The sequence below is a fragment of the Pristiophorus japonicus genome, chromosome 9, assembly GCF_044704955.1.
Source record: "Pristiophorus japonicus isolate sPriJap1 chromosome 9, sPriJap1.hap1, whole genome shotgun sequence".
In the NCBI taxonomy this organism is placed as follows: Eukaryota; Metazoa; Chordata; class Chondrichthyes; family Pristiophoridae; genus Pristiophorus; species Pristiophorus japonicus.
The window spans coordinates 200,633,734-200,777,912 of NC_091985.1; the positions used below are offsets into that span (position 1 = coordinate 200,633,734).

Consider the following 144,179-nt stretch of genomic DNA (forward strand, 5'->3'; position numbering starts at 1 on the left):
ACTGGACCCTCCATTCCCCGCTCACTGCCCACACTGGACCCTCCATTCCCCTCTCACTGCCCACACTGGACCCTCCATTCCCCCCTCACTGCCCACACTGGACCCTCCATCCATTCACCCCTCACTACCAACACTGGGCCTCCATCCATTCCCCCCTCACTACCCACACTGGGCCTCCATCCATTCCCCCTCACTGCCCACACTGGAGCCTCCATTCTCCCCTCACTGCCCACACTGGGCCCTCCATCCATTCCCCCTCCCTGCTCACACTGGGCCCTCCATCCATTCTCCCTCACTGTCCACACTGGGCCCTCCATCCATTCCCATTCACTGCCCACACCGGACTCTCCATTCCCCCCTCACTGCCCACACCGGACCCTCCATCCTCCCCTCAATGCCCACACTGGACACTCCATTCCTCCCTCACAGTCAACAACCAGACACTCCATTCCCCCCTCACTGCCCACACCGGACCCTCCATTCCAGCCTCACTGCCCACACCGGGCACTCCATTTCCCCCGTCACTGCCCACACTGGCACCTCCATTCCCCCCTCACTGCCCACTCCATTCCCCCCCTCACTGCCCACACTGGCCCCTCCATTCCACCCTCACTGCCCACACTGGGCCCTCCATGCCCGCCTCACTGCCCACACTGGACCCTCCGTTCCCCCCTCACTGCCCACACTGGACCCTCCATTCCACCCTCACTGCCCACACTGGGCCCTCCATGCCCGCCTCACTGCCCACACTGGTCCCTCCATTCCACCCTCACTGCCCACACTGGTCCCTCCATTCCCCCCTCACTGCCCACATTGGCCCCTCCATTCCACCCTCACTGCCCACACTGGGTCCTCCATGCCCGCCTCACTGCCCACACTGGTCCCTCCATTCCACCCTCACTGCCCACACTGGTCCCTCCATTCCACCCTCACTGCCCACACTGGGCCCTCCATGCCCACCTCACTGCCCACACTGGTCCCTCCATACACCCCTCACTGCCCATACTGGAACCTCCATTCCCCCCTCACTGCCCAAACTGGACCCTCCATTCACCCCTTACTGCCCACACTGGACCCTCCATTCCCCTCTCACTGCCCACACTGGACCCTCCATCCATTCCCCCCTCACTATCAACACTGGGCCTCCATCCATTCCCCCCTCACTACCCACACTGTACCTCCATCCATTCCCCCCTCACTGCCCACACTGGACTCTACATCCATTCCCCCCTCACTACCCACACTGGACCCTCTATTGAATCCCCCCTCACTGCCCACACTGGACCCACCATCCATTCCCCCTTCACTGCCCACACTGGACCCTCCATCCATTTCCCCATCACTCCCCACACTGGGCCCTCCATTCACCTCTCACTGCCCACATTGGACCCTCCATTCCCCGCTCACTGCCCACACTGGGCCCTCCATCCATTCCCCCGTCACTACCCACACTGGGCCTACATCCATTCCCCCTCCCTGCCCACACTGGGCCCACCATCCATTCCCACTCACTTTCCACACTGGGCCCTCCATCCATTCCCACTCACTGCCCACACTGGACCCTCCATCCATTCCCCCCTCACTGCCAACACTGGACCCTCCATCGAATCCCCCCTCACTGCCCACACTGGACCCTCCATCCATTCCCCCTTCACTGCCCATACTAGACCCTCCATCCATTCCCCCCTCCATCCATTCCCCCCTCACTGCCCACACTGAGCCCTCCATTCCCCCCTCACTGCCCACACTGGACCCTCCATTCCCCCCTCACTCTCTGCCCACACTGGACCCTCCATTCCCCCCTCACTGGACCCTCCATTCACCCCTCACTGGACCCTCCATTCACCCCTCACTGGACTCTCCATTCCCCCCTCACTGCCCACACTGGACCATCCATTCCCCCTTCACTGTCCACACTGGGCCCTCCATTTTACCCTCAGGGCCCACACTGGGCCCTCCATTCCCCCCTCACTGCCCACACCGGAGCCTCCATTCCCCCCTCACTGCCCAGACTGGGCCCTCCATTCCGCCCTCACTGACCACAACAGGCCCTCCATTCCCCCCTCACTGCATACACCGGACCCTCCATTCCCCCCTCACTGTCCACACTGGGCCCACCATTCCACCCTCACTGCCCACACTGGACCCTCCTTTCCCCCCTCACTGCCCACACTGGGCCCTCCATTCCCCCTCACTGCCCACACTGGACCCTCCATTCCTCCTCACTGCCCACACTGGACCCGCTATTCCCCCCTCACTGCCCACACTGGACACTCCATTTCCCTCTCACTGCCTACACTGGACCCTCCATTCCCCCCTCACTGCCCACACTGGACCCTCCATTCCCCCTCACTGCCCACACTGGATCCTCCATTCCCCCCTCACTGCCCACACTGGACCCTCCATTCCCCTCTCACTGCCCACACTGGACCCTCCATTCCCCCTCTTTGCCCACACTGGACCCTCCATTCCCCCCTCACTGCCCATGCTGGGCCCTCCATGCCCACCTCAATGCCCACACTGGTCCCTCCATTCCACCCTCACTGCCCACACTGGGCCCTCCATGCCCACCTCACTGCCCACACTGGTCCCTCCATACACCCCTCACTGCCCATACTGGACCCTCCATCCATTTCCCCATCACTCCCCACACTGGGCCCTCCATTCCCCTCTCACTGCCCACATTGGACCCTCCATTCCCCGCTCACTGCCCACACTGGGCCCTCCATCCATTCCCCCGTCACTACCCACACTGGGCCTCCATCCATTCCCCCTCCCTGCCCACACTGGGCCCTCCATCCATTCCCACTCACTTTCCACACTGGGCCCTCCATCCATTCCCACTCACTGCCCACACTGGACCCTCCATCGAATCCCCCCTCACTGCCCACACTGGACCCTCCATCCATTCCCCCTTCACTGCCCATACTAGACCCTCCATCCATTCCCCCCTCACTGCCCACACTGGGCCCTCTATTTCCCCCCTCACTGCCCACACTGGACTCTCCATTCCCACCTCACTGCCCACACTGGGCCTTCCGTCCATTCCCCCCTCACTGCCCTAACTGGGCCCTCCATTCACCCCTCACTGGGCCCTCCATTCCGCCCCCACTGACCACAACGGGCCCTCCATTCCCCCCTCAGTGCACACACCGGACCCTTCATTCCCCCCTCACTGCCCACACTGTGCCCTCCATTCCATCCTCACTGCCCACACTGGACCCTCCATTCCCCCCTCACTGCCCACACTGGACCCTCCATTCCCCCCTCACTGCCCACATTGGACCCTCCATTCCCCACTCACTGCCCACACTGGGCCCTCCATCCATTCCCCCGTCACTACCCACACTGGGCCTCCATCCATTCCCCCGTCACTACCCACACTGGGCCCTCCATCCATTCCCACTCACTTTCCACACTGGGCCATCCATTCCCACTTAGTGCCCACACTGGACCCTCCATCCATTCCCCCCTCACTGCCAACACTGGACCCTCCATCGAATCCCCCCTCACTGCCAACACTGGACCCTCCATCGAATCCCCCCTCACTGCCCACATTGGGCCCTCCATTCCCCCCTCACTGCCCACACTGGACCCTCCATTCCCACCTCACTGCCCACACTGGGCCCTCCGTCCATTTCCCCCTCACTGCCCTAACTGGGCCCTCCATTCCCCCCTCACTCACTGCCCACACTGGACCCTCCATTCGCCCCTCACTGGACCCTCCATTCACCCCTCACTGGACCCTCCATTCCCCCCTCACTGCCCACACTGGACCCTCCATTCCCCCCTCACTGCCCACACTGGACCATCCATTCCCCCTTCACTGTCCACACTGGGCACTCCATTCCACCCTCAGGGCCCACACTGGGCCCTCCATTCCCCCCTCACTGCCCACACCGGAGCCTCCATTCCCCCATCACTGCCCAAACTGGGCCCTCCATTCCGCCCTCACTGCACACACCGGACCCTCCATTCACCCCCTCACTGCCCACACTGGGCCCTCCATTCCACCCTCACTGCCCACACTGGACCCTCCTTTCCCCCCTCACTGCCCACACTGGGCCCTCCATTTCCCCTCACTGCCCACACTGGACCCTCCATTCCTCCTCACTGCCCACACTGGACCCTCCATTCCCCCCTCACTGCCCACACTGGACCCTCCATTTCCCTCTCACTGCCCACACTGGACCCTCCATTCCCCCTCACTGCCCACACTGGACCCTCCATACCCCCATCACTGCCCACACTGGACCCTCCATTCACCCCTCACTGCCCACACTGGACCCTCCATTCCCCCCTCACTGCCCACACTGGGCCCTCCATTCCCTCACTGCCCACACTGGACCCTCCATTCCCCCCTCACTGCCCACACTGGACCCTCCATTCCCCCCTCACTGCCCACACTGGACCCTCAATTCCCCACTCAATGCCCACACTGGACCCTCCATCCATTCACCCCTCACTACTAACACTGGGCCCCCATCCATTCCCCCCTCACTACCCACACTGGGCCTCCATCCATTCCCCCTCACTTCCCACACTGGAGCCTCCATTCCCCCCTCACTGGGCCCTCCATCCATTCCCACTCACTGCCCACACTGGACCCTCCATCCATTCCCCCCTCACTGCCCACACTGGACCCTCCATCCATTCCCCCCTCACTGCCCACACTGGACCCTCCATTCCCCCCGTACTGCGCACACTGGACCCTCTATTCCCCCCTCACTGCCCACACTGGACGCTCCATTCCCCCTCACTACCCACACTGGGCCCTACATTCCCCCTCACTACCCACACTGGACCCTCCATTCCCCCTCACTGCCCTCACTGGACTCTCCATTCCCCCCTCCCTGCCCACACTGGACCCTCCATTCCACCCTCACTGCCCACACTGGGCCCTCCATGCCCGCCTCACTGCCCACACTGGTCCCTCCATTCCCCCCTCACTGCCCACATTGGCCCCTCCATTCCACCCTCACTGCCCACACTGGTCCCTCCATTCCCCCCTCACTGCCCACACTGGCCCCTCCATTCCACCCTCACTGCCACACTGGGTCCTCCATTCCACCCTCACTGCCCACACTGGTCCCTCCATTCCACCCTCACTGCCCACACTGGTCCCTCCATTCCACCCTCACTGCCCACACTGGGCCCTCCATGCCCACCTCACTGCCCACACTGGTCCCTCCATACACCCCTCACTGCCCATACTGGACCCTCCATTCCCCCCTCACTGCCCAAACTGGACCCTCCATTCACCCCTTACTGCCCACACTGGACCCTCCATTCCCCTCTCACTGCCCACACTGGACCCTCCATCCATTCCCCCCTCACTATCAACACTGGGCCTCCATCCATTCCCCCCTCACTACCCACACTGTACCTCCATCCATTCCCCCCTCACTGCCCACACTGGACTCTACATCCATTCCCCCCTCACTACCCACACTGGACCCTCCATTGAAACCCCCCTCACTGCCCACACTGGACCCACCATCCATTCCCCCTTCACTGCCCACACTGGACCCTCCATCCATTTCCCCATCACTCCCCACACTGGGCCCTCCATTCACCTCTCACTGCCCACATTGGACCCTCCATTCCCCGCTCACTGCCCACACTGGGCCCTCCATCCATTCCCCCGTCACTACCCACACTGGGCCTCCATCCATTCCCCCTCCCTGCCCACACTGGGCCCTCCATCCATTCCCACTCACTTTCCACACTGGGCCCTCCATCCATTCCCACTCACTGCCCACACTGGACCCTCCATCCATTCCCCCCTCACTGCCAACACTGGACCCTCCATCGAATCCCCCCTCACTGCCCACACTGGACCCTCCATCCATTCCCCCTTCACTGCCCATACTAGACCCTCCATCCATTCCCCCCTCACTGCCCACACTGAGCCCTCCATTCCCCCCTCACTGCCCACACTGGACCCTCCATTCCCCCCTCACTCACTGCCCACACTGGACCCTCCATTCCCCCCTCACTGGACCCTCCATTCCCCCCTTACTGGACCCACCATTCACCCCTCACTGGACTCTCCATTCCCCCCTCACTGCCCACACTGGACCCTCCATTCCTACCTCACTGCCCACACTGGACCATCCATTCCCCCTACACTGTCCACACTGGGCCCTCCATTTTACCCTCAGGGCCCACACTGGGCCCTCCATTCCCCCCTCACTGCCCACACCGGAGCCTCCATTCCCCCCTCACTGCCCAGACTGGGCCCTCCATTCCGCCCTCACTGACCACAACAGGCCCTCCATTCCCCCCTCACTGCATACACCGGACCCTCCATTCCCCCCTCACTGTCCACACTGGGCCCACCATTCCACCCTCACTGCCCACACTGGACCCTCCTTTCCCCCCTCACTGCCCACACTGGGCCCTCCATTCCCCCTCACTGCCCACACTGGACCCTCCATTCCTCCTCACTGCCCACACTGGACCTGCTATTCCCCCCTCACTGCCCACACTGGACACTCCATTTCCCTCTCACTGCCTACATTGGACCCTCCATTCCCCCCTCACTGCCCACACTGGACCCTCCATTCCCCCTCACTGCCCACACTGGATCCTCCATTCCCCCCTCACTGCCCACAGTGGACCCTCCATTCCCCTCTCACTGCCCACACTGGACCCTCCATTCCCCCTCTTTGCCCACACTGGACCCTCCATTCCCCCCTCACTGCCCATGCTGGGCCCTCCATGCCCGCCTCAATGCCCACACTGGTCCCTCCATTCCACCCTCACTGCCCACTCTGGGCCCTCCATGCCCACCTCACTGCCCACACTGGTCCCTCCATTCCCCCCTCACTGCCCAAACTGGACCCTCCATTCCCCCCTCATTGCCCAAACTGGACCCTCAATTTCCCCCTCACTGCCCAAACTGGACCCTCAATTCCCTCCTCACTGCCCACACTGGACCCTCCATCCATTCCCCCCTCACTATCAACACTGGGCCACCATCCATTCCCCCCTCACTACCCACACTGGACCTCCACCCATTCCCCTTCACTGCCCACATTGGAGCCTCCATTCCCCCCTCACTGCCCACACTGGGCCCTCCATCCATTCCCACTCACTGTCCACACTTGGCCCTCCATCCATTCTCACTCACTGCCCACACTGGACCCTCCATCCATTCCCCCCTCACTGCCCACACTGGACCCTCCATTGAAACCCCCCTCACTGCCCACACTGGACCCTCCATCCATTTCCCCATCACTCCCCACACTGGGCCCTCCATTCCCCTCTCACTGCCCACATTGGACCCTCCATTCCCCGCTCACTGCCCACACTGGGCCCTCCATCCATTCCCCCATCACTACCCACACTGGGCCTCCATCCATTCCCCCTCCCTGCCCACACTGGGCCCTCCATCCATTCCCACTCACTTTCCACACTGGGCCCTCCATCCATTCCCACTCACTGCCCACACTGGACCCTCCATCCATTCCCCCCTCACTGCCAACACTGGACCCTCCATCGAATCCCCCCTCACTGCCCACATTGGACCCTCCATCCATTCCCTTCACTGCCCATACTAGACCCTCCATCCATTCCCCCCTCACTGCCCACACTGAGCCCTCCATTCCCCCCTCACTGCCCACACTGGACTCTCCATTCCCACCTCACTGCCCACACTGGGCCCTCCGTCCATTCCCCCCTCACTGCCCTAACTGGGCCCTCCATTCCCCCCTCACTCACTGCCCACACTGGACCCTCCATTCCCCCCTCACTGGACCCTCCATTCCCCCCTCACTGGACCCTCCATTCCCCTCACTGGACTCTCCATTCCCCCCTCGCTGGACCCTCCATTCCCCCCTCACTGCCCACACTGGACCATCCATTCCCCCTTCACTGTCCACACAGGGCCCTCCATTTTACCCTCACTGCCCACACTGGACCCTCCATTCCCCCTCACTGCCCACACTGGATCCTCCATTCCCCCCTCACTGCCCACACTGGACCCTCCATTGCCCCTCTCTGCCCACACTGGACCCTCCATTCCCCCCTCACTGCCCATACTGGGCCCTCCATGCCCGCCTCACTGCCCACACTGGTCCCTCCATTCCACCCTCACTGCCCACACTGGGCCCTCCATGCCCACCTCACTGCCCACACTGGTCCCTCAATACACCCCTCACTGCCCATATTGGACCCTCCATGCCACCCTCACTGCCCAAACTGGACCCTCCATTCCCCCCTCACTGCCCACACTGGACCCTCCATTCCCCCCTCACTGCCCACACTGGGCCCTCCATGCCCGCCTCACTGCCCACACTGGTCCCTCCATTCCACCCTCACTGCCCACACTGGGCCCTCCATGCCCACCTCACTGCCCACACTGGTCCCTCAATACACCCCTCACTGCCCATACTGGACCCTCCATGCCACCCTCACTGCCCAAACTGGACCCTCCATTCCCCCCTCACTGCCCACACTGGACCCTCCATTCCCCTCTCACTGCCCACACTGGACCCTCCATCCATTCCCCCCTCACTATCAACACTGGGCCTCCATCCATTCCCCCCTCACTATCCACACTGGACCTCCACCCATTCCCCTTCACTGCCCACACTGGAGCCTCCATTCCCCCCTCACTGCCCACACTGGGCCCTCCATCCATTCCCACTCACTGTCCACACTTGGCCCTCCATCCATTCTCACTCACTGCCCACACTGGACCCTCCATCCATTCCCCCCTCACTGCCCACACTGGACCCTCCATTGAAACCCCCCTCACTGCCCACACTGGACCCTCCATCCATTTCCCCATCACTCCCCACACTGGGCCCTCCATTCCCCTCTCACTGCCCACATTGGACCCTCCATTCCCCGCTCACTGCCCACACTGGGCCCTCCATCCATTCCCCCGTCACTACCCACACTGGGCCTCCATCCATTCCCACTCACTGCCCACATTGGACCCTCCATCGAATCCCCCCTCACTGCCCACACTGGACCCTCCATCCATTCCCCCTTCACTGCCCATACTAGACCCTCCATCCATTCCCCCCTCACTGCCCACACAGGGCCCTCCATTTCCCCCCTCACTGCCCACACTGGACTCTCCATTCCCACCTCACTGCCCACACTGGGCCCTCCATCCATTCCCCCTCACTGCCCTAACTGGGCCCTCCATTCCCCCCTCACTGCCCACACTGGACGCTCCATTCCCCCCTCACTCTCTGCCCACACTGGACCCTCCATTCCCCCCTCACTGGACCCTCCATTCCCCCCTCACTGGACCCTCCATTCCCCCCTCACTGGACCCTCCATTCACCCCTCACTGGACCCTCCATTCACCCCTCACTGCCCACACTGGACCCTCCATTCCCACTTCACTGCCCACACTGGACCATCCATTCCCCCTTCACTGTCCACACAGGGCACTCCATTTTACCCTCAGGGCCCACACTGGGCCCTCCATTCCCCCCTCACTGCCCACACCGGAGCCTCCATTCCCCCCTCACTGCCCACACTGTGCCCTCCATTCCATCCTCACTGCCCACACTGGACCCTCCTTTCCCCCCTCACTGCCCACACTGGGCCCTCCATTCCCCCTCACTGCCCACACTGGACCCTCCATTCCTCCTCACTGCCCACACTGGACCCTCTATTCCCCCCTCACTGCCCACACTGGACACTCCATTTCCCCCTCACTGCCCACACTGGACCCTCCATTCCCCCTCACTGCCCACACTGGATCCTCCATTCCCCCCTCACTGCCCACACTGGACCCTCCATTCCCCCTCTCTGCCCACACTGGACCCTCCATTCCCCCCTCACTGCCCATACTGGGCCCTCCATGCCCGCCTCACTGCCCACACTGGTCCCTCCATTCCACCCACACTGCCCACACTGGGCCCTCCATGCCCACCTCACTGCCCACACTGGTCCCTCAATACACCCCTCACTGCCCATACTGGACCCTCCATGCCACCCTCACTGCCCAAACTGGACCCTCCATTCCCCCCTCACTGCCCACACTGGACCCTCCATTCCCCTCTCACTGCCCACACTGGACCCTCCATCCATTCCCCCCTCACTATCAACACTGGGCCTCCATCCATTCCCCCCTCACTATCCACACTGGACCTCCACCCATTCCCCTTCACTGTCCTACACTGGAGCCTCCATTCCCCCCTCACTGCCCACACTGGGCCCTTCATCCATTCCCACTCACTGTCCACACTTGGCCCTCCATCCATTCTCACTCACTGCCCACACTGGACCCTCCATCCATTCCCCCCTCACTGCCCACACTGGACCCTCCATTGAAACCCCCCTCACTGCCCACACTGGACCCTCCATCCATTTCCCCATCACTCCCCACACTGGGCCCTCCATTCCCCTCTCACTGCCCACATTGGACCCTCCATTCCCCACTCACTGCCCACACTGGGCCCTCCATCCATTCCCCCGTCACTACCCACACTGGGCCTCCATCCATTCCCCCTCCCTGCCCACACTGGGCCCTCCATCCATTCCCACTCACTTTCCACACTGGGCCCTCCATCCATTCCCACTCACTGCCCACACTGGACCCTCCATCGAATCCCCCCTCACTGCCCACACTGGACCCTCCATCCATTCCCCCTTCACTGCCCATACTAGACCCTCCATCCATTCCCCCCTCACTGCCCACACTGGGCCCTCCATTTCCCCCCTCACTGCCCACACTGGACTCTCCATTCCCACCTCACTGCCCACACTGGGCCCTCCGTCCATTCCCCCCTCACTGCCCTAACTGGGCCCTCCATTCCCCCCTCACTGCCCACACTGGACCCTCCATTCCCCCCTCACTCTCTGCCCACACTGGACCCTCCATTCCCCCCTCACTGGACCCTCCATTCACCCCTCACTGGACCCTCCATTCACCCCTCACTGCCCACACTGGACCCTCCATTCCCACTTCACTGCCCACACTGGACCATCCATTCCCCCTTCACTGTCCACACAGGGCCCTCCATTTTACCCTCAGGGCCCACACTGGGCCCTCCATTCCCCCCTCACTGCCCACACCGGAGCCTCCATTCCCCCCTCACTGGGCCCTCCATTCCGCCCCCACTGACCACAACGGGCCCTCCATTCCCCCCTCAGTGCACACACCGGACCCTTCATTCCCCCCTCACTGCCCACACTGTGCCCTCCATTCCATCCTCACTGCCCACACTGGACCCTCCTTTCCCCCCTCACTGCCCACACTGGGCCCTCCATTCCCCCTCACTGCCCACACTGGACCCTCCATTCCTCCTCACTGCCCACACTGGACCCTCCATCCATTTCCCCATCACTCCCCACACTGGGCCCTCCATTCATCTCTCACTGCCCACATTGGACCCTCCATTCCCCGCTCACTGCCCACACTGGGCCCTCCATCCATTCCCCCGTCACTACCCACACTGGGCCTCCATCCATTCCCCCTCACTGCCCACACTGGGCCCTCCATCCATTCCCACTCACTTTCCACACTGGGCCATCCATTCCCACTCACTGCCCACACTGGACCCTCCATCCATTCCCCCCTCACTGCCCACACGGGACTCTCCATCCATTCCCCCCTCACTGCCCAAACGGGACTCTCCATCCATTCCCCCCTCACTGCCCACACTGGACCCTCCATTGAAACCCCCCTCACTGCCCACACTGGACCCACCATCCATTCCCCCTTCACTGCCCACACTGGACCCTCCATCCATTTCCCCATCACTCCCCACACTGGGCCCTCCATTCCCCTCTCACTGCCCACATTGGACCCTCCATTCCCCACTCACTGCCCACACTGGGCCCTCCATCCATTCCCCCGTCACTACCCACACTGGGCCTCCATCCATTCCCCCGTCACTACCCACACTGGGCCCTCCATCCATTCCCACTCACTTTCCACACTGGGCCATCCATTCCCACTTAGTGCCCACACTGGACCCTCCATCCATTCCCCCCTCACTGCCAACACTGGACCCTCCATCGAATCCCCCCTCACTGCCAACACTGGACCCTCCATCGAATCCCCCCTCACTGCCCACATTGGGCCCTCCATTCCCCCCTCACTGCCCACACTGGACCCTCCATTCCCACCTCACTGCCCACACTGGACCCTCCATTCCCCCCTCACTCACTGCCCACACTGGACCCTCCATTCGCCCCTCACTGGACCCTCCATTCGCCCCTCACTGGACTCTCCATTCCCCCCTCACTGCCCACACTGGACCCTCCATTCCCCCCTCACTGCCCACACTGGACCATCCATTCCCCCTTCACTGTCCACACTGGGCCCTCCATTCCACCCTCAGGGCCCACACTGGGCCCTCCATTCCCCCCTCACTACCCACACCGGAGCCTCCATTCCCCCCTCACTGCCCACACTGGACCCTCCATTCCTCCTCACTGCCCACACTGGACCCTCCATTCCCCCCTCACTGCCCACACTGGACCCTCCATTTCCCTCTCACTGCCCACACTGGACCCTCCATTCCCCCATCACTGCCCACACTGGACCCTCCATTCACCCCTCACTGCCCACACTGGACCCTCCATTCCCCTCTCACTGCCCACACTGGGCCCTCCATTCCCTCACTGCCCACACTGGACCCTCCATTCCCCCCTCACTGCCCACACTGGACCCTCCATTCCCCCCTCACTGCCCACTCTGGACCCTCAATTCCCCCCTCAATGCCCACACTGGGCCCCCATCCATTCCCCCCTCACTACCCACACTGGGCCTCCATCCATTCCCCCTCACTTCCCACACTGGAGCCTCCATTCCCCCCTCACTGGGCCCTCCATCCATTCCCACTCACTGCCCACACTGGACCCTCCATCCATTCCCCCCTCACTGCCCACATTGGACCCTCCATCCATTCCCCCCTCACTGCCCACACTGGACCCTCCATTCCCCCCGTACTGCGCACACTGGACCCTCTATTCCCCCCTCACTGCCCACACTGGACGCTCCATTCCCCCTCACTACCCACACTGGGCCCTCCATTCCCCCTCACTACCCACACTGGACCCTCCATTCCCCCTCACTGCCCACACTGGGCCCTCCATTCCCCCTCACTGCCCACACTGGACCCTCCATTCCCCTCACTACCCACACTGGACCCTCCATTCCCCCTCACTGCCCACACTGGACCCTCCATTCCCCCCTCACTGCCCACATTGGAACCTCCATTCCCCCCTCACCGCCTACTCCATTCCCACCTCACTGCCCACATTGGACCCTCCATTCCCCCCTTACTGCGCACACCGGACCCTCCATTTCCCCCTCACTGGACCCTTCATTCCCCCCTCACTGCCCACACTGGACCCTCCATTCCCCCCTTACTGCCCACACTGGACCCTCCATTCCCCCTCACTGTCCACACTGGACCCTCCATTCCCCCCTCACTGCCCACTCTGGACCCTCCATTCCCCCCTCACTGCCCACACTGGACCCTCCATTCCCCCCTCACCACCCACACTGGAACCTCCATTCCCCCCTCACTGCCCACACTGGACCCTCCATTCCCCCCGCACCGCCCACTCTGGACCCTCCATTTCCCCCGCACCGCCCACTCTGGACCCTCCATTCCCCCCTCACCACCCACACTGGAACCTCCATTCCCCCCTCACTGTCCACACTGCGCCCTCCATTCCCCCTCACTGTCCACACTGCGCCCTCCATTCCCCCCTCACTGCCCACACTGGACCCTCCATTCCCCCTCACTGTCCACACTGCACCCTCCATTCCCCCCGCACCGCCCACTCTGGACCCTCCATTCCCCCCGCACCGCCCACTCTGGACCCTCCATTCCCCCCGCACCGCCCACTCTGGACCCTCCATTCCCCCCGCACCGCCCACTCTGGACCCTCCATTGCCCCCTCACTGCTCACACTGGGGACAATCGGCTCAAACCGCCTGACGTCACAGGCTGCCGGCGCCAGTGCGCATGCGTTCAGTTTAATTATTTTACATAAGCCACGTGGGGTTTGTTTATTTTTAAGCCAGGAGATAATGGGGAAAATCCGATGATAAAATGCAACCGACTGATACGCACCCTGGATCGGTTAATCGCATTTTTTTTTCAAAATTTCTGTCACCCGGTTGCCAGGGGAGACGCGAGAGGTCGTGGGGGGGTCGCCAACGGGAAGTGACGCAAGAGACGCCGAAAGTTGGGGTTGTTAAGAGCGACAGAGGACAATGGCGGCGTGTGAGGTGATTCTGTGGATTACAGGGGGAGGGAGAGTGGAATAGGGAGGGGATAGAGGGGGAGGGTGAGGGGAAATAGGGAGGGGATAGAGGGGGAGGGAAACGGAGGGATAGGGAGGGGACAGAGGGGGAGGGATACGGGGGGATAAGGAGGGGACAGAGGGGGGATAGGGAGGGGACAGAGGGGGAGGGATACGGGGGGATAGGGAGGGGACAGAGGGGGGGGATAGGGAGGGGACAGAGGGGGGGGTAGAGAGGAGGGAGATGGAGGGGGGACAGAGGTGGGAGGGAGGGGGGCGAGAGGGGTGGTTGGGGGGAGATAGAGAGAGGAGGGGGAATACAGGGAGGATTGGGGGGGACAGAGGTGGGCGAGAGGAGGGTGGGGGAGGAGAGAGAGCGTGAGGGGGTGGTTGGGGGGAGATAGAGAGAGGAGGGGGAATACAGGGAGGGTTGGGGGGGGCAGAGATAGAGAGGGGCTGGGCTACAGGGGGAGATCAAGGGAGAGATACAGGCGGGGATGGGGGGGAACGGGGGACAGAGTGGAAACAGGGAGCTGGGCTTCAGGGTATACAGGGGGCCAGGCGATGGAGGGGAATAGGCGCGGGGCTCTATGGGGGAGAGGATAGACGGGGAGGGAAATCGGGGCGGGGCTGCAGGTTGACGATCGCTCCTGTGAAGCGTTTCGGGCGTTTTAATATGTTAAAGGTGCTGTGTAAATGCAACTGCTTGTTGATGCCACACTCTTCAGTTTCCCCCACCCTCCTGCCCAGTATAGCATAGAGCTGACCGACCTGGGGAGGCCTCACAGTTTCGTCCCTGGGCTGTGCTAGGTTCAGGGAAGAAGGCTGCAATTAGAGACCGGTTGTGCCGAATGGCCTGTTTCTGTGCTGTGAAATGTTACTTGAGGGCAGGTAAATGGAGCTGAGGCGTGCGCTCTGATTGCGAGATCTTTCTACGCTTGCGTTTCAGAACGTTAAAAAGCGGGACAGATCGAGGCCGCGGGCTACAGGAGGGACCGGAGGTCCCGTCCCACTCCTGCCTTCGCCCGGCAGAAAGGTCACCACCCCTGACCCCTAGTCAAATGGTTTGCCCGCTCAGGTCACCCTGACCCCCACCCCCACCCCCACCCGCCCCCAAGCCCAGCAAGACAGCAACACAGATACAGGCGGAGGGGCAGGTGGGGATACGCCTGGGACCTGTCCACACAGCGCTCGCAGGGAAGGCCCGGTCTCCATCCCTGGCCCCATCTGAGTTAACCTGATCTCTGCCGGTGTGCAGGAATAGGGACATGATTGAAGCTTGATGTTGCTGGGGTGGGAAGTGGTGGGGTTTGCAAATCAGCCAGGATCGCTGCTCGTACTCGCTATCCAATGACCCAAGAATTCAAGAGCAGGGAGGGGTTATGCTTCAACTGTATAAAGCACTGGTGAGGCCATAGCTGGAGGACCGCGTGCAGTTCTGGTCACCACATTACAGGAAAGATGTGATTGTGCTCGAGAGGGTACAGAGGAGATTGACGAGGATGTTGCCTGGACTGGAGAATTTTACCTGTGAGGAAAGATTGGATAGGCTGCGTTTGTTTTCTTTGGAACAGAGGAGGCTGAGGGGAGACCTTTATTGAGGTGCATAAAATTATGAGGGGCCGAAATAGAGTGGATAGGAAGGACCTGTTTCCTTTAGCAGGGAGGTCAACAATCATGGGGCAAAGATTTAAAATAATTGGTAGGAGGGGCACAGGGGATTTGAGGGGAAATTTCTTCACCCAGAAGGTGATGGGGTTCTGGAACTCATTACCTGAAAGGTTGGTAGAGGCAGAAACCATCACCAAATTTTAAAAGTGCTTGGATGTGCACTTAAATTGCCGTAACTTACAGGGCTATGGGCCAAGCGCTGGAAAGTGGGATTTGGCTGAATAGCTCCTTGTTGGCGAGCGCAGACACGGTGGGACGAAATGGCCTCCTTCCGTGTTGTAAATTGCTGTGATTCTATGACTCTTATGAGAGAGTAAGCGCGTCTGGAGTGTGCACGTAGAGCCTGTGCGTGGGAGAGGCAGCGTTTAGGGTTGGCGACGACATCACCTCGACAAGAGAAAGGGTCTTGGGGCATAATTGGAGAACACTGGGGGTTCGGTGCAGGAAGAAATTTATTGCTGACTCCTCTGTGACACCAGTCTCTGTCCGATCTTTTCCAGATGTCAGGCTAGATGTCACTCCCGTGCCCTTGGGCCCAGCCCGGGCTCTCAGCCAGCAGAGGGTTCCCCCAAAAGCTCGGTGACAAGTAAGTAAATACCAACACACACTGCCACTCTCCTGCAGACACCATGTACATACTGATACACTCATGGGGACCCTCTGTAAATACTCACACACTCGTGGGGACCCTCTGTAAATACTCACACACTCATGGGGACCCTCTGTAAATACTCACACACTCGTGGGGACCCTCTGTAAATACTCACACTCGTGGGACCCTCTGTAAATACTCACACTCGTGGGGACCCTCTCTAAATACTCACACACTCGTGGGGACCCTCTAAATACTCACACACTCGTGGGGACCCTCTGTAAATACTCACACACTCGTGGGGACCCTCTGTAAATACTCACACACTCGTGGGGACCCTCTGTAAATACTGACACACTCCCTGGGGACCCCGTGAAAATACTGACACGCTCCCGGGTACCCCGTATAAATACTGACACACTCCCCGCGGGACTCCCTGTAAATACTGACACACTCCCCGCGGGACCCCCTGTAAATACTGACACACTCCCCGTAAATACTGACACACTCCCCGTGGGACCCCCTGTAAATACTGACACACTCCCCGGGGGACCCCCTGTAAATACTGACACACTCCCTGGGGACCTCCTGTAAATACTGACACACTTCCCGGGGGACCCCTTGTAAATACTGACGCACTCCCTGGGGACTTCCTGTAAATACTGACACTCGTGGGGACCCCCTGTAAATACCGACACACTCTCAGGGACCCCCTGTAAATACTGACACACTCCCGGGGGACCCCCTGTAAATACTGACACACTCCCCGGGGGACCCCCTGTAAATACTGACACACTCCCCGGGGGACCCCCTGTAAATACTGACACACTCCCTGGGGAACCCTCTGTAAATACTGACACACTCGTGGGGACCCACTGTAACTACCGACACACTCTCAGGGACCCCCTGTAAATACTGACACACTTCCCGGGGGACCCCCTGTAAATACTGATGCACTCCCTGGGGACTTCCTGTAAATACTGACACACAGCCTGGGAACCCCAGTAAATACTGTCACATTCCTGGGGATCCCCTGTAAATACTGACACACTAATGGAAACACCCTGGGGACGAAATCACCCCCTGCCGAAATGCGGCATACTTACCCTGTTTCAGCTGTTTTCACCGCCACGGTGGATACGGTGGCCTCGAGTGAAATTCCGCTCTTTGGCTTTTTTTTCGAGCGGCCGAGAAGTCGGTCATAATAGAGGCGGAAGTGAGGGCGGGTGTAGCGTCACCACTAGGACACCTCAGGAGTGCAATTTTCAAAATGGCGGCCAATCCACGGAAAATTGGCGGCCATTCTACTCCACCGCGTGCGCAGCTAATTTCTGACGGGAAATCCTTCGGGCCTTTAGGGAAGGGGCAAATTAGGACCCAGCCTCTGTTTATATTACACGAGACCCTGTCCCTGTGTATATTACACTAGACCCTGTCTCTGTTTATATTACACTAGTCTCTGTTTATATTACACTAGACCCAGTCTCTGTTTATATTACACTGGACACAGTCTCTGTTTTTATTACACTAGACCCTGTCCCTGTTTAAAGATCATGTCTCTGTTTATATTACACTAGACCCTGTCTCTGTTTATATTACACGAGACCCAGTCTGTTTATATTACACTAGACCCTATCTGTTTATATTACACTAGACCCTGTCTCTGTTTACATTACACTAGACCCTGTCTCTGTTTACATTACACTACACCATGTCTCAGTTAAAATTACACTAGACCTGTCTCAGTTTATATTACACTAGATCTGTCTCAGTTTATATTACACAGGACCCTGTCTCTGTTTATATTACACAGGACCCTGTCTCTGTTTATATTGCACAGGGCCCTGTCTCTGTTTATATTACACCAGGTCCTGTCTCTGTTTATATTACACCAGGGCCTGTCTCTGTTTATATTACACTGGACCCTGTCTCTGTTTATATTGCACTAGACCCAGTCTCTGTTTATATTACACTAGACCCAGTCTCTGTTTATATTACACGAGACCTTGTCTCTGTTTATATTACACTAGACCCTGTCCCTGTTTAAAGATCATGTCTCTGTTTATATTACACTAGACCCTGTCTCTGTTTATATTACACTCGACCCTGTCTCTGTTTATATTACACTAGACCCTGTCTCTGTTTATATTACAATCGACCCTGTCTCTGTTTATATTACACTAGACCCTGTCTCTGTTTATATGACACAGGGCCCTGTCTCTGTTTATATTACATCAGGTCCTGTCTCTGTTTATATTACACTAGACCCTGTCCCTGTTTATATTACACAGGGCCCTGTATCTGTTTATATTACACCAGGTCCTGTCTCTGTTTATATTACACTGGACCCAGTCTCTGTTTATATTATACTAGACCCAGTCTCTGTTTATATTGCACTAAATCCTGCCCCTGTTTACATCACACTAGACTCTGTCTCTGTTTATATTACACGAGACCCAGTCTCTTTATAATACACAAGTCTCTGTTTATATTACACTAGACCCTGTCTGTTTATATTACACTAGACCCTGTCCCTGTTTATATTACACTAGACCCTGTCCCTGTTTATATTACACTAGACCCTGTCCCTGTTTATATTAAACTAGACGCTGTCACTGTTTATATTAAGCGAGACCTTGTCTCTGTTGATATTACACTAGACCCTGTCCCTGTTTAAAGATCATGTCTCTGTTTATATTACACTAGACCCTGTCTCTGTTTATATTAGACTAGACCCTATCTGTTTATATTACACTCGACCCTGTCTCTGTTTATATTACACTCGACCCTGTCTCTGTTTATAGTACACTAGACTCTGTCTCTGTTTATATTACATTAGACCCTGTCTCTGTTTATATTACATCGGGCCCTGTCTCTGTTTATATTACACGAGGCCCTGTCTCTGTTTATATTACACGAGGCCCTGTCTCTGTTTATATTACACGAGGCTCTGTCTCTGTTTATATTACAATGGGCACTGTCTCTGTTTATATTACACTGGACCCTGTCTCTCTTTATATTACACTAGACCCAGTCTATGTTTATATTACACTCGGCCCTGTCCCTGTTTATATTATACTGGACCCTGTCTCTATTTATATTACACAAGACCCTGTCTCTGTTATATTACACCGGGCCCTTTCTCTGTTTATATCACACTAGACCCTGTCCCTGTTTATATTACACTACACCCTGTCTCTGTTTATATTTCACTAGACCCTTTCTCTATCAATATGCGAGACCCTGTCTCTCTTTATATTACACTTGACCCTGTCTCTGTTTATATTACACGAGGCCCTGTCTCTGTTTATATTACACGAGGCCCTGTCTCTGTTTATATTACACGAGGCCCTGTCTCTGTTTATATAACACGAAGCCCTGTCTCTGTTTATATTCCACGAGGCCCTGTCTCTGTTTATATTACACTGGGCCCGGTCGATGTTTACATCACACTCGACCCTGTCTCTGTTTATATTACACTGGGCCCTGTCTCTGTTTATATTGCACTAGACCCTATCCTTGTTTATATTACACTGGGCCCTGTCACTGTTTATATTACACTAGACATTGTCACTGTTTATATTACATTAGACATTGTCACTGTTTATATTACACGAGACCCAGTCTATGTTTATATTACATTAGACCCTGTCTCTGTTTATATTAAACTACACCCTGTCCCTGTTTATATTACACTACACCCTGTCTGTATTTATATGCTAGACCCAGTCTCTGTTTATATTACACTCGAACCTGTCTCTGTTTATATGACATGAGGCCCTGTCTCTGTTTATATTACACGAGGCCCTGTCTCTGTTTATATTACACGAGGCCCTGTCTCTGTTTATATTACACGAAGCCCTGTCTCTGTTTATATTACACGAGGCCCTGTCTCTGTTTATAGTACACTAGACTCTGTTTCTGTTTATATTACACGAGGCTCTGTCTCTGTTTATATTACAATGGGCACTGTCTCTGTTTATATTACACGAGGCCCTGTCTCTGTTTATATTACACGAGACCCTATCCTTGTTTATATTACACTGGGCCCTGACCCTGTTTATATTGCACTAGACACTGTCGCTGTTTACATTACACTGGGCCCTGTCTCTGTTTATATTGCTCTGGACCCTGTCTCTGTTTATATTACACTAGACCCTATCCCTGTTTATATGACACGAGACCGTGTCTCTGTTTATATTACACTGGGCCCTGTCTCTGTTTATATTACACCCAGCCCTGTCTCTGTTTATATTACAATATACCCCCTCTGTTTATATTACACTAGACCGTCTCTGTTTCTATTACACTCGACCCTGTCTCTGTTTCTATTACACTCGACCCTGTCTCTGTTTCTATTACACTCGACCCTGTCTCTGTTTCTATTACACTAGACTCTGTCTCTGTTTCTATTGCACCGGGCCCGTTCTCTGTTTACATGACAGTAGACCCTGTCTCTGTTTATATCACACTCGACCCTGTCTCTGTTTATATTACACTAGACCCAGTCTCTGTTTATATTACACTGGACCCCGTCCCCGTTTATATTATACTGGACCCTGTCTCTGTTTATATTACACTGGACCCTGTCTCTGTTTATATGACACGAGGCCCTGTCCCTGTTTATATTACACGAGGCCCTGTCTCTCTTTATGTTACACGAGGCCCTGTCTCTGTTTATATTACACGAGGCCCTGTCTCTGTTTATATTACATGAGACCCTGTCTCTGTTTATATTACACGAGACCCTGTCTCTGTTTATATTACACTAGAACCTGTCTCTGTTAATATTGCACTGGGCCCTGTTCTGATTATATTACACGAGACCCTATCCTTGTTTATATTACACTGGGCCCTGACCCTGTTTATATTGCACTAGACACTGTCGCTGTTTACATTACACTGGGCCCTGTCTCTGTTTATATTGCTCTGGACCCTGTCTCTGTTTATATTACACTAGACCCTGTCCCTGTTTATATGACACGAGAACCTGTCTCTGTTTATATTACACTGGGCCCTGTCTCTGTTTATATTACACTGGACCCTGTCTCTGTTTATATTACACCCGGCCCTGTCTCTGTTTATATTACAATATACCCCCTCTGTTTATATTACACTAGACCGTCTCTGTTTCTATTACACTCGACCCTGTCTCTGTTTCTATTACACTCGACCCTGTCTCTGTTTATATTACACTGGACCCTGTCTCTGTTTTTGCAACACCAACCCCTGTCCCTGTTTATATTACACAAGACACTGTCTCTGTTTATATTGCACTGGGCCCCATCCCTGTTTATATTATACTGGACCCTGTCTCTGTTTATAATTCACGAGACACTATCCTTGTTTATATTACACTGGGCCCCATCCCTGTTTATATTACACTGGACCCTGTATCTGTTTATATTACACTACACCCTGTCCCTGTTTATATTACACTGGAGGCTGTCCCTGTTTATATCACACTAGACCCTGTCTCTGTTTATTTTACACCGGGCCCTTTCTCTGTTTATATCACACTCGACCCTGTCTCTGTTTATATTACACTAGACCCAGTCTCTGTTTATATTACACTGGACCCCGTCCCCGTTTATATTATACTGGACCCTGTCTCTGTTTATATTACACTGGACCCTGTCTCTGTTTATATGACACGAGGCCCTGTCCCTGTTTATATTACACGAGGCCCTGTCTCTCTTTATGTTACACGAGGCCCTGTCTCTGTTTATATTACACGAGGCCCTGTCTCTGTTTATATTACATGAGACCCTGTCTCTGTTTATATTACACGAGACCCTGTCTCTGTTTATATTACACTAGAACCTGTCTCTGTTAATATTGCACTGGGCCCTGTTCTGATTATATTACACGAGACCCTATCCTTGTTTATATTACACTGGGCCCTGACCCTGTTTATATTGCACTAGACACTGTCGCTGTTTACATTACACTGGGCCCTGTCTCTGTTTATATTGCTCTGGACCCTGTCTCTGTTTATATTACACTAGACCCTGTCCCTGTTTATATGACACGAGAACCTGTCTCTGTTTATATTACACTGGGCCCTGTCTCTGTTTATATTACACTGGACCCTGTCTCTGTTTATATTACACCCGGCCCTGTCTCTGTTTATATTACAATATACCCCCTCTGTTTATATTACACTAGACCGTCTCTGTTTCTATTACACTCGACCCTGTCTCTGTTTCTATTACACTCGACCCTGTCTCTGTTTATATTACACTGGACCCTGTCTCTGTTTTTGCAACACCAATCCCTGTCCCTGTTTATATTACACAAGACACTGTCTCTGTTTATATTGCACTGGGCCCCATCCCTGTTTATATTATACTGGACCCTGTCTCTGTTTATAATTCACGAGACACTATCCTTGTTTATATTACACTGGGCCCCATCCCTGTTTATATTACACTGGACCCTGTATCTGTTTATATTACACAAGACCCTGTCTCTGTTTGTATTAAACTGGACCCTATCTCTGTTTATATTACACTAGACCCTGTCCCTGTTTATATTACACTAGACCCTGTCCCTGTTTATATTACACTAGACCCTGTCCCTGTTTATATTACACTAGACCCTGTCCCTGTTTATATTAAAGTAGACGCTGTCACTGTTTATATTAACCGAGACCTTGTCTCTGTTTATATTACACTAGACCCTGTCCCTGTTTATATTAGACTAGACCCTATCTGTTTATATTACACTCGACCCTGTCTCTGTTTATATTACACTCGACCCTGTCTCTGTTTATAGTACACTAGACTCTGTCTCTGTTTATATTACATTAGACCCTGTCTCTGTTTATATTACATCGGGCCCTGTCTCTGTTTATATTACACGAGGCCCTGTCTCTGTTTATATTACACGAGGCCCTGTCTCTGTTTATATTACAATGGGCACTGTCTCTGTTTATATTACACTGGACCCTGTCTCTCTTTATATTACACTAGACCCAGTCTATGTTTATATTACACTCGGCCCTGTCCCTGTTTATATTATACTGGACCCTGTCTCTATTTATATTACACAAGACCCTGTCTCTGTTATATTACACCGGGCCCTTTCTCTGTTTATATCACACTAGACCCTGTCCCTGTTTATATTACACTACACCCTGTCTCTGTTTATATTTCACTAGACCCTTTCTCTATCAATATGCGAGACCCTGTCTCTCTTTATATTACACTCGACCCTGTCTCTGTTTATATTACACGAGGCCCTGTCTCTGTTTATATTACACGAGGCCCTGTCTCTGTTTATATAACACGAAGCCCTGTCTCTGTTTATATTACACGAGGCCCTGTCTCTGTTTATATTACACGAGGCCCTGTCTCTGTTTATATTACACTGGGCCCGGTCTATGTTTACATCACACTCGACCCTGTCTCTGTTTATATTACACTGGGCCCTGTCTCTGTTTATATTGCACTAGACCCTATCCTTGTTTATATTACACTGGGCCCTGTCACTGTTTATATTACACTAGACATTGTCACTGTTTATATTACACGAAGCCCTGTCTCTGTTTATATTACACGAGGCCCTGTCTCTGTTTATATTACACTAGACATTGTCACTGTTTATATTACACGAGACCCAGTCTATGTTTATATTACACTAGACCCTGTCTCTGTTTATATTAAACTACACCCTGTCCCTGTTTATATTACACTACACCCTGTCTGTATTTATATGCTAGACCCAGTCTCTGTTTATATTACACTCGAACCTGTCTCTGTTTATATGACACGAGGCCCTGTCTCTGTTTATATTACACGAGGCCCTGTCTCTGTTTATATTACACGAGGCCCTGTCTCTGTTTATATTACACGAAGCCCTGTCTCTGTTTATATTACACGAGGCCCTGTCTCTGTTTATATTACACGAGGCCCTGTCTCTGTTTATATTACACGAGACCCTATCCTTGTTTATATTACACTGGGCCCTGACCCTGTTTATATTGCACTAGACACTGTCGCTGTTTACATTACACTGGGCCCTGTCTCTGTTTATATTGCTCTGGACCCTGTCTCTGTTTATATTGCTCTGGACCCTGTCTCTGTTTATATTACACTAGACCCTGTCCCTGTTTATATGACACGAGACCGTGTCTCTGTTTATATTACACTGGGCCCTGTCTCTGTTTATATTACACCCAGCCCTGTCTCTGTTTATATTACAATATACCCCCTCTGTTTATATTACACTAGACCGTCTCTGTTTCTATTACACTCGAACCTGTCTCTGTTTCTATTACACTCGACCCTGTCTCTGTTTCTATTACACTAGACTCTGTCTCTGTTTCTATTGCACCCGGCCCGTTCTCTGTTTACATTACAGTAGACCCTGTCTCTGTTTATATTACACTACACCCTGTCCCTGTTTATATTACACTGGAGGCTGTCCCTGTTTATATCACACTAGACCCTGTCTCTGTTTATTTTACACTAGACCCAGTCTCTGTTTATATTACACTGGACCCCTTCCCCGTTTATATTATACTGGACCCTGTCTCTGTTTATATTACACGAGGCCCTGTCTCTGTTTATATTACATGAGACCCTGTCTCTGTTTATATTACATGAGACCCTGTCTCTGTTTATATTACACGAGACCCTGTCTCTGTTTATATTACACTAGAACCTGTCTCTGTTAATATTGCACTGGGCCCTGTTCTGATTATATTACACGAGACCCTATCCTTGTTTATATTACACTGGGCCCTGACCCTGTTTATATTGCACTAGACACTGTCGCTGTTTACATTACACTGGGCCCTGTCTCTGTTTATATTGCTCTGGACCCTGTCTCTGTTTATATTACACTAGACCCTGTCCCTGTTTATATGACACGAGAACCTGTCTCTGTTTATATTACACTGGGCCCTGTCTCTGTTTATATTACACTGGACCCTGTCGCTGTTTATATTACACTCGGCCCTGTCTCTGTTTATATTACACCCAGCCCTGTCTCTGTTTATATTACAATATACCCCCTCTGTTTATATTACACTAGACCGTCTCTGTTTCTATTACACTCGACCCTGTCTCTGTTTCTATTACACTCGACCCTGTCTCTGTTTCTATTACACTCGACCCTGTCTCTATTTATATTACACTGGACTCTGTCTCTGTTTATATTACACGAGACCCTGCCTCTGTTTATATTACACTCGACCCTGTCTCTGTTTATATTACACTGGACCCTGTCTCTGTTTTTGTAACACCAGCCCCTGTCCCTGTTTATATTACACAAGACACTGTCTCTGTTTATATTGCACTGGGCCCCATCCCTGTTTATATTACACTGGACCCTGTCTCTGTTTATAATTCACGAGACACTATCCTTGTTTATATTACACTGGGCCCCATCCCTGTTTATATTACACTGGACCCTGTATCTGTTTATATTACACAAGACCCTGTCTCTGTTTGTATTAAACTGGACCCTATCTCTGTTTATATTACACTAGACATTGTCTCTGTTTATATTACACTGCACCCTGTCTCTGTTTATATTACACTAGACTCTGTCTCTGTTTATATGACACGAGGCCCTGTCTCTGTTTATATTACACGAGGCCCTGTCTCTGTTTATATTACACGAGGCCCTGTCTCTGTTTATATTACACGAGGCCCTGTCTCTGTTTATATTACACTAGACCCTGTCTCTGTTTATATTACACGAGACCCTGTTTCTGTTATATTACACCGGGCCCTTTCTCTATATATCACACTAGACCCTGTCTCTGTTTATATTACACTAGACCCTGTCTCTGTTTATATTACACGAGACCCAGTCTATGTTTATATTACACTAGACCCGATCCTTGTTTATATTACACTGGACCCGTCTCTGTTTATATTACACTGGGCCCCATCCCTGTTTATATTACACTGGACCCTGTCTCTGTTTATATTACACTGCACCCTGTCTCTGTTTATAATACACTGGGCCCTGTCCCTGTTTATATTACACTGGGCCCTGTCCCTGTTTTATTACACAAGACACTGTCGCTGTTTATAATACACTGGGCCCTGTCCCTGTTTATATTACACTGGGCCCTGTCCCTGTTTTATTACACAAGACACTGTCGCTGTTTATATTACACTGGGCCCTGTCTCTGTTTATATTACACGAGATCCTGTCTCTGTTTATATTGCACTAGGCCCTGTCTATGTTTATATCACACTGGACCCGGTCTGTGTTCATATTACACTGGACCCGGTCTCTGTTTATATTACACTAGGCCCTGTCTCTGTTATATTACACGAGACCCTGTCTCTGTTATATTACACCGGGCCCTTTCTCTATATATCACACCAGACCCTTTCTCTGTTTATATTACACTAGACCTAGTCTCTGTTTATATTACACGAGATCCAGTCTCTGTTTATATTACACTACACCCTGTCCCTGTTTATATTACACTACACCCTGTCCCTGTTTATATCACACAAGACCCTGTCTCTGTTTATTTTACACTAGACCCAATCTCTGTTTATATTACACGAGACCCAGTCTATGTTTATATTACACTAGACCCTGTCTCTGTTTATATTAAACTACACCCTGTCCCTGTTTATATTACACTACACCCTGTCTGTATTTATATGCTAGACCCAGTCTCTGTTTATATTACACTCGAACCTGTCTCTGTTTATATGACACGAGGCCCTGTCTCTCTTTATATTACACGAGGCCCTGTCTCTCTTTATATTACACGAGGCCCTGTCTCTGTTTATATTACACGAGACCCTGTCTCTGTTTATATTACACGAGACCCTGTCTCTGTTTATATTACACTAGAACCTGTCTCTGTTAATATTGCACTGGGCCCTGTTCTGTTTATATTACACGAGACCCTATCCTTGTTTATATTACACTGGGCCCTGTCCCTGTTGATATGACACGAGAACCTGTCTCTGTTTATATTACACTGGGCCCTGTCTCTGTTTATATTACACTGGACCCTGTCCCTGTTTATATTACACTAGGCCCTATCTCTGTTTATATTACACCCAGCCCTGTCTCTGTTTATATTACAATATACCCCCTCTGTTTATATTACACTAGACCGTCTCTGTTTCTATTACACTCGGCACTGTCTCTGTTTATATTGCACTGGACCCTGTCTCTGTTTATATTACACTAGACCCGGTCTCTGTTGATATTACACTGGACCCGGTCTCTGTTTATATAACACTGGGCCCTGTCTCTGTTTATATTAAACTGGACCCTATCTCTGTTTATATTACACTAGAGTCTGTCTCTGTTTATATTACAATCGACCCTGTCTCTGTTTATATTACACTGGGCCCTGTCTCTGTTTATATTAAACTGGACCCTATCTCTGTTTATATTACACTAGAGTCTGTCTCTGTTTATATTACAATCGACCCTGTCTCTGTTTATATTACACTAGACCCTGTCTCTGTTTATATGACACAGGGCCCTGCCTCTGTTTATATTACACCAGGTCCTGTCTCTGTTTATATTACACTAGACCCTGTCCCTGTTTATATTACACAGGGCCCTGTATCTGTTTATATTACACCAGGTCCTGTCTCTGTTTATATTACACTGGACCCAGTCTCTGTTTATATTATACTAGACCCAGTCTCTGTTTATATTGCACTAAATCCTGCCCCTGTTTACATCACACTAGACTCTGTCTCTGTTTATATTACACGAGACCCAGTCTCTTTATAATACACAAGTCTCTGTTTATATTACACTAGACCCTGTCTGTTTATATTACACTAGACCCTGTCCCTGTTTATATTACACTAGACCCTATCCCTGTTTATATTACACTAGACCCTGTCCCTGTTTATATTAAACTAGACGCTGTCACTGTTTATATTAAGCGAGACCTTGTCTCTGTTTTTATTACACTAGACCCTGTCCCTGTTTAAAGATCATGTCTCTGTTTATATTACACTAGACCCTGTCTCTGTTTATATTACACGAGACCCAGTCTGTTTATATTACACTAGACCCTATCTGTTTATATTACACTAGACCCTGTCTCTGTTTACATTACACTAGACCCTGTCTCTGTTTACATTACACTACACCATGTCTCAGTTAAAATTACACTAGACCTGTCTCAGTTTATATTACACTAGATCTGTCTCAGTTTATATTACACAGGACCCTGTCTCTGTTTATATTACACAGGACCCTGTCTCTGTTTATATTGCACAGGGCCCTGTCTCTGTTTATATTACACCAGGTCCTGTCTCTGTTTATATTACACCAGGGCCTGTCTCTGTTTATATTACACTGGACCCTGTCTCTGTTTATATTGCACTAGACCCAGTCTCTGTTTATATTACACTAGACCCAGTCTCTGTTTATATTACACGAGACCTTGTCTCTGTTTATATTACACTAGACCCTGTCTCTGTTTATATTACACTAGACCCTGTCTCTGTTTATATTACAATCGACCCTGTCTCTGTTTATATTACACTAGACCCTGTCTCTGTTTATATGACACAGGGCCCTGTCTCTGTTTATATTACACCAGGTCCTGTCCCTGTTTATATTACACAGGGCCCTGTATCTGTTTATAGTACACCAGGTCCTGTCTCTGTTTATATTACACTGGACCCAGTCTCTGTTTATATTATACTAGACCCAGTCTCTGTTTATATTGCACTAAATCCTGCCCCTGTTTACATCACACTAGACTCTGTCTCTGTTTATATTACACGAGACCCAGTCTCTTTATAATACACAAGTCTCTGTTTATATTACACTAGACCCTGTCTGTTTATATTACACTAGACCCTGTCCCTGTTTATATTACACTAGACCCTGTCCCTGTTTATATTACACTCGGCCCTGTCCCTGTTTATATTATACTGGACCCTGTCTCTATTTATATTACACTAGACCCTTTCTCTATCAATATGCGAGACCCTGTCTCTCTTTATATTACACTTGACCCTGTCTCTGTTTATATTACACGAGGCCCTGTCTCTGTTTATATTACACGAGGCCCTGTCTCTGTTTATAAAACACGAAGCCCTGTCTCTGTTTATATTCCACGAGGCCCTGTCTCTGTTTATATTACACTGGGCCCGGTCGATGTTTACATCACACTCGACCCTGTCTCTGTTTATATTACACTGGGCCCTGTCTCTGTTTATATTGCACTAGACCCTATCCTTGTTTATATTACACTGGGCCCTGTCACTGTTTATATTACACTAGACATTGTCACTGTTTATATTACACTAGACATTGTCACTGTTTATATTACATTAGACATTGTCACTGTTTATATTACACGAGACCCAGTCTATGTTTATATTACACTAGACCCTGTCTCTGTTTATATTAAACTACACCCTGTCCCTGTTTATATTACACTACACCCTGTCTGTATTTATATGCTAGACCCAGTCTCTGTTTATATTACACTCGAACCTGTCTCTGTTTATATGACACGAGGCCCTGTCTCTGTTTATATTACACGAGGCCCTGTCTCTGTTTATATTACACGAAGCCCTGTCTCTGTTTATATTACACGAGGCCCTGTCTCTGTTTATAGTACACTAGACTCTGTCTCTGTTTATATTACACGAGGCTCTGTCTCTGTTTATATTACAATGGGCACTGTCTCTGTTTATATTACACGAGGCCCTGTCTCTGTTTATATTACACGAGACCCTATCCTTGTTTATATTACACTGGGCCCTGGCCCTGTTTATATTGCACTAGACACTGTCGCTGTTTACATTACACTGGGCCCTGTCTCTGTTTATATTGCTCTGGACCCTGTCTCTGTTTATATTACACTAGACCCTATCCCTGTTTATATGACACGAGACCGTGTCTCTGTTTATATTACACTGGGCCCTGTCTCTGTTTATATTACACCCAGCCCTGTCTCTGTTTATATTACAATATACCCCCTCTGTTTATATTACACTAGACCGTCTCTGTTTCTATTACACTCGACCCTGTCTCTGTTTCTATTACACTCGACCCTGTCTCTGTTTCTATTACACTCGACCCTGTCTCTGTTTCTATTACACTAGACTCTGTCTCTGTTTATATTACACGAGACTCAGTCTATGTTTATATTACACGAGACCCTGTCTCTGTTTATATTACACGAGACCCTGTTTCTGTTATATTACACGAGACCCAGTCTATGTTTATATTACACTAAACCTTATCCCTGTTTATATTACACAGGACCCTGTCTCTATTTATATTACACTGGACCCTGTCTCTGTTTCTATAACACTAGACCCTGTCCCTGTTTATATTACACTACACCCTGTCTCTGTTTATATTTCACTAGACCCTTTCTCTATTAATATGCGAGACCCTGTCTCTCTTTATATTACACTCGACCCTGTCTCAGTTTATATTACACGAGGCCCTGTCTCTGTTTATATTACACGAGGCCCTGTCTCTGTTTATATAACACGAAGCCCTGTCTCTGTTTATATTACACTGGGCCCGGTCTATGTTTACATCACACTCGACCCTGTCTCTGTTTATATTACACTGGGCCCTGTCTCTGTTTATATTACACTAGACCCTATCCTTGTTTATATTACACTGGGCCCTGTCACTGTTTATATTACACTAGACATTGTCACTGTTTATATTACACTAGACATTGTCACTGTTTATATTACACTAGACATTGTCACTGTTTATATTATACTAGACCCTGTCTCTGTTTATGTTACACTCGACTCTGTTTATGTTACACTAGACCCCGTCTCTGTTTATATTACACTAGGCCCTGTCTCTGTTTATATGACACGAGGCCCTGTCTCTGTTTATATTACACGAGGCCCTGTCTCTGTTTATATTACACGAGGCCATGTCTCTGTTTATATTACACGAGACCCTGTCTCTGTTTATATTACACGAGGTCCTGTCTCTGTTTATATTACACGAGACCCTGTCTCTGTTTATGTTACACTAGACCCTGTCTCTGTTTGTTTCTATTACACTAGACCCAGTCTCTGTTTATATTACACTAGAGCCTGTCTCTGTTTATATTTCACTGGGCCCTATCTCTGTTTATATTACACTGGACCCTGTCTCTGTTTATATTAGAATACACCCCCTCTGTTTATATTACACTAGACCCGATCCTTGTTTATATTACACTGGACCCGTCTCTGTTTATATTACACTAGACCCTATCCTTGTGTATATTGCACTGGAACCTGTCTCTGTTTATATTACACTAGACCCTATCCTTGTTTATATTACACTGGGCCCCATCCCTGTTTATATTACACTGGACCCTGTCTCTGTTTATATTACACTGCACCCTGTCTCTGTTTATAATACACTGGGCCCTGTCCCTGTTTATATTACACTGGGTCCTGTCCCTGTTTTATTACACAAGACACTGCCGCTGTTTATAATACACTGGGCTCTGTCCCTGTTTATATTACACTGGGCCCTGTCTCTGTTTATATTACACGAGATCCTGTCTCTGTTTATATTGCACTCGGCCCTGTCTATGTTTATATCACACTGGACCCGGTCTCTGTTCATATTACACTGGACCCGGTCTCTGTTTATATTACACGAGGCCCTGTCTCTGTTATATTACACGAGACCCTGTCTCTGTTATATTACACCGGGCCCTTTCTCTATATATCACACCAGACCCTTTCTCTGTTTATATTACACTAGACCCAATCTCTGTTTATATTACACTAGACCCTGTCTCTGTTTATATTAAACTACACCCTGTCCCTGTTTATATTACACTACACCCTGTCTGTATTTATATGCTAGACCCAGTCTCTGTTTATATTACACTCGAACCTGTCTCTGTTTATATGACACGAGGCCCTGTCTCTGTTTATATTACACGAGGCCCTGTCTCTGTTTATATTACACGAGGCCCTGTCTCTGTTTATATTACACGAGGCCCTGTCTCTGTTTATATTACACGAGGCCCTGTCTCTGTTTATATTACACGAGGCCCTGTCTCTGTTTATATTACATGAGACCCTGTCTCTGTTTATATTACACTAGAACCTGTCTCTGTTTGTATTACACGAGGCCCTGTCTCTGTTTGTATTACACGAGGCCCTGTCTCTGTTTATATTACACTGGGCCCGGTCTATGTTCACATGACACTAGACCCTGTCTCTGTTAATATTACAGTGGGCCCTGTCTCTGTTTGTATTACACTAGACCCTATCCTTGTTTATATTACACTGGGCCCTATCTCTGTTTATATTACACCCAGCCCTGTCTCTGTTTATATTACAATATACCCCCTCTGTTTATATTACACTAGACCGTCTCTGTTTCTATTACACTCGGCACTGTCTCTGTTTATATTGCACTGGACCCTGTCTCTGTTTATATTACACTAGACCCGGTCTCTGTTGATATTACACTGGACCCGGTCTCTGTTTATATAACACTGGGCCCTGTCTCTGTTTATATTAAACTGGACCCTATCTCTGTTTATATTACACTAGAGTCTGTCTCTGTTTATATTACACTGCACCCTGTCTCTGTTTATATTACACTGGGCCCTGTCCCTGTTTCTATTACACTAGACACTGTCTCTGTTTCTATTGCACCGGGCCCTTTCTCTGTTTATATTACAATCGACCCTGTCTCTGTTTATATAACACCAGCCCCTGTCCCTGTTTATATTACACCAGACCCTGTCTCTATTTATATGCTAGACCCTGTCTCTCTTTATATTACACTAGATCCTGTCTCTATTTATATGCTTGACCCAGTCTCTATTTCTTTACACTCGACCCTGTCTCTGTTTATATTACACGACGCCCTGTCTCTGTTTATATTACACGAGGCCCTGTCTCTGTTTATATTACACGAGGCCCTGTCTCTGTTTATATTACAATGGGCACTGTCTCTGTTTATATTACACTGGACCCTGTCTCTCTTTATATTACACTAGACCCCGTCTATGTTTATATTACACTCGGCCCTGTCCCTGTTTATATTACACTGGACCCTGTCTCTATTTATATTACACTAGACCATGTCTCTGTTATATTACACCGGGCCCTTTCTCTGTTTATATCACACTAGACCCTGTCTCTGTTTATATTACACGAGACACAATCTCTGTTTATATTACACGAGACTCAGTCTATGTTTATATTACACGAGACCCTGTCTCTGTTTATATTACACGAGACCCTGTTTCTGTTATATTACACGAGACCCAGTCTATGTTTATATTACACTAAACCTTATCCCTGTTTATATTACACAGGACCCTGTCTCTATTTATATTACACTGGACCCTGTCTCTGTTTCTATAACACTAGACCCTGTCCCTGTTTATATTACACTACACCCTGTCTCTGTTTATATTTCACTAGACCCTTTCTCTATTAATATGCGAGACCCTGTCTCTCTTTATATTACACTCGACCCTGTCTCAGTTTATATTACACGAGGCCCTGTCTCTGTTTATATTACACGAGGCCCTGTCTCTGTTTATATAACACGAAGCCCTGTCTCTGTTTACATTACACTGGACCCGGTCTCTGTTCATATTACACTCGACCCGGTCTCTGTTTATATTACACTAGGCCCTGTCTCTGTTATATTACACGAGACCCTGTCTCTGTTATATTACACCGGGCCCTTTCTCTATATATCACACCAGACCCTTTCTCTGTTTATATTACACTAGACCTAGTCTCTGTTTATATTACACGAGATCCAGTCTCTGTTTATATTACACTACACCCTGTCCCTGTTTATATTACACTACACCCTGTCCCTGTTTATATCACACAAGACCCTGTCTCTGTTTATTTTACACTAGACCCAATCTCTGTTTATATTACACGAGACCCAGTCTATGTTTATATTACACTAGACCCTGTCTCTGTTTATATTAAACTACACCCTGTCCCTGTTTATATTACACTACACCCTGTCTGTATTTATATGCTAGACCCAGTCTCTGTTTATATTACACTCGAACCTGTCTCTGTTTATATGACACGAGGCCCTGTCTCTCTTTATATTACACGAGGCCCTGTCTCTCTTTATATTACACGAGGCCATGTCTCTGTTTATATTACACGAGACCCTGTCTCTGTTTATATTACACTAGAACCTGTCTCTGTTAATATTGCACTGGGCCCTGTTCTGTTTATATTACACGAGACCCTATCCTTGTTTATATTACACTGGGCCCTGACCCTGTTTATATTGCACTCGGCCCTGTCTCTGTTTATATTACACTGGGCCCTGTCTCTGTTTATATTGCTCTGGACCCTGTCCCTGTTGATATGACACGAGAACCTGTCTCTGTTTATATTACACTGGGCCCTGTCTCTGTTTATATTACACGAGATCCAGTCTCTGTTTATATTACACTACACCCTGTCCCTGTTTATATTACACTACACCCTGTCCCTGTTTATATCACACAAGACCCTGTCTCTGTTTATTTTACACTAGACCCAATCTCTGTTTATATTACACGAGACCCAGTCTATGTTTATATTACACTAGACCCTGTCTCTGTTTATATTAAACCACACCCTGTCCCTGTTTATATTACACTACACCCTGTCTGTATTTATATGCTAGACCCAGTCTCTGTTTATATTACACTCGAACCTGTCTCTGTTTATATGACACGAGGCCCTGTCTCTCTTTATATTACACGAGGCCCTGTCTCTCTTTATATTACACGAGGCCCTGTCTCTGTTTATATTACACGAGACCCTGTCTCTGTTTATATTACACTAGAACCTGTCTCTGTTAATATTGCACTGGGCCCTGTTCTGTTTATATTACACGAGACCCTATCCTTGTTTATATTACACTGGGCCCTGTCCCTGTTGATATGACACGAGAACCTGTCTCTGTTTATATTACACTGGGCCCTGTCTCTGTTTATATTACACTGGACCCTGTCCCTGTTTATATTACACTAGGCCCTATCTCTGTTTATATTACACCCAGCCCTGTCTCTGTTTATATTACAATATACCCCCTCTGTTTATATTACACTAGACCGTCTCTGTTTCTATTACACTCGGCACTGTCTCTGTTTATATTGCACTGGACCCTGTCTCTGTTTATATTACACTAGACCCGGTCTCTGTTGATATTACACTGGACCCGGTCTCTGTTTATATAACACTGGGCCCTGTCTCTGTTTATATTAAACTGGACCCTATCTCTGTTTATATTACACTAGAGTCTGTCTCTGTTTATATTACACTGCACCCTGTCTCTGTTTATATTACACTGGGCCCTGTCCCTGTTTCTATTACACTAGGCCCTATCTCTGTTTATATTACACCCAGCCCTGTCTCTGTTTATATTACAATATACCCCCTCTGTTTATATTACACTAGACCCAGTCTATGTTTATATTACACTCGGCCCTGTCCCTGTTTATATTATACTGGACCCTGTCTCTATTTATATTACACAAGACCCTGTCTCTGTTATATTACACCGGGCCCTTTCTCTGTTTATATCACACTAGACCCTGTCCCTGTTTATATTACACTACACCCTGTCTCTGTTTATATTTCACTAGACCCTTTCTCTATCAATATGCGAGACCCTGTCTCTCTTTATATTACACTCGACCCTGTCTCTGTTTATATTACACGAGGCCCTGTCTCTGTTTATATTACACGAGGCCCTGTCTCTGTTTATATAACACGAAGCCCTGTCTCTGTTTATATTACACGAGGCCCTGTCTCTGTTTATATTACACGAGGCCCTGTCTCTGTTTATATTACACGAGACCCTGTCTCTGTTTGTATTACACGAGGCCCTGTCTCTGTTTATATTCCACGAGGCCCTGTCTCTGTTTATATTACACTGGGCCCGGTCTATGTTTACATCACACTCGACCCTGTCTCTGTTTATATTACACTGGGCCCTGTCTCTGTTTATATTGCACTAGACCCTATCCTTGTTTATATTACACTGGGCCCTGTCACTGTTTATATTACACTAGACATTGTCACTGTTTATATTACACGAGACCCAGTCTATGTTTATATTACACTAGACCCTGTCTCTGTTTATATTAAACTACACCCTGTCCCTGTTTATATTACACTACACCCTGTCTGTATTTATATGCTAGACCCAGTCTCTGTTTATATTACACTCGAACCTGTCTCTGTTTATATGACACGAGGCCCTGTCTCTGTTTATATTACACGAGGCCCTGTCTCTGTTTATATTACACGAGGCCCTGTCTCTGTTTATATTACACGAAGCCCTGTCTCTGTTTATATTACACGAGGCCCTGTCTCTGTTTATATTACACGAGGCCCTGTCTCTGTTTATATTACACGAGACCCTGTCTCTGTTTATATTACACTAGAACCTGTCTCTGTTAATATTGCACTGGGCCCTGTTCTGTTTATATTACACGAGACCCTATCCTTGTTTATATTACACTGGGCCCTGACCCTGTTTATATTGCACTAGACACTGTCGCTGTTTACATTACACTGGGCCCTGTCTCTGTTTATATTGCTCTGGACCCTGTCTCTGTTTATATTGCTCTGGACCCTGTCTCTGTTTATATTACACTAGACCCTGTCCCTGTTTATATGACACGAGAACCTGTCTCTGTTTATATTACACTGGACCCTGTCGCTGTTTATATTACACTCGGCCCTGTCTCTGTTTATATTACACCCAGCCCTGTCTGTGTTTATATTACAATATACCCCCTCTGTTTATATTACACTAGACCGTCTCTGTTTCTATTACACTCGACCCTGTCTCTGTTTCTATTACACTCGACCCTGTCTCTGTTTCTATTACACTCGACCCTGTCTCTATTTATATTACACTGGACTCTGTCTCTGTTTATATTACACGAGACCCTGCCTCTGTTTATATTACACTCGACCCTGTCTCTGTTTATATTACACTGGACCCTGTCTCTGTTTTTGTAACACCAGCCCCTGTCCCTGTTTATATTACACAAGACACTGTCTCTGTTTATATTGCACTGGGCCCCATCCCTGTTTATATTACACTGGACCCTGTCTCTGTTTATAATTCACGAGACACTATCCTTGTTTATATTACACTGGGCCCCATCCCTGTTTATATTACACTGGACCCTGTATCTGTTTATATTACACAAGACCCTGTCTCTGTTTGTATTAAACTGGACCCTATCTCTGTTTATATTACACTGCACCCTGTCTCTGTTTATATTACACTAGACTCTGTCTCTGTTTATATGACACGAGGCCCTGTCTCTGTTTATATTACACGAGGCCCTGTCTCTGTTTATATTACACGAGGCCCTGTCTCTGTTTATATTACACGAGGCCCTGTCTCTGTTTATATTACACGAGGCCCTGTCTCTGTTTATATTACACGAGGCCCTGTCTCTGTTTATATTACACGAGGCCCTGTCTCTGTTTATATTACACGAGGCCCTGTCTCTGTTTATATTACACTAGACCCTGTCTCTGTTTATATTACACGAGACCCTGTTTCTGTTATATTACACCGGGCCCTTTCTCTATATATCACACTAGACCCTGTCTCTGTTTATATTACACTAGACCTAGTCTCTGTTTATATTACACGAGACCCAGTCTATGTTTATATTACACTAGACCCGATCCTTGTTTATATTACACTGGACCCGTCTCTGTTTATATTACACTGGGCCCCATCCCTGTTTATATTACACTGGACCCTGTCTCTGTTTATATTACACTGCACCCTGTCTCTGTTTATAATACACTGGGCCCTGTCCCTGTTTATATTACACTGGGCCCTGTCCCTGTTTTATTACACAAGACACTGTCGCTGTTTATAATACACTGGGCCCTGTCCCTGTTTATATTACACTGGGCCCTGTCCCTGTTTTATTACACAAGACACTGTCGCTGTTTATATTACACTGGGCCCTGTCTCTGTTTATATTACACGAGATCCTGTCTCTGTTTATATTGCACTCGGCCCTGTCCATGTTTATATCACACTGGACCCGGTCTCTGTTCATATTACACTGGACCCGGTCTCTGTTTATATTACACTAGGCCCTGTCTCTGTTATATTACACGAGACCCTGTCTCTGTTATATTACACCGGGCCCTTTCTCTATATATCACACCAGACCCTTTCTCTGTTTATATTACACTAGACCTAGTCTCTGTTTATATTACACGAGATCCAGTCTCTGTTTATATTACACTACACCCTGTCCCTGTTTATATTACACTACACCCTGTCCCTGTTTATATTACACGAGACCCAGTCTCTGTTTATATTACACTAGACCCTGTCTCTGTTTATATTAAACTACACCCTGTCCCTGTTTATATTACACTACACCCTGTCTGTATTTATATGCTAGACCCAGTCTCTGTTTATATTACACTCGAACCTGTCTCTCTTTATATGACACGAGGCCCTGTCTCTCTTTATATTACACGAGGCCCTGTCTCTCTTTATATTACACGAGGCCCTGTCTCTGTTTATATTACACTGGGCCCTGTCTCTGTTTATATTAAACTGGACCCTATCTCTGTTTATATTACACTAGAGTCTGTCTCTGTTTATATTACACTGCACCCTGTCTCTGTTTATATTACACTGGGCCCTGTCCCTGTTTCTATTACACTAGACACTGTCTCTGTTTCTATTGCACCGGGCCCTTTCTCTGTTTATATTACAATCGACCCTGTCTCTGTTTATATAACATCAGCCCCTGTCCCTGTTTATATTACACCAGACCCTGTCTCTATTTATATGCTAGACCCTGTCTCTCTTTATATTACACTAGATCCTGTCTCTATTTATATGCTTGACCCAGTCTCTATTTCTTTACACTCGACCCTGTCTCTGTTTATATTACACGAGGCCCTGTCTCTGTTTATATTACACGAGGCCCTGTCTCTGTTTATATTACACGAGGCCCTGTCTCTGTTTATATTACAATGGGCACTGTCTCTGTTTATATTACAATGTACCCTGTCTCTCTTTATATTACACTAGACCCCGTCTATGTTTATATTACACTCGGCCCTGTCCCTGTTTATATTACACTGGACCCTGTCTCTATTTATATTACACTAGACCATGTCTCTGTTATATTACACCGGGCCCTTTCTCTGTTTATATCACACTAGACCCTGTCTCTGTTTATATTACACGAGACACAATCTCTGTTTATATTACACGAGACTCAGTCTATGTTTATATTACACGAGACCCTGTCTCTGTTTATATTACACGAGACCCTGTTTCTGTTATATTACACGAGACCCAGTCTATGTTTATATTACACTAAACCTTATCCCTGTTTATATTACACAGGACCCTGTCTCTATTTATATTACACTGGACCCTGTCTCTGTTTCTATAACACTAGACCCTGTCCCTGTTTATATTACACTACACCCTGTCTCTGTTTATATTTCACTAGACCCTTTCTCTATTAATATGCGAGACCCTGTCTCTCTTTATATTACACTCGACCCTGTCTCAGTTTATATTACACGAGGCCCTGTCTCTCTTTATATTACACGAGGCCCTGTCTCTGTTTATATAACACGAAGCCCTGTCTCTGTTTATATTACACTGGGCCCGGTCAATGTTTACATCACACTCGACCCTGTCTCTGTTTATATTACACTGGGCCCTGTCTCTGTTTATATTACACTAGACCCTATCCTTGTTTATATTACACTGGGCCCTGTCACTGTTTATATTACACTAGACATTGTCACTGTTTATATTACACTAGACATTGTCACTGTTTATATTACACTAGACATTGTCACTGTTTATATTATACTAGACCCTGTCTCTGTTTATGTTACACTCGACTCTGTTTATGTTACACTAGACCCCGTCTCTGTTTATATTACACTAGGCCCTGTCTCTGTTTATATTACACGAGGCCCTGTCTCTGTTTATATTACACGAGGCCATGTCTCTGTTTATATTACACGAGACCCTGTCTCTGTTTATATTACACGAGGTCCTGTCTCTGTTTATATTACACGAGACCCTGTCTCTGTTTATGTTACACTAGACCCTGTCTCTGTTTGTTCCTATTACACTAGACCCAGTCTCTGTTTATATTACACTAGAGCCTGTCTCTGTTTATATTTCACTGGGCCCTGTCTCTGTTTGTTTCTATTACACTAGACCCAGTCTCTGTTTATATTACACTAGAGCCTGTCTCTGTTTATATTTCACTGGGCCCTATCTCTGTTTATATTACACTGGACCCTGTCTCTGTTTATATTAGAATACACCCCCTCTGTTTATATTACACTAGACCCGATCCTTGTTTATATTACACTGGACCCGTCTCTGTTTATATTACACTAGACCCTATCCTTGTGTATATTGCACTGGACCCTGTCTCTGTTTATATTACACTAGACCCTATCCTTGTTTATATTACACTGGGCCCCATCCCTGTTTATATTACACTGGACCCTGTCTCTGTTTATATTACACTGCACCCTGTCTCTGTTTATAATACACTGGGCCCTGTCCCTGTTTATATTACACTGGGCCCTGTCCCTGTTTTATTACACAAGACACTGTCGCTGTTTATAATACACTGGGCTCTGTCCCTGTTTATATTACACTGGGCCCTGTCTCTGTTTATATTACACGAGATCCTGTCTCTGTTTATATTGCACTCGGCCCTGTCTATGTTTATATCACACTGGACCCGGTCTCTGTTCATATTACACTGGACCCGGTCTCTGTTTATATTACACGAGGCCCTGTCTCTGTTATATTACACGAGACCCTGTCTCTGTTATATTACACCGGGCCCTTTCTCTATATATCACACCAGACCCTTTCTCTGTTTATATTACACTAGACCCAATCTCTGTTTATATTACACTAGACCCTGTCTCTGTTTATATTAAACTACACCTTGTCCCTGTTTATATTACACTACACCCTGTCTGTATTTATATGCTAGACCCAGTCTCTGTTTATATTACACTCGAACCTGTCTCTGTTTATATGACACGAGGCCCTGTCTCTGTTTATATTACACGAGGCCCTGTCTCTGTTTATATTACACGAGGCCCTGTCTCTGTTTATATTACACGAGGCCCTGTCTCTGTTTATATTACACGAGGCCCTGTCTCTGTTTATATTACACGAGGCCCTGTCTCTGTTTATATTACACGAGGCCCTGTCTCTGTTTATATTACACGAGGCCCTGTCTCTGTTTATATTACACGAGGCCCTGTCTCTGTTTATATTACATGAGACCCTGTCTCTGTTTATATTACACTAGAACCTGTCTCTGTTTGTATTACACGAGGCCCTGTCTCTGTTTGTATTACACGAGGCCCTGTCTCTGTTTATATTACACTGGGCCCGGTCTATGTTCACATGACACTAGACCCTGTCTCTGTTAATATTACAGTGGGCCCTGTCTCTGTTTGTATTACACTAGACCCTATCCTTGTTTATATTACACTGGGCCCTATCTCTGTTTATATTACACCCAGCCCTGTCTCTGTTTATATTACAATATACCCCCTCTGTTTATATTACACTAGACCGTCTCTGTTTCTATTACACTCGGCACTGTCTCTGTTTATATTGCACTGGACCCTGTCTCTGTTTATATTACACTAGACCCGGTCTCTGTTGATATTACACTAGACCCGGTCTCTGTTGATATTACACTGGACCCGGTCTCTGTTTATATAACACTGGGCCCTGTCTCTGTTTATATTAAACTGGACCCTATCTCTGTTTATATTACACTAGAGTCTGTCTCTGTTTATATTACACTGCACCCTGTCTCTGTTTATATTACACTGGGCCCTGTCCCTGTTTCTATTACACTAGACACTGTCTCTGTTTCTATTGCACCGGGCCCTTTCTCTGTTTATATTACAATCGACCCTGTCCCTGTTTATATAACACCAGCCCCTGTCCCTGTTTATATTACACCAGACCCTGTCTCTATTTATATGCTAGACCCTGTCTCTCTTTATATTACACTAGATCCTGTCTCTATTTATATGCTTGACCCAGTCTCTATTTCTTTACACTCGACCCTGTCTCTGTTTATATTACACGAGGCCCTGTCTCTGTTTATATTACACGAGGCCCTGTCTCTGTTTATATTACACGAGGCCCTGTCTCTGTTTATATTACACAAGACACTGTCTCTGTTTATATTGCACTGGGCCCCATCCCTGTTTATATTACACTGGACCCTGTCTCTGTTTATAATTCACGAGACACTATCCTTGTTTATATTACACTGGGCCCCATCCCTGTTTATATTACACTGGACCCTGTATCTGTTTATATTACACAAGACCCTGTCTCTGTTTGTATTAAACTGGACCCTATCTCTGTTTATATTACACTAGACATTGTCTCTGTTTATATTACACTGCACCCTGTCTCTGTTTATATTACACTAGACTCTGTCTCTGTTTATATGACACGAGGCCCTGTCTCTGTTTATATTACACGAGGCCCTGTCTCTGTTTATATTACACGAGGCCCTGTCTCTGTTTATATTACACGAGGCCCTGTCTCTGTTTATATTACACTAGACCCTGTCTCTGTTTATATTACACGAGACCCTGTTTCTGTTATATTACACCGGGCCCTTTCTCTATATATCACACTAGACCCTGTCTCTGTTTATATTACACTAGACCTAGTCTCTGTTTATATTACACGAGACCCAGTCTATGTTTATATTACACTAGACCCGATCCTTGTTTATATTACACTGGACCCGTCTCTGTTTATATTACACTGGGCCCCATCCCTGTTTATATTACACTGGACCCTGTCTCTGTTTATATTACACTGCACCCTGTCTCTGTTTATAATACACTGGGCCCTGTCCCTGTTTATATTACACTGGGCCCTGTCCCTGTTTTATTACACAAGACACTGTCGCTGTTTATAATACACTGGGCCCTGTCCCTGTTTATATTACACTGGGCCCTGTCCCTGTTTTATTACACAAGACACTGTCGCTGTTTATATTACACTGGGCCCTGTCTCTGTTTATATTACACGAGATCCTGTCTCTGTTTATATTGCACTCGGCCCTGTCCATGTTTATATCACACTGGACCCGGTCTCTGTTCATATTACACTGGACCCGGTCTCTGTTCATATTACACTGGACCCGGTCTCTGTTTATATTACACTAGGCCCTGTCTCTGTTATATTACACGAGACCCTGTCTCTGTTATATTACACCGGGCCCTTTCTCTATATATCACACCAGACCCTTTCTCTGTTTATATTACACTAGACCTAGTCTCTGTTTATATTACACGAGATCCAGTCTCTGTTTATATTACACTACACCCTGTCCCTGTTTATATTACACTACACCCTGTCCCTGTTTATATCACACAAGACCCTGTCTCTGTTTATTTTACACTAGACCCAATCTCTGTTTATATTACACGAGACCCAGTCTATGTTTATATTACACTAGACCCTGTCTCTGTTTATATTACACGAGACCCTGTCTCTGTTTATATTACACTACACCCTGTCTGTATTTATATGCTAGACCCAGTCTCTGTTTATATTACACTCGAACCTGTCTCTCTTTATATGACACGAGGCCCTGTCTCTCTTTATATTACACGAGGCCCTGTCTCTCTTTATATTACACGAGGCCCTGTCTCTGTTTATATTACACGAGACCCTGTCTCTGTTTATATTACACTAGAACCTGTCTCTGTTAATATTACACTGGGCCCTGTCTCTGTTTATATTAAACTGGACCCTATCTCTGTTTATATTACACTAGAGTCTGTCTCTGTTTATATTACACTGCACCCTGTCTCTGTTTATATTACACTGGGCCCTGTCCCTGTTTCTATTACACTAGACACTGTCTCTGTTTCTATTGCACCGGGCCCTTTCTCTGTTTATATTACAATCGACCCTGTCTCTGTTTATATAACACCAGCCCCTGTCCCTGTTTATATTACACCAGACCCTGTCTCTATTTATATGCTAGACCCTGTCTCTCTTTATATTACACTAGATCCTGTCTCTATTTATATGCTTGACCCAGTCTCTATTTCTTTACACTCGACCCTGTCTCTGTTTATATTACACGAGGCCCTGTCTCTGTTTATATTACACGAGGCCCTGTCTCTGTTTATATTACACGAGGCCCTGTCTCTGTTTATATTACAATGGGCACTGTCTCTGTTTATATTACAATGTACCCTGTCTCTCTTTATATTACACTAGACCCCGTCTATGTTTATATTACACTCGGCCCTGTCCCTGTTTATATTACACTGGACCCTGTCTCTATTTATATTACACTAGACCATGTCTCTGTTATATTACACCGGGCCCTTTCTCTGTTTATATCACACTAGACCCTGTCTCTGTTTATATTACACGAGACACAATCTCTGTTTATATTACACGAGACTCAGTCTATGTTTATATTACACGAGACCCTGTCTCTGTTTATATTACACGAGACCCTGTTTCTGTTATATTACACGAGACCCAGTCTATGTTTATATTACACTAAACCTTATCCCTGTTTATATTACACAGGACCCTGTCTCTATTTATATTACACTGGACCCTGTCTCTGTTTCTATAACACTAGACCCTGTCCCTGTTTATATTACACTACACCCTGTCTCTGTTTATATTTCACTAGACCCTTTCTCTATTAATATGCGAGACCCTGTCTCTCTTTATATTACACTCGACCCTGTCTCAGTTTATATTACACGAGGCCCTGTCTCTGTTTATATTACACGAGGCCCTGTCTCTGTTTATATAACACGAAGCCCTGTCTCTGTTTATATTACACTGGGCCCGGTCAATGTTTACATCACACTCGACCCTGTCTCTGTTTATATTACACTGGGCCCTGTCTCTGTTTATATTACACTAGACCCTATCCTTGTTTATATTACACTGGGCCCTGTCACTGTTTATATTACACTAGACATTGTCACTGTTTATATTACACTAGACATTGTCACTGTTTATATTACACTAGACATTGTCACTGTTTATATTATACTAGACCCTGTCTCTGTTTATGTTACACTCGACTCTGTTTATGTTACACTAGACCCCGTCTCTGTTTATATTACACTAGGCCCTGTCTCTGTTTATATGACACGAGGCCCTGTCTCTGTTTATATTACACGAGGCCCTGTCTCTGTTTATATTACACGAGGCCATGTCTCTGTTTATATTACACGAGACCCTGTCTCTGTTTATATTACACGAGGTCCTGTCTCTGTTTATATTACACGAGACCCTGTCTCTGTTTATGTTACACTAGACCCTGTCTCTGTTTGTTTCTATTACACTAGACCCAGTCTCTGTTTATATTACACTAGAGCCTGTCTCTGTTTATATTTCACTGGGCCCTATCTCTGTTTATATTACACTGGACCCTGTCTCTGTTTATATTAGAATACACCCCCTCTGTTTATATTACACTAGACCCGATCCTTGTTTATATTACACTGGACCCGTCTCTGTTTATATTACACTAGACCCTATCCTTGTGTATATTGCACTGGACCCTGTCTCTGTTTATATTACACTAGACCCTATCCTTGTTTATATTACACTGGGCCCCATCCCTGTTTATATTACACTGGACCCTGTCTCTGTTTATATTACACTGCACCCTGTCTCTGTTTATAATACACTGGGCCCTGTCCCTGTTTATATTACACTGGGCCCTGTCCCTGTTTTATTACACAAGACACTGTCGCTGTTTATAATACACTGGGCTCTGTCCCTGTTTATATTACACTGGGCCCTGTCTCTGTTTATATTACACGAGATCCTGTCTCTGTTTATATTGCACTCGGCCCTGTCTATGTTTATATCACACTGGACCCGGTCTCTGTTCATATTACACTGGACCCGGTCTCTGTTTATATTACACGACGCCCTGTCTCTGTTATATTACACGAGACCCTGTCTCTGTTATATTACACCGGGCCCTTTCTCTATATATCACACCAGACCCTTTCTCGGTTTATATTACACTAGACCCAATCTCTGTTTATATTACACTAGACCCTGTCTCTGTTTATATTAAACTACACCTTGTCCCTGTTTATATTACACTACACCCTGTCTGTATTTATATGCTAGACCCAGTCTCTGTTTATATTACACTCGAACCTGTCTCTGTTTATATGACACGAGGCCCTGTCTCTGTTTATATTACACGAGGCCCTGTCTCTGTTTATATTACACGAGGCCCTGTCTCTGTTTATATTACACGAGGCCCTGTCTCTGTTTATATTACACGAGGCCCTGTCTCTGTTTATATTACACGAGGCCCTGTCTCTGTTTATATTACACGAGGCCCTGTCTCTGTTTATATTACACGAGACCCTGTCTCTGTTTATATTACACGAGGCCCTGTCTCTGTTTATATTACATGAGACCCTGTCTCTGTTTATATTACACTAGAACCTGTCTCTGTTTGTATTACACGAGGCCCTGTCTCTGTTTGTATTACACGAGGCCCTGTCTCTGTTTATATTACACTGGGCCCGGTCTATGTTCACATGACACTAGACCCTGTCTCTGTTAATATTACAGTGGGCCCTGTCTCTGTTTGTATTACACTAGACCCTATCCTTGTTTATATTACACTGGGCCCTATCTCTGTTTATATTACACCCAGCCCTGTCTCTGTTTATATTACAATATACCCCCTCTGTTTATATTACACTAGACCGTCTCTGTTTCTATTACACTCGGCACTGTCTCTGTTTATATTGCACTGGACCCTGTCTCTGTTTATATTACACTAGACCCGGTCTCTGTTGATATTACACTAGACCCGGTCTCTGTTGATATTACACTGGACCCGGTCTCTGTTTATATAACACTGGGCCCTGTCTCTGTTTATATTAAACTGGACCCTATCTCTGTTTATATTACACTAGAGTCTGTCTCTGTTTATATTACACTGCACCCTGTCTCTGTTTATATTACACTGGGCCCTGTCCCTGTTTCTATTACACTAGACACTGTCTCTGTTTCTATTGCACCGGGCCCTTTCTCTGTTTATATTACAATCGACCCTGTCCCTGTTTATATAACACCAGCCCCTGTCCCTGTTTATATTACACCAGACCCTGTCTCTATTTATATGCTAGACCCTGTCTCTCTTTATATTACACTAGATCCTGTCTCTATTTATATGCTTGACCCAGTCTCTATTTCTTTACACTCGACCCTGTCTCTGTTTATATTACACGAGGCCCTGTCTCTGTTTATATTACACGAGGCCCTGTCTCTGTTTATATTACACGAGGCCCTGTCTCTGTTTATATTACAATGGGCACTGTCTCTGTTTATATTACACTGGACCCTGTCTCTCTTTATATTACACTAGACCCCGTCTATGTTTATATTACACTCGGCCCTGTCCCTGTTTATATTACACTGGACCCTGTCTCTATTTATATTACACTAGACCATGTCTCTGTTATATTACACCGGGCCCTTTCTCTGTTTATATCACACTAGACCCTGTCTCTGTTTATATTACACGAGACACAATCTCTGTTTATATTACACGAGACTCAGTCTATGTTTATATTACACGAGACCCTGTCTCTGTTTATATTACACGAGACCCTGTTTCTGTTATATTACACGAGACCCAGTCTATGTTTATATTACACTAAACCTTATCCCTGTTTATATTACACAGGACCCTGTCTCTATTTATATTACACTGGACCCTGTCTCTGTTTCTATAACACTAGACCCTGTCCCTGTTTATATTACACTACACCCTGTCTCTGTTTATATTTCACTAGACCCTTTCTCTATTAATATGCGAGACCCTGTCTCTCTTTATATTACACTCGACCCTGTCACTGTTTATATTACACTAGACATTGTCACTGTTTATATTACACTAGACATTGTCACTGTTTATATTACACTAGACATTGTCACTGTTTATATTATACTAGACCCTGTCTCTGTTTATGTTACACTCGACTCTGTTTATGTTACACTAGACCCCGTCTCTGTTTATATTACACTAGGCCCTGTCTCTGTTTATATGACACGAGGCCCTGTCTCTGTTTATATTACACGCGGCCCTGTCTCTGTTTATATTACACGAGGCCATGTCTCTGTTTATATTACACGAGGTCCTGTCTCTGTTTATATTACACGAGACCCTGTCTCTGTTTATGTTACACTAGACCCTGTCTCTGTTTGTTTCTATTACACTAGACCCAGTCTCTGTTTATATTACACTAGAGCCTGTCTCTGTTTATATTTCACTGGGCCCTATCTCTGTTTATATTACACTGGACCCTGTCTCTGTTTATATTACACTAGACCCTATCCTTGTTTATATTACACTGGGCCCCATCCCTGTTTATATTACACTGGACCCTGTCTCTGTTTATATTACACTGCACTCTGTCTCTGTTTATAATACACTGGGCCCTGTCCCTGTTTATATTACACTGGGCCCTGTCCCTGTTTTATTACACAAGACACTGTCGCTGTTTATAATACACTGGGCTCTGTCCCTGTTTATATTACACTGGGCCCTGTCTCTGTTTATATTACACGAGATCCTGTCTCTGTTTATATTGCACTCGGCCCTGTCTATGTTTATATTACACTAGACATTGTCACTGTTTATATTACACTAGACATTGTCACTGTTTATATTACACTAGACATTGTCACTGTTTATATTATACTAGACCCTGTCTCTGTTTATGTTACACTCGACTCTGTTTATGTTACACTAGACCCCGTCTCTGTTTATATTACACTAGGCCCTGTCTCTGTTTATATGACACGAGGCCCTGTCTCTGTTTATATTACACGAGGCCCTGTCTCTGTTTATATTACACGAGGCCATGTCTCTGTTTATATTACACGAGGTCCTGTCTCTGTTTATATTACACGAGACCCTGTCTCTGTTTATGTTACACTAGACCCTGTCTCTGTTTGTTTCTATTACACTAGACCCAGTCTCTGTTTATATTACACTAGAGCCTGTCTCTGTTTATATTTCACTGGGCCCTATCTCTGTTTATATTACACTGGACCCTGTCTCTGTTTATATTAGAATACACCCCCTCTGTTTATATTACACTAGACCCGATCCTTGTTTATATTACACTGGGCCCCATCCCTGTTTATATTACACTGGACCCTGTCTCTGTTTATATTACACTGCACCCTGTCTCTGTTTATAATACACTGGGCCCTGTCCCTGTTTATATTACACTGGGCCCTGTCCCTGTTTTATTACACAAGACACTGTCGCTGTTTATAATACACTGGGCTCTGTCCCTGTTTATATTACACTGGGCCCTGTCTCTGTTTATATTACACGAGATCCTGTCTCTGTTTATATTACACAGGACCCTGTCTCTATTTATATTACACTGGACCCTGTCTCTGTTTCTATAACACTAGACCCTGTCCCTGTTTATATTACACTACACCCTGTCTCTGTTTATATTTCACTAGACCCTTTCTCTATTAATATGCGAGACCCTGTCTCTCTTTATATTACACTCGACCCTGTCTCAGTTTATATTACACGAGGCCCTGTCTCTGTTTATATAACACGAAGCCCTGTCTCTGTTTATATTACACTGGGCCCGGTCTATGTTTACATCACACTCGACCCTGTCTCTGTTTATATTACACTGGGCCCTGTCTCTGTTTATATTACACTAGACCCTATCCTTGTTTATATTACACTGGGCCCTGTCACTGTTTATATTACACTAGACATTGTCACTGTTTATATTACACTAGACATTGTCACTGTTTATATTACACTAGACATTGTCACTGTTTATATTATACGAGACCCTGTCTCTGTTTATGTTACACTCGACTCTGTTTATGTTACACTAGACCCCGTCTCTGTTTATATTACACTAGGCCCTGTCTCTGTTTATATGACACGAGGCCCTGTCTCTGTTTATATTACACGAGGCCCTGTCTCTGTTTATATTACACGAGGCCATGTCTCTGTTTATATTACACGAGGTCCTGTCTCTGTTTATATTACACGAGACCCTGTCTCTGTTTATGTTACACTAGATCCTGTCTCTGTTTGTTTCTATTACACTAGACCCAGTCTCTGTTTATATTACACTAGAGCCTGTCTCTGTTTATATTTCACTGGGCCCTATCTCTGTTTATATTACACTGGACCCTGTCTCTGTTTATATTACACTAGACCCTATCCTTGTTTATATTACACTGGGCCCCATCCCTGTTTATATTACACTGGACCCTGTCTCTGTTTATATTACACTGCACTCTGTCTCTGTTTATAATACACTGGGCCCTGTCCCTGTTTATATTACACTGGGCCCTGTCCCTGTTTTATTACACAAGACACTGTCGCTGTTTATAATACACTGGGCTCTGTCCCTGTTTATATTACACTGGGCCCTGTCTCTGTTTATATTACACGAGATCCTGTCTCTGTTTATATTGCACTCGGCCCTGTCTATGTTTATATTACACTAGACATTGTCACTGTTTATATTACACTAGACATTGTCACTGTTTATATTACACTAGACATTGTCACTGTTTATATTATACTAGACCCTGTCTCTGTTTATGTTACACTCGACTCTGTTTATGTTACACTAGACCCCGTCTCTGTTTATATTACACTAGGCCCTGTCTCTGTTTATATGACACGAGGCCCTGTCTCTGTTTATATTACACGAGGCCCTGTCTCTGTTTATATTACACGAGGCCATGTCTCTGTTTATATTACACGAGGTCCTGTCTCTGTTTATATTACACGAGACCCTGTCTCTGTTTATGTTACACTAGACCCTGTCTCGGTTTGTTTCTATTACACTAGACCCAGTCTCTGTTTATATTACACTAGAGCCTGTCTCTGTTTATATTTCACTGGGCCCTATCTCTGTTTATATTACACTGGACCCTGTCTCTGTTTATATTAGAATACACCCCCTCTGTTTATATTACACTAGACCCGATCCTTGTTTATATTACACTGGACCCGTCTCTGTTTATATTACACTAGACCCTGTCTCTGTTTATATTACACGAGGCCCTGTCTCTGTTTATATTACACGAGGCCCTGTCTCTGTTTATATTACACGAGGCCCTGTCTCTGTTTATATTACACGAGGCCCTGTCTCTGTTTATATTACACGAGGCCCTGTCTCTGTTTATATTACACGAGGCCCTGTCTCTGTTTATATTACACGAGGCCCTGTCTCTGTTTATATTACACGAGGCCCTGTCTCTGTTTATATTACATGAGACCCTGTCTCTGTTTATATTACACTAGAACCTGTCTCTGTTTGTATTACACGAGGCCCTGTCTCTGTTTGTATTACACGAGGCCCTGTCTCTGTTTATATTACACTGGGCCCGGTCTATGTTCACATGACACTAGACCCTGTCTCTGTTAATATTACAGTGGGCCCTGTCTCTGTTTGTATTACACTAGACCCTATCCTTGTTTATATTACACTGGGCCCTATCTCTGTTTATATTACACCCAGCCCTGTCTCTGTTTATATTACAATATACCCCCTCTGTTTATATTACACTAGACCGTCTCTGTTTCTATTACACTCGGCACTGTCTCTGTTTATATTGCACTGGACCCTGTCTCTGTTTATATTACACTAGACCCGGTCTCTGTTGATATTACACTAGACCCGGTCTCTGTTGATATTACACTGGACCCGGTCTCTGTTTATATAACACTGGGCCCTGTCTCTGTTTATATTAAACTGGACCCTATCTCTGTTTATATTACACTAGAGTCTGTCTCTGTTTATATTACACTGCACCCTGTCTCTGTTTATATTACACTGGGCCCTGTCCCTGTTTCTATTACACTAGACACTGTCTCTGTTTCTATTGCACCGGGCCCTTTCTCTGTTTATATTACAATCGACCCTGTCCCTGTTTATATAACACCAGCCCCTGTCCCTGTTTATATTACACCAGACCCTGTCTCTATTTATATGCTAGACCCTGTCTCTCTTTATATTACACTAGATCCTGTCTCTATTTATATGCTTGACCCAGTCTCTATTTCTTTACACTCGACCCTGTCTCTGTTTATATTACACGAGGCCCTGTCTCTGTTTATATTACACGAGGCCCTGTCTCTGTTTATATTACACGAGGCCCTGTCTCTGTTTATATTACAATGGGCACTGTCTCTGTTTATATTACACTGGACCCTGTCTCTCTTTATATTACACTAGACCCCGTCTATGTTTATATTACACTCGGCCCTGTCCCTGTTTATATTACACTGGACCCTGTCTCTATTTATATTACACTAGACCATGTCTCTGTTATATTACACCGGGCCCTTTCTCTGTTTATATCACACTAGACCCTGTCTCTGTTTATATTACACGAGACACAATCTCTGTTTATATTACACGAGACTCAGTCTATGTTTATATTACACGAGACCCTGTCTCTGTTTATATTACACGAGACCCTGTTTCTGTTATATTACACGAGACCCAGTCTATGTTTATATTACACTAAACCTTATCCCTGTTTATATTACACAGGACCCTGTCTCTATTTATATTACACTGGACCCTGTCTCTGTTTCTATAACACTAGACCCTGTCCCTGTTTATATTACACTACACCCTGTCTCTGTTTATATTTCACTAGACCCTTTCTCTATTAATATGCGAGACCCTGTCTCTCTTTATATTACACTCGACCCTGTCACTGTTTATATTACACTAGACATTGTCACTGTTTATATTACACTAGACATTGTCACTGTTTATATTACACTAGACATTGTCACTGTTTATATTATACTAGACCCTGTCTCTGTTTATGTTACACTCGACTCTGTTTATGTTACACTAGACCCCGTCTCTGTTTATATTACACTAGGCCCTGTCTCTGTTTATATGACACGAGGCCCTGTCTCTGTTTATATTACACGCGGCCCTGTCTCTGTTTATATTACACGAGGCCATGTCTCTGTTTATATTACACGAGGTCCTGTCTCTGTTTATATTACACGAGACCCTGTCTCTGTTTATGTTACACTAGACCCTGTCTCTGTTTGTTTCTATTACACTAGACCCAGTCTCTGTTTATATTACACTAGAGCCTGTCTCTGTTTATATTTCACTGGGCCCTATCTCTGTTTATATTACACTGGACCCTGTCTCTGTTTATATTACACTAGACCCTATCCTTGTTTATATTACACTGGGCCCCATCCCTGTTTATATTACACTGGACCCTGTCTCTGTTTATATTACACTGCACTCTGTCTCTGTTTATAATACACTGGGCCCTGTCCCTGTTTATATTACACTGGGCCCTGTCCCTGTTTTATTACACAAGACACTGTCGCTGTTTATAATACACTGGGCTCTGTCCCTGTTTATATTACACTGGGCCCTGTCTCTGTTTATATTACACGAGATCCTGTCTCTGTTTATATTGCACTCGGCCCTGTCTATGTTTATATTACACTAGACATTGTCACTGTTTATATTACACTAGACATTGTCACTGTTTATATTACACTAGACATTGTCACTGTTTATATTATACTAGACCCTGTCTCTGTTTATGTTACACTCGACTCTGTTTATGTTACACTAGACCCCGTCTCTGTTTATATTACACTAGGCCCTGTCTCTGTTTATATGACACGAGGCCCTGTCTCTGTTTATATTACACGAGGCCCTGTCTCTGTTTATATTACACGAGGCCATGTCTCTGTTTATATTACACGAGGTCCTGTCTCTGTTTATATTACACGAGACCCTGTCTCTGTTTATGTTACACTAGACCCTGTCTCTGTTTGTTTCTATTACACTAGACCCAGTCTCTGTTTATATTACACTAGAGCCTGTCTCTGTTTATATTTCACTGGGCCCTATCTCTGTTTATATTACACTGGACCCTGTCTCTGTTTATATTAGAATACACCCCCTCTGTTTATATTACACTAGACCCGATCCTTGTTTATATTACACTGGGCCCCATCCCTGTTTATATTACACTGGACCCTGTCTCTGTTTATATTACACTGCACCCTGTCTCTGTTTATAATACACTGGGCCCTGTCCCTGTTTATATTACACTGGGCCCTGTCCCTGTTTTATTACACAAGACACTGTCGCTGTTTATAATACACTGGGCTCTGTCCCTGTTTATATTACACTGGGCCCTGTCTCTGTTTATATTACACGAGATCCTGTCTCTGTTTATATTACACAGGACCCTGTCTCTATTTATATTACACTGGACCCTGTCTCTGTTTCTATAACACTAGACCCTGTCCCTGTTTATATTACACTACACCCTGTCTCTGTTTATATTTCACTAGACCCTTTCTCTATTAATATGCGAGACCCTGTCTCTCTTTATATTACACTCGACCCTGTCTCAGTTTATATTACACGAGGCCCTGTCTCTGTTTATATTACACGAGGCCCTGTCTCTGTTTATATAACACGAAGCCCTGTCTCTGTTTATATTACACTGGGCCCGGTCTATGTTTACATCACACTCGACCCTGTCTCTGTTTATATTACACTGGGCCCTGTCTCTGTTTATATTACACTAGACCCTATCCTTGTTTATATTACACTGGGCCCTGTCACTGTTTATATTACACTAGACATTGTCACTGTTTATATTACACTAGACATTGTCACTGTTTATATTACACTAGACATTGTCACTGTTTATATTATACTAGACCCTGTCTCTGTTTATGTTACACTCGACTCTGTTTATGTTACACTAGACCCCGTCTCTGTTTATATTACACTAGGCCCTGTCTCTGTTTATATGACACGAGGCCCTGTCTCTGTTTATATTACACGAGGCCCTGTCTCTGTTTATATTACACGAGGCCATGTCTCTGTTTATATTACACGAGGTCCTGTCTCTGTTTATATTACACGAGACCCTGTCTCTGTTTATGTTACACTAGACCCTGTCTCTGTTTGTTTCTATTACACTAGACCCAGTCTCTGTTTATATTACACTAGAGCCTGTCTCTGTTTATATTTCACTGGGCCCTATCTCTGTTTATATTACACTGGACCCTGTCTCTGTTTATATTACACTAGACCCTATCCTTGTTTATATTACACTGGGCCCCATCCCTGTTTATATTACACTGGACCCTGTCTCTGTTTATATTACACTGCACTCTGTCTCTGTTTATAATACACTGGGCCCTGTCCCTGTTTATATTACACTGGGCCCTGTCCCTGTTTTATTACACAAGACACTGTCGCTGTTTATAATACACTGGGCTCTGTCCCTGTTTATATTACACTGGGCCCTGTCTCTGTTTATATTACACGAGATCCTGTCTCTGTTTATATTGCACTCGGCCCTGTCTATGTTTATATTACACTAGACATTGTCACTGTTTATATTACACTAGACATTGTCACTGTTTATATTACACTAGACATTGTCACTGTTTATATTATACTAGACCCTGTCTCTGTTTATGTTACACTCGACTCTGTTTATGTTACACTAGACCCCGTCTCTGTTTATATTACACTAGGCCCTGTCTCTGTTTATATGACACGAGGCCCTGTCTCTGTTTATATTACACGAGGCCCTGTCTCTGTTTATATTACACGAGGCCATGTCTCTGTTTATATTACACGAGGTCCTGTCTCTGTTTATCTTACACGAGACCCTGTCTCTGTTTATGTTACACTAGACCCTGTCTCGGTTTGTTTCTATTACACTAGACCCAGTCTCTGTTTATATTACACTAGAGCCTGTCTCTGTTTATATTTCACTGGGCCCTATCTCTGTTTATATTACACTGGACCCTGTCTCTGTTTATATTAGAATACACCCCCTCTGTTTATATTACACTAGACCCGATCCTTGTTTATATTACACTGGGCCCCATCCCTGTTTATATTACACTGGACCCTGTCTCTGTTTATATTACACTGCACCCTGTCTCTGTTTATAATACACTGGGCCCTGTCCCTGTTTATATTACACTGGGCCCTGTCCCTGTTTTATTACACAAGACACTGTCGCTGTTTATAATACACTGGGCTCTGTCCCTGTTTATATTACACTGGGCCCTGTCTCTGTTTATATTACACGAGATCCTGTCTCTGTTTATATTGCACTCGGCCCTGTCTATGTTTATATCACACTGGACCCGGTCTCTGTTCATATTACACTGGACCCGGTCTCTGTTTATATTACACGACGCCCTGTCTCTGTTATATTACACGAGACCCTGTCTCTGTTATATTACACCGGGCCCTTTCTCTATATATCACACCAGACCCTTTCTCTGTTTATATTACACTAGACTCAATCTCTGTTTATATTACACTAGACCCTGTCTCTGTTTATATTAAACTACACCCTGTCCCTGTTTATATTACACTACACCCTGTCTGTATTTATATGCTAGACCCAGTCTCTGTTTATATTACACTCGAACCTGACTCTGTTTATATGACACGAGGCCCTGTCTCTGTTTATATTACACGAGGCCCTGTCTCTGTTTATATTACACGAGGCCCTGTCTCTGTTTATATTACACGAGGCCCTGTCTCTGTTTATATTACACGAGGCCCTGTCTCTGTTTATATTACACGAGGCCCTGTCTCTGTTTATATTACACGAGGCCCTGTCTCTGTTTGTATTACACGAGGCCCTGTCTCTGTTTATATTACACTGGGCCCGGTCTATGTTCACATGACACTAGACCCTGTCTCTGTTAATATTACAGTGGGCCCTGTCTCTGTTTGTATTACACTGGACCCTATCCTTGTTTATATTACACTGGGCCCTATCTCTGTTTATATTACACCCAGCCCTGTCTCTGTTTATATTACAATATACCCCCTCTGTTTATATTACACTAGACCGTCTCTGTTTCTATTACACTCGGCACTGTCTCTGTTTATATTGCACTGGACCCTGTCTCTGTTTATATTACACTAGACCCGGTCTCTGTTGATATTACACTGGACCCGATCTCTGTTTATATAACACTGGGCCCTGTCTCTGTTTATATTAAACTGGACCCTATCTCTGTTTATATTACACTAGAGTCTGTCTCTGTTTATATTACACTGCACCCTGTCTCTGTTTATATTACACTGGGCCCTGTCCCTGTTTCTATTACACTAGACACTGTCTCTGTTTCTATTGCACCGGGCCCTTTCTCTGTTTATATTACAATCGACCCTGTCTCTGTTTATATAACACCAGCCCCTGTCCCTGTTTATATTACACCAGACCCTGTCTCTATTTATATGCTAGACCCTGTCTCTCTTTATATTACACTAGATCCTGTCTCTATTTATATGCTTGACCCAGTCTCTATTTCTTTACACTCGACCCTGTCTCTGTTTATATTACACGAGGCCCTGTCTCTGTTTATATTACACGAGGCCCTGTCTCTGTTTATATTACACGAGGCCCTGTCTCTGTTTATATTACAATGGGCACTGTCTCTGTTTATATTACACTGGACCCTGTCTCTCTTTATATTACACTAGACCCCATCTATGTTTATATTACACTCGGCCCTGTCCCTGTTTATATTACACTGGACCCTGTCTCTATTTATATTACACTAGACCATGTCTCTGTTATATTACACCGGGCCCTTTCTCTGTTTATATCACACTAGACCCTGTCTCTGTTTATATTACACGAGACACAATCTCTGTTTATATTACACGAGACTCAGTCTATGTTTATATTACACGAGACCCTGTCTCTGTTTATATTACACGAGACCCTGTTTCTGTTATATTACACGAGACCCAGTCTATGTTTATATTACACTAAACCTTATCCCTGTTTATATTACACAGGACCCTGTCTCTATTTATATTACACTGGACCCTGTCTCTGTTTCTATAACACTAGACCCTGTCCCTGTTTATATTACACTACACCCTGTCTCTGTTTATATTTCACTAGACCCTTTCTCTATTAATATGCGAGATCCTGTCTCTCTTTATATTACACTCGACCCTGTCTCAGTTTATATTACACGAGGCCCTGTCTCTGTTTATATTACACGAGGCCCTGTCTCTGTTTATATTACACGAGGCCCTGTCTCTGTTTATATTACATGAGACCCTGTCTCTGTTTATATTACACTAGAACCTGTCTCTGTTTGTATTACATGAGGCCCTGTCTCTGTTTGTATTACACGAGGCCCTGTCTCTGTTTATATTACACTGGGCCCGGTCTATGTTCACATGACACTAGACCCTGTCTCTGTTAATATTACAGTGGGCCCTGTCTCTGTTTGTATTACACTAGACCCTATCCTTGTTTATATTACACTGGGCCCTGACCCTGTTTATATTACACTAGACACTGTCGCTGTTTATATTACACTGGGCCCTGACCCTGTTTATATTACACTAGACACTGTCGCTGTTTATATTACACTGCACCCTGTCTCTGTTTATAATATACTGGGCCCTGTCCCTGTTTATATTACACTGGGCCCTTTCTCTGTTTATATTACACGAGACCCTGTCTCTGTTTATAATGCACTCGGCCCTGTCTATATTTATATCACACTGGACCCGGTCTCTGTTCATATTACACTGGACCCGGTCTCTGTTTATATTACACTAGGCCCTGTCTCTGTTATATTACACCGGGCCCTTTCTCTATATATCACACGAGACCCTGTCCCTGTTTATATTATACTAGACCTAGTCCCTGTTTATATCACACTAGACCCATTCTCTGTTTATATTACACGAGACCCAGTCTATGTTTATATTACACTGGGCCCTGTCTCTGTTTATATTACACTTGACCCTGTCTCTGTTTATATTACACAAGACCTGTTCTCTGTTTACATTACACTGGACCCTGTCCCTGTTTCTATTACACGCGACCCTGTCCCTGTTTCTATTACACTCGACCCTGTTTCTGTTTCTATTACACTAGACCCTGTCTCTCTTTATATTACACAAGACCCCGTCTCTGTTTATATTTCACTGGGCCCTATCTCTGTTTATATTACACGAGTCCCTGTCTCTGTTTATATTACACCCAACCCTGTCTCTCTTTATATTACAATATACCCCCTCTGTTTATATTACACAAGACCCTATCCTTGTTTATATTACACTGGGCCCCATCCCTGTTTATATTACACTGGACCCTGTCTCTGTTTATATTACACTGGACCCTGTCTCTGTTTATATTACACTAGACCCTATCCTTGTTTATATTACACTGAGCCCCATCCCTGTTTATATTACACTGGACTCTGTCTGTCTCTGTTTATATTACACTGCACCCTGTCTCTGTTTATATTACACTGGACCCTGTCTCTGTTTATATTACACTGGGCCCTGTCCCTGTTTATATCACACTGGGCCCGGTCTATGTTTACATCACACTGGACCCTGTCTCTGTTTATATTACACTGGGCCCTGTCTGTATTTATATGCTAGACCCAATCGCTGTTTATATTACACTCGACCCTGTCTCTGTTTATATTACACGAGGCCCTGTCTCTGTTTATATTACACGAGACCCTGTCTCTGTTTATATTACACTAGAACCTGTCTCTGTTTATATTACACGAGGCTCTGTCTCCGTTTATATTACACGAGGCCCTGTCTCTGTTTATATTACACTGGGCCCTGTCTCTTTATATTGCACTGGACCCTGTCTCTACTAGCCCCGGTCTCTGTTTATATTACACTCGACCCTGTCTCTGTTTCTATTACACGAGACCCTGTCTCTGTTTCTATTGCACCGGGCCCTTTCTCTGTTTATATTACAATCGACCCTGTCTCTGTTTATATTACAATCGACCCTGTCTCTGTTTATATTACACTAGACCCAGTCTCTGTTTATATTACACTGGACCCCGTCCCCGTTTATATTACACTGGACCCTGTCTCTGTTTATATTACACCGGACCCTGTCTTTGTTAAAATTACACCAAACCCTGTTTCTGTTTATATAACACCAGCCCCTGTCTCTGTTTATATAACACCAACCCCTGTCCCTGTTTATATTACACCAGACCCTGTCCCTGTTTATATTACACAAGAACCTGTCTCTGTTTATGTTACACCGGGCCCTGTCCCTGTTTATATTACACGAGACCCTGTCCCTGTTTATATTACACTAGACCCTGTCTTTCTTTATTTTACACAAGGCCTTGTCTCTGTTTATATTACACTAGACCCTGTCTCTGTTTATATTACACTGGGCCCTATCTCTGTTTATATTACACGAGTCCCTGTCTCTGTTTATATTACACCCAACCCTGTCTCTCTTTATATTACAATATACCCCCTCTGTTTATATTACACAAGACCCTATCCTTGTTTATATTACACTGGGCCCCATCCCTGTTTATATTACACTGGACCCTGTCTCTGTTTATAATACACTAGACCCTATCCTTGTTTATATTGCACTGGGCTCTGTCCCTGTTTATATTACACTGGACCCTGTCTCTGTTTATATTACACTAGACCCTATCCTTGTTTATATTACACTGGGCCCCATCCCTGTTTATATTACACTCGACCCTGTCTCTGTTTATATTACACTAGACCCTCTCTCTGTTTGTATTAAACTGGACCCTATCTCTGTTAATATTACATTAGAGCCTGTCTCTGTTTATATTACACTGCACCCTGTCTCTGTTTATATTACACTGGGCCCTGTCCCTGTTTATATTACACTGGGCCCGGTCTATGTTTACATCACACTGGACCCTGTCTCTGTTTATATTACACTGGGCCCTGTCTGTATTTATATGCTAGACCCAATCGCTGTTTATATTACACTCGACCCTGTCTCTGTTTATATTACACGAGGCCCTGTCTCTGTTTATATTACACGAGACCCTGTCTCTGTTTATATTACAGTAGAACCTGTCTCTGTTTTTATTACACGAGGCTCTGTCTCTGTTTATATTACACGAGGTCCTCTCTCTGTTTATATTACACTGGGCCCTGTCTCTTTATATTGCACTGGACCCTGTCTCTACTAGCCCCGGTCTCTGTTTATATTACACTCGACCCTGTCTCTGTTTCTATTACACGAGACCCTGTCTCTGTTTCTATTGCACCGGGCCCTTTCTCTGTTTATATTACAATCGACCCTGTCTCTGTTTATATTACAATCGACCCTGTCTCTGTTTATATTACACTAGACCCAGTCTCTGTTTATATTACACTGGACCCCGTCCCCGTTTATATTACACTGGACCCTGTCTCTGTTTATATTGCACCGGACCCTGTCTCTGTTTACATTACAGTAGACCCTGTCTCTGTTTATATTACACTCGGCCCTGTCTCTGTTTATATTACACCCGACCCTGTCTCTGTTTATATTACAATATACCCCCTCTGTTTATATTACACTAGACCTTGTCTCTGTTTATATTACACTCAACCCTGTCTCTCTTTATATTACACTAGACCTGTTCTCTGTTTACATTACACTAGACCCTGTCTCTGTTTCTATTACACTCGACCCTGTCCCTGTTTCTATTACACTCGACCCTGTCTCTGTTTATATTACACCAGATCCTGTCTCTGTTTATATTACACTAGACCCTGTCCCTGTTTATATTACACCGGACCCTGTCTTTGTTAAAATTACACCAAACCCTGTTTCTGTTTATATAACACCAGCCCCTGTCTCTGTTTATATAACACCAACCCCTGTCCCTGTTTATATTACACCAGACCCTGTCCCTGTTTATATTACACAAGAACCTGTCTCTGTTTCTATTACACTAGACACTGTCCCTGTTTATATTGCACTGGGCCCTGTCTCTGTTTAGATTACAACAGGCCCTGTCCCTGTTTATATTACACGAGACTCTGTCCCTGTTTATATTACACTAGACCCTGTCTTTCTTTATTTTACACAAGGCCTTGTCTCTGTTTATATTACACTAGACCCTGTCTCTGTTTATATGACACGAGACCTGCCCTGTTTATATTACACGAGACCCTGTCCCTGTTTATATTACACTAGACCCTGTCTCTCTTTATCTTACACAAGGCCTTGTCTCTGTTTATATTACACCAGACCCTGTCTCTGTTTATATGACACGAGACCTGTCCTGTTTATATTACACGAGGACCTGTCTCTGTTTATATTACACTGGGCCCTGTTCTGTTTCTATTACACTAGACCCTATCCTTGTTTATATTACACTGGGCCCTGACCCTGTTTATATTATACTAGACACTGTCGCTGTTTATATTACACTAGACCCTGTCTCTGTTTATATTACACCGGACCCTGTCTCTGTTTATATTACACCAGACCCTGTCCTTGTTTATATTACACTGGGCCCTGTCTCTGTTTATATTGCACTGGACCCTGTCTCTGTTTATATTACACTAGACCCTGTCTCTGTTTATATTACACTAGACCCTGTCTCTGTTTATATTGCACTCGACCCTGTCCCTGTTTCTATTACATTCGACCCTGTCTCTGTTTATATTACACTAGACCCTGTCTCTGTTTATATTACACAAGACCCAGTCTCTGTTTATATTGCACCGGACCCTGTCTCTGTTTACATTACACCAGACCCTGTCCTTGTTTATATTACACCGGGCCCTGTCTCTGTTTATATTGCACTCGACCCTGTCTCTGTTTATATTACACCAGACCCTGTCCTTGTTTATATTACACCGGGCCCTGTCTCTGTTTATATTACAAAAGACCCAGTCTCTGTTTATATTGCACTCGACCCTGTCTCTGTTTATATTGCACTAGACACTGTCGCTATTTATATTACACTGGGCCCTGTCCCTGTTTATATTACACTGGACCCTCTCTGTTTATATTACACTAGAGCCTGTCTCTGTTTATATTGCACTCGACCCTGTCTCTGTTTATATTACACTGGGCCCTGTTCTGTTTATATTACACTGGGCCCTGTCTTTGTTTATATTGCACTGGACCCTGTCTCTGTTTATATTATACTAGACCCTGTCTCTGTTTATATTGCACTCGACCCTGTCCCTGTTTCTATTACATTCGACCCTGTCTCTGTTTATATTACACTAGACCCTGTCTCTGTTTATATTACACAAGACCCTGTCTCTGTTTATATTACACCGGACCCTGTCTCTGTTTACATTACACCAGACCCTGTCCTTGTTTATATTACACCGGGCCCTGTCTCTGTTTATATTGCACTCGACCCTGTCTCTGTTTATATTACACCAGACCCTGTCTCTGTTTATATTACACAAGACCCAGTCTCTGTTTATATTGCACTCGACCCTGTCTCTGTTTATATTGCACTAGACACTGTCGCTATTTATATTACACTGGGCCCTGTCCCTGTTTATATTACACTGGACCCTCTCTGTTTATATTACACTAGAGCCTGTCTCTGTTTATATTACACTAGACCCTATCCTTGTTTATATTGCACTGGGCTCTATCCCTGTTTATATTACACTGGACCCTGTCTCTGTTTATATTACACTAGACCCTATCCTTGTTTATATTACACTGGGCCCCATCCCTGTTTATATTACACTGGACCCTGTCTCTGTTTATATTACACTAGACCCTCTCTCTGTTTGTATTAAACTGGACCCTATCTCTGTTAATATTACATTAGAGCCTGTCTCTGTTTATATTACACTGCACCCTGTCTCTGTTTATATTACACTGGGCCCTGTCCCTGTTTATATTACACTGGGCCCGGTCTATGTTTACATCACACTGGACCCTGTCTCTGTTTATATTACACTGGGCCCTGTCTGTATTTATATGCTAGACCCAATCGCTGTTTATATTACACTAGAACCTGTCTCTGTTTATATTACACGAGGCCCTGTCTCTGTTTGTATTACATGAGGCCCTGTTTCTGTTTATATTACACTGGGCCCTGTCTCTTTATATTGCACTGGACCCTGTCTCGACTAGCCCCGGTCTCTGTTTATATTACACTAGGCCCTGTCTCTGTTTAAATTACACTAGACCCTGTCTCTGTTATTTTACACCGGGCCCTTTCTCTGTTTATATCACACTAGACCCTGTCTCTGTTTATATTACACTAGACCCAGTCTCTGTTTATATTACTCTAGACTCTATATCTGTTTATATTGCGCTGGACCCTGTCCCTGTTTATATTACACGAGAACCTGTCTCTGTTTATATTACACTGGGCCCTGTCTCTGTTTATATTACACCAGACCCTGTCCCTGTTTATATTACACGAGACCCTGTCTCTGTTTATATTACACTAGACCTTGTCTCTGTTTATATTACACTCGACCCTGTCTCTGTTTCTATTGCACCGGGCCCTTTCTCTGTTTATATTACAATCGACCCTGTCTCTGTTTATATTACAATCGACCCTGTCTCTGTTTATATTACACTAGACCCAGTCTCTGTTTATATTATACTGGACCCCGTCCCAGTTTATATTACACTGGACCCTGTCTCTGTTTATATTGCACCGGACCCTGTCTCTCTTTATATTACACTGGACTCTGTCTCTGTTTATATTACACAAGACCCTGTCTCTGTTTATATTACACCAGACCCTGTCCCTGTTTATATTACACAAGAACCTGTCTCTGTTTATGTTATACTAGACACTGTCCCTGTTTATATTGCACTGGGCCCTGTCTCTGTTTATATTACACCGGGCCCTGTCCCTGTTTATATTACACGAGACCCTGTCCCTGTTTATATTACACTAGACCCTGTCTTTCTTTATTTTACACAAGGCCTTGTCTCTGTTTATATTACACTAGATCCTGTCTCTCTTTATATTACAATATACCCCCTCTGTTTATATTACACAAGACCCTATCCTTGTTTATATTACACTGGGCCCCATCCCTGTTTATATTACACTGGACCCTGTCTCTGTTTATAATACACTAGACCCTATCCTTGTTTATATTGCACTGGGCTCTGTCCCTGTTTATATTACACTGGACCCTGTCTCTGTTTATATTACACTAGACCCTATCCTTGTTTATATTACACTGGGCCCCATCCCTGTTTATATTACACTCGACCCTGTCTCTGTTTATATTACACTAGACCCTCTCTCTGTTTGTATTAAACTGGACCCTATCTCTGTTAATATTACATTAGAGCCTGTCTCTGTTTATATTACACTGCACCCTGTCTCTGTTTATATTACACTGGGCCCTGTCCCTGTTTATATTACACTGGGCCCGGTCTATGTTTACATCACACTGGACCCTGTCTCTGTTTATATTACACTGGGCCCTGTCTGTATTTATATGCTAGACCAATCGCTGTTTATATTACACTCGACCCTGTCTCTGTTTATATTACACGAGGCCCTGTCTCTGTTTATATTACACGAGACCCTGTCTCTGTTTATATTACAGTAGAACCTGTCTCTGTTTTTATTACACGAGGCTTTGTCTCTGTTTATATTACACGAGGTCCTTTCTCTGTTTATATTACACTGGGCCCTGTCTCTTTATATTGCACTGGACCCTGTCTCTACTAGCCCCGGTCTCTGTTTATATTACACTCGACCCTGTCTCTGTTTCTATTACACGAGACCCTGTCTCTGTTTCTATTGCACCGGGCCCTTTCTCTGTTTATATTACAATCGACCCTGTCTCTGTTTATATTACAATCGACCCTGTCTCTGTTTATATTACACTAGACCCAGTCTCTGTTTATATTACACTGGACCCCGTCCCCGTTTATATTACACTGGACCCTGTCTCTGTTTATATTGCACCGGACCCTGTCTCTGTTTATATTACACGAGGCCCTGTCTCTGTTTATATTACACGAGGCCCTGTCTCTGTTTATATTACACGAGGCCCTGTCTCTGATTATATTACACGAGGCCCTGTCTCTGTTTATATTACACGAGGCCCTGTCTCTGTTTATATTACACGAGGCCCTGTCTCTGTTTATATTACACGAGGCCCTGTCTCTGTTTATATTACACAAGGCCCTGTCTCTGTTTATATTACACGAGGTCCTGTCTCTGTTTATATTACCCGAGGCCCTGTCTCTGTTTATATTACAATGGGCACTGTCTCTGTTTATATTACACTAAACCCTGTCTCTGTTTATATTACACTGCGCCCTGTCTCTGTTTGTATTACACTGGACCCTGTCTCTGTTTATATTACACTCGGCCCTGTCGCTGTTTATATTACACTAGACCCTGTCTCTGTTATATTACAACGGGCCCTTTCTCTGTTTATATCACACTAGACCCTGTCTCTGTTTATATTACACGAGACCCAGTCTATGTTTATATTACACTAGACCCTGTCTCTGTTTATATTAAACTACACCCTGTCCCTGTTTATATTACACGACACCCTGTCTCTGTTTATATTTCACTAGACCCTGTCTCTATTTATATGCTAGACCCTGTCTCTCTTTATATTACACTAGACCCTGTCTCTGTTTATATTACACAAGAACCTGTCTCTGTTTATGTTACACTAGACACTGTCCCTGTTTATATTGCACTGGGCCCTGTCTCTGTTTATATTACACCGGGCCCTGTCCCTGTTTATATTACACGAGACCCTGTCCCTGTTTATATTACACTAGACCCTGTCTTTCTTTATTTTACACAAGGCCTTGTCTCTGTTTATATTACACTAGACCCTGTCTCTCTTTATATTACAATATACCCCCTCTGTTTATATTACACAAGACCCTATCCTTGTTTATATTACACTGGGCCCCATCCCTGTTTATATTACACTGGACCCTGTCTCTGTTTATAATACACTAGACCCTATCCTTGTTTATATTGCACTGGGCTCTGTCCCTGTTTATATTACACTGGACCCTGTCTCTGTTTATATTACACTAGACCCTATCCTTGTTTATATTACACTGGGCCCCATCCCTGTTTATATTACACTCGACCCTGTCTCTGTTTATATTACACTAGACCCTCTCTCTGTTTGTATTAAACTGGACCCTATCTCTGTTAATATTACATTAGAGCCTGTCTCTGTTTATATTACACTGCACCCTGTCTCTGTTTATATTACACTGGGCCCTGTCCCTGTTTATATTACACTGGGCCCGGTCTATGTTTACATCACACTGGACCCTGTCTCTGTTTATATTACACTGGGCCCTGTCTGTATTTATATGCTAGACCAATCGCTGTTTATATTACACTCGACCCTGTCTCTGTTTATATTACACGAGGCCCTGTCTCTGTTTATATTACACGAGACCCTGTCGCTGTTTATATTACACGACACCCTGTCTCTGTTTATATTTCACTAGACCCTGTCTCTATTTATATGCTAGACCCTGTCTCTCTTTATATTACACTAGACCCTGTCTCTGTTTATATTACACGAGACCCAGTCTATGTTTATATTACACTAGACCCTGTCTCTGTTTATATTAAACTACACCCTGTCCCTGTTTATATTACACGACACCCTGTCTCTGTTTATATTTCACTAGACCCTCTCTCTATTTATATGCTAGACCCTGTCTCTCTTTATATTACACTAGAGCCTGTCTCTGTTTATATTACACTAGACCCTGTCTGTATTTATATGCTAGACCCAGTCTCTGTTTGTATTACACTTGACTCTGTCTCTGTTTGTATTACACGAGGCCCTGTCTCTGTTTATATTACACTGGACCCTGTCTCTCTTTATGTCACACCGGCCCCTGTCCCTGTTTATATAACACCAACCCCTGTCCCTGTTTATATTACACTGGGCCCTGTCTCTGTTTATATTACACTGGACCCTGTCTCTGTTTATATTACACTGGACCCTGTCTCTGTTTATATTACACTGGACCCTGTCTCTGTTTATATTACACTGGGCCCTGTCTCTGTTTATATTACACGAGGCCCTGTCTCTGTTTATATTACACGAGGCCCTGTCTATGTTTACATCACACTAGACCCTGTCCACGTTTATATTACACTGGATCCTGTCCCTGTTTATATTACACTAAGCCCTATCTCTCTTTATATTACACGAGTCCCTGTCTCTGTTTATATTTCACCCAACCCTGTCCCTGTTTATATTACAATATACCCCCTCTGTTTATATTACACGAGACCCTATCCTTGTTATATTACACTGGGCCCCATTCCTGTTTATATTACACTGAACCCTGTCTCTGTTTATATTACACTCGACCCTGTCTCTGTTTGTATTAAACTGGACCCTATCTATGTTTATATTACACTAGACCCTTTCTCTGTTTATATTACACTCGAGCCTGTCTCTCTTTATATTACACTGCACCCTTTCTCTGTTTATATTACACTAGACCCTATCCTTGTTTATATTACACTGGGCCCTGTCCCTGTTTATATTACACGAGACTCTGTCGCTGTTTATATTACACTGGGCCCTGTCTCTGTTTATATTACACTAGATCCTGTCTCTGTTTATATTGCACTAGGCCCTGTCTATGTTTATATCACACTGGACCCGGTCTCTGTTTATATTACACTGGACCCGGTCTCTGTTTATATTACACTAGGCCCTGTCTCTGTTTATATTACACTTGACCCTGTCTCTGTTTATATTACACGAGACCCAGTCTATGTTTATATTAAACTACACCCTGTCCCTGTTTATATTACACTGGACCCTGTCTCTGTTATATTACACAGGGCCCTTTCTCTGTTTATATCACACTAGACCCTGTCTCTGTTTATATTACACTAGACCCAATCTCTGTTTATATTACACGAGACCCAGTCTATTTTTATATTACACTAGACCCTGTCTCTGTTTATATTACACGAGACCCTGTCCCTGTTTATATTACACGAGACCCTGTCTCTGTTTATATTACACTAGAACCTGTCTCTGTTTGTATTACACGAGGCCCTGTCTCTGTTTGTATTACACGAGGCCCTGTCTCTGTTTATATTACACTGGGCCCTGTTCTGTTTCTATTACACTAGACCCTATTCTTGTTTATATTACACTGGGCCCTGACCCTGTTTATATTACACTAGACACTGTCGCTGTTTATATTACACTGGGCCCTGTCTCTGTTTATATTACACCGGACCCTGTCTCTGTTTATATTACACCAGACCCTGTCCTTGTTTATATTACACTGGGCCCTGTCTCTGTTTATATTGCACTCGACCCTGTCTCTGTTTATATTACACCAGACCCTGTCTCTGTTTGTATTACACGAGGCCTTGTCTCTGTTTCTATTACATTAGACCCTGTCTCTGTTTCTATTGCACCGGGCCCTGTCTCTGTTTATATTACACTGGACCCAGTCTCTGTTGATATTACACTGGACCCCGTCCCCGTTTATATTATACTGGACCCTGTCTCTGTTTATATTACACTAGACCCTGTCTTTGTTTATATTATACTAGGCCTGTTCTCTGTTTACATTACAGTAGACCCTGTCTCTGTTTATATGACACGAGACCCTCTACCTGTTTATATTACACTAGACCCAATCTCTGTTTATATTAAACTACACCCTGTCCCTGTTTATATTACACTGCACCCTGTCTCTGTTTATATTTCACTAGACCCTGTCTCTATTTATATGCTAGACCCTGTCTCTCTTTATATTACACTAGACCCTGTCTCTGTTTATATTACACAAGGCCCTGTCTCTGTTTATATTACACGAGGCCCTGTCTCTGTTTATATTATACTAGGCCCTATCTCTGTTTATATTACACGAGTCCCTGTCTCTGTTTATATTTCACCCAACCCTGTCTCTGTTTATATTACAATATACCCCCTCTGTTTATATTACACTAGACCCTATCCTTGTTTATATTACACTGGGCCCCATCCCTGTTTATATTACACTGAGCCCGGTCTATGTTTACATCACACTAGACCCTGTCTCTGTTTATATTACACTGGGATCTGTCTCTGTTTATATTATACTAGATCCTGTCTCTGTTTATATTACACGAGGCCCTGTCTCTGTTTATATTACACGAGGCCCTGTCTCTGTTTATATTACACGAGGCCCTGTCTCTGTTTATATTACACGAGGCCCTGTCTCTGTTTATATTACACGAGGCCCTGTCTCTGTTTATATTAGACGAGGCCCTGTCTCTGTTTATATTACATGAGGCCCTGTCTCTGTTTATATTACACGAGGCCCTGTCTCTGTTTATATGACACGAGGCCCTGTCTCTGTTTATATTACAATGGGCACTGTCTCTGTTTATATTACACTAAACCCTGTCTCTGTTTATATTACACTGCGCCCTGTCTCTGTTTATATTACACTGGACCCTGTCTCTCTCTATATTACACTAGACCCCGTCTCTGTTTATATTACACTCGGCCCTGTCCCTGTTTATATTACACTGGACCCTGTCTCTATTTATATTACACTAGACCCTGTCTCTGTTTCTATAACACTTGACCCTGTCTCTGTTATATTACACCGGGCGCTTTCTCTGTTTATATCACACTAGACCCTGTCTCTGTTTATATTACACTGGACCCAATCTCTGTTTATATTACACGAGACCCTGTCTCTGTTTATATTTCACTAGACCCTGTCTCTGTTTGTATGCTAGACCCTGTATCTCTTTATATTACACTCGACCCTGTCTCTGTTTATATTACACTAGACCCTGTCTCTGTTTATATTATACGAAACCCTGTCTCTGTTTATATTACACTGCGCCCTGTCTCTATTTATATTACACAAGACCCTGTCTCTGTTTATATTACACTACACCATGTCTCTGTTTATATATCACTAGACCCTGTCTCTATTTATATGCTAGACCCTGTCTCTCTTTATATTACACTACACCCTGTTTCTGTTTATATTACACTAGACCCTGTCTCTGTTTATATTACACTCGACCCTGTCTCTGTTTATATTACACGAGACCCTGTGTCTGTTTATATTACACTAGACCCAATCTCTGTTTATATTACACGAGACCCAGTTTATGTATATGTTACACTAGACCCTGTCTCTGTTTCTATTAAACTACACCCTGTCCCTGTTTATATTACACTGCACCCTGTCTCTGTTTATATTTCACTAGACCCTGTCTCTATTTATATGCTGGACCCTGTCTCTCTTTATATTACACGAGACCCTGTCTCTGTTTATATTACACGAGACCCTGTCTATGTTTATATTACACTAGACCCTGTCTCTGTTTATATTACACGAGGCCCTGTCTCTGTTTATATTACACTCGACCCTGTCTCTGTTTATATTACACCAGGCCCTTTCTCTGTTTATATCGCACTCGACCCTGTCTCTGTTTGTTTATATTACACTAGACCCAGTCTCTGTTTATATTACACTAGACTCTGTATCTGTTTATATTTCACCCAACCCTGTCTCTGTTTATATTACAATATACCCCCTCTGTTTATATTACACTAGACCCTATCCTTGTTTATATTACACTGGGCCCCATCCCTGTTTATATTACACTGGGCCCGGTCTATGTTTACATCACACTAGATCCTGTTTCTGTTTATATTACACTAGGCCCTGTCTCTGTTTATATTACACTGCGCCCTGTCTCTGTTTATATTACACTGGGATCTCTCTCTGTTTATATTACACTAAACCCTATCCTTGTTTATATTACACTGGGCCCTGTCCCTGTTTATATTACACTAGATCCTGTTTCTGTTTATATTACACTAGGCCCTGTCTCTGTTTATATTACATCGGGCCCTGTCTCTGTTTATATTACACGAGGCCCTGTCTCTGTTTATATTACACGAGGCCCTGTCTCTGTTTATATTACACTGCGCCCTGTCTCTGTTTATATTACACTCGACCCCGTCTCTGTTTATATTACACTCGGCCCTGTCCCTGTTTATATTACACTGGACCCTATCTCTATTTATATTACACTACACCCTGTCTCTGTTTCTATAACACTTGACCCTGTCTCTGTTATATTACACCGGGCGCTTTCTCTGTTTATATCACACTAGACCCTGTCTCTGTTTATATTACACTCGACCCTGTCTCTGTTTATATTACACTAGACCCTGTCTGTATTTATATGCTAGACCCAGTCTCTGTTTATATTACACTCGACCCTGTCTCTGTTTATATTACACGAGGCCCTGTCTCTGTTCATATTACACGAGGCCCTGACTCTGTTCATATTACACGAGGCCCTGTCTCTGTTTATATTACACGAGGCCCTGTCTCTGTTTATATTACACGAGGCCCTGTCTCTGTTTATATTACGCGAGGCCCTGTCTCTGTTTATATTACACTAGAACCTGTCTCTGTTTGTATGACACGAGGCCCTGTCTCTGTTTGTATTGCACTGGGCCCTGTCTCTGTTTATATTACACCAGGCCCTGTCCCTGTTTATATTACAGCAGACCCTGTCCCTGTTTATATTACACTACACCATGTCTCTCTTTATATTACACGAGGCCCTGTCTCTGTTTATTTTACACAAGGCCTTGTCTCTGTTTATATTACACTAGACCCTGTCTCTGTTTATATGACACGAGACCCTCTACCTGTTTATATTACACTACACCCTGTCCCTGTTTATATTACACTACACCCTGTCTCTGTTTATATATCACTAGACCCTGTCTCTATTTATATGCTAGACCCTGTCTCTCTTTATATTACACTAGACCCTGTCTCTGTTTATATATACACTAGACGCTGTCTCTATTTATATGCTTGACCCAGTCTCTATTTATATTACACGACACCCTGTTTCTGTTTATATTACACTAGACCCTGTCTCTGTTTATATTACACTAGACCCTGTCTCTGTTTATATTACACTAGACCCTGTCTCTGTTTATATTACACTCGACCCTGTCTCTGTTTATATTACACGAGATCCAATCTCTGTTTATATTACACTAGACCCTGTCTCAGTTTCTATTAAACTCACCCTGTCCCTGTTTATTTTACACTGCACCCTGTCTCTGTTTATATTTCACTAGACCCTGTCTCTATTTATATGCTAGACCCTGTCTCTCTTTATATTACACTAGACCCTGTCTCTGTTTATATTACATGAGGCCCTGTCTCTGTTTATATTACACGAGGCCCTGTCTCTGTTTATATTACACGAGACCCTGTCTCTGTTTATATTACACCAGGCCCTTTCTCTGTTTATATCACACTAGACCCAATCTCTGTTTATATTACACGAGACCCTGTCTCTGTTTATATTTCACTAGACCCTGTCTCTATTTGTTTGCTAGACCCTGTATCTCTTTATATTACACTCGACCCTGTCGCTGTTTATATTACACTAGACCTTGTCTGTATTTATATGCTAGACCCAGTCTCTGTTTATATTACACTCGACCCTGTCTCTGTTTGTGTTACACGAGGCCATGTCACTGTTTATATTACATGAGGCCCTGTCTCTGTTTATATTACACGAGGCCCTGTCTCTGTTTATATTACACGAGGCCCTGTCTCTGTTTATATTGCACTGGACCCTGTCTCTGTTTATATTACACTAGACCCTGTCTCTGTTTGTATTACACCGGGCCCTGTCCCTGTTTATATTACACCAGACCCTGTCTCTCTTTATATTACACTAGACCCTGTCTCTGTTTATATATCACTAGACCCTGTCTCTATATATGCTTGACCCAGTCTCTATTTATATTACACGACACCCTGTTTCTGTTTATATTACACTAGACCCTGTCTCTGTTTATATTACACTCGACCCTGTCTCTATATATGCTAGACCCTGTCTCTCTTTATATTACACTAGACCCTGTCTCTGTTTATATTACACGAGGCCCTGTCTCTGTTTATATTACACGAGGCCCTGTCTCTGTTTATATTACACGAGGCCCTGTCTCTGTTTATATTACACGAGGCCCTGTCTCTGTTTATATTACACTGGGATCTGTCTCTGTTTATATTACACTAGATCCTGTCTCTGTTTATATTACACTAGGCCCTGTCTCTGTTTATATTACACCAGAACCTGTCCTTGTTTATATTACACCGGGCCCTGTCTCTGTTTATATTACACGAGGCCCTGTCTCTGTTTATATTACACGAGACCCTGTCTCTGTTTATATTACACGAGACCCTGTCTCTGTTTATATTACACGAGGCCCTGTCTCTGTTTATATTACACGAGGCCCTGTCTCTGTTTATATTACGCGAGGCCCTGTCTCTGTTTATATTACGCGAGGCCCTGTCTCTGTTTATATTACACTAGAACCTGTCTCTGTTTGTATTACACTAGACCCTGTCTCTGTTTATATTACACTAGACCCTGTCTCTGTTTATATTACACGAGACCCTGTCCTTGTTTCTATTGCACTCGACCCTGTCCTTGTTTCTATTGCACTCGACCCTGTCTCTGTTTATATTACACAAGACCCTGTCTCTGTTTATATTACACCAGAACCTGTCCTTGTTTATATTACACCGGGCCCTGTCTTTGTTTATATTACACGAGGCCCTGTCTCTGTTTATATTACACGAGACCCTGTCTCTGTTTATATTACACGAGGCCCTGTCTCTGTTTATATTACACGAGGCCCTGTCTCTGTTTATATTACACTAGAACCTGTCTCTGTTTGTATGACACGAGGCCCTGTCTCTGTTTGTATTACACCGGGCCCTGTCCCTGTTTATATTACACCAGACCCTGTCCCTGTTTATATTACACTACACCATGTCTCTGTTTATATATCACTAGACCCTGTCTCTATTTATATGCTAGACCCTGTCTCCCTTTATATTACACTAGACCCTGTCTCTGTTTATATTACACTAGACCCTGTCTGTATTTATATGCTTGACCCAGTCTCTATTTATATTACACGACACCCTGTTTCTGTTTATATTACACTAGACCCTGTCTCTGTTTATATTACACTCGACCCTGTCTCTATATATGCTAGACCCTGTCTCTCTTTATATTACACTAGACCCTGTCTCTGTTTATATTACACGAGGCCCTGTCTCTGTTTATATTACGCGAGGCCCTGTCTCTGTTTATATTACGCGAGGCCCTGTCTCTGTTTATATTACACTAGAACCTGTCTCTGTTTGTATTACACTAGACCCTGTCTCTGTTTATATTACACTAGACCCTGTCTCTGTTTATATTACACGAGACCCTGTCCTTGTTTCTATTGCACTCGACCCTGTCCTTGTTTCTATTGCACTCGACCCTGTCTCTGTTTATATTACACAAGACCCTGTCTCTGTTTATATTACACCAGAACCTGTCCTTGTTTATATTACACCGGGCCCTGTCTTTGTTTATATTACACGAGGCCCTGTCTCTGTTTATATTACACGAGACCCTGTCTCTGTTTATATTACACGAGGCCCTGTCTCTGTTTATATTACACGAGGCCCTGTCTCTGTTTATATTACACTAGAACCTGTCTCTGTTTGTATGACACGAGGCCCTGTCTCTGTTTGTATTACACCGGGCCCTGTCCCTGTTTATATTACACCAGACCCTGTCCCTGTTTATATTACACTACACCATGTCTCTGTTTATATATCACTAGACCCTGTCTCTATTTATATGCTAGACCCTGTCTCCCTTTATATTACACTAGACCCTGTCTCTGTTTATATTACACTAGACCCTGTCTGTATTTATATGCTTGACCCAGTCTCTATTTATATTACACGACACCCTGTTTCTGTTTATATTACACTAGACCCTGTCTCTGTTTATATTACACTCGACCCTGTCTCTATATATGCTAGACCCTGTCTCTCTTTATATTACACTAGACCCTGTCTCTGTTTATATTACACGAGGCCCTGTCTCTGTTTATATTACATGAGGCCCTGTCTCTGTTTATATTACACTGGGATCTGTCTCTGTTTATATTACACGAGATCCTGTCTCTGTTTATATTACACTAGGCCCTATCTCTGTTTATATTACACGAGGCCCTGTCTCTGTTTATATTACACGAGGCCCTGTCTCTGTTTATATTACACTGGGATCTGTCTCTGTTTATATTACACTAGATCCTGTCTCTGTTTATATTACACTAGGCCCTGTCTCTGTTTAAATTACACGAGGCCCTGTCTCTATTTATATTACACGACACCCTGTTTCTGTTTATATTACACTAGACCATGTCTCGGTTTATATTACACTAGACCCTGTCTCAGTTGTTACCGTACTCGACCCTGTGTCCGTGTTTTATTACATCAGTCCCTGTCTCACTTATTACTGATCTGGACCCTGGCTCTGTTTATGTTGCACTTGAAGCACTGCGTTTCTTGATATATATTGATGAGTTAGATGTGGGTGCAGAGGACACACTTTCAAAATTTGCACTTGACAGGAAACATGGAAGTATAATGAACAGTGAGAAGACATAGACAGGCTGGTGGAATGGGCAGAAAAGTGCAAAGTGAATCATTTTGGTAGAAAGAATGAGGATCGGAAATATAAACTAAAGGTTACAATCCTAAAAGGGGTCCATGAACGGAGGTTGAAGGTTGATGCACAGTTTGAGAAAGCAGTTAAAAAAGCCTACGGGATCCTGGGGTTCATGAGTAGAGGCGTAGAGTACAAAAGTGTAGATATTATGATCAACCGGTGTAAAACACTGGTTTGGCCTCAACTGGAGCATTGTGCCCAATTCTGGGCACCGCACTTTAGGAAGAGTGTGAAGGCCATAGAGAGGGTGCAGAAAAGATTTACAAGAATGATGCCAGGATTGAGAAACTTCAGTTCCGTGGATAGACTGGAAAAACTGGGGCGTTCTCCTTCTTGCAGAGAAGGTTGAGGGGAGATTGCATCGAAGTGTTCAAAATCACAAGGAGCCTTGACAACGTAGATAGAGAGTAACTGTTCCTATGGCAACAGGGTTGAGAGCCAGAAGACACAGATTTAAGGTCATTGACAAAAGAATCAAAGGCGAGATAAGAAAAAAACTTTTTAACATAGCGAGTGGTTAGGATGTGGAATGCGCTGCCTGAAAGGGAGTTGGGGGCAGACTCAATCACGGCAGTTCTAAAGGGAGTTGGATAAGTTCCCGAAAGAAAAATATTTGCAGGGCTATGGGGTAAGGGCGGGGGAGTGGGATCAGCTGAGGTGCTCTTGCAGGGAGCCGGCACAGGCTCGACGGTCCGAATGGTCAGCTTCCGTGCTGTAACCATTCTCTAATTCTATGGTTCTAACTCTGTCAGCATACGCCTCTATTCACTTCTGCCCTCATATGCTTCTCTTAAGTGTTTCTATACTGGGAACGCAGAGCGACCAATTCAGAGCCGGTTTGTATCAGGGTGGGCGCTGGATGCGGAAGTCTGTCCCTGGCCTCCTGTTTGTTGCATCAGTTTGAGCTGGAGTAGAAAGCGGGGAGAAGCTGCTGGGTTTAACCCCCAGTATTTTTGAGGATAGTCGGGCCCAACAATTTCCGATGTGAGACTGTCAACAGAGGTGGATTCTGGGAAGATTAGGTTGCTAAACTGACACTGCCCACACAATGTCGAAGAGCATTGTTTTAGGAACAAGAATTTCTGTAGAGACTTTCAAAATACAGATTTGTTTAAATCCACTCTTCGGATGTGGGTGTCGCAAGCAAGGTGACATTTTTCCCCTGACAAGGTGACGTGGGCTGCCTTCTCAAACCGCTGCAGTCTGCGTGGTGAGAGTCCTCCCACAGTGCTGTTCAGTGAGGAGTTCCAGCATTTTCACCCAGTGACGATGTAGGAACGGCGGTATCTGTCCAAGTCAGGATGATGTGAGACTTGGAGAGGAACTTGGAGAATTCGAAATAAAGTAAATGAGTTGACGGCACAAATCATTACAAATGGGTATGATTTGGTGGCCATTACATAAACGTGGTTGCAGGGTGGCCAAGACTGGGAATTAAACATACAGGGGTATCTGACAATTCAGAAAGATAGACAAGAAGGGAAAGGAGGTGGGGTAGCTCTGTTAATAAAGGATGATATCAGGGAAGTTGTGAGAGACGATATTGGCTCTAATGAACAAAATGTTGAATCGTTGTGGGTGGAGATTTGAGATAGTCAGGGGAAAAAGTCACTGGTGGGCGTAGTTTATAGGCCCCCAAATAATAACTTCACGGTGGGGCGGACAATAATCAAGGGAATAATGGAGGCATGTGAAAAAGGAACGGCAGTAATCATGGGGGATTTTAACCTACATATCGATTGGTCAAATCAAATTGCACGGGGTAGCCTTGAGGAGGAATTCATAGAATGCATAAGGGATGTTTCTTAGAACAGTATGTTACAGAACCTACAAGGGAGCAAGCTATCTTAGATCTGGTCCTGTGTAATGAGACAGGACAAATTAACGAGCTCCTAGTAAAAGATCCTCTCGGAATGAGTGATCACAGTATGGTTGAATTTGTAATACAGATTGAGGGTGAGGAAGTAGTGTCTCAAACGAGCGCATTATGCTTAAACAAAGGGGACTACAGTAGGATGAGGGCAGAGTTAGCTAAAGTAGACTGGAAACGCAGACTAAACGGTGGCACAATTGAGGAACAGTGGAGAACTTTTAAGGAGCTCTTTCATAGTGCTCAACAAAAATATATTCCAGTGAAAAAGAAAGGCGGTAAGAGAAGGGATAACCAGCCATGGATAACCAAGGAAATAAAGGAGAGTATCAAATTAAAACCAATGCGTATAAGGTGGCCAAGGTTAGTGAGAAACTAGAAGATTGGGAAAATTTTAAACGACAGCAAAGAATGACTAAGAAAGCAATAAAGAAAGGAAAGATAGATTACGAAAGTAAACTTGCGCAAAATATAAAAAACAGATAGTAAAAGCTTTTACCGAGATATAAAACGGAAAAGAGTGACTAAAGTAAATGTTGGTCCCTTCGAAGATGAGAAGGGGGATTTAATAATGGGAAATGTGGAAATGGCTGTGACCTTAAACAATTATTTTGCTTCGGTATTCACAGTGGAAGACACAAAAACAATGCCAAAAATTGCTGGTCACGGGAATGTGGGAAGGGAGGACCTTGGGATAATCACTATCACTAGCGGGGTAGTGCTGGACAGGCTAATGGGACTCAAGGTGATAAGTCCCCTGGTCCTGATGAAATGCATCCCAGGGTATTAAAAGAGATGGCGGAAGTTATAGCAGATGCATTCGTTATAATCTACCAAAATTCTCTGGACTCTGGGGAGGTACCATCGGATTGGAAAGCAGCTAATGTAACGCCTCTGTTTAAAAAAGGGGGCAGACAAAAGGCAGGTAACTATAAGCCGGTTAGTTTAACATCTGTAGTGGGGAAAATGCTTCAAGCTATCATTAAGGAAGAAATAGCGGGACATCTCGATCGGAATAGTGCAATCAAGCAGACGCAACATGGATTCATGAAGGGGAAATCATGTTTAACTAATTTACTGGAATTCTTTGAGGATATAACGAGCATTGAGGACAGAGGTGTACCGATGGATGTGGTGTATTTAGATTTCCAAAAGGCATTCGAAAAGGTGCCACACAAAAGGTTACTGCAGAAGATAAAGGTACGCGGAGTCAGAGGAAATGTATTAGCATGGATAGAGAATTGGCTAGCTAACAGAAAGGAGAGAGTTGGGATAAATGGGTCCTTTTCGGGTTGGAAATCAGTGGTTAGTGGTGTGCCACAGGGATCGGTGCTGAGACCACAACTGTTTATAATATACATAGATGACCTGGAAGAGGGGACAGAGTGTAGTGTAAAAAAATTTGCAGATGACACAAAGATTAGTGGGAAAGCGGGTTGTGTGGAGGACACAGAGAGGCTGCAAAGAGATTTAGATAGGTTAAGCGAATGGGCTAAGGTTTGGCAGATGGAATACAATGTCGGAAAATGTGAGGTCATCCACCTTGGGGGGGAAAAAAAACAGTAAACGGGAATATTATTTGAATGGGGAGAAATTACAACATGCTGCGGTGCAGAGGGACCTGGGGGTCCTTGTGCATGAATCCCAAAAAGTTAGTTTGCAGGTGCAGCAGGTAATCAGGAAGGCGAATGGAATGTTGGCCTTCATTGCGAAAGGGATGGAGTACAACAGCAGGGCGGTCCTGCTGCAACTGTACAGGGTATTAGTGAGGCCGCACCTGGAGTACTGCGTGCAGTTTTGGTCTCCTTATTTAAGGAAGGATATACTAACTTTGGAGGGGGTACAGAGACGATTCACTAGGCTGATTCCGGAGATGAGGGGGTTACCTTATGATTGAGTAGACTGGGTCTTTACTCATTGGAGTTCAGAAGGATGAGGGGTGATCTTTTCGAAACATTTAAAATCATGAAAGGGATAGACAAGATAGAGGCGGAGAGGTTGTTTCCACTGGTCGGGGAGACTAGAACTAGGGGACATAGCCTCAAAATACGGGGGAGCCAATTTAAAACCGAGTTGAGAAGGAATTTCTTCTCCCAGAGGGATGTGAATCTGTGGAATTCTCTGCCCAAGGAAGCAGTTGAGGCTAGCTCATTGAATGTATTCAAGTCACAGATAAATAGATTTATAACCATTCAGGGTTATGGGAGCGGGCGGGTAAGTGGAGCTGAGTCCACGGCCAGATCAGCCATGATCTTGTTGAATGGCGGAGCAGGCTCGAGGGGCTAGACGGCCTACTCCTGTTCCTAATTCTTATGTTCTTATGTGATGGATTTCCAATGCACCTGCTGCCCTGGTCCATCTCGGTGGTAGAGGTTACAGGTTTGGGAGGCTCTGTCAAAGCTCTGGCCAAGTTGCAGGTGTATTAAATCGCTCCCCACCACACCTCTCCTCCGCAGAGGCCAGAGTCATGTGTAGGCCCAAAGCAGGTGGCAGGTTCCCTTCCCTGAAGGACATTAGTGACCAATTGGGTTTTTATGACCATCCGGCAACTTTCATGGTCACTTAGTTCTGCTGACGGCCGCACAAATAACCAGATTAATTAAGCTCCTGCCTTTGTGTTTTTGTGGCTTCTCTTTCACCCTCCCCCTTTTGTTTGAAATTTTTTTTGCAGAATATTAAAAGGGGAAGATTTGCAGACTGGAAGCTCAAATTAAACATCACATCAAGATCTGACGGCTTTTGAATATGGAAGCAAAAAGCACCGTTCACAGTGGGGAAAGACGGTACACGTGCTCTGTATGTGGACAAGGCTTCAGCCAATCGTCCAACCTGCTGACACACCAGCGAATTCACGCTGAGGAGAGGCCGTTCATCTGCTCCGAGTGTGGGAAGGGTTTCACTACCTCATCTCGCCTGCTGACACACCAGCGAGTTCACACCGGGGAGAGGCCATTCACCTGCTCCGAGTGTGGGAAGGGATTCACTCAGTCATCCGACCTGCTGAGACACCAGCGAGTTCACACTGGGGAGAGGCCGTTCACCTGCTCCGAGTGTGGGAAGGGATTCACTACCTTATCCAATCTGCTGGTACACCAGAGAGTTCGCACTGGGGAGAAGCCATTCACCTGCTCCGTGTGTGGGGAGGGATTCACTACGTCATCCAGCCTACTGAGACACCAGCGTGTTCACACTGGGGAGAGGCCATTCACCTGCTCTGAGTGTGGGAAGGGATTCACTCGGTCATCCAGCCTTCTGACCCACCAGCGAGTTCACACCGGGGAGAGATCGTTCACCTGCTCTGAGTGTGGGAAGGGATTCGCTCGATTGTCCAGCCTGTTGAAACACCAGCGAATTCACACTGGGCAGAGGCTATTCACCTGCTGTGTGTGTGGGAAGGGATTCACTCGGTCATACACCCTGCTGAAACACCAGCGAGTTCACAATTGACTGCAGAGGTTGGATTCTGCTGTTAATCACATCCCGCACTGAACCAAGTACATTCTGACATTTGGAGTTTGTTTCTGCTGATAATGACCCCTATAACTGGCTGTAGTTTAATAATCTGGATACATATCAAATAAATCAAAGGGTGAAAGGTCATATTGACTCTTGCCCCTGAAAGGGGAGTAAAATACCGCTGATTGTGTTTGCCTCCAGTGGCGTTTATTGATACTTTTACCAAGCGCACTTTAACGGGGTTTCCCAAATACCGAAAACTGTCTCCAATGGGGCAATAATTGCTCAGAGACAAACATGTTTTAACGTAATGGTTAAAATACATTAACATGAAATGTCTAATATAATGTGTATTATGGGAAAGAGAAGTTTAATGTGAGTTACAAACTCAAACAATCGATTCACTGCAGACAGGTCGCCATGGCAACACTGAAAAGACATTCCATTCACTGAACCCACTGTTGGAATCTGTAATCAGATCAGGAGAAAGAACAGGGTTTGTCTGTTAGTAACCACAATGTAAGCTTAAACTAGAGCGAGTAATAGAATAGATTAGATTATAATGTGTGATGTTTATACCTATAATTGTGAAACTATAAGAAATAGCAGAATTAACAGCAGGCAGGGTAGTTTAGAGATAAAGAAAATTACTGAAGAAAAGTAACTGCTGGGAACCAGGGAAAGTGTCCTTGTAAATCACAGATTAGAGAAGTTCCAGCTGTCTTTTCCTCACTTCCTGCCCAAACCCAGCAGAGAAGACAAAGAAGAGTCCGGTGCCAGAGGTGGATCACTGCAGGGTATAAAAGTGAGGGGAGACTGATGTAAGGGGGCATTTGGGACCGGAGATCAAGCTCAGGGTGCCCGAGGTTCCATCCAGCGGGCTGACCCCGTGTCAGTTACTGTGGACATCCCTCCAGTCTGACGAACATCCATTAACCACTACTCTCTCTTTTCTGCCTTTACCCAACTTCCTATCCACAGTGCCCCACTCCCTTTAATACCATGAGCCTTAATTTTATAACAAGCCTCCTGTTCGGCACCTTATCAAACAACTTTTGACAATCCATCTGCACAACATCCACTGCATTTCCTTTCTCACTACAGTGTTATTTCCAGAAATAATCCCTGCTGTCTGTCCTGAATGAAAGACTTACATTGATATAGTGACGTTCACGACTATCGGACATCTCAAGGCACTTTACAACCAATGAAGTACTTTTGGAGTGTAGTCATTGTTGTAATGTGGGAAACGTGGCAGCCAATTTGTGCACAGCAAGCTCCCAAGATAATGTCCAGATAAACTTGTGTTGATTGAAGCTTAAATGCTTTTCAGGACACCGGAAATAACTCCCCTGCTTTTCATCCAAATAGTGTCATGGGATCTTTTACGTCCACCCGAGAGAGCAGACGGGGCGTCGGTTTAACGTCTCATCCGATAGACTGCCCTTCTGACAGTGCTGCACTCCCTCAGCACTGCCCGTCCGACAGTGCAGCACTCCCTCAGCACTGCACTTGGGTGTCAGACTAGATTTATGTGCTCATGTCCCTGGAGTGGGACTTGAACCCACAACCTTCTGACTCAGAGGTGAGTGTGCCACCCATTGTCAGCTGTGGCTCAATGTGGGACATCCACGCTCACCCTATTGGGCCGGCCCGGGCTCAACCTATTGGCCCGGCCTGGCCCACGCTCACCCTGTTGGGCCGGGCCGGCTGTTAGATCTCTTAATTTTCAGTGAAATGCAAACTCCAGTTGTAGATTTAATGTAATTTTATTCTGGCAGCAGCAACAAGCTCTGGCTGATTGCCAGGTCCTTTGTCCTTCTTAGAACACATGGCAAAAAATGGCCATTCTTATCCTGGATCAATTTACAGAACTTGTCTCCTTTGACCTTATTGGCTCAATTGATATATTCTAAACCCCTAATTGGCTCGCTGCCAAAGGTCCTGAACTGCCAAGTTGATTGATGACTTAATGCAATGTGCTCAGTCGCACGTAGACATGGAGTCTGTGTTTTCTCAACTTTGCAGCCTGTCTGAATTCTCTATCAATCCCCCCTTTGATTCTTTCACAAACTGAATCATAAAACATCAGGCATCACTGGTTAAACATTCTACAAAATAAATTCATACATGTTAATAGAGTTTCCTTCTAAAATTTGTTGATGTGTTTTGCTACATATCCGGATTAGTAGCTTCCACACAAATTTACATCAACCCGAATTCCATCGTGGCCACAATGGAAGTCTGGTTTTGGTAGGTTAATTAACCTTATCCAATTTAATCCAAATCAATATCTTAATTCAACCAGTAAAGCAACCTTCCCTTAAGCATTAACATACCCCTGTGCCACGTACAGACGGTCTGCTGGAACCTGCAAGGTGTCTCACCTGCGGGACAGCAGCTACAACCGCCTGGTTGCAACAACATTTAATCAACATAAACAAACAATATAAAAGTAAAATAATTACAATGAATAGAATTAAACCTTCCACCAATGAAGTTCCTATTGAACCTAGCCATTCAGTGGCTCCACTCCACAAAGTGAATGATGGGGGTTGCTTAAGTTTTTCTACCTCCTTTTGGATATGTTCCGCTAAGTGGGTAATTTCTTCGGAGCTATCTGGGAGATATGTGCAACACTCAGTTCCGAGTAGGGCACAAGGTAGTCAAGGGCCAGTCTATTCTGTAGGGCTACTGTGCGGATTGCTACCATTTCTGCATTGATTTTAACTAGGGCCTCTGAAGTATCATTGGTTACCCATTCCACAACGGATGCCATGTTAATGGATTCCCTTGCCAGTCTGGCGGTCCCATACCTGGGGATCAGAATGGCAAAGAATCTCTCTGTTTCTGTGATAGCTCTCTTAGGAAGGTGTAGATGTTCTGACAGTGACTTTATATGATACATATATGGCACAATGTAGGCTAAATAGCAGGATCCTGTCCAATTCTGGGGCAGCCAAGGATAGGCCTTGTGGCCACACACCCAATAGGTGCCATTATAGGCAATGAAGTTTAGTTGTTTCTTTGTCAGCAACACTCCGGGGCCTGTCCAGGCTTTTCCATCTGTTTTATTCAGAATCCCTGCTACGTTAAGAATTCCCACATCGGCCCAGTTTGGACAGTTCCGTGGCTTGATTACATTATAATTCCGGGAGCGGTTACTATACCCCATATTTTGGCCTCCTTTGATATTTCTAATCAGACAAACCGATTCCCCCAGTCTTCCTATCCCAGTTATATTAGTGATAACAAAAAATGGGGGCTGTTTGGAATTATTGTAGCACGGTTGGTACCCCCCTTCAAAGGTAGTCAGATTGTAACCTGCTGACTTCCATTTATGTGTCCAGTCTTCCGTATCCTGAAACGCATTGGCTGTTTTGTTTTGATTAATTATCCACTCAGCCATTTCCGAGATATTCAAGGGAACTGGCCTCAAGGGAATCCCTCCCTTTGAGTGAATAGGAATATGCGCACACACACCCAACAACTAGAAACGTTACTTTTTTTGGCATAAATGTATGACATATGTAAAAATATATTTACATGTAATTCCCTGGATACAGAGGGTCAGCTAGTAAGAAGTAGGCAAATGCCTAGAATACCTGTAGTCAGTAATACAGTAAATTTCTATATTTTGGCAAAAAGTAATTGTCCTTGTCAGATTTCAGCTTCAGTTACAAGTGCTCGTTTAACGTGAGGCGTGGATCCAGGCTTTCTTTGCTTGGACTTTAACAGCTGCCTGGGTGGTCAATAACACTTGGTAAGGTCCCTCCCATTTGGCACCCAAAGGTAAATCCCACGTAATGTTCAGTAACCGACAGACTTCTTGGCAGACAGCACCTGTGAAGTGTGTTCACTGATCTGCGTCAATGCTACTCGGGACTCCCCATCGGGGAATGTAATCCTTACACAAGACCTTTGAAGTGTGATTGGCTGTGGCTCTTTTAGTTGGGACAGCTTCTACCCATCTAGAGAATCTGCCGACCATGACACGAATGTTATTGTATCCTTGACATGGAGGGAGAGATATATAATCAACCTGGAATAGTCCGACAGGGGCAGGGGGCCTCAGTTGGGGCATTACCTTAATGGGTCCAGAATTATTTTTCTGGCAGACCACACAGCGGTCTGCTACCAGCTGAACATGTTTTTTAAATCCCCGACCCCACCAGCTTTTCTGGAACCGTGCCGTCATCTGTTGTGAGGCCAAGTGTCCCCACGAGTGGATCTGTTGGGCTAAAAAAGGCATAAGCACTTGTGGCGCGACTGGCTTGTCGGTAACTCTTTGTATCCAGACACCATCTTTGCATAGCTTAATTCCTGCCTCAATCCATGTCCATTTTTCCTCTCAGGAGCACTTTCCTTGCATTGTTTGAAGGTCTCGTGTCAGAGTCCTGAGTGCTTTCAATCTGCACATCTGTGTTGGGTTCTTCTGGGGGAGCGCCCTGTGAGGTGGCATCTTTAGCTGCCTGGTCGGCTAGGGCATTTCCCTGTGCTTCTGTGGTATTTTCCTTGGTATGGCCTTACACTTCAGGGTGGACACTTACTGAGGTAATTGTATGGCCTCTAGTAAGTCTCGGATTTCTTTTCCATTTTGGATAGGTGTACCAGCAGCAGTGAGGAATCCTCTTTTCTGCCATAACATACCAAAGTCGTGAGCGATTCCAAAAGCATAACGCGAATCTGTGTAGACATTAGCTGTCTGTCCTTCTGCTATTCGACATGCTTCTGACAGGGCCCGTAACTCGGCCTGTTGTACTGATGTTCCTGAGGGTAAACATCCTTTTGCCACTACGTCATATAAGGTTGTAACTGCCCATCCTGCTTTTCTCGTACCATTGTCCACAAAGGAGGAACCATCTGTAAACAGGATGAGGTCTGGGTTGTGCAGAGGCTCCTCTGCTGCTAAGGCTGCTTCTTCTGTTTCTTTTAAAATCTCCATGCAGTCATGCTCTTCACATTCTCCCCCCTCTTGCTCCCTCGATTCTGACATCGGGAGCATAGTTGCAGGATTAACCGGGCTGGCCCGGACGATATGGAAATTTGGAGCTTCCAAAACTGCTGTCTAGCGGGTCCATCACCTGAGACATACACAGCAAAGCGTGTACGGTGTGGGGACACTTGACAATCAGTTTTTGGTTGAGGACTAGACCCGCAGTGATCATTACCACTCGACATGTAGCTTCCATGGCCCTTAGGCAACTTCCACAACCGAGGGCTACCGCATCCAGTTTTACCGAATAATAGCCAATAGGTCTTTGCCGATCCCTATGTTATCCTTCTTTCTCATGGACAAACAGGGTAAATGGCTTACCACTGTCGGGGATTCCCAGAGCCGGTGCCGAACACAAAGCCTTTTTCAAACTCAGGAAGGCCTCTTGCTGTTCCTTAATGAGAGTGATGGCTTCTTTAGAGGCATGTTTCCCTTTTAAGATATCATTCAGTGGCTGAGCAAGCTGTGTGAAGGAGTCAATCCAATTTCTGTTAAAGTCACACAATCCCAAAAAGGATCTTAGTTCCTGAATAGTGGTGGGTTTTTTAGCAGCCCGGATGGCTGCAGTTCTGTCCTGGGTAAGTTCTCTCTTTCCTTGTGAAATCTTTTGTCACAGGTATACAACCTCTTCTTGAGATATTTGTCGATGCTGGCTTTATGTCCTTTCAGCCAAAGGTGGTCCAGCAAAGCTCGTAAATCTTGTTCATGCTGTTCCTCCGTGTTTGAAGCTAGCAGGATATTGTCTACATATTGGATGACTGTGGATGACAGGGGAGGTAATTCTTGCAAATGGCTTTGTAAAGCCATGTGGAATACCGTAGGGCTGTTGTGGAAACTCTGTGGTAACCAGGTCCAAGTATACTGTTGTCCTTGGGCAGTGAAAGCAAACCACTGTCGAACCTCCGGTGCCAGAGGCACCGACCAAAATCCGTTTGCCATATCTATAACCGAGAAATATTTATGTTCCGGTTTGAGGGCATTAAAAATGGTGGAGGGATCTGCGACCAAAGGAGCTTTTTGATCAATACACTGGTTAGCTTTCCTATAATCGACAGTCAAACGCCAAGTCTCATTAGATTTCTGTACCAGCCACATAGGGCTATTGGAGGAGCTATGCGTTTTAATAAGCACCCCTTGTTTCTCCAATTGCTGAATAACCGGTAAGATTCCCGCGATGGCAGTTGGACAGATGGGATACTGTTTAGTGCATGGAGGCTTGGTCCCGGTAAATGACGCAGGCTCCATCTGGAGTAGGCCACAATCGTTCTTATCTTTAGCCCATATCGGGTTTTCCTTCAATTCTTCTTTCTTCAAAGTTCTAATTGACCATGTCACCCGACCATCCTCGAAATGCAACGATGAATCTACTTGGATTAGAACGTCTATTCCCAAAAGGGGTTGATCTACTTGGCCTATCCAGACCAGCGTGATTACTTCATGTGGACCCACCCCTATAAGTACCAGTGTTGTCCTTTTAATTTCCATTTTATGGCCCCTAACTCCATAGGCTGTACGTGTCCTACCATCCAACGGCAAAAAGTCTCCATATTGTAGGGGTAAGCATGTTAATTCCGCCCCTGTGTCTAAAAGACAGTCCACATCCTTATCGCCCATCCTCACAGTTATATATAGCCCATCCGATGTCCCTGACGACTACGTGTGTGAGAAGTGTATCCGCCTCCAGCTCCTGACGGTCCGCGTTACGGAATTGGAGCTGAGGGTGGATTCACTCTGAAGCATCCACGATGCTGAGAATGACGTGAGTAGCACGTGTAGCGAGTTGGTCTTACTGCAGGAGAAGGGTCCACAGCCAGATAAGGAATGCAAGACCAGCAGGAAGAGTAGTGCAGGGGTCCCCTGTGGTCATCCCCCTGCAAAACAGATACACTGCTTTGAGTACTGTTGGGGGGGATGACTCATCAGGGGAGGGCAGCAGCAGCCAAGTTCTTGGCACCGTGGCTGGCTCTGTTGCACAGGAGGGCAGGAAAAAGAGTGGGAGAGCGATAGTGATAGGGGATTCAATGGTGAGGGGAATAGATTGGCGTTTCTGCAGCCGCAACCGAGACTCCAGGATGGTATGTTGCCTCCCTGGTGCAAGGGTCAAGGATGTCTCTGAGCGGGTGCAGGACTTTCTAAAAAGGGAGGGAGAAACAGCCAGTTGTCGTGGTGCACATTGGTACCAACGACATAGGTTAAAAAAAAGGGATGAGGTCCTACGAAAAGAATTTAAGGAGCTAGGAGCTAAATTAAAAAGTAGGACCTCAAAAGTAGTAATCTCGGGATTGCTACCAGTGCCATGTGCTAATCAGAATAGGAATCGCAGGATAGCGCAGATGAATACGTGGCTTGAGCAGTGGTGCAGCAGGGAGGGATTCAAATTTCTGGGGCATTGGAACCGGTTCTGGGGGAGGTGGGACCAGTACAAACCGGACGGTCTGCACCTGGGCAGGACCGGAACCAATGTCCGAGGGGGAGTGTTTGCTAGTGCGGTTGGGGAGGAGTTAAACTAATATGGCAGGGGGATGGGAACTAATGCAGGGAGACAGAGGGAAACAAAATGAAGGCAAAAGCAAAAGACAGAAAGGAGATGAGGAAAAGTGGAGGGCAGAGAAACCCAAGGCAAAGAACAAAAAGGGCCACTGTACAGCAAAATTCTAAAAGGACAAAGGGTGTTAAAAAAACAAGCCTGAAGGCTTTGTGTCTTAATGCAAGGAGTATCCGCAATAAGGTGGATGAATTAACTGTGCAAATAGATGTTAACAAATATGATGTGATTGGGATTACGGAGACGTGGCTCCAGGATGATCAGGGCTGGGAACTCAATATCCAGGGGTATTCAACATTCAGGAAGGATAGAATAAAAGGAAAAGGAGGTGGGATAGCATTGCTGGTTAAAGAGGAGATTAATGCAATAGTTAGGAAAGATATTAGCTTGGATGATGTGGAATCTATATGGGTAGAGCTGCAGAACACCAAAGGGCAAAAAACGTTAGTGGGAGTTGTGTACAGACCTCCAAACAGATGTTGGGGAGGGCATCAAACAGGAAATTAGGGGTGCATGCAATAAAGATGCAGCAGTTATAATGGGTGACTTTAATATGCACATAGATTGGGCTAGCCAAACTGGAAGCAATAAGGTGGAGGAGGATTTCCTGGAGTGCATAAGGGATGGTTTTCTAGACCAATATGTCGAGGAACCAACTAGGGGGGAGGCCATCTTAGACTGGGTGTTGTGTAATGAGAGAGGATTAATTAGCAATCTCATTGTGCAAGGCCCCTTGGGGAAGAATGACCATAATATGGTGGAATTCTGCATTAGGATGCAGAATGAAACAGTTAATTCAGAGACCATGGTCCAGAACTTAAAGAAGGGTAACTTTGAAGGTATGAGGCGTGAATTGGCTAGGATAGATTGCCGAATGATACTTAAGGGGTTGACTGTGGATGGGCAATGGCAGACATTTAGAGACCGCATGGATGAACTACAACAATTGTACATTCCTGTCTGGCGTAAAAATAAAAAAGGGAAGGTGGCTCAACCATGGCTATCAAGGAAAATCAGGGATAGTATTAAAGCCAAGGAAGTGGCATACAAATTGGCCAGAAATAGCAGTGAACCCGGGGACTGGGAGAAATTTAGAACTCAGCAGAGGAGGACAAAGGGTTTGATTAGGGCAGGGAAAATGGAGTACGAGAAGAAGCTTGCAGGGAACATTAAGGCGGATTGCAAAAGTTTCTACAGATATGTAAAGAGAAAAAGGTTAGTAAAGACAAACGTAGGTCCCCTGCAGTCAGAATCAGGGGAAGTCTAAACGGGGAACAAAGAAATGGCAGACCAATTGAACAACTACTTTGGTTCGGTATTCACTAAGGAGGACACAAACAACCTTCCGGATATAAAAGGGGTCAGAGGGTCTAGTAAGGAGGAGGAACTGAGGGAAATCTTTATTAGTCGGGAAATTGTGTTGGGGAAATTGATGGGATTGAAGGCCAATAAATCCCCAGGGCCTGATGGACTGCATCCCAGAATACTTAAGGAGGTGGCCTTGGAAATAGCGGATGCATTGACAGTCATTTTCCAACATTCCATTGACTCTGGATCAGTTCCTATCGAGTGGAGGGTAGCCAATGTAACCCCACTTTTTAAAAAAGGAGGGAGAGAGAAAACTGAATTATAGACCGGTCAGCCTGACCTCAGTAGTGGGTAAAATGATGGAATCAATTATTAAGGATGTCATAGCAGTGCATTTGGAAAGAGGTGACATGATAGGTCCAAGTCAGCATGGATTTGTGAAAGGGAAATCATGCTTGACAAATCTTCTGGAATTTTTTGAGGATGTTTCCAGTAAAGTAGACAAGGGAGAACCAGTTGATGTGGTATATTTGGACTTTCAGAAGGCTTTCGACAAGGTCCCACACAAGAGATTAATGTGCAAAGTTAAAGCACATGGGATTGGGGGTAGTGTGCTGACGTGGATTGAGAACTGGTTGTCAGACAGGAAGCCAAGAGTAGGAGTAAATGGGTACTTTTCAGAATGGCAGGCAGTGACTAGTGGGGTACCGCAAGGTTCTGTGCTGGGGTCCCAGCTGTTTACATTGTACATTAATGATTTAGGCGAGGGGATTAAATGTAGTATCTCCAAATTTGCGGATGACACTAAGTTGGGTGGCAGTGTGAGCTGCGAGGAGGATGCTATGAGGCTGCAGAGTGACTTGGATAGGTTAGGTGAGTGGGCAAATGCATGGCAGATGAAGTATAATGTGGATAAATGTGAGGTTATCCACTTTGGTGGTAAAAACAGGGAGACAGACTATTATCTGAATGGTGACAGATTAGGAAAAGGGGAGGTGCAACGAGACCTGGGTGTCATGGTACATCAGTCATTGAAGGTTGGCATGCAGGTACAGCAGGTGGTTAAGAAAGCAAATGGCATGTTGGCCTTCATAGCGAGGGGATTTGAGTACAGGGGCAGGGAGGTGTTGCTACAGTTGTACAGGGCCTTGGTGAGGCCACACCTGGAGTATTGTGTACAGTTTTGGTCTCTTAACTTGAGGAAGGACATTCTTGCTATTGAGGGAGTGCAGCGAAGATTCACCAGACTGATTCCCGGGATGGTGGGACTGACCTATCAAGAAAGACTGGATCAACTGGGTTTGTATTCACTGGAGTTCAGAAGAATGAGAGGGGACCTCATAGAAACGTTTAAAATTCTGACGGGTTTAGATAGGTTAGATGCAGGAAGAATGTTCCCAATGTTGGGAAAGTCCAGAACCAGGGGTCACAGTCTAAGGATAAGGGATAAGCCATTTAGGACCGAGATGAGGAGAAACTTCTTCACCCAGAGAGTGGTGAACCTGTGGAATTCTCTACCACAGAAAGTAGTTGAGGCCAATTCATTAAATATATTCAAAAGGGAGTTAGATGAAGTCCTTACTACTAGAGGGATCAAGGGGTATGGCGAGAAAGCAGGAATGGGGTACTGAAGTTGCATGTTCAGCCATGAACTCATTAAATGGTGGTGCAGGCTAGAAGGGCTGAATGGCCTACTCCTGCACCTATTTTCTATGTTTCTATATTTCTATCTCCCCTCTGTTGTATTAGTGCGAGGAGGGGGGCTAGGGCGGGCTCTTATCGTTTTTTGCTATCCCAAGTAACTCCTTCTGTTGTTCTATTGTCAGTCACTTAAATGCTTCTCTGAGGTCGTTATCTTATAACAAACCTAGTTTGTTGGCTGAATTGTATCCCTGGCTGCGTCCTCTGTCCCGGCCGCAACCTTGCTGTTTCGCCCTGCACGTCTTGGCCCAGTGACCTTCTTTCCCACAATGACATTTTCCGCGTAATGTTCCAAATGACTGTTTATCAGAATCCTGGGATTTCCATCCCATAGCCTGCGCAGCTCGGACTTTAGCTCCCATATCCCTGTCTAATTGGTTACATCGATGCACCAACACTGCAAAGGTAGTTCCTCTACCTTCCCAGCCTGGTAACACTACCTTAAGCATTTTGGACAATTCTGGCTTTAGACCTGCCACAAAAGCTGCTTTCAGGGGTCCAAACACTTGTTCATCCATTTCCTCATCCCTATTATTCATTCCCGAATGTTCTAGCCACGTGCATCTAAACCACTCGTCATACTCCAGGACCTCCTCTGTGCCTTTCTGTTGGCAGGCTGCAATTTTTCCCCAGTCTGTCTTAGCTGGACTGAAGGCTTGCAGCCAGTGTTTAATCGCCTCCCATCCTGCGTTTAATTCTTGCCCCAAAGCTTCTTCTACCTTGTCGTGCAATTTTCTTCCCTGTGTTTTTGGCACCATTATGGTCAAAATTTGCATTCCGTCCCAGGGATGAAGTTGATATATATTTCTTAAGCGGTCCAATTGGTCCCACGTTTTCACTCCCCCTGTCTTTGGATTGGGCAATTCCTTGGACCATTTATCAATTTTCTCTGGGTCTGCCGGATCATGAAATAAGTATTCTGTATACACCCTTTTCTTCGTATTTTTGGTTCCGTCCTCATCCGCAGTCTCTTCTGATTTGACTACAACTCGTCTTTTTTTAAACGTGGCAAAGCGCACCCCCTAATTCTTCATCCTCCAACCCTGTATCGTCGGAGGACTCAGAATCCATATCTATTCCTCGGTCGTGTCTTCGGGTTTGCGCTTTTAATTTATCCAAACATGGGTACCCTGGGAATTGACTGATACACATTCCTTTTCCTATTACTGTCTCTTGACCTAATTATTTTTTCCATTCTTTAATTTCACCTTTAAGATTTTTAACTTCTGCTTCCGACTTTTCAAGTTCAAGCTTTTTCTGTCTCAGCTGTTCACAAACCGCTTGCAATTGGTCCTTTGTACTGGTCAGGTCCCTATCATATTGGGAACACGTTATAATTTCATTCCGCTGTCAGATCTGTCCCATAACAGCTAGGGACCATCTGGTTCATTCTTTATTTTTCATATGGGTCGTTTTTCCCCAGACCCTTTTGATCTCGTCCAAGGACCATTGTCCTTTGGAGGTACCATATTTTCATTCGATCTTAATACAGGTTTTAGATAAGTTGAATTGTTGCTCTATGTATTCTTTCAACTGTTTGAGGATTTCATCTATCGAAACTTCAGGTGGTGCCTGCCCACCTTTAACAGTTGTAGGCAATTATTTGCTCTTATCTTCTGCTGCCATAATACTGATTTCTTTACTGGGGTCTCGAGTCGTAGGCTTTCCAGCCGAATCAGTGGGTCGGTGATGAATTAACTAACACACCGCCGAATTTAGACGTCTAGGGATCTCGAGCATATCACCAACCAGAGGGTTCGCAAACCGGAGGCTTTCGGAATCACGTAGAAGGGGAGGTAAATTTAGACCATTGACCGAGGACTTTTATAAAGAGGTGTCCTTACCTCAGTATGTAGGTCCGATGTCCAAAATTCAGTTTCTTCCCTCAGCGATCCTGTTTGTGACGCCAAAATTGTTAGATCTCTTAATTTTCAATGAAATGCGAACTCCGGTTGTAGATTTAATGTAATTCTATTCTGGCAGCAGCAACAAGCTCTGGCTGATTGCCAGGTCCTTTTTCCTTCTGAGAACACATGGCAAAACATAGCTGTTCTTATGCTGGATCAATTTACAGAACTCGCCTCCTTTGACCTTATTGGCTCAATTGATATATTCTAAACCCCTAATTGGCTCACTGCCAAAGGTCTTGAAATGTCAAGTTGATTGATGACTTCATGCAATGTGCTCAGTCCCACGTCGACATGGAGTCTGTGTTTTCTCAACTTTGCAGCCTGTTTGAATTCTCTATCACTGGCTCATGCTCACCTTATTGGGCCGGGCTGGTCCACACTCGCCCTATTGTGCCAGGCCGGGCTGGTCCACGCTCACCCTATTGGGCCAGGCCGGGCTGGTCCACGCTCACCCTATTGGGCCAGGCCGGGCTGGTCCACGCTCACCCTATTGGGCCAGGCCAGCCCGGTCCACACTCACCCTATTGGGCCAGGCCGGGCTGGTCCACGCTCACCCTATTGGGCCGGCTTGGTCCACGCTCACCTTATTGGGCCAGCAGAGAAAATCAGCAGCTCATTGATTTTATTCTCACTCTGCGCACAGGGGTGTCGAACTGAACCCAACCAGAGCACAGGGAGCGAGAAAATGGTGGGATGGGTTTGGATTTCAGCACAGTGGGGAGGGAGAGTGTGTGGGATGGGAATTGATAGCTTTGGGGGAACAAGAGAGGAAAGAATGTTCCATAGCAACTAGAATTGCCTGTTCTGAATTTCTATCCTGTACTTACAGTAATGATTTTTGGAAACTCCTTTTACAGGTTATTATAAGGAGAAAATGTGCAAATTGGAAACTTTAAACCAAACAGCTGGTCAAAATCTGAGTCACTCAATTCATCAGGGCCTGAAAATCATCAGCCTTTGAATGTGGAAGGAGAAATATTTATCTGTTCTGTCTGGGAAAAGATTTTAAACATCAGTGTGACTGGAAAAGCACTGAGTCACACACATCTGCCTGAGAGTGTTCCAGTGCACTGACTGTGGAAAGAGTTTTAACCAGTTACACAGCCTGAAAAAAAACATCGTACCATTCACAGCGGGGAGAAACTGTACACATGTTGTGTGCGTGGACGAGGCTTCAACTGATCATCCAACCTGGAGAGACACAAGGATACCCACACCACGGAGAAACTGAAAATGTGGGGACTGTGGGAATGGATTCAGTTGCCCACCCAAGCTGGAAATTCATTGGTGCAGTCACACCGGGGAGAGGCCGTTCACCTGCTCAGAGAGTGGGAAGTCATCCAACCTGCTGGCACATCAGCGAGTTCACAAGTGACGGCAGGGGTTGGAATCTGCTGTTGTTGCTGCTGTTGATCACATCCCGACTGAATCGTGTTCATTCAGACAGTTGGGGTTTGTTTCTGCTGATGTTAATAACCCTATAACTGGGCTGGGGCTGAGAGGGCCCGCGGGCGGCGGAGAGCAGAAAAGTGGCGGAGGGCCAAGAGAGAGGCTGGGGGAGAGAGAGATACACGGATGTGGGGGGTTGGGGGAGGGGGTGAGGAGAAAGGGAAGTCAGGGAAGATGGATCACGTTCTTACAAACCCCTACATGGGACATCGTTGGAGTGGATGATATCCAGAAGTCACGGTACTGTCACTGTTCACTTCATACACAATAAACCTGTTAACAATCCGTACACAATGCCTGCTCCATCTATGATGAGGTGGGGCAGGGGGGAGGGGTGGTGGGGAGGAGAAGGATGCACCTGCGCTGGGGTAAGGCACTTTCGCTGGGGAAAAAATGCACTTGGACTGGGGTAAGGCACTTTGGCTGGCCCTTGCTGTCTTCTGGGGAGCTCTGTCCTGTGTTGCTTCAGGAAGTAAAAGTGGAACGAGTTACAATTTGCAGTCAGTGAGACCTTGGGATGGGCGATTCCAATTACACATTCCTGTGAAACTTCAGGGTGTGGCTTATCCTCCACAGGGACCAATCATAGACAAAGGGAGGAGCATGCTGGCCATTTTGGCAGTACAAATAAGCAAGTCCAATCCAAAACCAATCTGCAGATTCAATTCATTTAATTAAAAATTGTTTAAAAAGATTAGCTCCATTTGTTGCAGCTTTCAGTATTTGAAGAAATCATTTTAAATTGTGGATGCAAACACAATCAGCATTATTTTTTATCTGACCCTTTTCCCGTTGCTTAATTTGTCAATATCCAGAATATTAAACTCCAGCCCAGTTATATCAACAGAAAGAAACCCCAACTGCAGAATGAACAAGATTCAGTCTGGGATAACAGTAGTATCCAAACCCTGCAGTCACTTGTGAACTCGCTGATGTCTTAGCAGGTTGGATGACTGAGTGAATCCCTCCCCACATACGGAGCAGGTGAACGATCTCTCCCCAGTGTGAACTCGCTTGTGTTTCAGCAGGTTGGATGTCTGAGTGAATCCCTTCCCACACTCAAAGCAGGTGAATGGCCTCTCCCCAGTGTGACTGCGCCGATGAAGTTCCCGATCAGATGGATAATTGAATCTCTTCCCACAGTCCCCACATTTCCTTGGTTTCTCTGTGGTGCGGGTGTCCTTGTGTGTCTCCAGGTTGGACGATCAGTTGAAGCCTCGTCCATACACAGAACAAGTGTACAGTTTCTCCCCACTGTGAATGGTGCAATGTTTTTTCAGGCTGTGCAATTGGTTAAAACCCCTTCCAGTCAGTCCATTGGAACACTCTCACTCGAGGGTGTGTGTCTTGGTGCTTTACCAGACACACTGATGTTTGAAATGTGTTCCCACAGACAGAACAGACAAACAATTCTGCTTTCATACTCAAAGACCAATGATATTCAGGTCCTGAGGAATCGAGTGATTCCATCAGATCTTGATGTGATGTTTGGTTTGAGTTTCCTGTCTGCATATCCTCCCCTTCTAATATCTTGGAAAAGAAGTTTACAAAAATCATTACTTCAAGTACCGAACAGAAATTCACAACAGACAATTCTAGATTCTATGCAACATTCTTTCCTCTCGTTCCTTCAAAGCTGTAAATCTCCATCTCATATACTCTCCATCCTCCCTGCCCTGAAATTCAAACATATCGCATGTCTGAAAAAAACACGTCCTCTGCTCCCGGTTTTCACCACCAACTCTGGCTGGGTTCAGTTCTACACTCACTGGTTCCCCTCCCCTGAAGGTGCTGACTCTGGCTGGGTTCAGTTCTACACTCACTGGTTCCCCTCCCCTGAAGGTGCTGACTCTGGCTGGGTTCAGTTCTACACTCACTGGTTCCCCTCTCTCTCCTCCCCTGAAGATGCTGACTCTGGCTGGGTTCAGTTCTATACTCACTGATTCCCCTCTCCCTCCCCTGAAGGTACTGACTCTGGCTGGGTTCAGTTCTACACTCACTGGTTCCCCTCCCCTGAAGGTACTGACTCTGGCTGGGTTCAGTTCTGCACTCACTGGTTCCCCTCCCCTGAAGGTGCTGACTCTGGCTGGGTTCAGTTCTACACTCACTGGTTCCCCTCCCTCTCCTCCCCTGAAGATGTGACTCTGGCTGGATTCAGTTCCACACTCACTGGTTCCCCTCCCCTGAAGGTGCTGACTCTGGCTGGGTTCAGTTCCACACTCACTGGTTTCCCTCCCTCTCCTCCCCTGAAGTTGGCGAGGGAATGAGTTGGCATCTCAGCACCCGGCCAAAAATCGTGACTGAATTACTGCCAGAAAATGGGAATTATTGGTCTACATCTCTATTAAGCTATGTCCAGATATCGGACCACAGCGAAGGGGGAATAAAAGGCAGCCGCTGCTGACGGGGTGATTAGGAGATTAGATTTAAAGGGAGAGAGTGAGATTGAGCCGAGCGAGGTGGTGGCTGGAGTCCAGCGCGGCCGGAGAGAGGGCGATAAAGCCCCGAAGCTGCAAACAGCAGTAGTTTAGGTTATTCCCAGTTTGCGGCGTACACCAATTGTTTATGAAGACTTCCCATCCATCTGTCGAACCATTACTGCCCTCCGCTCCATCGGCCCGCAACAAGCTCCCGCTACAGATAATCCACCCACAGCAACTTAAATCTTCATTTCAAAACTAAAATTCTAAAATCCATGGTTCCTGTTTGATTCTTGCTGTCTTGCAGCTAATTACACCTGGAGAGAGCAGAGTGGGAAGGCTGAAGTGATTTCCAGTGATCAGGATCAAACTGTACCCTGAGCAAGTGTGTGTCGGTGTAAACAATAAAGTGAGCAGAAAAGGACCTGTTTGATAGGACAGTATAGAGAGAGCTTTCCTCTGTATCTTAAACTGAAACAATATAGATATTATGAGTTGAAACTTTCACAAGAGAAGAGAGTGGAGAGCATCAGTTCATACAATCACAGGACAGAGAGTGGAGAGCATCAGTTCATACAATCACAGGACAGAGAGTGGAGAGCATCAGTTCATACAATCACAGGACAGAGAGTGGAGAGCACCAGTTCATACAATCACAGGACAGAGAGTGGAGAGCATCAGTTCATACAATCACAGGACAGAGAGTGGAGAGCATCAGTTCATACAATCACAGGACAGAGAATGGAGAGCATCAGTTCATACAATCACAGGACAGAGAGTGGAGAGCATCAGTTCATACAATCACAGGACAGAGAGTGGAGAGCAACAGTTCATACAATCACCGGGCAGAGAGTGGAGAGCACCAGTTCATACAATCACAGGACAGAGAGTGGAGAGCATCAGTTCATACAATCACAGGACAGAGAATGGAGAGCATCAGTTCATACAATCACAGGACAGAGAGTGGAGAGCATCAGTTCATACAATCACAGGACAGAGAGTGGAGAGCAACAGTTCATACAATCACCGGGCAGAGAGTGGAGAGCACCAGTTCATACAATCACAGGACAGAGAGTGGAGAGCATCAGTTCATACAATCACAGGACAGAGAGTGGAGAGCATCAGTTCATACAACCACAGGACAGAGAGTGGAGAGCACCAGTTCATGCAATCACCGGGCAGAGAGTGGAGAGCACCAGTTCATACAATCACAGGACAGAGAGTGGAGAGCACCAGTTCATACAATCACAGGACAGAGAGTGGAGAGCATCAGTTCATACAATCACAGGACAGAGAGTGGAGAGCATCAGTTCATACAATCACAGGACAGAGAGTGGAGAGCACCAGTTCATACAATCACCGGGCAGAGAGTGGAGAGCACCAGTTCATACAATCACAGGACAGAGAGTGAAGAGCATCAGTTCATACAATCACAGGACAGAGAGTGGAGAGCACCAGTTCATACAATCACAGGACAGAAGTTGGATCAATGGTCTTTGGAATGATTACTTCTCATTGTGCCTTTTGATCTACCCAAGAATTGATTTAATGATTTAATGAGACAGCTAGAGACAGATTTAACTTTTCATTAACTCAAACTTACTTATAATTAATCTATATATTAATCAATTTTGTTTCAATATAATTGCTCTTGATTATACTGATTGTATGATTGAAGAACCCCTATTGTAGTATTCCCTAGTCACTGTGTAAACTGTGTGTAACCCGGGAGCCCAGTAAGATCAGACAGTGTGTAACCCGGGGGCCCAGTGAGATCAGACAGTGTGTAACCCGTGGGCCCAGTGAGATCAGACAGTGTGTAACCCAGGGGCCCAGTGAGATCAGACAGTGTGTAACCCAGGGGCCCAGTGAGATCAGACATTGAGGGGGGGTGGGGAGCGGAATTCTGGTGATTTTCTGTAAGTCAGATGGGTGGGACAGAGATCTGAGGAAAAGGATAAAATCAAACAGAAATACTGGACATATACTTTTCTGAAACGTTGGAGAAACACTTTACACTACATTCCACTTGACAGCATTAATATTCTTCTAATTTTCTACCCTGTCATAATCCGATCTCCCGGTGAATGGCGGAGTAATTGAGAAAGTTCCACGGCTGGAAGGAAACGGGGATTGTGGACTGAGGAACAACAGCAGGTGAACCAGCACAGGATTGTGAGAGCACCAACAGGAAGCCCTTCCGATTGAAAGCGCTTCGATAGATCGACTGGGGAGAAAGGTAAGAGAAAGTGCCATTTACTCAGATATACACCGGTCCTGTAGACAGTACACACAGGTTACAAGGTAAGACAGGAAATGAGACTGGGAGAGTCTGACCACCGAGCACAATTATCCAGCATGAGGCCGTGCAATGGGATGTGAAGTGAGATCAGTTTCTGTCTCTAAACACAGTCACAGTGAATCTTGTGTGTGTTTTAGAGTAAAGGGCTTTGATCTAAGAGGTGACTCCAGTTTGAGGCAGAGCCCAGCAGATGGACCCGTCTCTGTACATTCGGTGGGACTGAACTCACACCGAGACCATCAGATCTCAATGTTCAAATATTTCCCATCTGGTGAGAAAGCCATTGGAAAGATTGAACTGGAAGCTCGTCGTCAATTCACAGATCACGATGCACAGACCAATCTGAAATACCAGCACGGCCTATCACTGACAGAATCAATTATTCATTCATGAACATTCCGAATTATAAGAAAATATATTGATAACTACTACTATTGAAGCATTGATCACTCGAGGTATGTCGTATTCTAATAAACTGAAACACAGATATGGAGAGTTGCAATTTATTGATTGGCGTCGTACTTGACCCAGAGATGAGCTTCCGAACCCATATTCCCTCAGTCAACAAGTACATTTACTTCCAGCTCCATAACATCACCAGTCTCTGCCCCTTCCTCAGCTCATCTGCTCAAACCCTCATCCATGCCTCTGTTACCATGACATTGGACTATTCCATTGCTCTCCTGATCGACCTCACACCTCGCACTCTCCGCAAACTTAAGCTTATCAAAAACACTCCTGTCCGTATCTTTACTCAAGAACACAAGAAGTAGCAGCAAGCGTAGGACATACGGCCTCTCCCGTCTGCTCCACCATTCAGTAAGATCTCTATTCGATAGAGAATTTCAAAGATTCATAACTATAAGTGAAGAAATATCTCCTTGTTTCAGTCTGAAATGGCCGATCTCTTATCCTAATACTAGAATATCCAGCCCTTGTCAATTCTTCTAAGAATTTTATATGTTTCAGTGATATCACCTTCCATTCTTCTAAACTCCAGAGAATATAGGCCTATTCTACTCAATCTGTCCTCAGCCCTCTCATCCCAACTTGTACCAATTTCCGTTCACCCATCACTCCTGTGCTCACTGAACTACACTGACTCTTGCTCCATCAATACCTCAATTTCAAAATGCTCCTCCTTGTTTTGAAATCTGTCCAGGACCTTGCCCCTCCCTATTGCTGTAACCTCCTCCAGCCCCACAACCCTCAGCTCTTTGCATTACTCCAATTCTGGCCTCTTGAGCCGCCCCAATTTTCATCTCTCCAATATTGGTGGCCATGCCACCTGCCGAGGCCATAAGCTCTGGAATTCCCTCCTTAAACCTCTCCACCTTTAAAATGCTCCTTAATACCTACCTTTTTGAACAAGCTTTTAGTCACCTGTGCTAATATTTCCTTACGTAACCGGGTGTCAAATTCTGTTTGATAACGGTCCTGTGAAGTGCCTTGGGACATTTTACTATGTTTAAGGCGCGATATAAACGCAATTTGTTGCTGATAACTGAAGATATTTTGAATTGTAATATAACGAAACTACAGGCATGGGGAATTGCAATAGATTGATAACTGCAGAGGAAGAGGATTGTTTTGTATTGCTAACAGCGTGAATTATTTTAACGTGAGGTGGCCCTTGCATATTAGCTACCACACGAGCTTGGCAAAGCAAGGTCTTGGTCCAATGGCAAGGGGATCCAAGACGACTGGACACCAGGCTCTGCTGCATGTTTCCTCTGGCACTGACTCTCACTAGGGTATAGTTTCCTTTGGAACTGACTCTCACTGGGGTACAGTTTCCTCTGGAACTGACTCTCACTGGGGTACAGTTACCTCTGGCACTGACTCTCACTGGGGTACAGTTTCCTCTGGAACTGACTCTCACTGGGGTACAGTTTCCTCTGGAACTGACTCTCACTGGGGTACAGTTTCCTCTGGAACTGACTCTCACTGGGGTACAGTTTCCTCTGGAACTGACTCTCACTGGGGTACAGTTTCCTCTGGAACTGACTCTCACTGGGGTACAGTTTCCTCTGGCACTGACTCTCACTGGGGTACAGTTTCCTCTGGCATTGACTCTCACTGGGGTACAGTTTCCTCTGACACTGACTCTCACTGGGGTACAGTTTCCTCAGGCACTGACTCTCACTGGAGTATAGTTTCCTCTGGCACTGACTCTCACTGGAGTACAGTTTCCTCAGGCACTGACTCTCACTGGGGTACAGTTTCCTCTGGCACTGACTCTCACTGGGGTACAGTTCCTCTGACACAGATTTACTGTGTATCTAATGTGTGCTGTCCCTGCCCTGGAAGTGCTTGATGGGACAGTTTAGAGGGAGCTTTAACCTGAAACTGGTCAGGAGCTGTGGGTGGAAAGTTTTCAGTGCAGTGGCAGATCGTACTGCTGCTAAATTTTAATCGATAAGCTGCCCAGCGGCAGGGTAGAGGGAACTTTAGTCTGTATCTAACCCATACTCCACCTAATCTGTGGGAATTTAGTGGGAATTTGAAAGCAATTGCTGGGGTAGATAGAGAGAAATTTATTCTGCTGTTTGGGGTGTCTAGGACGAGGGTACATAACCTTAAAATCAGAGCCAGGCCATTCAGGAGAGATGTTAGGAAACACTTCTTCACTCAATGGATGGTTGAAGTGTGGAACTTCCCACAATAAGCAATCGATGCTCGCCCATTGAATAACTTTGGGCCGGTTGTGATTTCTGCCCAATGACCCATTGCTTGTTCCCTTGGACTGTGTTGTGTATCTGTACAGCATGCACTCTCATGCAGTACACAGTTGTTTACTAGGGACAGCAGAGAATCTTGGCTGGTCCAAGTTCTAATCTGGCGGCCTGTGACAGGTGATTTAACATTTTCAAACGCTTCCATGACCATCAACAAGTCTGCGGGCTGCGCCACCATCAACAAGTTTGCAGGCTGCGCCATTTCCACCCCCGTGGTGGGCAATGGTAGCCAACTAAGAGCATCCGCACAATTCTCGGTGCCTGGCCTGTGGCAGATGGTATAGTTATATGCTGATAGCGTGAGTGCCCACCTTTGTATGCGAGCTGAGGCATTAGTATTTATCCCTTTGTTTTCAGCGAACAGGGATGTGAGGGTCTTGTGATCGGTTTCCAGCTCAAATTTGAGGCCAAACAGGTACTGATGCATTTTCTTTACCCCGAACACACACGCTAATGCCTCTTTCTCAATCATGCTGTAGGTTCTCTCGGCCTTAGACAAGCTCCTGGAAGCATAGGGGACAGGTTGCAAATTCCACGCAACTTTAGCTTGTTGTAATACACACCCGACTCCGTACAACGACGCGTCACATGCTAGCACAAGTCTTTTACATGGGTTATACAATACAAGAAGCTTGTTAGAGCAGAAAATGTTTCTGGCTTTCTCAAAAGCAATTACTTGTTTTTTTTCCCATACCCAGTTCTCACCTTTGCGCAATAACATATGTAGGGGCTCTAAAAGCGTGCTTAACCCCGGTAGGAAGTTCCTAAAATAGCTGAGGAGTCCCAGGAACGAAGGCAGCTCCGTGATGTTCTGTGGCCTGGGCAAGTTCCTAATAGCCTCGGGTGATCCCATTCATTGACCAGTGCCGGATTTGTATTGTGTCTAGATGCTGATAACTTTCTATAGAACCGTCCTACATACTGAGCTGTACTGCAGTGAGGTCAGACAAGGACACTGTTTGTATCATGGTTTCCTCTCTCCAGATACTTTACTTTATTATAAACATATACATTCATTACAACGTCCCCGTCAGTTGTTCATATCATAACTAATATTTTTCTGAAGACAAAGGGTGTTAAAAAAACAAGCCTGAATGCTTTGTGTCTTAATGCAAGGAGTATCCATAATAAGGTGGATGAATTAACTGTGCAAATAGATGTTAACAAATATGATGTGATTGGGATTACAGAGACGTGGCTCCAGGATGATCAGGGCTTAGAACTCAACATCCAAGGGTATTCAACGTTCAGGAAGATAGAATAAAAGGAAAAGGAGGTGGGGTAGCATTGCTGGTTAAAGAGGAGATTAATGCAATAGTTAGGAAGGACATTAGCTTGGATGATGTGGAATCTATATGGGTAGAGCTGCAGAACACTAAATAGCAAAAAACTTTAGTGGGAGTTGTGTACGGACCTCCCAACAGTAGTAGTGATGTTGGGGAGGCATCAAACAGGAAATTAGGGGTGCATGCAATAAAGGTGCAGCAGTTATTGTGGGTGACTTTAATATGCATATAGATTGGGCTAACCAAACTGGAAGCAATATGGTGGAGGAGGATTTCCTGGAGTACCTAAGGGATGGTTTTCTAGACCAATATGTCGAGGAACCAACTAGGGGGGAGGCCATCTTAGACTGGGTGTTGTGTAATGAGAGAGGATTAATTAGCAATCTCATTGTGCGAGGCCCCTTGGGGAAGAGTGACCATAATATGGTGGAATTCTACATTAGGACGGAGAATGAAACAGTTAATTCAGAGACCATTGTCCAGAACTTAAAGAAGGGTAATTTTGAAGGTATGAGGCGTGAATTGGCTAGGATAGATTGGCGAATGATACTTAAGGGGTTGACAGTGGATGGGCAATGACAAACATTTAGAGACTGCATGGATAAATTACAACAATTGTACATCCCTGTCTGGCGTCAATATAAAAAAGGGAAGGTGGCTCAACCGTGGCTATCAAGGGAAATCAGGGATAGTGTTAAAGCCAAGGAAGTGGCATACAAATTGGCCAGAAATAGCAGCAAACCCGGGGACTGGGAGTAATTTAGAACTCAGCAGAGGAGGTCAAAGGTTTTGATTAGGGCAGGGAAATTAGAGTACGAGAGGAAGCTTGCAGGGAACATTAAGACGGACTGCAAAAGCTTCTATAGATATGTAAAGAGAAAAAGGTTAGTAAAGATAAATATAGGTCCCCTGCAGTCAGAATCAGGGGAAGTCATAATGGGGAACAAAGAAATGGCAGACCAATTGAACTAGTACTTTGGTTTGGTATTCACTAAGGAGGACACAAACAACCTGCCGGATGTAAAAGGGGTCAGAGGGTCTAGTAAGAAGGAGGAACTGAGGGAAATCCTTATTAGTCGGGAAATTGTGTTGGGGAAATTGATGGGATTGAAGGCCCTTAAATCCCCAAGGCCTGATGGACTGCATCCCAGAGTACTTAAGGAGGTGGCCTTGAGAATAGCGGATGCATTGACAGTCATTTTCCAACATTCCATAGACTCTGGATCAGTTCCTATGGAGTGGAGGGTAGCCAATGTAACCCCACTTTTTAAAAAAGGAGGGAGAGAGAAAACAAGGAATTATAGACCGGTCAGCCTGACATCGGTAGTGGGTAAAATGATGGAAGCAATTATTAAGGATGTCATAGCAGCGCATTTGGAAAGAGGTGACATGATAGGTCCAAGTCAGCATGGATTTATGAAAGGGAAATCATGCTTGACAAATCTTCTGGAATTTTTTGAGGATGTTTCCAGTCGAGTGGAAAAGGGAGAACCAGTTGATGTGGTGTATTTGGACTTTCAGAAGGCTTTCGACAAGTTCCCACACAAGAGATTAATGTGCAAAGATAAAGCACATGGGAGGGTAGTGTGTTGACGTGGATTGAGAACTGGTTGTCAGACAGGAAGCAAAGAGTAGGAGTAAATGAGTACTTTTCAGAATGGCAGGCAGTGACTAGTGGGGTACCGCAAGGTTCTGTGCTGGGGCCCCAGCTGTTTACATTGTACATTAATGATTTAGACGAGGGAATTAAATGTAGTATCTCAAATTTGCGGATGACACTAAGTTGGGTGGCAGTGTGAGCTGCGGGGAGGATGCTATTAGGCTGCAGAGTGACTTGGATAGGTTAGGTGAGTGGGCAAATGCATGGCAGATGAAGTACAATGTGGATAAATGTGATGTTATCCACTTTGGTGGTAAAAACAGAGAGATAGACTATTATCTGAATGGTGACAGATTTGGAAAAGGGGAGGTGCAACGAGACCTGGGTGTCATGGTACATCAGTCATTGAAGGTTGGCATGCAGGTACAGCAAGTGGTTAAGAAAGCAAACAGCATGTTGGCCTTCATAGCGAGGGGATTTGTGGACAGGGGCAGGGAGGCGTGACTACAGTTGTACAGGGCCTTGGTGAGGCCACACCTGGAGTATTGTGTACAGTTTTGGTCTCCTAACTTGAGGAAGGACATTCTTGCTATTGAGGGAGTGCAGCGAAGATTCACCAGACTGATTCCCGGGATGGCGGGACTGACATATCAAGAAAGATTGGATCAACTGGGCTTGTATTCACTGGAGTTCAGAAGAATGAGACTGGATCTCATAGAAACGTTTAAAATTCTGACGGGTTTAGACAGGTTAGATGCAGGAAGAATGTTCCCAATGTTGGGGAAGTCCAGAACCAGGGGTCACAGTACAAGGATAAGGGGTAAGCCATTTAGGACCGAGGTGAGGAGAAACAACTTCACCCAGAGAGTGGTGAACCTGTGGAATTCTCTACCACAGAAAGTTGTTGAGGCCAATTCACTAAATATATTCAAAAAGGAGTTAGATGTCGTCCTTACTATTCGGGGGATCAAGGGGTATGGCGAGAAAGCAGGAATGGGGTACTGAAGTTGCTTGTTCAGCCATGAACTCATTGAATGGCGGTGCAGGCTCGAAGGGCCGAATGGCCTACTCCTGCACCTATTTTCTATCTTTCTATGTTTCTAATATTCTCAAAGCAAAATACTTCATCGAGCCAGTATAAAAGTGATAATTCCTCCACCCGGAACACGAGGAAAAGTCCAGGCAGCTCCTTCTCGCACACAATAAGTACATTATCACTCACAGAGCACAGAGACACAGGCCTCAATCCTATTATCATAGGCAGCAGAAGTAGATCCAACAGTGATCCGAAGTGGCTGAGTTACATTGTGAATCTTACAGCCACATGGAGCGGTAGGATCAAATGCGGCTTCACCATTAAAACATATCACATTCATATACCAGGTACTACAATATACAGAATAAAACCCACACTTGTACACCAGAAACTGATGGGTATAGATTAAACCCCACATACATAACAGAAACTGACTGCTATGGAATCAGACCAACACTCAAATACCAGAAACTGACAGGTACAGATTAATCCCCACTCTCGCATATCAAAGACTGAAAGGTACATCTTAAAACCACTCTCACATACCAGAAACTGACAGGTACAGAATATCACCCACAGTCACATATCAGAAACTAATAGGTACAGATTAAACCCCACACTCATATACCAGAAACTGACAGGTACAGATTAAAACCCACACTCATATACCAGAAACGGACAGGTATAGATTAAAACCCACTCTCACATACCGGAAACTGAGAGGTAGATATTAAACCCACACTCATATACCAGAACCGAGAGCTACAAAATAAAATCCACACTCACATAGCAGCCGACGGGTGCAGATTAAGCCGACACTCACATACCAGAGACCAACGGGTACAGAATAAATACGACACTCAAATACTAGGGAGTGACAGGTACAGATTAAAACCCGCAATTACATAACCGAAACTGAGAAGTAGAGAGTAACCCCAAAAATCATATACCAGTAACTGACGGGTACAGATTAAATGCCACACTCATATACCAGAGATAGACAGGTACAGAATAAAATACACACTCACATACCAGAATCTGACACCATCAGCTCCAGTGAGATCCAGACCGCCGTGCGCCTGCTGCTGCCTGGGGAGCTGGCCAAGCACGCCGTGTCGGAAGGGACAAAGGCGGTGACCAAGTACACCAGCCCCAAGTAAAACTCCACGCTGTCCTGACAGAACAAACCCCAAAGGTGACCTTTGGCGTTTATGATCTGACAAGTTGATCTGACAAAGAATTGGAAAGATTGGCAACGAATAAAATTTTTTTTTTTTTAAAAACCCCAAATACAACGGCTCTTTTAAGAGCTGCCCACAACCTCTCTGAAAGACCTAAAGCGCATCACCCTTTAGACTCAATTTACTGTAATTATTTCCTGAACATGTGTGTTTGAGAACCTTTGCAGTTCCAGCTGTGGATTTAGTTTTGAATTCTCAGAAGCAGCTTCACTGTCTGGTTCGACGTTAGGACCGCTGTTGAATTTCCCGCCATTCAAGCAACAAACACGGTTCCTCGTCGCACTTTCCCATTTACAGCGCCTGCCGAGGAATTAAGAGCTTGTTAAGGGGATGGACTCAGATTTCAGTCACCTCATTCTCTCGCAAGCCTTTTTCAAGTTTATTCTTCAATTCCTGTTACGGGTCAATCCGTTTATTAACCCGAGACTTCCCGCAGTGTAACAACCCAGAATGGGAGTTCTTACAGAGACCAGAACGGGAGCAGTTTGAACACTCTGTCCCTCTTCTCTTTTCACAGAAGGACTCCCAGTTCTGGGCTCACTCCCCGCTGTGCGGAGGATCAATCCATGATCTGTGATTCCCAACTTTTGCATAGTTTGAGCTGGAATGTTACAGAGTCAGTGGGGATTGATTGCCGTCCGTTACAGATAGTTTGACAGTGAACGTGAATTTAATCCTGATTGTAACAGCCTGGAATTTGTAAGAGAAATGTGGAATAAAATAAAAGGAAGTAAAACCTGTTTGTAAATTTTTGGCTAATGGTGAATTTATTAACATAATCCGCACTTAAAAAATTATTGGCGGGGTTTTTGAAATTAAAAATCGTTCGAGGTCTGACTGTTGACAGGAATTTCTGTCCTCGTTTCATTGGTGGTCTCAACAGACAATGGGTAAGGCGAGAGATTAACATTCAGCGGCGATTTTAGTAAAGAATGATCATGACTGGAAGAGGTAAAGGCGGCAAAGGACTGGGTAAAGGCGGAGCCAAGCGGCATCGTAAAGTGCTCCGTGATAACATCCAGGGCATCACCAAACCAGCCATCCGCCGCCTGGCTCGCCGTGGCGGTGTCAAGCGGATCTCGGGCCTGATCTACGAGGAGACCCGCGGGGTGCTGAAGGTTTTCCTGGAGAATGTGATCAGAGATGCGATCACCTACACTGAGCACACCAAGTGCAAGACGGTCACTGCCATGGATGTGGTGTGTGCTCTGAAACGGCAGGATCGCACTCTCTATGGATTCGGCGGCTGAATAACGCGACCCTTTCCCCCAAGCACAACACAAATGCTCTTCTCAGAGCCACCCACCGCCTCACAGAGAGAGCAGTGACCTGGGTAATGGAGGCGAGATAGTTGATTTACATTTTGTTCTGTATAGATATGTTTTTTGCCAAGATCTATATTGTGGTGTTAGGTGTTTTAAATCAGCATCTACACGATGGACGGAATGTCCTTTTAGTTTTCGAATCATAGACATTTACGGCACATTCCAGGTGAAGGTAATATTGAAACAACTAATAAAGTTAGAACATAAGAACATAAAAATATAAGAACATAAGAAATAGGAACAGATGTGGGCCATACGGCCCCTCGAGCCTGCTCCGCCATTTAATACGATCATGGACTCAGGTCTGCTTCCCTGCCCGCTCTCCTTAACCCCTTATTCCCTTGTCGTTCAACAAACTGTCTATTTCTGTCTTAAATTTATTCAATGTTCCAGCTTCCACAGCTCTCTGAGGCAGCGAATTCCACAGATCCACAACCCTCTGAGAGAATAAATTTCTTCTCATCTCAGTTTTAAATGGGCAGCCCCTTATTCTAAAATGATGCCCTCTAATTCTAGTCTCCCCTAGCAGTGGAAACATCCTCTCTGCTTCCACCTTGTCAAGCCCCCTCATAATCGTATACATTTCGATAAGATCACCTCTCATTCTTCTGAATTCCAATGAGTAGAGGCCCAACCTACTCAACCTTTCCTCGTAAGTCAACCCCCTCATCTCCAGAATCAACCGAGTGAACCTTCTCTGAACTGCCTCCAAAGGAAGTATATCTTTTCATAAATATGGAAACCAAAACTGCATGCAGTATTCCAGGTGTGGCCTCACCAATACCCTGTACAACTGTAGCAAGACTTCCCTGCTTTTATACTCCATCCCCATTGCAATAAAGGCCAAGATTCCATTGGCCTTCCTGATCACTTGCTGTACCTGCATACTAACCTTTTGTGTTTCATGCACAAGTACCCCCAGGTCCCGCTGTACTGCAACACTTTGCAATCTTTCTCCATTGAAATAATAACTTGCTCTTTGATTTTTTTCTGCCAAAGTGCATGACCTCACACTTCCCAACATTATACTCCATCTGCCAGATTCTTGCCCACTCACTTAGCCTGTCTATGTTCTTTTGTAGATTTTTTGTGTCCTCCTCACACATTGGTTTTCCTCCCATTTTTGTATCATCAGCAAACTTGGCTGTGTTACACTCGGTCCCTTCTTCCAAGTCGTTAAAATAGATTGTAAATGTAGTGTATGGAGAACGAGTCAGAATGAACACTGTGAGCTCAAAGTCAAGTGTGACCTTAGTCTTTTATTGCAGGTCTCCAGAGTGCCTCTCCAACCTGTGAAGCCTTCTTAAATACCTGTGCTCCCAAGGGATTATGGGATCCCTTGGGACTCCAGGGGATGAGCCCTCTGGTAGCTATACAGAGTAAATACAAGTTTACATATATAACAAAACTCCCCCGCCAAAGTTAATAGTGTAACTATTTACAATGTGAGTCGATCTGGGGCCTTTCTTGACCTGGTTGATCATTTAGGTGTGAAAGCTGGTGTTGTTGAATCACTTGTTGGGCCCTCACTGGGCTGCTATGCAGCTGGCCTTGCTGGGCTGCCTGGTGTGTTGAGCCCTGCTGGGCTGCTGTGGATGATGGGTTCTGATCTGTGGTCAACCGTGGTGCCGGTTGCCACTGGTGTATATGTTGGGGGATCAAAAAAGGTAGGGTCCAAAGTGGGTTGATCAGGATAGTCTGTGAATCTGAGTTTGATTTGGTCCAAATGTTTCCGGTGAATGAGTCAATTTGAAAGTTTGAACTGAAACATCCTGCTCCCCTCTTTGACCACGACAGTGCCGGGAAACCACTTGGGACCTTGTCCATAATTTAATACAAATACAGGATCATTGATTTCAATCTCACGTGACACATTTGTTCGTGTTCATGTAGATCAGGGTGAACTAATGAGAGCCTTGTCTTAAGTGCTCTTTTCATGAGCAGTTCAGCAGGTGGGATCCCAGTGAGTGAGTGGGGTCTCGTGTGGTAGGTAAGCAGGACTCGGGATAGGTGAGCCTTCTGTTACCCTCTTCAAGCCTTGCTTGATGGTTTGCACTGCTCTCCCTGCCTGACCATTGGTTGCTGATTTAAAGGGGACAGATGCGACATGTTTGATCCCGTTATGGGTCATGAATTTTTTGAACTCAACACTAGTAAAACATGGCCCGTTGTCGCACACCAGGACATCGGGTAGGCTGTGTGTGGCAAACCTGGCCCGCAGACTTTCAGTAGTGGCAGCGGACATGCTAGCCAACATTATCTCACATTCAATCTACTTGGCGTACACGTCTACAACCACAAGGAACATTTCACCCAAGAATGGGCCTGCATGGTCGATGTGTACCCTACACCACAGTTTGGCGGGCCAAGACCATAAACTTAGTGCCGCCTCCCCGGGTGCATTGCTTTACTGCGAGCATGTCTTACATCTGTGAATGCAGGACTCTAAGTCCGCATCGATACCGGGCCACCACACGTGGGATCTGACTATCGCTTTCATCATTAAGATGCCTGGGTGGGTACTGTGGAAGTCATTGATGAAGGTGTCTCTGCCCTTCTTGGGGACCACTACTCGATTGCCCCACAGAAGGCAGTCTGCCTGAATAGACATTTCATCTTTGCGCCACTGGAATGGCTTTATCTCTTCCTGCATTTCCACTGGGACACTGGACCAGCTCCCGTGAAGCACACAGCTTTTGACTAGAGATAATAAGGGGTCATTGCTTGTCCAGGTTTTGATCTGCCAGAGAGTGACGGGTGATTGCTCACTCTCAAATGGTTCCATAACTATAGCTAGATCTGCGGGCTGCGCCATTTCTACCCCCGTGGTGGGCAATGGCAGGCTCCTGAAAGCATCGACGCAGTTTTCTATGCCTGGCCTGTGGCAGATAGCATAGTTGTATGCGGAAAACGTGAGCGCCCATCTCTGGATGCCGGCTAATGCATTCTCTTTACTCTCAGAGAACAGGGATATAAGTGGCTTATGGTCAGTTTCCATTTTGAATTTTAGCCCAAACAGGTATTGATGCATTTTCTTTACCACATAGACACACGCTAACGCTTCTTTCTCAATCATGCTGTAGGCTCTCTTAGCCTTAGATAGACTCCTGGATACATAAGCAACCAGTTGCAGTTTCCCAAAATCATTAGCTTGTTGCAATACACACCCGATGCCATATGACGACACATCACATGCTAGTACCAAACGCTTACACGGATCATATGACACAAGCAATTTGTTTGAGCATAACTATTTTCTCGCTTTTACAAAGGCATTTTCTTGGCTTTTGCCCCAAACCCATTCATCTCCTTTTCGTAGTAAGACATGTAGTCGTTCTAACAGTGCTGAGACACGGTAAGAAGATACCAAAGTAGTTCAGGAGTCCCAGAAACGACCACAGCTCTGTCACGTTCTGTGGCCTCAGTGCATTCTCGATTGCCTCCGTTTTCGCGTTGGTGGACCTGATGCCATCCGCTACAATCCTCCTTCCCAGGAACTCCACTTCAGGTGCCAGGAAAATGCACTTCGAGCTTTTTAACCAGAGCCCCATGCGGTTAAGTCGACTAACAACCTTCTCCAGGTTCTGCAGATGCTTGACTGTGTTCCAACCTGTGACTAAGATGTCGTCCTGGAAGACCACGGTGTGCGGGACTGACTTCAGTAAGCTTTCCATGTTTCTCTGGAATATCGCCACCACCGATCGGATTCCAAATGGGCATCTGTTATAAACAAAAATACTTTTGTGCGTGTTGATGCAGGTGAGCACCTTCAATGATTCCTCCAATTCCTGCATCATGTAGGCTGAAGTCAGAGCCAGCTTCATGATTGTAAAGCTGGCAGAAGGAAAGACAAAGAGGTTGTCGGCCTTTGGTAGTATTGGTCCTGCAGGGAGAAATGATTGATAGTTACTTTGTAATCACCACAGATTCTTTCTGTGCCATCTCCCTTGAGGACTGGGACAATAGGATTGGCCCACTCATTGAACTCGATTGGGGAAATGATGCCCTCTCTTTGCAGCCGGTCTAGCTCGATTTCTACCCTTTCTCTCATTAAGTACGGTATTGCTCTCGTTTTGTGATGGATGGGTCACGCCCCCGGAATTAGGTGGCTCTGCACTTTTTCTCCTTGGAATTTCCCGATGCCTGGTTCGAACAGCAAAGGAAATTTGTTTAAGACCTGGGCACACGAAATGTCATCAGCGGGCGATAGCGCTCGGACGTCGTCCCAGTTCCAGCGTATCTTTCCCAACCAGCTCCTGTCAAGCAGCATGGGACCATCACCCGGTACAACCCAGAGTGGTAACCTGTGCAACCGCTCCATCGTGGAGACCTTTACAGTAGCACTGCCGATTACAGGAATCAGTTTTTTTGTGTAAGTTCTTAGTTTTGTGCAAACTGGAGTTAAGACTGGCCTTGAGGCCTTGTTGCACCACAACCTTTCAAAAGTATTTTTGCCCATGATGGACTGGCTCGCACCTGTGTCCAGCTCCATTGACACCAGGAGTCCATTTAGTTCAACATTCAGCATTATTGGGGAACAATTCGTGGTGAATGTCTGCACCCCATGTACCTCTGCCTCCTCAATCTGAGGCTCTGTTTCATCGTGATCCTCCATGGATCTGTCCTCCTCTGCAACATGGCGGTTTTCAGGTTTAATATGCTTTGCAGCTCGCCTGTACACTCGTTGGAGGTATCCCATTGTTCCACAGAGCCCTTGCAAATGTACTCTTTGAATCAGCATGAATGGAAACGATGATCACACCTGCAGCGCCAACAAGGTGTTAATGGCCTTGCATTTATCACCCTTGATGGTGGACTCTGAGACATCTGCAGACATGTAGCTGCAGGTATGTGTGACCTGCCCTTTGTGTTACGATTCAAAAACAACATCACTTTGTTCACAGTACTTGGGTGTGCTGAGGGCTTTGAAGTGTTGCTGCTCAATGGCACTGTCTGCAAATTGACTGCTTGCAGAAACTCATCTTTCCAGTTTGGCTGTGTCTGGCCTTTTGGCTCAGGACAAGCACCAATTGGAGAAAAGAAGAAATTTGCATGTCGACCGACCAATGAGGGGCAGCCAAGGTGCCAGACTGGCACCACAAAAGATTGAAGGCTTCGGCCAAAACACAAGCCCAAAGGAGGAATCTGCAACCCGGATGGCGGCCAACCGAGCGGCGAACCAGGGCGTCCGAAACACCATCCGAGTGACTGTAGAGAAAGTGGAAGGACAGGCGACGATCAACCGGGACCTATTCGTGAAGAAAACCCTGCTTGAAACTTGTGGCATGAAAGTCGCGGATGTCTTCGCCTTGCAGGACATCCTGAAGAGAGGTTACTTTGATGTAACCTTCAGAAACATCACCCAATGCCTGAAATTCCTGAAGGGTTTGAAGGAGGCGAGTGAACCACTGCGGTCAATGTTGACTTGGGAACCACTGTTCACCCTCCTGTCGTAGAGGAAGCACACTATCACAGTGCAGATGTACAATCCCCACATCCCAGTCATTGATGTGCTGACATTCCTCGCCAGGTATGCCGATGGGGCAGGAAACAGCATCGACCCAAAAGACTTCCACGGGATTTGGACCAGCAAGCGCCAGATCCAGGTCACCATGAAAGTGGACGCCAGCAGAACCATCCTGCACCCACCCCTCCAGCTTCGCCATCAGAGGAAGTCGGGGCTACATGGTGTACGCCGGACAACCCAATGTGTGCCGCACCTGCGGGAAAGCAGGCCACGTGGCGGCAAGCTGCAAATCAATCAGTTGCCGCAACTGCAAGATGGAAGGACACCAGACAAAGGACTGTAAAGAGACCGAGTGCTGCAACCTTTGTGGTCAGGCTGGACATCTGTACAAGGCCTGCCCCAAGCGGAATTTCAGCTATGCGCAGGCGGCAAAGAACATGGTGACACGTGAGGAGAAAGCTGAGGAGTGCAACACCGCCCTCTTCTCCAAGACACCGTGCGAACAAACCACTGCCCTAGTCGACACTGACCGAGAGGAGGAAGGAAAGTCTGCCACGGCAAGCTGCCAGACACTAGCACCCAGCAGTGAAACTCCCTCCCCCCCCCCACCCCCCCCCCCCCGCCGAGACACCGAGTCCATGGAAGAGGAGGGAGCAGAAGCAGAAGGAAAACAGGAATGACAGCTCATCAAGAAGAAGGTGGCCCGCAAGTCAAAGGGAAAGGGGCTTCCTCCAGAAACAAGAGGCAAAAGACGGCTACAGTCCACGATGGACAGCAGTGGCTGCAGCTCATCTGATGATGAAGGGCGAGGCAAAAGCCCTCACTACCACCAGCAGAAGAAGAGGCAACACGCCAATGCGACCAGCGCAGCCCAGCTCCGGGACCCCGGGGGCAGTGATGTCACCAATGCACTCCCGCACCGGATTTCCAGGAGCAATGAATGAAGCCCAGCTCCGGATCTCTGGGAGCGACGAAGCCACCAATGCACCCCCGCTCCGGGTCTCTGGGAGCGACAAAGCGACAGATGCACCCCAACTCCAGAACACTGTGAGCAACGACACCACAGGAGATGCACACAAGGAACAACCAACACCAGGCGAGGGCAGCCCAGTTGACATGGAGGATCCCCGTCCACAGTGCTGGCGTCCCCTGCTCGAACCATCCCCAAGGCAGAGGACAACCCATATCTCAGCCAAGGTGCAGTAGAAAAGTTTAAAATTAACCTATGTGTACGGGAACAGGCCATAGGGCCAAAGGACTGCGTGACCTAAATGTAATTTTTGGACTGTAACCACCAATTTAAAAATTGCATCCATTAACGTGCGTAGCATTAAGTCAACTACGACCTTGGGGTGCCTTGTCAAGGTCAAGGCAGACCTGCTGTTCTTGCAGGAGTGTGGAGTTACCGGCAGTGGTCGCAATGGTGGACCATCCGTTTGGTCAGGAGGCAACGTTTGCCGTTCCTCCGGCCTGGGCATTCTGCTGTGGGGAGGCCACTTCACCATGTGAGGTTATCCACTTTGGTGGTAAAAACAGAGAGACAGACTATTATCTGAATGGTGACAGATTAGGAAAAGGGGAGGTGCAAAGAGACCTGGGTGTCATGGTACATCAGTCATGGAAGGTTGGCATGCAGGTACAGCAGGCGGTTAAGAAAGCAAATGGCATGTTGGCCTTCATAGCGAGGGGATTTGAGTACAGGGGCAGGGAGGTATTGCTACAATTGTACAGGGCCTTGGTGAGGCCACACCTGGAGTATTGTGTACAGTTTTGGTCTCCTAACCTGAGGAAGGACATTCTTGCTATTGAGGGAGTGCAGCGAAGGTTCACCAGACTGATTACCGGGACGGCGGGACTGACCTATCAAGAAAGACTGGATCAACTGGGCTTGTATTCACTGGAGTTCAGAAGAATGAGAGGGGACCTCATAGAAACGTTTAAAATTCTGACGGGGTTAGACAGGTTAGATGCAGGAAGAATGTTCCCAATGTTGGGGAAGTCCAGAACCAGGGGACACAGTCTAAGGATAAGGGGGAAGCCATTTCGGACTGAGATGAGGAGGAATTTCTTCACCCAGAGAGTGGTGAACCTGTGGAATTCTCTACCACAGAAAGTTGTTGAGGCCAATTCACTAAATATATTCAAAAAGGAGTTAGATGAAGTCCTTACTACTAGGGGGATCAAGGGGTATGGTGAGAAAGCAGGAATGGGGTACTGAAGTTGCATGTTCAGCCATGAACTCATTGAATGGCGGTGCAGGCTCGAAGGGCCGAATGGCCTACTCCTGCACCTATTTTCTATGTTTCTATCACCGGCTGGCTTGGAGCGGGGAGCCGCCACCGCCGCCTTGCTGGGAGCCTTGGTTTGAGCGGCGGCGGCAGGAGGAGCGGTTTCGGCGGCTGCAGTGTCAGTCATGTCCGCGACTCTGTGGAAAATCTCCCTGACAGTCAGAGCTCGGTCAGAAATGAAACGGGAGGCGGCGGCACAGAGCAACTTAAAGGCAGCGAGCGGACGGGGCGGAGACATCCTGCTGTCAACTCTCCGCCCCTCCAGCCTCTCTGTGTTTCTCTCTCCTCATTAACTGTCCGATTCCAATTCAACCCGGGCCCTCCAGATTCCCAGACTGGCCCCTTTCTGTCCCGAACACCGGGATGTTTGTTGTCGAGAAAGTTTCATCCAAATTGAAGACAGCAATTTGGATTTAAACCCGTTTTATTGCTGCACTGATCGCGCTCTTTCACCCGATCGCGGACATTTTCTCTGTTTTTCGATTGAAATTTGAAATCACATCAAACTTGACGTTTAATTCCCACTTTAGACCTGAGCAGGGCAGCAGGGCGATCCTGTGACAGGAAAATCTTTGAATTTTACACAAGAGGGACTCTGGAATCCGGCGATGAGACGGTCACACAAACACAGTGACATTAGTCTCACCCGGCCGCCCCTTTAACACACTCTCATCACACAATGTTAACATCTGCACATTCACAGCACAAACTGTCCCAGATTTACAGCTCCCAGCACAAAATTTCCTCTCCGCTCGGCCTGTGCTGCCGATTCTCGGGGTTAGTTGTAGTTTCCCAGCTCAGTAAGTGTTAAACACTCTGAGGCCGGCGCTCCTCACAATGTCTGTTCCCCAGATTTAGGGGCAGGAGCCAATCACAGCAGAGGAAATATGTTTGATTAATGTGAAAATATAAATTATGTGCTCACCGCCCCTCCAGCCTCTCTGTGTCTCTCTCTCCTCCTAAACTGAGGGATATTTAACTGTAACTGGTGTCCTATACATCTCATACTCACCACCCAGAGATGGCTATCAGAGAGAGCGACAGAGACACAGAATCAATCTTTAAAAACTCCCTAACTGTGTCTGCTTTTTACGCTCCATAATAATATCTCACATTCATGTATAGCATCAGCGGAAAAGAGAGAGAGACAGGCACAGTATTATTCTTACACTGTGTATCAGTGTCTCCATATTACGCTCAGTCACAGTGCCACACCGTCATGTATAGCACCAGAGAGAGAAACAGAGAAATTCTCAGTGTTGTACTTCCAACAGTGTTTCCAAATCACGCTAAATAACATAATCCCGCCTTCACAGACAGTACAAAAGAAAGGGGGAAAGCGACAGAGAAAGAGAGAGTGGGCTGAGAGAGAGAGAGAGACAGGGGAGTGCGAGGCAGGGCGGTGAGACACAGAAACATGCACAGTATCAGTTCCAGACTGACCTGTGAGGTCCGGTTTTATTCTGAAAGATCCCATTGGAGAGACAGAAGATGCAGTCCCCTCTCTCACTGATATTGTACCATAGACAGACACATTATTAATCCCACACTGCGGGACAGTGTCAGAGAGTGAGAGAAACAAGGTCCCACATTTAACCCTCGTTTGCCTGTTGTGCTCCCTGTAATCTTGCAGCTCAGGGCCGTTCGGTATTACTCTCAGTGACCGAGTGTTTCACTCTGATTAAATTAAACTGGGACAGTTTCTGTCAGATATTAACTCCTGCACAGTCCCAGCAAACACTCCTACTCCCCCGTCCCTCCGATGTTTCTGCAGGATTGCTTTGTGAAGACGGGCTCACGAAGAGAAAAACACCCTGCACGGAATGATCCCAAATTGAGCATCTCAAAGGGGTAAGGCCCCCAGCTTTAAACATTTTCTGTCCTTACCCCCCAGGCCCAGTTCCTTTGCTCAGATTCTGATAAAAGTAAATTGGGAAAAGTTCACTTTGATTTTTAAAGACTGAATTATTGCAGAGAGCTGCGCATGCGGGGATAAGCCCCGCCCGCCCCGTGTCGATTTCCAGGAAGCAGAAGAGCGCATACGCCCTCCCCTCCCCTCCCCCAGCCCTGCCTGTGAGCGCCATTCACTCAGTGAGCGGAAGAAGATGGTTTAAACAGCCGGGAATGGGGACACCGCGGCCCTGGGGTAAGGCAGCGAGCAGCAGCCTCCTTACAGCAGCACATCGCTTTGGGAGCGTGTCCGCAGATGGGCTCAGAGATCTGCACTGAGTCCGGGGGAAGTTCAAGGGGAGTCGGGGTCTGTGTGTAACAGGCGGAGTGGAGAAAGAACTGGTCTCAATGCGTGGAGTGAGTGGGGGAAGGGAGAGGCCATTCTCGGGCTGTGTGTGGACAGCGTGTGTCCCGGGTAAGGGAGACAGAATGGGAAGGATCTGCTGTTTACAATCAATCATTGCTGCTTTCTCCCTGCAAACCAGTAGTGAACGTTTCTGCTTTAATTCCAGTCTCACCGTGTTTGTTGTCATTGGACAGCGAGCAGTGGCAGCAGAGCCGGACACTGAGGATTTAGACAAGGAGCATCTATTGCAGGCACCGGGTGAGAAATATGAAGGGCATGTTTTAAACAGCGGCTCTTTGTTTTTGGTTGAACGGTTAGTGCCCTGGGAGAGGGGAGTAGCAATCTGAGCTGTGTAAAAGTCCGTGCTCCATCGGGTCGTCCCATTCCGGAAACAGAGCAGGGGTTGGGTTGTGTCTGGATGTCAGTAACTCGCTGTAAATCTGCCCAACACACTTGGTGTGCAGAAGCCGAGTGCTGCAGTACTGCAGTGGAGTCCGACACTGACACTGTTTGTATCGCTGGCTTCCCTTTGTGAATGTTCATAATGAATATTAAGTGAACGATTACATTCATCACTTTAGTATTTTCTACCTCTCCTGCTCTTGAATGATCAGAGATACATTTTCTTCCTACAGGCAAGGAATTGAAGGAACTGGAACAACACTAAGTTGGGTGGCAGTGTGAGCTGAGAGAAGGATGCTATGAGGCTGCAGAGTGACTTGGATAGGTTAGGTGAATGGGCAAATGCATGGCAGATGAAGTATAATGTGGATAAATGTGAGGTTATCCACTTTGGTTGTAAAAATAGAGAGACAGACTATTATCTGAATGGTGACAGATTAGGAAAAGGGGAGGTGCAACGAGACCTGGATGTCATGGTACATCAGTCATTGAAGGTTGACATGCAGGTACAGAAGGCAAATGGCATGTTGGCCTTCATAGCGAGGGGATTTGAGTACAGGGGCAGGGAGGTGTTGCTACAGTTGTACAGGGCCTTGGTGAGGCCACACCTGGAGTATTGTTACAGTTTTGGTCTCCTAACTTGAGGAAGGACATTCTTGCTATTGAGGGAGTGCAGCGAAGATTCAACAGACTGATTCCCGGGATGGCGGGACTGACCTGTCAAGAAAGACTGGATCAACTGGGCTTGTATTCACTGGAGTTCAGAAGAATGAGAGGGGATCTCAAAGAAACGTTTAAAATTCTGACGGGTTTAGACAGGTTAGATGCAGGAAGAATGTTCCCAATGTTGGGGAAGTCCAGAACCAGGGGTCACAGTCTAAGGATAAGGGGTAAGCCATTTAGGACTGAGGTGAGAAGAAACTTCTTCACCCAGAGAGTGATGAACCTGTGGAATTCTCTACCACAGAAAGTTGTTGAGGCCAATTCACTAAATATATTCAAAAAGGAGTTAGATGTAGTCCTTACTACTCGGGGGATCAAGGGGTATGGCGAGAAAGCAGGAATGGGGTACTGAAGTTGCATGTTCAGCCATGAACTTATTGAATGGCGGTGCAGGCTTGAAGGGCCGAAAGGCCTATTCCCGCACCTATTTTCTATGTTTCTAAATGTGAAATTTCCACCAGCTGAGACATAAGGAACAGTGCAACCGGCTGCTTCTCACACACAGTAGGTACGATACCAATTACAGTGTGTGGATACACAGACAGGTTATCCGAATTAAACATGTTTGTGGTGCTGAATGGCCTCCTCCTATTCCTGTGTAACAGGCCTGAGGGGGCTGATGGCCACCTCCTGTTCCTAATTTAACAGACTGGAGATACTGAGTGACCTTCTCTTGTTCCTAATGTAATAAACACGAGGGGCTTAATGGCCTCCTTCTGTTCATAGGTAACAAGCTCTAGGGGCAGAATGACCTCCCCCTGTACCTATGTATCAGGCTGGAATGGGATGAATGGCCTCATTTAGCTCTTATGTAACAGGTTCCAAGGACTGAATAGCCACTTCTATTCCTGTGTAACAGACTCTAGGGGCTGAATGGCCTCCTCCAGGTCCAATGTAACAAGCTCTAGGGGCTGAATGCCCTCCTCCTGTTCCCATGAAACAGTCCCATGGGACTGAATGCTCTTGTCCTATTCCTAATGTAACAGACCTGAGGGGCAGAATTGTGTCGTCCTATTGTTTCCTAACTCCAGTTGCTGAATGGCCCTCTCCATTTCCAAATGTAATAGGCTCGAGGAGCTGAATGGCCTCCTCCTGCTCCTAATGTAATAGGCTCAAGGAGCTGAATGGCCTCCTCCAGTTCCTAATGTAATAGGCTCGAGGAGCTGAATGGCCTCCTCCTCTTCCTATATAACATTCTCGACGGGTTGAATGGCCTTCTCCTGCTCCCATGTCACAGGGTCAAAGGGCTGAATGGCCTGCTTGTGATCCTAATTTAACATGCTTGGGGGCTGAATGTCCTCCCCCAGTTCCTATACAACATGCTTGAGTGGCTGAATGTCCTCCCCCAGTTCCTATATAATATGCAGGAGGGACTGAATGGCCTCCTCCAATTCCTCTGTAACAGGCGTGAGGGGCTGAATGGCCACCTCCTGTTCCTGGTGAACAGTTCCGAGGGGTGGAATTGGCCTACTCCTGTTCCTATGTAACAGACCCGAGGGACTGAGTGGTCTTCTCCTGTTCCTAATGTAAGAAGCTCGAGGGGATGAAAAACATCCTGCTGTTCCCATGTCACAGAATCAAAGGCTGAGTGGTCTGCTCGTGTTTCTAATGTTAGAGAGGCTGAATGGCCTCTTCCTCTTCCCATGTAACAGAATGGAAGGGCATCCTCCTGATCCAATGTAACAGGCTCGAGGGGAAGAATGGCCTCATCCTGTTCCTGTCTAACAACATTCGGTACTGAACAGCCACCTCCTGTTCCTGTGTAATAAGTTAGATGGGATGAGTGGCCTCCTCCAGTTCCAATATGACATGTGCAACTGGCTTATTGGCCTCTTCCAGTTCCCATAACATTCTCAGGGGCTGAATGGCCTCCTCCAGTTCCTACATCACATGCTTGAGGGTCTGAATGGCCCACTCCTGTTCCAAAGTAAAAGGCTCCAGAGGATGGATGGCCTCCCTATTCCTGTGTAACAGTATCCAGTCGATGCATCGCCTCCACCAATTCCTTTAAAGCAAGGCTGAGGTACTGAATGCCCACCTCCTGTTTCTATGCAACAAACTCAAGGGACTGAATGGCCTCCTATTCATATGTAACAGGTTTGAGGGGCTGAATGGTGTCCATCTATTCCTGTAAAGTAGACTCCAGGGCTGAACGGCCCACTCCAGTTCCTAATGTAACAGAGTTGAGGGGCAGAATGGCCGACTGTTCCTATGTAACAGGATCCAGGGACTGAATGGGCCTCCTTCTGTTCCAATGTAACAGACTCGAGGGACTGAATGGCCTCCTCCTGCTCCAATGTAACAGACTCGAGGGACTGAATGGCCTCCCCCTGTTCCTTATGTAACAGGCTTGAAGGGATGATTTGCCTCCAAGTTCCATGTGCTGAAAGGCCTCCAAGTTCCCAGATCCAGGGACTGTTCTTCCCCGTTGTTTTGGAAATAGCATCGGGCAGTAAACAGGAGCTCAATGCTTCTTGCCCGCCAGCTCTCTGATCGGGCTCCTCGCGCTGATTATGTTTTCTCATCTCACTCAAACATCCCAAAATGTTGCTTTCTTTTCCATCACCTCTAGAGTTATTAGCCAAGTTTGCATCGAGCAAATCGTGATCTCACCAGTAACAGCACTTTCCCAATGGTTATCCACGAGGCTGCTTCTGACATTTTCTTCTGCGTAAATGTTAACCACCGTAAGTAACTGAAAAGCTTCATTTCTACAGCAACAACAAACACTTGCATTTATGACAGATACAGAGTGAATCCCACACTCACTCCCTGTACCACAGCCTGACTGATACAGAGTGAATCAATACGTGGCTTGAGCAGTGGTGCAGCAGGGAGGGATTCAAATTCGTGGGGCATTGGAACAGGTTCTGGGGGAGGTGGGACCAGTACAAACCGGACGGTCTGCACTTGGGCAGGAACGGAACCAATGTCCTAGGGGGAGTGTTTGCTAGTACTGTTGGTGAGGAGTTAAACTAATATGGCAGGGGGATGGGAACCAATACAGGGAGACAGAGGGAAACAAAAAGGAGACAAAAACAAAAGACAGAAAAGAGATGAGTAAAAGTGGAGGGCAGAGAAACCAAACGCAAGAAAAAAAAGGGCCACTGAATATAAAAGGGCTGCAGGAGGGGTAAAAACTAAAAATCATGGTTTAAAAACTAGGATGAAAATACTCTACCTAAATGCACGCAGCATTAGAAATAAAGTAAATGAGTTGACGGCACAAATCATTACAAATGGGTATGATTTGGTGGCCATTACAGCGACATGGTTGCAAGGTGGCCAGGACTGGGAATTAAACGTACAGGGGTATCTGACGATTCGGAAAGATAGGCAGGAAGGGAAGGGAGGTGGGGTAGCTCTGTTAATAAGGGATGATATCAGGGCAGTTGTGAGGGATGATATTGGCTCCAATGAACAAAATGTTGAATCATTGTGGGTGGAGATTAGAGATAGTAAGGGGAAAAAGTCACTGGTCGGCGTAGTTTATAGGCCCCCAAATAATAACTTCATGGTGGGGCGGGCAATAATCAAGGGAATAATGGAGGCATGTGAAAAAGGAACGGCAGTTGTTATGGGGGATTTTAACCTACATATTGATTGGTCAAATCAAATCGCAGGGGGTAGCCTGGAGGAGGAATTCATAGAATGCATACGGGATTGTTTCTTAGAACAGTATGTAACAGAGCCTACAAGGGAGCAAGCCATTTTGTATCTGGTCCTGTGTAACGAGACAGGAAAAATAAACGATCTCCTCGTAAAAGATCCTCTCGGAATGAGTGATCACAATATGGTTGAATTTGTAATACAGATTGAGGATGAGGAAGTTGTGTCAGAAACGAGAGTACTATGCTTAAACAAAGGGGACTACAGTGGGATGAGGGCAGAGTTGGCTAAAGTAGACTGGAAACAAGGACTAAACGGTGGCACAATTGAGGAACAGTGGAGGACTTTTAAGGAGCTCTTTCATAATGCGCAACAAAAATATATTCCAGTGAAAAAGAAGGACGGCAAGAGAAGAGATAACCAGCCATGGATAACCAAGGAAATAAAGGAAAGTATCAAATCAAAGACCACTGCGTATAAGGTGGCCAAGGTTAGTGGGAAACTAGAGGATTGGGAAGATTTTAAGCAACAGCAAAGAATGACTAAAAAAGCAATAAAGAAAGGGAAGATAGATTACGAAGGTAAACTTGCGCAAAACATAAAAACAGATAGTAAAAGCTTTTACAGATATATAAAATGGAAAAGAGTGACTAAAGTAAATGTTGGTCCCTTAGAAGATGAAAAGGGGGATTTAACAATGGGAAATGTGGAAATGGCTGAGACCTTAAACAATTATTTTGCTTCCGTCTTCACAGTGGAAGACACAAAAACCATGCCAAAAATTGCTGGTCATAGGAATGTGGGAAGGGAGGACCTTGAGATGATCACTATCACAAGGGAGATAGTGCTGGACAGACTAATGGGACTGAAGGTAGACAAGTCCCCTGGTCCTGATGAAATGCATCCCAGGGTATTAAAAGAGATGGCAGAAGTTATAGCAGATGCATTTGTTATAATCTACCAAAATTCTCTGGACTCTGGGGAGGTACCAGCGGATTGGAGAGCAGCTAATGTAACGCCTCTGTTTAAAAAAAGGGGCAGGCAAAAAGCAGGTAACTATAGGCCGGTTAGTTTAACATCTGTAGTGCGGAAAATGCTTGAAACTATCATTAAGGAAGAAATAGCGGGACATCTGGATAGGAATAGTGCAATCAAGCAGACGCAGCATGGATTCATGAAAGGGAAATCATGTTTAACTAACTTACTGGAATTCTTTGAGGATATAACGAGCATGGTGGATAGAGGTGTACCGATGGATGTGGTGTATTTAGATTTCCAAAAGGCATTCGATAAGGTGCCACACAAAAGGTTACTGCAGAAGATAAAGGTACGCGGAGTCAGAGGAAATGTATTGGCATGGAGAGAGAATTGGCTGGCGAACAGAAAGCAGAGAGTCGGGATAAATGGGTCCTTTTCCGGTTGGAAATCAGTGGTTAGTGGTGTGCCACAGGGATCAGTGCTGGGACCACAACTGTTTACAATATACATAGATGACCTAGAGGAGGGGACAGAGTGTAGTGCAACAAAATTTGCAGATGGCACTAAGATTAGTGGGAAAGCGGGTTGTGTAGAGGACTCAGAGAGGCTACAAGGAGATTTGGATCGGTTAAGCGAATGGGCTAAGGTTTGGCAGATGGAATACAATGTCGGAAAGTGTGAGGTCATCCACCTTGGGGAAAAAAAACAGTAAAAGGGAATATTATTTGAATGGGGAGAAATTACAACATGCTGTGGTGCAGAGGGACCTGGGGGTCCTTGTGCATGAATCCCAAAAGTTTAGTTTGCAGGTGCAGCAGGTAATCAGGAAGGCAAATGGAATGTTGGCCTTCATTGCGAAAGGGATGGAGTACAAAAGCAGGGAGGTGTTGCTGCAACTGTATAAGGTATTGGTAAGGCCGCACCTGGAGTACTGCGTGCAGTTTAGGTCACCTTACTTAAGGAAGGATATATTAGCTTTGGAAGGGGTACAGAGACGATTCACTAGGCTGATTCGAGAAATGAGGGGGTTAACTTATGATGATAGATTGTGTAGACTGGGTCTTTACTCCTTGGAGTTCAGAAGATGAGGGGTGATCTTTTAGAAACATTTAAAATCATGAAAGGGATAGACAAGATAGAGGCAGAGAGGTTGTTTCCATTGGTGGGGGAGACTAGAACTAGGGGGCACAGCCTCAAAATACGGAGGAGCCAATTTAAAACCGAGTTGAGAAAGAATTTCTTCTCCCAGAGGGTTGTGAATCTGTGGAATTCTCTGCCCAAGGAAGCAGTTGAGGCTGGCTCATTGAATGTTTTCAAGTCAAAGATAGATAGATTTTTAAGCAATAAGGGAATTAAGGGTTATGGGGAGCGGGTGGGTAAGTGGAGCTGAGTCCAGGACCAGATCAACCATGATCTTATTGAATGGCGGAGCAATCTCGAGGGGCTAGATGGCCTACTCCTGTTCCTAATTCTTGTGTTCTTATGTTCTTGTGAATCCCACACTCACTCACTGTACCACAGACTGACAGATACAGAATGAATCCCACACTCGCTGTACCACTGACAGATATGGTTCATATAATGTACTAATAGCTCGTCTCTACTCCAAATATTTCTGAATCGCATTTGTCCAATATAATGAAAAACTTTTGTCTGTTGGGTTCGTCTCTGATCTGTAAATTTCACAGATATAGTATAAAACACACACTCACATACCAGAAACTGACAGATACAGAATAAAACCAACACACAGATACAGAAACTGACAGGTACGGAATAAATCCCACACTCACATACCAGAAATTAACAGGTACAGAGGAAACACATACTCACTTACCCCAGAATGAGAGATACAGAATAAATCCCACATTCACATTGCACAAACTGACATATAAAGGCAAAAGTCCACACTCCGATACCAGAAACTGACACCCCACACATCTACCACAAACTGACAGGTACAGAAAAAAAACACTGACATCTCAGAAACTGACAGGTACATATTAATTCCTACACTCACACAGCAGTAACTGATAAGTACAGAATAAAACCCACATTCACATAGCAGAAACTGACAGGTACAGAATGCAATCCACACTTCGATATCAGAAAGTGACCGCTACAGATTAAAACCACAATCACATATCAGAAAATGACATGTACTGATTAAACCCCATACTCCCATACCAGAATCTGACAGGTACAGAATAAAATCCATACTCCGATCTGAAAAACTGACAGATACTGGTCAATATCCACACTCAGATACCAGAAGCTGATGATATAGGTTAAAGTACACGCACTCATATCAGAAACTGACAGGTGCATAATTGTTAGATCTCTTAATTTTAATGAAATACGAACTCCGATGGTAGTTTTAACTTTTTAATCTTGGCAGAGAGTAACAAGCTGCTGGCTGATTGCCAGTTTCTTTGTCTTACTGAGACACATGGTCAAAATGGCTGTATTTTATACCGGTTCAATTTACAGAAAAGAACTCGCCTTCTTTGACCTTATTGGCTCAATCAATATTCTTTTAACGTTTTAATTGGCTTGCTACCCAAGGTCCGAAAATGTCAAGTTGATGGATGACTTAATGCAATGTGGCCTGTGTTTTTTCACAGCCTGTCTAAATGCAGCCTGTTTGAATTCTCTATTAATCCCCCCTTTGATTCTTTCACAAACTGAATCATAAAACATCAGGTATCACTGGTTAAACATTCTACAAAATAATTTCATACATGTTAATAGAGTTTCCTTCTAAAATTTGTTGGTGTTTCGCCACATGTCCGGACTAGTAGCTTCCACACAAATTTACACCAACCCGAGTTCCATCGTGGCCACAATGGAAGTCTGGTTTTAGTAGGTTAATTAACCTTATTCCGATTTAATCCAAATCAATATCTTAGTTCAACCAGTAAACAACCTTCCCCTAAGCATAACATACCCCTGTGCCACGTACAGACGGTATGCTGGGACCTGCAAGGTGTCTCACCTGCGGGATAGCAATTACAGCCGCCTGGTTGCAACAACATTTAATCAACATAAACAAACAATATAAAATAAAAGGTATTTACATATAATTCCCTTGTTACCCTACTATTTCCCTTTGGTGCAGAGGGTCGGCTGGTAAGAAGTAGGCCTATGCCTAGAATACCTACAATCAATAATACAGTAAATTTATACATTTTCGCGAAAAGTAATTGTCCTTATTAGATTTCAGCTTCAGTTACGGGTGCTCATTTAACGTGTGAAGCGTGGATCCAGGCTTTCTTTCCTTGGACTTTAACAGCTGCCTGGGTGGTCAATAACACTTGATAAGGTCACTCCCACTTGGCACCCAAAGGTTCTTTATGAACTTTTTCACATAGACCCAGACTCCCGGGATGATGTCGTGTCCTCCTTCGGGTGGATTATCCCAAGCTGCCGATACCTGTCGGGAAACAGAACTAATAGCATTGGTTAAGTTCTGACAGTATGATAACAAAGTGTCACTCATTAAGTGAACATCAGCTTTCCGTAAATCGATAGTTCCTGGCAGCGACATGGGTCTTCCTGTTATAATTTCAAATGGGCTTAGACCTGTAGTTCTGTTCGGGGTTGCCCTAATGCTACATAGCACTATTGGTAGTGCCTGGGGCCATGGTATTCCTTCTTGGTGATATTTGGCAAGCCGTTGTTTCAGAGTTCGATTCATTCGTTCTACTTGTCCTGATGATTGTGGATGATAAGGACAGTGTAAATCCCACGTAATGTTCAGTAACCTACAGACTTCTTGGCAGACAGCACCTGTGAAGTGTGTTCCCTGATCTGAGTCAATGCTACTCGGGACTCCCCATCGGGGAATGTAATCCTTACACAAGACCTTTGCAGTGTGATTGGCTGTGGCTCTTTTAGTTGGGACAGCTTCTACCCATCTAGAGAATCTGTCGACCATGAAAAGAATGTTAGTGCATCCTTGGCATGAAGGAAGAGATATATAATCAACCTGCAGATGCTGGAATGGTCCGACAGGGGCAGTGGGCCTCAGTTGGGGCATTACCGTGATGGGTCCAGAACTTTTTTTCTGGCAGACCACACAGCGGTCTGTTACCAGCTGGGCATGTTTTTTAAATCCCCGACCCCACCAGCTTTTCTGGAACCGTGCCGTCATCTGTTGTGAGGCCAAGTGTCCCCATGAGTGGATCTGTTGGGCTAAAAAAGGCATAAGCGCTTGTGGTGCGACTGGCTTGTCGGTAACTCTTTGTCTCCAGACACCATCTTCGCATAGTTTAATTCCTGCCTCAATCCATGTCCATTTTTCCTCTTGGGAGCACTCGCCTTGCATTGTTTGAAGGTCTCGTGTCAGAGTCCTGAGTGCTTTCAATCTGCACATCTGTGTTGGTTCTTCTGGAGGAACGCCCTGTGAGGCGGCATCTTTAGCTGCCTGGTCGGCTAGGGTATTTCCCTGTGCTTCTGTGGTATTTTCCTTGGTATGGGCCTTACACTTCAGGATGGACACTTCCTGAGGTAATTGTATGGCCTCCAGTAAGTCTCCGACTTCTTTTCCATTTCAGATAGGTGTACCAGCGACAGTGAGGAATCCTCTTTTTCGCCATAACAGACCAAAGTCGTGAGCGACTCCAAAAGCATAACGCGAATCTGTGAAGACATTAGCTGTCTGTCCTTCTGCTATTCGACATACTTCTGACAGGGCCCGTAACTCGGCCTGTTGTGCTGACATTCCTGAGGGTAAACATCCTTTTGCCACTACCTCATATAAGGTTGTAACTGCCCATCCTGCTTTTCTGGTACCATTGTCAACAGAGGAGGAACCATCTGTAAATGGATGAGGTCTGGGTTGTGCAGAGGCTCCTCTGCTGTTAAGGCTGCTTCTTCTGTTTCTTTTAAAATCTCCATGCAGTCATGCTCTTCACATTCTCCCCCCTCTTGCTCCCTCGATTCTGACATCGGGAGCATAGTTGCGGGATTAACCGGGCTGGCCCGGACGATATGGAGATTGGAGCTTCCAAAACTGCTGTCCAGCGGGTCCATCAAGCTGCTGTCACCTGAGACATTCTATTCATAGACAGCAAAGCGTGTACGGTGTGGGGACACTTGACAATCAGCTTTTGGTCGAGGACTAGACCCGCAGTGATCATTACCGCTCGACATGTAGCTTCCATAGCCCTTAGGCAACTTTCCCATCCGAGGGCTACCGCATCCAGTTTTGCTGAATAATAGCCAATAGGTCTTTGCCGATCCCTATGTTATCCTTATTTCTCATGGACAAACAGGGTAAATGGCTTACCACTGTCGGGGATTCCCAGAGCCGGTGCCGAACACACAGCGTTTTTCAAACTGAGGAAGGCCTCTTGCTGTTGCTTAGTGAGAGTGATGGCTTCTTTAGAGGCATGTTTCCCTTTAAGATATCATTCAATGACTGAGCAAGCTGTGTGAAGGAGTCAATCCAATTTCTGTTAAAGTTACACAATCCCAAAAAAGACCTTAGTTCCTGAATAGTGGTGGGTTTTTTAGCAGCTCGGATGGCTGCAGTTCTGTCCTGGGTAAGTTCTCTCTTTCCTTGTGAAATCTTTTGTCACAGGTATACAACCTCTTCTTGGGATATTTGTCGATGCTGGCTTTATGTCCTTTCAGCCAAAGGTGGTCCAGCAACGCTCGTAAATCTTGTTCATGCTGTTCCTCCGTGTTTGAAGCTAGCAGGATATCGTCTACATATTGGATGACTGTGGATGACAGGGGAGGTAATTCTCGCAAATGGCTTTGTAAAGCCATGTGGAATACCGTAGGGCTGTTGTGGGAACTCTGTGGTAACCAGGTCCAAGTATACTGTTGTCCTTGGGCAGTGAAAGCAAACCACTGTCGAACCTCCGGTGCCAGAGGCACTGACCAAAATCCGTTGGCCATATCTATAACCGAGAAATATTTATGTTCCGGTTTGAGGACATTAAAAATGGTGGAGGGATCTGCGACCAAAGGAGCTTTTTGATCAATACACTGGTTAGCTTTCCTATAATCGACAGTCAAACGCCAAGTCTCATTAGATTTCTGTACCGACCACACGGGGCTATTGGAGGAGCTATGCATTTTAATAAGCACCCCTTGTTTCTCCAATTGCTGAATAACCGGTAAGATTCCCGCGATGGCAGTTGGACTGATGGGATACTGTTTAGTGCATGGAGGCTTGGTCCCTGTAAATAACGCAGGCTCCATCTGGAGTAGGCCATAATCGTTCTTATCTTTAGCCCATATCGGGTGTTCCTTCAATTCTTCTTTCTTCAACGTTCTAATTGACCATGTCACCCGACCATCCTCAGATTCATCGTTGCATTTTATTTGGATTAGAACGTCCATTACTAAAAAGGGTTGATCTACTGGGCCTATCCAGACCGGTGTGGTTAGTTCATGTGGACCCAGCCCTATAAGTACCAGTGTTGTCCTTTTAATTTCCATTTTATGGCCCCCCAACTCCATAGGCTGTCCGTGCCCTACCATCCAACGGCAAAAAGTCTCCATATTGTAGCGGTAAGCATGTTAATTCCGCCCTGTGTCTAAAAGACAGTCCACATCCTTATCGCCCACCCTCACAGTTATATATAGTCCATCTCCCCTTTGTTGTATTAGTGCGAGGAGGGGGGCCAGGGTGGGCTCGAATCGTTTTTTGCTATCCCAAGTAACTCCTTCTGTTGTTGTATTGTCAGTCGCTTAAATGTTTCTATGAGGTCGTTATCTTGTGACAAGCCTGGTTTGTTGGCTGAATTGTATCCCTGGCTGCATCCTCTTCCCCAGCCACGACCTTGCTGTTTTGCCCTGCACGTCTTGGCCCAGTGACCTTCTTTCCCACAATAATGACATTTTCCGGCTAATTTTTCTAATAACTGTTTATCGGAATCCTGGGATTTCCATCCCATAGCCTGTACAGCTCGGACTTTAGCTCCCATATCCCAATCTAATTGGTTACATCGATCCACCAATGCTGCAAAGGTAGTTCCTCTATCTTCCCAGTCCGGTAACACTACCGTAAGCATTTTGGACAGTTCTGGCTTTAGACCTGCCATGAAAGCTGCTTTCAGGGGTCCAAACGCTTGTTCATCCATTTCCTCATCCATATTATTCATACCCGAATGTTCTAGCCACGTGCATCTAAACCGCTCGTCATACTCCAGGACCTCCTCTGTTCCTTTCTGTTGGCAAGCTGCAATTTTTCCCCAGTCTGTCTTATCTGGACTGAAGGCTTGCAGCCAGTGTTTAATCGCCTCCCATCCTGCGTCTAATTCTTGCTCATTCTGCCCCAAAGCTTCATCTACCTTGTCGTGCAATTTTCTTCCCTGTGTTTTTGGCACCATTATGGTCAAAATTTGCACTCCGTCCCAGGGATGAAGTTGATATATATTTCTTAAGCGGTCCAATTGGTCCCACGTTTTTACTCCCCCTTTCTTTGGATTGGGCAATTCCTTGGACCATTTATCAATTTTCTCTGGGTCTGCCGGACACCCTTCTCTTTTTTTTTGGTTCCGCCCTCATCCGCAGTCTCTTCTGATTTGACAACAACTCGTCTTTTTTTAAACGGGGCAAAGCGCATCCCTAATTCATCATCCTCCGACACTGTATTGTCGGAGGATTCGGAATCCGTATCTATTCCTCGGTCGTGTCTTCGGGTTTGCGCTTTTAATTTATCCAAACATGGGTACCCTGGGAATTGATCAATACATTTTCCTTTTCCTATTACTGTCTCTTCACCTAATGATTTTTTCCATTCTTTAATTTCACCTTTAAGATCTTCAACTTCCGCTTCCAGCTTTTCAAGTTCAAGCTTTTTCTGTCGCAGCTGTGCACAAACTGCTTGCAATTGATCCTTTGTACTGGTCAGTTCTTCATCATGTTGGGAACGCATTATAATATCATTCCGGTTTCGGATCTGGCCCATAACCGCTAGGGACCATCTAGTTCGCTCTTTATTTTTCATACGGGTCGTTTTTCCCCAGACCCTTTTAATCCCGTCCAAGGACCATTGTCCTTTGGAGGTTCCATACTTTCGTTCGATCTTAATACAGGTTTTAGATAAGTTGAATTGTTGCTCTGTGTATTCTTTCAACTGTTCGAGAATTAAATCTAGCGAAACTTCAGGTGGTGCCTGCCCACCTTTATCAGATGTAGGCAATTCTTTGTTCTTATCTCCTGCTGCCATTATACTGAGTTCTTTACTGGGGTCTCGAGTCATAGGCCTGCTAGCCGATCAATAGGTCGGTGATTAATTAACTAACACACCACCGAAGTTTAGACGTCTATGGGACCTCGAGCCGACTACCAACCGGAGGGTTCGCAAACCGGAGGTTTTTGGAATCGCGTAGAAGGAGAGGCGAATTTAGACTTTTGACCGAGGACTTTTTTTTGAAAAAGAGGTGTCCTTACCTCAGTGTGTAGGTCCGATGTCCAAAATTCAGTTTCTTTCCTCAGCGACCCTGCTCGCAGCGCCAAAATTGTTCGATCTCTTAATTTTAATGAAATACGAACTCCGATGGTAGTTTTAACTTTTTAATCTTGGCAGAGAGTAACAAGCTGCTGGCGGATTGCCAGTTTCTTTGTCTTACTGAGACACATGGTCAAAATGGCTGTATTTTATACCGGGTTCAATTTACAGAAAAGAACTCGCCTTCTTTGACCTTATTGGCTCAATCAATATTCTTTTAACGTTTTAATTGGCTCGCTACCCAAGGTCCGAAAATGTCAAGTTGATTGATGACTTAATGCAATGAGGCCTGTGTTTTTTCACAGCCTGTCTAAATGTAGCCTGTTTGAATTCTCTATCAATGATAAAACACACAGACATAACTGAAACTGACCGATACAGATAAAGACCACACTCATCAGATATTGATAGATAGAGAATAAAACCCACACTCACACATATCAGAAACTGATAGGTACACAATAAAACCCAATCTCATATCAAAACTTGACAGGTACACAATAAATCCCAACTCATAGCAGAGACTGACAGGTACGGAATAAATCTCACATTCACTTCACAAAAACTGACAGGTACAGTATGAAACCCACACCCACGTATCTGAACAATAATATGCAAGTAAAACCCATACACTCCTGTCGGAAACTGACAGAGAAACACACACGCCAGAGGCTGATGGAATAAGTAAAACAGTTTAGTCACTCTTACTCCAGTGTCAGGCTCTCACAATCGTTTTTTCAGTAATTCGGATGATAACTAACATGTTCTCAATGTGGCCCATTTAATTAGTGATAAAAGCAACTTGTGAAACAATCCAATTTTTGCTGATTTAGATGTGACAAAAAGATGGTCTGAGCATGTGCTAAATACATGCTGCTCCTCCCCTCAGCACACAGTGTTTAAACCGACGGGAAGGGCCCAGGCGAGCTCCCCTCCCCCAGCTCTGTCAGCGGCTGCCGTTTCCTCTGTGCTCGGCTGATGATCATTGAACACATCAGGGAGCGGAGATATCCCGGGCCCGAGTAAGGGAGCAAACAGCAGCCTCCTTACAGCAGCTCATCACATTGGGACTGTGTCCGCAGATGGGCTTTGTGTCGGGGTAAGTTCAGCGGCAATCGGGGGCTGTCTGTAAGGGACAGAGTGGAGCAGGAAATTGTTCTGGAACATGGAGTGAGTGGGGGAAGGGAGAGGCCATTCTCGGGCTGTGTGTATACAGTGTAAGGTAACAGAGAAAGTAAATCATCTCGCTTTTTCAAATCATTGCTGCTTTCTTTCCCCAAATTAGTAGTGAATGTTCCTGATTCAGTTCCAATCTCAGTGTCTGTTCTTGGACATTGAACAGTGGAAACACAGTCTGAGAGTGAGGATGTGAGGAGTGTCACAAAGTGCATCTATTGCAGACACCAGGAGAGGAGTGTGATAAGAGACATTTCACAAATGGGTTATTTTGTTTCGGTGCATTGAATTCTCCAGAACCGTGTTGCTGGTGATCGAGAGATACATTGTCGCTCCCTCAGATACATCAGAATCCAGTCACTGTGACATTCTGTTAATGACACACCCTCAACTCGGTTTCAATAGACAGAGAATAATTATTGAACAGCCCAGGTACCTTTGGTTATGTTCCAGGAAGCGAGTCAGAATTGTACAGGTAGTCCCATGGGAGTGGGAGTTATAAACCTGGACTGTGCCAATCGGGTGATCCCATTCATAGACCAGTGCTGGGTTTGGGTTGTGTCTGGATGCTGATAACTTACTATAGAACCGTCCTATACACCTGATGTGGTGAATCTGAGTGCCGCTGTACTGCAGTGAGATCAGACAATGACACTGTTCGTATCACGGATTCCTCTCTCCAGGTACTTTACTTTATTATACACAAACACATGAATTATAACTTTATTTTTATATTTATTTTTATATTCTCTCCATCACATGTCCATATCATAACGAATAGTATTCTCCTATTATTGTTCTCAGAGGAGAATACTTCACCAAGCCAGAATAAATGTGATCTTTCCTTAACCCGGAACACAAGGAACAGTGCAGGCAGCTCCTTCTCCCACACAGTAAGTACATTATCACTCACAGTGCGCAGAGACACAGAACTGAACTCAATCATATTGTCACAGGCAGCAGAAGCTGTCAGTCCCACAGTGATCCAAATTTCCAGAATTATATTATGAATCCCACAGTCACTTGGAGCAGTACAATAATGTGTTGTTTCAAAGTCCAATCATATTGCACTGAAAGGCAAATCCAATTTCACTCACTTACTCACACACACGATTAGATAGTCACTGACACGGTGTCAATCCCCACTGGTGTCTGTACACTGACTCTCAAACCCAACAGCTTACAAACTGGAGCAGAGAAACGGAGATAATGGACTGAACCAAACCTCCTCCTGAGACAGTCATCGATAATCACAAACTATCATCCGCCTACAGCAGGTGGAGAAGGAACCAAATCCAACAGTCACACAGAGCAAGAATAGCTCAGTACAAGAGACTGTCAATTACATAATAAATCCCACACTCACACATCACCAGTCTAACAGATACATAATCAATCCCACACTCACACATCACCAGTCTAACAGATACATAATTAGTCCCATACTCTCACACATCACCAGTCTAACAGATACATAATCAATCCCTCACTCTCACACATCACCAGTCTAACAGATACATAATCAATCCCACACTCACACATCACCAGTCTAATAGATACATAATCAATTCCACACTCTCGGGCATCACCAGTCCAACAGATACATAATCAATCCCACACTCACACATACACCAGTCTAACAGATACATAATCAATCCCACACTCACAAACAATAACAGAAACTGACAGCTACAGAATTAATTCCACACTCACAAACAGTTGCAGAGACTGGGAGAAACATAATGATTCATACACTCAGACAAATTGAATGACAGATTGAGAAAGAATCACAAACACATCCAGTACCTGAGATTGACTGAGTGACAGAGTGAAACCCACTCTCCCATACCGGGCCCTTACAGCTACAGACAAATACTCACACTCACATACCCAAGACAGATAGTTAGAGAGTGAACTCCACAGTCACTCACCAGAAACTGACAGGTACAGAAAAAAAACACTTTTGCATTCCAGAGACCGATACTTACAGAGTAATACCCACACTCACATTCCAGAGACTGATAGATAGATTAATACCCACACTCACATTCCAGATTCTGATAGATACAGAGTAATACCCACACTCACATGCCAGAGACTGAGAAATACAGACTAAAAACCACACTCCCATAACAGAATCTTACAGGTGCTGATTAAAACCCTTACTCAAATATCAGAAACACAAATACAGAATAAAACCCACACTCACTTCCCAGAGATGGACAGATACAGAATAAAACACATACCGGAGAGTGACAGATAGAGAGTAAAATCAACACTCACCTGAAAGTGACTGACTGATTCAATGTCAAACCCACAATACCACAGCTGTACCAGACACTTAAAGGCACAGAATGAAATCAACATTCATATAATAGCAACTGACGGGTACAGAAAACATACACACATTAACATACCAGTGACAGACAGGTAGAATGTGGTAAACTCCACACTCACATAACAGAAACTGTGACATATAGAATATAACCCCACTCATAACAGAAATAGACAGGTACACATAAAAAGTGCCACACTCACACACAAGAGACTGACAGGTACAGAGTGAAATCCACATTCACACATTTGAATAAAACATACATTCACATAACAGCAACTGACAGGAGGAAAACCCACATACACAGTGGAAGATACAAAAACCATGCCAAAAATTGCTGGTCTCAGGAATGTGGGAAGGGAGGACCTTGAGACAATCACTATCAATAGCGGGGTAGTGCTGGACAGGCTAATGGGACTCAAGGTAGACAAGTCCCCTGGTCCTGATGAAATGCATTCCAGGGTATTAAAAGAGATGGCAGAAGTTATAGCAGATGCATTCGTTATAATCTACCAAAATTCTCTGGACTCTGGGGAGGTACCAGCGGATTGGAGAGCAGCTAAATGTAATGCCTCTGTTTAAAAAAGGGGGCAGACAAAAAGCAGGTAACTATAGGCCAGTTAGTTTAACATCTGTAGTGGGGAAAATGCTTGAAACTATCGTTAAGGAAGAAATAGCGGGACATCTAGATAGGAATAGTGCAATCAAGCAGATGCAGCATGGATTCATGAAGAGGAAATCATGTTTAACTATTTTACTGGAATTCTTTGAGGATATAACGAGCATGGTGGATAGAGGTGTACCGATGGATGTGGTGTATTTAGATTTCCAAAAGGCATTCGATAAGGTGCCACACAAAAGGTTACTGCAGAAGATAAAGGTACGTGGAGTCAGAGGAAATGTATTCGCATGGATAGAGAATTGGCTGGCTAACAGAAAGCAGAGAGTCGGGATAAATGGGTCCTTTTCGGGTTGGAAATCGGTGGTTAGTGGTGTGCCACAGGGATCGGTGCTGGGACCACAACTGTTTACAATATACATAGATGACCTGGAAAAGGGGACAGAGTGTAGTGTAACAAAATTTGCAGATGACACAAAGATTAGTGGGAAAGTGGGTTGTGTAGAGGACACAGAAAGGCTGCAAAGAGATTTAGATAGGTTAAGCGAATGGGCTAAGGTTTGGCAGATGGAATACAATGTCGGAAAGTGTGAGGTCATCCACCTTGGGGAAAAAAACAGTAAAAGGGAATACTATTTGAATGGGGAGAAATTACAACATGCTGCGGTGCAGAGGGACATGGGGGTCTTTGTGCATGAATCCCAAAAAGTTAGTTTGCAGGTGCAGCAGGTAATCAGGAAGGCGAATGGAATGTTGGCCTTCATTGACAGAGGGATGGAGTACAAAAGCAGGGAGGTCCTTCTGCAACTGTATAGGGTATTGGTGAGGCCGCACCTGGAGTACTGCATGCAGTTTTGGTCACCTTACTTAAGGAAGGATATACTAGCTTTGGAGGGGGTACTGAGACGATTCACTAGGCTGATTCCGGAGATGAGGGGGTTGCCTTATGATGATAGATTGAGTAGACTGGGTCTTTACTCATTGGAGTTCAGAAGGATAAGGGGTGATCTTCCAGAAACATTTAAAATAATGAAAGGGATAGACAAGATAGAGGCAGAGAGGTTGTTTCCACTGGTCAGGGAGACTAGAACTAGGGGGCACAGCCTCAAAATATGGGGGAGCCAATTTAAAACCAACTTGAGAAGGAATTTCTTCTCCCAGAGGCTTGTGAATCTGTGGAATTCTCTGCCCAAGGAAGCAGTTGAGGCTAGCTCATTGAATGTATTCAAGTCACAGATAGATAGATTTTTAACCAATAAGGGAATTAAGGGTTACGGGGAGCGGGTGGGTAAGTGGAGCTGAGTCCACAGCCAGATCAGCCATGATCTTGTTGAATGGTGGAGCAGGCTCGAGGGGCTAGATGGCCTACTCCTGTTCCTAATTCTTATGTTCTTACATCCCAGAGACTGACATTCACAGATTAATACCCACACTCACATACCATAGACTGACAGATACAGAGTAAAACCCACATACACACCAAGGAATAATAGATACAGAGTGAAGATCACACTCACATCCCAGAGAATGACAGCTGTAGAGTAAAATCCACTCTCTTTTAAAAGTGAGTGACAGATAAAGAATAAAACGCACACTCACATCCCAAAGAGTGAAAGATACAGACAAAAATGCACATTCATGTTACCGAAATTGACACATACAGATAATACCCAAACCCATATACCAGAAACTGACAGATACAGAGAAAAACCCACACTCAAATCCCAGAGACTGACAGATAAAGAATAAAACTCTCACACACATCCTCGAGAGTGTTAGATACAGACTAAAATATGCACTCCCTTACCAGAAACTGGGAGGTATTGTACAGATTAAAATCCTTACTCATGTAACACAGGCTGCCAGGTACAGTGTAAAATCCACACTCACATTCCTGAAACTGATAGGTACAGTGTAAAATTCACATTCACATTTCTGAAACTGACAGGTACAGAGTAAAATCCACATTCACATTCCTGAAACTGACAGGTACAGAGTAAAATCCAAACTCACAGGAGATACTGAAAGGTACAGAATGAAACAACAACTTATAGTTATATACTAGAAACTAACAGGTATAGGACCAAACCCACACTCACACACCAGAAACTGGCAGATACAGAATAAAACCCACACTTACATACCAGAAACTGCCAGATACAGAATAAAACCCACACTCACATACCAGAAACTGGCAGATACAGAATAAAACTCACAAACCAGAAACTGAGAGTTACAGATTAAAGCCCACATTCACATCAGAGAAGGCATGTGACACAATGCCATATAAAAGGTTACTGCACAAGATAATAAAATTTCACGGGGTTGGGGGTAATATATTAGCATGGATAGAGGATTGTCTAACAAATAGAAAACGTAAATGGTTTATTCTCAGGTTGGCAATCAGTAACTAGTGGTGTGCCGCAGGGATCGGTGCTGGGACTCCAACTATTTACAATCTATATTAACGACTTGGAAGAAGGGACTGAGTGTAACGTAGCCAAGTTTGCTAACGATACAAAGATGGGAGCAAAAGCAATGTGTGAGGAGCACACAAAAAACCTGCAAAAGGACATAGACAGGCTAAGTGAGTGGGCAAAAATTTGGCAGATGGAGCATAATGTTGGAAAGTGTGAGGTCATGCACTTTGGCAGAAAAAAATCAAAGAGCAGGTTATTATTTAAATGGAGAGAGATTGCAAAGTTCTGCAGTACAGTGGGACCTGGGGGTACTTGTGCTTGAAACACTGTCAGTATGCAGGTACAGCAAGTGATCAGGAAGGCCAATGGAATCTTGGCCTTTATCGTAAAGGGAAGTCTTGCTACAGTTGTACAGAGTATTGGTGAGGCCACACCTGGAATATTGTGTGCAGTTTTGGTTTCCATATTTACGAAAGGATATACTTGCTTTGGAGGCAGTTCAGAGAAGGTTCACTAGGTTGATTCCAGAGATGAGGGGGTTGTCTTATGAGGAAAGGTTGAGTAGATTGGGCCTCTACTCATTGGAATTCAGAAGAATGAGAGGTGATCTTATCGAAACGTATAAGATTATGAGGGGGCTTGACAAGGTGGATGCAGAGAGGATGTTTCCACTGATAGGGTAGACTAGAACTAGGGGACAAAATCTTAGAATAAGGGGCCGTCCATTTAAAACTGAAATGAAGAGAAACTTCTTCTCTCAGAGAGTTGTGGATCTGTGGAACTCACTGCCTCAGAGAGCTGTGGAAGCTGAGACATTGAATAAATTTAAGACAGAAATAGACAGTTTCTTAAATGATAAGGGGTTATAGGGAGTGGGCAGGGAGATGGACCTCAGTCCATGATCGGATCAGCCATGATCGTATTGAATGGCGGAGCAGGCTCGAGGGGCTGTATGGCCTACTCCTGCTCCTATTTCTTGTGTTCATATGTTCTTAAACTGAAAGGTGCAGAATGAAGCCCCACTCAAATACCAGAAACAGACAGGTACAGACAAAAGCCCACATTACCTGAAACTGACCGAGAGTAAAACCCACACTCGCCTACCAGAGATTGAAATTTACAGATACAATCCACACATATACCAGAGACTGAAAGGTAGAGAGTGAAAGCCACACACACACACCGGTAACTGACGGATACAGATTACAACCCACACTCACATATCAAACACTGATAAATAAAGAGTAAAACTGCACTCACAAAGAAAATCAACACTCAAATACCAAAAATTAACAGTGCCGGAGGAAAACCCACAATCACAGAGTAGAAACAGACATGGACAGAGTAAAATGCACACTCACATTTCAGAAACTAATAGGTACAGAATATAGCTCGCATTCACATAACAGAAACTGATTGGGATAGAGGAGTCACAAACTAACATACCAGAGACTGACAAGTATAGAGTGAAATCCACACCAAAAACTGTTATATACAGAATAAAATTCACACACTCATACCATAGGCTGAGAGTGTGTAAAACCCACACACAAATATCAGAAACAGACAGACACAGGTAAAACCCAAACTCACATATCAGAAAATGACAGGGACTGTGTAAATCTGACACTCACATAACAGAGAATGAAAGATACAGAATGAAACCCACACTCACTTACCAGTAATTGACAGGTACAGTGAAAACCTCTCTTCCATACCATAAACTACCAGGCATAAAGGAAAAGCCACACTCGCTAACCAGAGACTGACAGATACAGAATAAATATTACACTCACTGGTGGGCAAAGTCTATAGGCCCCCTAACAGTAACTACACTGTTGGATGGAGTATAAATCAAGAAATAATGGAGGTTTAAATAAAGGAGCAGGAATAATCATGGGCAATTTTAATCTTCATGTTGATTGAACAAATCAAATCGACTAAGATAGCCTTAAGGAAGAATTCATAGTGTGTTTCCGGGATAATTTCCTTGAACAGTACATTACGGAACCAACCAAGGAGCAGGCTATCTTTGATCTGGTACTGTGTAATGAGAACATAAGAACGTAAGAAATAGGAGCAGGAGTAGGCCATTTGGCCCCTCGAGCCTACTCCGCCATTTAGTAAGAACATGGCTGATCTGATCATGGACTCAGCTCCACTTCCCTGCCCGCTCCTCATAACCCTTTATTCCCTTATCGCTCAAAAATCTGTTTATCTTCACCTTACATATATTCATTGGCTGAGCCGCCACAGCTCTCTGGGACAGAGAATTCCACAGATTTACAATCCTCTGAGAGAAGAAATTCCTCCTCATCTCAGTTTTAAATGGGCGACTCCTTATTCTGAAACTATGTCTCCTAGTTCTAGGTTCACATCCTGAGAGAAATATCCTCATTGCATCCACTTTGTCGAGCCCCCTCATTATTTTATATGTTTCAATAAGATCACCTCTCATTCTTCTGAACTCCAATGAGGCCCAACCTACTCAACCTACCTTCATAAGTCAACCCCTTCATCGCCGGAATCACCCCAGTGAACCTTCTCTGAACTGCCTCCAATGCAAGTATATCCTTTCTTAAATACGGAGACCAAAACTGTTATGTATGCAACCCTAGGCAACCTGTATCATACCGCCACCAGAGGGCATACCTGTTTGAGTCCCAAGGGATCCCAGCATCCCTTGGGAGCACTGTATATAAGCAGGCCTCCCATGCTGTACCAACACTCTGGAGTTTAATTAAAGGAGCTAAGGTCACACTTACTCATTGTCTACAGCACTCAGTTGCATTACTTTTTTATGAGCTTAGCAACTAGCGATGAGATAACAAACAACCACGCGAAAATGCAAGAGAACTATTGGTATCCTGGAGAAATTCTCAAAACGGAACGATTGGGAGGCCTTCGTGGAGCGACTCGACCAATACTTCATGGCCAGCGAGCTGGAAGGGGACGAGAACGCTGCCAAACGAAGGGCGATCCTCCTCACCTAATGTGGGGCAACAACCTATGGCCTCATGAAGAATCTTCTAGCTCCGGTGAAACCAACAACCAAATGGTATGAAGAACTGTGTACGCTGGTCTGGGGGGGGCCTAAATCCAAAGGAAAGCGTTCTGATGGCAAAGTATCGATTTTACACATGTCAACGGTCTGAAGGCCGGGAAGTGGCGAGCTACATCGCCGAACTAAGGCGCCTTGCAGGACATTGCGAA

General features: G+C 45.6%; 3 protein-coding genes across 7 annotated transcripts in view; all 3 read left to right on the forward strand.

Annotated features, from left to right (window-relative positions):
• Window positions 1-14,126: 14,126 nt before the first annotated feature.
• Window positions 14,127-82,470, forward strand: LOC139272809 (zinc finger protein 773-like). The gene is made up of 3 exons (XM_070888918.1): window positions 14,127-14,221; window positions 16,407-16,492; window positions 81,542-82,470. The coding sequence occupies exon 3, from the start codon at window positions 81,616-81,618 to the stop codon at window positions 82,315-82,317; it is 702 nt and encodes a 233-aa protein (XP_070745019.1). The 5' UTR covers window positions 14,127-14,221; window positions 16,407-16,492; window positions 81,542-81,615; the 3' UTR covers window positions 82,318-82,470.
• A 27,326-nt stretch (window positions 82,471-109,796) lies between these two features.
• LOC139272810 (histone H4-like) lies at window positions 109,797-110,108 on the forward strand. Its single transcript, XM_070888919.1, has one exon. The coding sequence runs from the start codon at window positions 109,797-109,799 to the stop codon at window positions 110,106-110,108; it is 312 nt and encodes a 103-aa protein (XP_070745020.1).
• Window positions 110,109-120,002: 9,894 nt separating this feature from the next.
• LOC139272811 (zinc finger protein 3-like) overlaps window positions 120,003-144,179 on the forward strand; it is a 33,047-nt gene continuing 8,870 nt past the window's right edge. The window contains exons 1-4 of one of the 5 annotated variants that reach the window (XM_070888921.1): window positions 120,003-120,084; window positions 120,401-120,492; window positions 123,932-124,046; window positions 136,397-136,485. The gene's annotated coding sequence lies outside the window, so the exon portion shown is untranslated. Of the gene's footprint in view, window positions 120,085-120,400; window positions 120,493-123,931; window positions 124,047-136,211; window positions 136,276-136,396; window positions 136,486-144,179 lie in introns of those variants that run through there. The other 4 variants (XM_070888920.1, XM_070888922.1, XM_070888923.1 and 1 more) reach the window with 4 other exon arrangements.

Bases quoted from the DNA above. Each gene is read 5' to 3' on its own strand.
- LOC139272809 (XM_070888918.1), top strand. From the start codon at position 81,616: ATGGAAGCAAAAAGCACCGTTCACAGTGGGGAAAGACGGTACACGTGC.
- LOC139272810 (XM_070888919.1), top strand. From the start codon at position 109,797: ATGACTGGAAGAGGTAAAGGCGGCAAAGGACTGGGTAAAGGCGGAGCC.